The following is a 120468-nucleotide window of genomic DNA, read 5'->3' as shown; positions in this document are numbered from 1 at the left end:
TGTGGCTCAAGCGGTAGCGCGCTCGCCTGGCATGCGTGCGGCCCAGGTTCCATCCTCAGCACCACATACCAACAAAGATGTTGTGTCCGCCAAGAACTAAATAAAATAAATATTAAAAATTCTCTCTCTCTCTCTCTCCTCTCTCACTCTCTCTTTAAAAAAAAAAAAAAAAAAAGATTCTCAAAACTGTCATGTTCCTCACGACTTAAATACTCAGGGTCACTCCAAGGGAACTGGGCCACATGAAATAACCACACAAGAGTCAGAAATACCTTTTTCTTTGGGGTCGCTGTGACAGCTCCTCTGACCTTAAGGATCCTCAGAAAGAGGAAGAGCGCTTGTGTGATCCCTTTTATTGAGGGAAGCTATTCAAATGAGGCAAGGGGTCAGGTTTCAAGGGGCTGAGTCTAGCTTCATGATGTCCACTGTCAGCAGGTTGACTGACACCTGGGTAGGCCACACCCAAGGGCAGAGTAAGAGAAAGAGACACACAAAAGGTGTTTCCATGGAACATTCTATCCCAAACAGGGCAAGGGGTGATATCATAAAGGAACAGGTGAGCGTAACTCCACCCATGGGGCTGCGGGAAAGCGTGCCTATTCATGAAGACACATTTGGTTGCATTTTTACTACTCTCAAGATGGGGGCTACCATCTTCAGCTACTTAAAAGTGGTCAGATCACGGGGAGCGACCAACAGTGCCTCAACCCATCAGGAGAGGAAAACGCTGGTCACATGATGTGACGGGCTCCCGCACAAAACAATGATAAATATTTAAGAAGATGGAAGTGCTAAGTATGCTGATTTGATCGTCATACGTTGTATACATGTACTGAATTACCACATTGTACCTCATAAATAGGCATGATTAAAAATAACAAATGGCTCAGTGAAATAACACATACCTGTAATCCCAGCAACTGAGGAGGCGGATGCAGGAGGATCCCAAATTCTAGACCAATCTGAACAACCTTGTAAGACTCTGTATCAAAATAAAAATAAAGAGGACTTTGGGTGTTGCTCAGTGGTAGAGTGCCCCCGGATCCACCTGACAGTATCGCAAAAAAATAAAATACATGGGCTGGGGATGTGGCTCAAGCGGTAGTGCGCTCGCCTGGCATGCGTGTGGCCCGGGTTCGATCCTCAGCACCATGTACAAACAAAGATGTTGTGTCTACCGAAAACTAAAAAATAAATATTAAAATTCTCTCTCTCTCTCTCTCTTTAAAAATAAATAAATACAAATAAAATACAAATAAATAATAAAATTAAATTTTTTTATTTATTTTAATTGATTTTAAAATAAATAAATAAATAACAGCAGAATACATTACAATTTTTACTACACATATATACCACAATTTTTCATATCTCTATTTGTATATAAAGTATGTTGACACCCAATTCGTGTCTTCATACATGTATTTTGGATAATGATGTCTATCACATTCCATCATCCTTGCTAATCCCCTGCCCCCTTCCTTCCTCCCCCACCCCTCTGCCCTATCTAGAATTCATCTATTCCTCCCATGCTCCCCCTTCCTACCCCACTATGAGTCAGCCTCCTTATATCAGAGAAAATATTCTGGCATTTGTTTTTGTGGGATTGACTAACTTCACTTAGTATTATCTTCTCCAATGCCATCCATTTACCTGCAAATGTCCACCGAAAACTAAAAAATAAATATTAAAAAAATTCTCTCTCTTAAAAAAAAAAAAGAAAGAAAAAGAAAAAGAGGGCTTAAGCCAAAAATAAATAAGACAAGGAATTCAGAACATAAGATTCAACATAGGAGCGAGGGCAAGAGAATTCCCCATATTATATTAAGAGGGAAGTCCTAAAATGACAAGTATACAGCAGAGTTAGAGACTAGAAGTAAGTTGAGCATTCCAGGAGGGGCCTTTTCCAGGAAAGAAAACATACAAGGGATCATGATTTGATTAAAAGATTCTTTGAGAAGCAATTGGAATATGTGAATAAACATAGTCAGATGCTCAAGAAAATTAAGCTAATGAGAACAAATGTTATTTTTAACTCAAAGAAAAACAAAATGTACAAGAAAGGAATTGTAACCATTTTAACATGCTTAGTTAGCCATCCTAATCACTTAATATGGATTCAAAAAAGAATTCCTGTGCTGAATTCATACTGAGATAAGGTGAGCTATAAGAGCAATTCTTGTTGACTATAATAGAAAGTAAACATTATTTTCAAAAATTGATTAATCAAGAATCCATAATATAAGCATATTATTTAGTTAGAGAAAGTGAATAACAAACTACAATGTAAATAGATGCCTTTGAGCACAGAAGGGAATGCTGGTTTTGTTGCTTTTTAGTACTATTTTATTTTTCAAAGTGTTTATATATTAACTTGATAAAATTATATGATTTAAAAATTTAAGATAAAGTTGTAGTAAAGGGCAAAGTTCTTTTGTTTTTTGTTGTTGTTTTGTATGTGTGTGTTTTGTTTTTGGTTTGGTTTGGTTTCTAGTAGTAGGGATTAAACCACTGAGCCACATCAGTATTTAATTTTTTTAATTTATTGTTTTTTTTTTAAGTTGTTGATGGATCTTTATTTATTTATATGCAGTGCTGAGAATCGAACCCCATGCCTCACACATGCTAGGCAAGCGCTTTATCACTGAGCTATAACTCCAGCCCCTTATTTATTTATTTATTTTTTATTTCAAGACCTGGTCTCACTAAGTTGCTTAGGGCCTCACAAAGTTGTTTTGTTGGTTGATTGGCTGGTTGGTAGGTTTTCTGCATTACCTAAACATGAACATCATTCTTTCATTCACAACACATTGGTGAAGGGTCCATTTTATGCAATCTGGTTCCTCTGTAAGGTGCTCTGGGAAACTCCAGTTTCAAGCCACAAGATGTATTTCAATCCTCCCTAGAAAGTGTTTACCACCTCCATGGTTGTATAGAGGAAAGCTGCCTTATGTGTGTTATGGTTCCATTAGGGATGCAATGAGTTTAGCAGTAACCTCTACATTTGAGCTAATAAAGTAAATGTGAACTATAAGCTAAATACTGTAAAGCTAAAGGTACTTTATAAAGCAGCTTACTACAGTAAGAGAGAAAGGAGACTCTCTAGCCCTAGGGCCTAAAACCCTACAAAAGCCAGCAGTTCTGCACAGGTATGGAAATCCTGGGGAAGGCACACCCATCTAGCAATTTTAAAACCCAGAAACAACTAAGAGATTTAGGGAAAGCCACACAGATTGAAAGTGAGTCTCTAAAATGACTCTTGTTGGCCATTCCTACATTAACACAATTACACACCAATAGAGGTAATCTCAGCGACTAAGAATTCATTTAAATATGAGACTGCTTCTTTTAGACTCTGTGAGTGCCAAAATTGAGAAATCCATGATTAATGTTTACTATTTTGCATTCTATTTACGGATGCCCCAGGAGAACATCACACTTTCCCACTGCAGCTACTACAGAGTTGCTTCTAAGGGCGGGGCCGGAGATTCTGTGAGAAGTTCAAAGCAAGGCCTAAGGCTCTTGGCGGATGTTGACACGTATTTACATGACTTGCCCTGTTGTTCTTCCTGATCCAGCAAAAAACGGGAGTCTAAAGCGCTTACAAGCCTTGGAATTTTGAGCATGTGCAGGCCAGACGACAGGAGGTGCTCACTAACATCAACTTTGATCTGGAGAAAAAGTTTCAGATTGGTAAAAATTAGACAGTGAGTAATCTCAATGACTCATCTATGAGTTCATTCAATATTGTGTGCCAGGAACTGTCAGGACAAAGAGAGTCTTTCAAAGGCCCAGTTTTCAGGGAAGCTCACAGCCCAGATACATAAGCAGGTGGTTTCCATTATTACTACATACAATGCCATTACCACTACAGAGGCAAGAAGCTGGGTAATATGGGCATGGTTTAAAAAAGTAAAAATCTGCCTCCTCATTGTCCAGGCTTGGAAAACTGACACAAATAAAGGTAGTTACAAAATAAACAAAAAAGTGACTCCCCCAGTAACACATTACAGCTATGAAGTATCAACACAATCCCCTTCTTAGAACACTACTTTTGTATTGACTGAAAACCTTTGTTCTCTAGAATCATAGATTATCAGAATCTTTGCTGTTTGAAATTTTATCAGTAGGACTGAAGCATTTCACTCTTACCTGAAGTCACTTTGATTCAGAAGTAGCCTTAATTTACAACCCAGTGCAAAGCTTTGGAAAGAGGTCTGTGGACATAGCACTCCATATCTAAACTTCCTAAGGCCACTTTGCAATTCATACTTGACCTTGCCCTTTTTACAGGAGCCTAGTTTTGCTTTCAGGTTGTCAAAACATTGCTTCATTTTAATTGTATTTGTATCCGTCCAGCAAATTCTACATTGACTCTATCCTTTGATACTCTTGTGTACATTCTCTTACAATGGGTTGATAAACCTAGCTTTGCCAGATTACTGGTCTGGGACATCTAGATGGGCTAGGACATTTAATAAATGTCTGAGGTGATAGATGTGTCACTGACCCTGATCTGATCGTTACACATTATATACATGTACTGAAATATCACATTTTACCACTGTAAATACGTATAATTGCCATGTGTCAGTTTAAAACAAAAATATATTTTAAATGTAAAATATGTAGAAAGTTTATATTCAGAGAAAAAAATTCTAAAAGAAGAGTATGGTCAAAGAGAGTTTACAGCCCAGCGCAGCAGCGCACACCCGTAATCCCAGTGCCCTGGGAGGCTGAGGCAGGAGGATCGTGAGTTCAAAACCAGCCTCAGCAATTTAGCCCTAAGCCACTCAGTGAGACCCTGTCTCTAAATAAAATACAAAAAAAAGGCTGGGGATGTGGCTCAGTGGTTGAGTGCCCTGAGTTCAATCCCCAGTACCAAAAAACAAACAAACAAAAGAAAGAAAGAGTTTAAAATTTCACAAGGATGAATTCCTAGCCAATTCATACTAATCCTATAAGACACAGTTCATAAGTTACCTCCTTCAGAGCTGGCCATAATCCTGCCTTCCTCTTCTAAACTCTGGTGGCAGATGCCACCATAATATTATGATTATAGGCTTACCTGTGTCTCCATTTGTCTTAGCTTTTTGGGAGCACAGCCTGACATTGATCTATAAATGCCTGGCACCTGGCCCATGGAAGGGGCTTAATGATTACAAGATGAGCCAACAAGAGAAGCAGAGACTGGGAGCAAGAAAACCCATTGCCAGGGCTGGGGATGTGGCTCAAGCGGTAGCGCGCTTGCCTGGCATGTGCGCAGCACTGGGTTCGATCCTCAGCACCACATACAAATAAAGATATTGTGTCTGACAAAAACTAAAGAATAAATATTAAAAAATTCTCTCTTTAAAAAAAAAAAAAAAAAAACATTTCCAGGAGGTTGTAATGGTCCACAAGTAATGAAAATGACCTGGCCCCAGTGAGACTAGCTGGGAGAACTAGAAGGGTAATGGATGTTTGAATGGTGAAAGAAAAAAGACTTGATAACAAAGTGAAAGAAGTAAAGAAAGTATAAAAAACAAAAGAAAAATTTAAACATTTAAACCTAGCCAGGTGTGGTGGCATATGCCTATAATCCCAGCGGCTCAGGAGGCTGAGACAGGGGGATCCCAAGTTCAAAACTAGCCTCAGCAACTTAGCAAGGCCCTATAGTGAGACCCTGTCTCAAAAAATAATAGGACTGGGGCTGGGGTTGTGGATCAGCAGTAAAGTGCTCACCTAGCTCCTGAGGGGCCTTGGGTTCGATCCTCAGCACCACATATAAATAAATTAAATAAAGGTATTATGTCCAACTACAACTAGAAAATAAATATTTTGGGCTGGGGTTGTGGCTCCAGTGGTAGCACGCTCACCTAGCATGCATAAGGCACTGGGTTCAATTCTCAGCACCACATAAAAATGAAATAAAGATATTGTGTCCACTTAAAACTAAAAATAAATATTTTAAAATAAATAAATGTTTAAAAAATAAGAAATAAAAAGGGCTGGGGATGTGGCTCAGTGGTTAAGCACCCCTGAGTTAAATCCCCAGCACCAAAAAACAAAAACAATCATTTCCAACAATCAACAGCTTTCCTTCAGTTTTAACTTGTTAGAAAATATAATGGGGGCTGGGGATGTGGCTCAAGCAGTAGCACGCTTGCCTGGCATGCGTGTGGCTCAGGTTCCATCCTCAGTACCACATACAAACAAAGATGTTGTGTCCCCCAATAACTAAAAAATAAATATTAAAAATTCTCTCTCACTCTCTCTTTAAAAAAAAAAAAGAAAATATAATGGATGAAAGATGCCATCTGCAACAGCAAACCAAATATCTAGGGATAAACTGAAAATGTGTGATGTGTGTGTGTACGCGCCCGTGCATGCCCGCACGAACATGTATGCATACATTCATATGTGTTACTGGGGACTGTACCATTCCTGAGGTGTTCTACTACTTAGCTACATCTCTAGTCCTATCTGTCTATTTATTTATTTATTTAGAGATAGGGTCTCACTAAGTTGTTGACGTTAGACTTGAACTTTTGATCCTCCTGCCTCCGTCTCCCAAATTACTGGGATAACAAGTGTATTCCACCACACCTGGCCCCAAAGACCACATTTTAGAAACCCCTGCTCTGAAATATTGTGAGATTGCTTGTGGACCTGAGAAGAAGACAAAGGAAGCTCTTGACTGTTTCTTTTTTACAAAGAAGTACTGGGAGAGAAATAGGAGGAAACAGGGTCTAAACAAAGGGGTCAGAGGCCTGACAGGAGCTACACAACAGAATTCTTTCTTTGCAAATACTCCAAATACTCCACCCTAAACCTTAGTGAAGTTACTAGGTTCAGAATATGTTTAGTTTAAGTAAAGGCTCATCTGTGTATGTGTGTGCATAAAACCAAACCAACAAGACCAACCAAAAAGTGTAGGGCACTAATGTGAGGAATCCACTGAACAAGGGAAAGATATCTAAATGCCTAAAATAGAATCCAGGAGAAATTTACTAAAATCTCCAAGGGCAGAGATTTTTCAAGTGAATGTTTCAAACTCCTGATGCTTTGGCAGGGCATGCTTGTAATCCCATGTTCAAGGCTAGACTTAGCAAATTAGCCAGACCCTGTCTCAAAATAGAAAATAAAAAGGACTGGGATATATCTCAGTGGTGAAGTGCCCCTGGGTTAAATTCCTAGTACCTAAAAATAAATAAAAATTTTTAAAAATTAATTAAATACCTGGAGTTATTTGATCTATTTCTTTTTTATTATTATTATTTTAGTTGTTGATTGACCTTTATTTTATTAATTTATTTATATGTAGTGCTGAGAATCGAACCCAGTGCCTCACATATGCTAGGCAAGTGCCTGACCACTGAGCCATAACTCCAGCCCCCTTGATCTATTTCTTGACCCCTTACATATTAGGCTAAAATAAAAGGCTGCTAAAGACTATTTGTGTACCACTGAAATGAAGAATGTCTTCATTACATTTCAACATATTTTTCAATGGTCTAATTACATGGTTTCAAATGAACTTTCAACATAGCACAAATGGAAGACTCCTTTTACAGTGAATAAACATTGGCATATCACATTCACATGGTAGGAGATAATTTCACTGTTTTAGATAAGGTTTATAAGAGTCATTACACTTTTCCATTCAGATAAACTGGAAGGTTACATATCTATAATCTATTATTAGGAAGGCTGATGCAGGAGTTGCAGTTTAAGACCAGCCAGGACAACTTAGAAAGAACCTTTCTCAAAATAAAAATAAAAAGGACCTGACATGTAGCTCATTGCACAAGGCCCTGGATTCAAATCCCCGGTAATAAAAAATAAAAATATAAAAAGAATAATAAACAATTAATGGAACAGAATAGAGAGCCCAGAGCCAGAAATAGATCCAGGCATATTGGAAATTTCATAAGGCAAAGATAACATCATAGAATCGCTGGGAAGAAATGGACTTTTCAACAAAGATAAAGCATGCTTAGTCCCTATGAAAAATTATATCAGAGATGAATTAAACAAATAGGAATGGAATTTTTTCAAACTTTCCAAAGAAAATATAGATTATCTTTTTGATCTAAGAATAATGAACAAAATATAAAATGTGTTAACCATAATACAAAATAACAAAGTTGACTATCTTAACAACAAAGTTGACTATCTTAACAGAAAAAAACTTCTATTTGTTGAAAGAAACCACAAGGAAGGTGAAATGACGAACCACAAAATGAGAGGAGGTTATTTGTAACTCATATTTCTATACAGAAAGTGACTTGGGGGATTGTTTCCAAAATATGAATTCATGTGCTACTACATGTGAATACAACAGTGCCAGGGTCCCCCAGCTTTTTCAGAGCACAGGAAAATGTCTGAAATCTGGGCAGGTGAGGAACTGGTTCTAAATAAGAAAATAAAACTATAAAATTAAAATGTTTGAATTTTATATATTTTTATGCTTCATAAATTTTTAATATTTTTTTAAAATTTTTTTAGTTGTAGACACAATAGCTTTATTTTATTTATTTTTATGTGGCGCTGATGATCAAACTCAGCATCTCGCACATGCTAGGCAAGCATTGTATTGATGAGCCACAACCCAGCCCTGAAATTTTTAATATTTTAATTGATACAAATTATATAATATACATGTGCTTATATGGGGTAACTTCCTTAATATTTAAATGTAAAACATAAATAAATTTCATTATATTTGAAAACAATTAGGTTTTTTTTTTTTTTTGCATTTTTCAATTTTTCCAGTGTCTGCCTGATTGCTAAGAAATCATAAAAATCAAATAAGTCAACATAGTCAAATGTCAATATTGACAATATTCAAAATTGGATATGGGTGTGTATAGTTTAGATCTGGAGTGTCCCCCAAAGGCTCATGTGTTGGAGGCTTGGTCTATAATACAGCAATGTTCAGGGACTTTTGGCCTCTCTTTCTGCTTCCTAGCTTTCATGAGGTGAGCAGCTTTGTTCTGTCATACCCGTCCACCATGATGGTCTGTCTCACCACATGTCTAGAGACAATGTAGCCAACTGATTATGGACTGAAACTGTGAACCAAAATAAGTCTTTCAGCCTTTTTTTTGCTCAGATATTTTGTCACAGCTATGGAAAGCTATCAAGAATATCCTAATATTTCATGACACAGAGTAAGGTCTCTCTTTTCCTGTTTTCATTCTATAACTACCTGTCTCCTTCTATTCCAAATCACTGAGGGTGATTGAGAGAGTGTGGGGCAATGGCTCTAGCAAAGAAGAAACTCAGAGTAATGGGGGTAAGGTTTCAAGGGGTTCAGAGGAAGAGGAATAGAGAAAAGAATATATAGTCTATGTTTTATATACATGGAAACACATACCATATAAGCACAAATTCATTTTGGACTCACTGAAGCTTAAGTGACAGATTTAGTAAGTGACATTAATAATGTCTGTTAGTTTTTCTTTGCTGCAAACAACATACCTGACAAGTTAAAAGAAGAAAACAGTTCATCCTATCTCACGATCTCAGAGGTTCATTCCACGGTGTGCCAAATACATTGCTCTGGGCCTAACATGAGGCAGAACATAATGATAGAAGGGCATTGTATAAGAAAGCTTCTCCCCTCATGACAAATAGGAAGCAAAAAGGGTGGGAAAGGGGCACAAGGAAGACAAACCTTTCCAGGGCATACTTCCAGTGACCTACCTTCTCTAGTTGCACCCCACTTTGCCTACAGGCACCACCCATTACATTCAAACTAGGATGAATTGATCAGGTTACAGTTTTAATAATCTATCTAATAGTAATTTCACCTCTGAATATTCCTGAATTAACACAGGAGCTTTTGAGGGACACCTCAAATCCAAACTGTAACTGTGCATATTTCACAGTTACAGGGGAAGCACCTAAGAGTTAAGAGCAGATCCTGGGTGACAACCAACAAGAAAATAGTAACTTCAGTCCTGTAACCATAAGGATGGGCATTCTGCCAACAACCTGAAGATGGTGGAAGCAGATTCTTCTCCAATTGAATCTCCAGGTAAGAATGTAACAACAATGGGCTGGGATTGTGGCTCAGCGGTAGAGTGCTTGCCTAGCTCACCTAGGCCCTGGGTTCGATCCTCAGCACCACATAAAAATAAGTAAATAAAATAAATATATTAAAAAATGTAACAACTGTGGGGCTGGAGCTGGGGCTCAGCAGTAGCACACTTGCCTGGCATGTGTGAGGCACTGGGTTCAATTCTCAGCACTGCATATAAATAAATAAAAGTTCTATCAACAACTTAAAAAAATACATTCACACACACACATCTATCTATCTTTATATGTATATAAGAATGTAACAACTGGATTAGAGCCTGTGAGACCCTGAGTAGAAGACACTGCTAAAGTGCTAAAGTGTGCCCTGACTCTTGACTCAGAGTATAAGAGAATGTGCATTGCTCAATGCTTCTACATCTGTGGTCATTTGTTACACAGCATGAAATTAAACAGCAAGACAAGCTGATCATGAAAAAGAACAATTAGCTTCAGTGGGATCAGCAAACTATAACTCCAGATCCATGTATTTATTTAAACTTCATATAGTTATTACATAATTTATGCTTCATTTTTAAAAGGGATTGAGGCAGATTAAGGCCAAAGGCTTGCAGTTCTCTTTGTGGTTTATGCTGAAAAACATTACAACTGTTGAATAATCTGAGATAATTGCTTATAGATAGCATCCTAAGAACACAAAAGGACAAGAAAATATGTCCAGAGTTATGCTGTAAAATTGAGGTAGAAAAACTTTTGCAGCCCTTTGTACATCAAGCCAAAACACTGTTGGACACCAATTTGCTTAGGTGATAGTTCAAGAAATTTTTAAAAAATTTAAAGGGACATAGGAATAATTGTGAATAGTTTTATAATAAATATACTATTGTCAATCATTGCATCATTTTCAATTTTCTCCTTATAACATCTCCATGATTGCCTTGGGAAGTTTATAATTATCTTCTTAAATTTATAACAAACTAGCTTGAACCAATAATATCAACTAAGTTTAAATAATATACAAAACACTACTCCTGTACAGCTCTCTCCTCTGTTATTATAACAAATTACATCTGTATATCTTGTGCTTTCCTGCTTCTTATTGTAGTCACATTCTCAGAGGAGAGGCACAATAACTTACCTGTCTTTCTAATGTCTACTCCAGGTGGTTTTTTATGTTTCAGACCACTGAGAACCTCTCATCTCACAAGAATCCCCGATGGAGGTGCATGTGAAGGTGGTGGTGAGATCTGGGAAGAATGCAAGGCTTGACAGTGACACTGTAGGTCTTGCATAGCTACAATATGGCAGCACAAGATTACAACAGACATACTGTTGTGTTATCCTGTAACATATCACCTGGCAGTAAGTTGAAACATCTTAAATTCACACACATACACAGAGTTCCCAATCAGATATTAGCATATTACTTTATCAAATGTTATTAAGGCACTGGAAATATCCTAAAAACTAGTTTGTGTAAGTCCACTGTGACCAAAATACCTGATAAGAACAAGAGAGACAAAGAGAGTGAAGGTGGGGAAAAGATATAGTCCCAAGGCACATTCCCAGTGACCTACTTCCTCCATATTCACTCTGTCTGCCTACAGTTAACACCAGTAGCCCTAATTATTAATCCATCAAATGGGTTAATTCACTAATGAGATTATAGCTCTCCTAATCTAAACATTCCACCTCTGAACATTTCTGTATTGCCTAATACATGAGGTTTTCTGGGGACATCTCATAACCAAACCAACTGTATATGAAGTGAGGAGAGTGGTGCTGGGGATTAAATCCAGGGCTTTATACATTCTAAGCATGCTCTACCACTGAACTACATCCCCACCCACAAAACTCATTCTTTATCATCTTCCTACCTCCACCTCCTTCATATAAACATTTAATCAGTGGTTCCAACTCTTTCCGTATAGCTTATAGAAAGCCCAGAAGGCAAGTAGTTGAGGACATTTTCCCTTGTGGAATATGTAAGGATCCCTTTTAAACCTTGTTGAGCCCTGATCCATGTGGGGAATCAGTAGTCTAGCTCAGCTTTCAATTTTTTTTTTTTTTTCAGTGCTGGGGATTGACATGGCTTCATGCATGGTGGGCAAGCATTCTATCACTAAACTGTATACCCAGTCCCCAGTGTTTTGTCATTTTACAGATGAGAAAACTGCACTTGCCCAGTATGCTTGAGGACCTGGATTCAATCTCCAGCATTCACCATAACTCCCCAAAAATCACATGAGAAAACTGTTTCTCACAAAAATAGACTTGCCCAAGATTAATGTTACAGAGCCCATTTAAATACATTTCCTATTGTTTTCCTTTGTATCACATTTGCTCTATTAGAAACTACCTCATGCTTTTGGACAGTCCAAACCACTCCTTCTTTAAAAAGGGTAAAGTGCACATATGCCTACAATGCAACTTCCCCTCAAACTGCCACTAATGATTTTTATATTATTACTACTAAAAGAACATACCTTGGTTACTGCCAACAGAAGAAAAAAATGATAGGCACAAGAGGTAACAACAGGATTTTAAGTCAGAGAGGGAAATTGCTCTTCCTCAAGCATGAATTTTTATTTTAAAGTATACAATCGTTACAGTTAGAACAATACCAACTCCATGAAATTGTAACATTTGCTAAACACTGTCATTCCACAGTGGGGAGAGGGCAAGAATAATTATATTCCTTAGCAAAAACAATGCAGACAGAAGTCTGGGAAAGTTTCCAATGTAATCATATCAAGGTTATGAATGTAGATTGTTGTGCAGATGTTGTTTTTCAGTTTTTCAGTTTGGCAATACACATAGGTGGTAGAACCTTTAAGAGGTGGGGCCTAGTGGAAGGTGGTTAGATCACTAGGGTTACTGCCCTGGGAAGGGATTAATATAGTTCTCCAAGGACCTCAGTTAGCTTCCTCAGTTAGTCTGAGTAAGCCTAACCTCTGAATCCCTCTCTGGTTTCCTGTATCACCATCTGATCTTACCCTCTCAAATATGATTTGGCCATGATACCATCCTGCCATTGCCCATGATATGACCCAGCAGGGCGGAGGGGCCCTCAGAGAGGTCAAAAAGATGGGAACAGCCATCTGCCTTCAGCCTCCAAAACTCTAAGCTTAATAACTTCTTTTGTTCATAGAGCACTTGACCTCAGGTATTTTGTTATAGAAAGATAAAATGGATTAAGATACTCAGAAACAAAGATTAGTTATAACTCCAGAACATTTTAATTTTAAAGAGCCTTAATAAACAAAAACCCCAGTTTCCAAATGTCCATCAAAAAGGGAATGAATAATCAGTTCCATCAGTATTCGTAAGAAAACTAAAGGAAAATAAAAAAAGAGGTGAGGAGATAAAGTTTAATAACCATTCTTCATAAGATAAAATACTGCTTCCTCAAATAACTCAACATCAATTAATGATATGGATAGACAGGAAAATAACTGTACATATTTGCCTTAAATACAGTATTAGGTAATGCACGCCAGCTGAGCTGTTTAGGAATGGCTTGCTAAAACATTGAAAAAATGAAAGACTTCATCCTTGTCGTAGACTGCCACTTCTGTGGAACATTCTGTACACATGACTGGGTGATAGATTTCTTCCTCTTCTGTCTCTGCCTGCTCTGCAGAGTCTTCATGGTTAGACTTCATCTTCTTATAGCCCCGCCTTTTCTTCCTGTTCTCTGAGTTTTTATATCTTAGAACCTCCTCTTTGTTGACAGAACAATTCATCACGAACATTGCTCTATATTGAGTTTTGTAGGATTCATGCCTAAGAGGAAAATGAAATGGAGAATATTAATTTATTTTCTAAATTAACAGTTATTCTTTTAGATAAAATTGAGAAAACCAAAAACTGACTAAAATAAACATGGAAACAAAACAGCAAATTTAAGGAAATCTAAAAGTTGTTTTAAAATAGAAACTTTTTTTTTTTATTTTGTAGTTGTAGATGGACAGAATGCCTTTATTTTATCTGTTCATTTTTATGTGATTAAAGATTGAACTCAGGGGCTGGGGATGTGGCTCAAGCGGTAGCGCGCTCGCCTAGCATGCGTGCGGCCCGGGTTCGATCCCCAGCAGCACCACATACCAACAATGATGTTGTGTCCGCCGGGTTCGATCCCCAGCAGCACCACATACCAACAATGATGTTGTATCCACCGAGAATTAAGAAAAAATAAATAAATGTTAAAATTCTCTCTCTCTCTCTGTGCCCCCCTCTCTCTCACTCTCTCTTTAAAAAAAAAAAAAAAAAAAAAAAGATTGAACTCAGTGCCTCACATGTGCTAGGCAAGCGCTCCGCCACTGAGCCACAACCCCAACCCCAGGAGGAAACTTTTTAATGGACACTAGTATAAAACAATGATGTTATTCAATCCCTGGTACAAAAAAATGAGGTTATATTTGTAACAGATATGCCAATTACATTTATCTGATCATTACACGTTATAAATATGTATTGAAATGTCATACTGTACCTCATAAATACGCACAATTACTTTGTAGCAATTAGAAGTCTATTTTTTTTTTTGGTTGGATACAATATCCTTAACTTACTTATTTATTTTTATGTGTGCTGGGGCTTGAACCAGGGCCTTGCACGTGCTAGGCGAGCACTGAACCACAACCAAGCCCCTAGAAGTCTATTTAAAAAAAAAAATGAAAAGAAATCTATATCTTATTTATTTATTTAGGTACTGGGGATTGAACCCAGGGGTGCTTTGCCACAAAAATTTCCATAGATACTGCAATTTTTAATTGTATCAAGCCTAAAATAAAATATGGAAGAAACTGAAATGTAAATTGGATAGTACAACCCTCATATCCAGATTCAAGGTGGCTATACTTTGGCTAAAATCAGAAACTCTCAGCCCTCTGTCTTCTTTATTTAGGTATTTTATTTAGGTACGCAGGGCCTCATGCATGCTAGGTAAGCTCTCTGTATCCCCAGACCCTTTTGTTTTTTATTTGGAGACAGGGTCTCCCCAAGTTGCCCAGGATGGCCCTAAACTCACAATCCTCTTGGCCTCAGGCTCCCAAATCACTGGGATTACAGACTTGCACCAACATGCCCAGCTTCTACTACTTTAAAAGTAACTTTTATCCCAGGGGAAAAAAAAAAAAAGTTTTTTGAATTGCTCTTTAAACTTTTCATCTTCATACACAATATTTTTCCTTCTCAAGTTGCTATCTTTTTTCCCTTGAACATCATACAACAGAAATACCTATCAGGCTAAAAACAGGGGTCTCATTAATTCTAAATGTTACTCTTCACCTTCTCCACTACCACAACCGCCAGGAATTAAGAACATACAAATTGGCCAGTGAAGTGGCACACACCTATAATCCCAGCAGCTCAGGAGGCTGAACCAGGATGATACCAAGTTCAAAGCCAGTCTCAGCTACTTAGTAAGTTGCCCTAAGCAACTCAGGGAGACCCCATCTCTAAATAAAATACAAAAAAGGGCTGGGGATGTGCCTCCATGGTTAAGTGCCCCTGGGTTCAATCCCTAGTGCAAAAAACAAAAAAAGAACATACAAATTGGTGCTTCTCTGATATCATGGCTTGGATATGAGGTATTCCCCCAAAGCTCCTGTGTTAACATAATAAATGTTCAGAGGTGAAATTAAATTATAAGAGCTATAACCTAATCAACTCATCCTAGTTTGAATGTACTAACTAGGTGGTAACTGTAGGCAGGTAAGGTGTGTTTGAAGAAAGTGGGTCACTGGGGCTGTGGTCTGGAAGAGTCCATCTTCTCTGTGACCCCTTCCCTACTGCCCTGTTCTGAGCAGCTTCCTCTGCCACTCCCTTCAGCCATGATGTTCTGTCCTTCTTGGGGCTCAGAACAATGGACTTGGCATACCACGGACTGAACCTCTGACACCATGAGCCAAACTAAACTTAAACACCTCCAGTTGTTCTTGTTCATATTTTGGTCATGGTGACAAAAGCTGATTAACAAAAGTGGTAAAACAACCTTTCAAAACTGCGTTCAATGATAAAGAGTTCTAGATAATTGTACACATGTGAGGAGGTACTTGGATGACTATCCTGTCTCATATCTATAAGAATTTCGTATCACGTGCTCACAGTGTTTTTCCCTTTCTCTAAATTTCTTGCATATCAGAACAAATAATTTCTCTGAACTGAGTTCTTGTTTTGTTGTTTTTGTGTGCATGTGGTTTTTTGTTGTTTGAAAAAAAAAAAAAAAAACCCAGGATCTCACTATATGGCCCAAGCTGGCCTTTAACTCATGGGCTCAAGCAATAAATTGAGACTACAGACACACACTACCACACCCAGGTGATCTTGACTCTATTTATCTACAAATTATATAATACACACCCTCACACTCAGGCTCAAAGTAGCCACACTTTGGCTAAAACCAGAAACTCTCAGCCCTTTGTCTTATATTATTTGAAGTTTAAGTTACATGAGACTCTGAGAAGTATCCATCCAATAAAAAAGCTTCATGGTAGAGCACTTGACTAATGTGTTAGGCACTGGTTTCAAGAGAGAGAGAAACAAAGAAAGAGGAAAAAACTATCACTTTAGGGACAACAACAACAACAACAACAAAATCCCTTTTACTCTACTAGATTGGTTGTTGAGGGTTTTTTGTTTGTTTGTTTTTGTTTGTTGGTTTTGTTTTTTGTTACCAGGGATTGAAGCCAGGGGCGCTTATATTGAATTATATCTTAATGACTTTATTTTTTATTTTGAGACAGGGTTTTGCGAAGTTGTTTATGGCCTCAATAATTGCTGAGGCTGCCTCAGCCTCACAAATCATTGGGATTGCAGTTGTGCACCACCATGCCCAGCTCTTGTTGTTTTTTGTTGTTGTTGTTTTTATTTGTTTGTTTGGTCTGTTTTACTTATTTAGTTAGTTAGTTGTTGATAGACCTTTATTTTTTCATTTATATGTGGTGATGAGAATCTAACCCAGTGCCTCTCACATGCTAGGCAAGTGTGCTAGCAAGTGTGCAAGTGAGCCACAGCTCCAGCCCCTTGTTTTGCTTTCTTTGTTTTTGTGGTACTAGGGTTTGAACCCAGGGGCACTTCACCACTTACTATATCCCCAGCGCTTTTTAAATTTTATTTTGAAACAGGTTCTCACTGAGTTGCACAGGCTGGCTTCAAACTTGCAATCCTGCCTCAGCCTCTCCCATCTACTCCACTATATCAGAACCCTACATTAATATGGAATAACAGTTTTACTAAGACCAATTTCTACTGTGAGATCATAAAGTAACTTAGTTCTTCATAGAACTAGAAAAGCAAACATGAAATTCATTTGGAAAAATGAGACCCAGAATAGCCAAAGCAATCCTTAGCAAGAAGAGTGAAGCAGGTGGCATCACAATACCAGACCTTAAACTATACTACAGAGCAACAGTAACAAAAACAGCATGTTATTGGCACCAAAACAAGACACATAGACCAATGGTACAAAATAGAAGACACAGAAACAAACCCATAAAAATACAGTTATCATACTAGACAAAGGTGCCAAAAACATTCACTGGTGAAAAGATAGCCTATTCAACAAATGGTCCTGGGAAAACTGGAAAGCCACATGTAACAAAATGAAATTAAACCCCTCTCACCCTGCCCAAACTTCAACTCAAAGTGGATCACAGACCTAGGCACTAGAACAAAGACCCAGTGCCTAACAGAACAAAAAGTAGGGCCAAATCGTCATCATGTCAGCCTAGAATCTGACTTCCTTAACAAGAAGTAAAATCAACAGTCAATAAATGGGATGGATTCAAACTAAAAAGCTTCTTCTCAGAAAAGGAAACAATCAATAACATGAAGAGAGTACATACAGAATGGGACAAAATCTTTACCACATGTACCTCAGATAGAGCATTAATCTTCAGAATATATATAAAAAACTCAAAAAACACCACCAAAAAACCCAAATAACCCAATCAATAAATGGGCTAAGGAACTAAACAGACAGAAGAAACACAATCCATCAACAAATATGTGCAAAAATGTTCAACATCTTTAGCAATTGGAAAAATGCAAATCAAAACTTCTCCAAGATTTTTTCTCTCTCTAGTTAGAATGGCAATTATCAAGAATACAAGGGCTGGGGATGTGGCTCAAGCAGTAGCGTGCTCGCCTGGCATGCGTGCGGCCCGGGTTCGATCCTCAGCACCACATACCAACAAAGACGTTGTGTCCGCCAAGAACTAAAAAATAAATATTAAAAATTCATTCTCTCTCTCTCTCTCTCTCTCTCTCTCTCCCCTCTCTCACTCTCTCTTTAAAAAAAAAAAAAAAAAAGAATACAAGCAATAAGCCAGGTGCAGCAGCACATGCCTGAAATCCTAGTGCCTTGGGAGGCTGAAGCAGGAGGATTTTGAGTTTAAAACCAGCCTCAGTAACTTAGCAAAGCCCCAAGTAACTCAGTGAGACCCTGTCTCTAAAATACAAAATAGGGCTGGCAATGTGGCTCAGTGGTCAAGCACCTAAGTTCAATCCCCAATACCACCTCCTGTGGGAAACTGTTCTCACACATGATTGGGTACTTCCTTGACTGGGTGTGAGGCGCTCAGGCTAGCTGTGTCAGAGCTTTATCCCCACCCTTTTCAGGTGCGAGAGCCTGTCCGTTTGGGGGTGTGACTGACCACTGACCCTGAAACCAATCACGGACCCTGACCTTGGAATGCTATCCCCCTCGACCTTCATTGGATGGAATTTTCCCCTGAATTTTTTGTTCCCCAATCAAAGCCCACTCTCTGGCGTGCTTCCCCCTCTCTCCTGCTGGTCTCTTGTGTAAACCTCGCTACCACATCAGGTGGCTCGAGGCAGGAGCCGGGAAGGGCCGTCTCTTAGCTGGTCAAGAAAAAGGTAAATTGAGTTTTATGTGTCTTTATTTTGATCTCACTAGTTAACTTCTATGTTTGGAACCTCTAGTATGAAGCTAGTGTGCTGGTCGCGCAGCAGAACCCCCCCCCCAAAAAAAAAAAAAGAATACAAGCAATTATAAGTGTTGGTGAGGATGTGGGGGGGGGAGGTACACTCATACATTGCCGATGGGACTGAAAATTGGTGCAACCACTATGAAAAACAGTATGGAAACACCTCAGAAAACTTAGACCCAGCTATCCACTCTCAGTTTATACCCAAAAAACTTAAAAATCAGCATTCTACAGTAACACTGCCATATCAATGTTTATAGCACCTCAATTCACAATAGCTAAACTTTGGAACCAACCTAGGTGTCCTTCAACAGATGAATGGATAAAGAAAATGTGGTATATATACACAATAGATTATTATTCAGCCTTAAAGAAGAATGAAATTATGGCATTTGCTGATAAATGAATGGAGCTAGAGAATATCATGCTAAGTGAAACAAGCCGATCCCCCAAAACCAAAAGCTGAATGTTTTATCTGAAAGGTGGATGCTAATTCACAATAGGTTACGGGATGGGGAGGTGCTAGGGAAAAATAGAGTTAATTTAGATTAGATAGAGGGGAGAGAATGGGAGGGTTGAGAGGGTAAGAAGGATAGTAGAATGAATCAGACATTATTACCTTACATAAAAATATGGATTCTATATCATGTACAACTAGAAGAATGAGAAATTATACTCCATCTTTGTAGATGTATCAAAGTGCTACTGTCATGTATCACTAAATTAGAATAAGTTTTTAAAAATCAAATTATAATACTTTAAAAAATTAACTATTGCAGAAAATCTGAAACCTTAAACTAGCTAATAAAAATAAATTAGACCAGCACACACTGTAATCCCAGTGGCTGGAAGGCTGAGACAGGAAGGCAAAGCCAGTCTCAGCAATTTAAGGAGGCCCTAACAAACTCAGTGAGACCCTATTTCTAAATAAAATACAAAATAGGGGTAGGGATGTGGCTCAGTGGTTGACTGTCCCCGAGTTTAATACCAAAAATAATAAATAAAAATATAAATAAATTAAAAACAAACTAGAAAAGCAGGGTGTGGTGGTTCATACATGTAATCTCAGCTACTCTGGAGGCTGAGGCAGTGGGATCACAAGTTTGAGGCCAGCCTCAATAACTAAGCAAGGACCTAATAAGCAACTTAGTAAGACCCTGTCTCCAAGTAAAAAATACAAAGGGATTGGGATACAGTTTACTGGCAAAGCACCCCTGGTTCAAGCCCCAGTACCAAAAAGAAAAAGAAGTCATCTAAATTGGAAAGGAAGAGGTAAAAGTAAATTATCTCATATCTCTTTTATGTACCTTTCTACATAAAAGCGTGAACTTTTATGTAGAAAATCCTAAAACTGGGGCTGGGGTTGTGGCTCAGTGGTAGAGTGTTCACCCTGGGTTCAATCCTTAGCACCACATAAAAACAAATAAATAAAATCAAGGTATTGTGTCCAACTACAACTAAAAAATAAAGAAAACCCAAAAGCTTACACATCTCACATACACACACATATACTCTCACACACAAAAAAACCTGTTAGAGCTAATAAAAATTAAGCAAAGCTTCAGAAAATGTCACACATATAAATAATTTTCTAGGGGCTGGGGCTGTAGCTCAGTGATAGAGTGCCTGCCTTGCACGTGTGAGACACTGGGTTCGATCCTCAGTACCACATAAAAATAAATAAATATATTGTGTCCATCTACAACTAAAAAAAATGTTTTTTAAAAAATAATTTTCTATACATTAAAAGTGAATAGTCTGAAAAACAAAGTAGAACAGAGGTTGCCAGGGGCTGATGAGACTGGAGAATAGGGAGTTAATGGGTACAGAATTCCTGGGATGATCAAAAGTTCTGGAAATGGATGGCGGTGTTGGCTGCATCAGACTATGATAGCATTAATGCCACTGAATTGTACTCTAAAAAATAGTTAAAATTATAAATTTTATATAGAGTTTACCACAATAAAAAGTGTATTTTAGAGATGTGACATAATAATAAATATATATTTGTGCTCTGCTTCCAGTTCCTAACACAGAGCTCCTAAAACACTTGCAATTTCCTGAATGATAACAGTACCTTTTGTTATTACTATAACTTTTGATCTTTGGTCTGTCCTTGACATAAGAACTTCCAAGATTCTTAGAATCTGTGGAATAGTAACAATATATTTTATATGCTAATGAGATATGGAGGCGGGCTGGGGATGTGGCTCAAGCGGTAGCGCGCTCGCCTAGCGTGCGTGCAGCCCGGGTTCGATCCTCAGCACCACATACAAACGAAGATGTTGTGTCCGCCGAGAACTAATTAAAAATAAGTAAATGTTAAAATTCTCTCTGTCCCCCTCTCTCTCTTTACTCTCTCTTTAAAAAAAAAGAAGTCTATATAATAAAATATTAATAGTATTAATTTAAAAAAAAAAAAAGAGATATGGAGGCTTGTCTTGCATCTAAAAAAAACCAGAAAAACCAAGCATGATTGATTGGAGAAGGGTTGAAACTTTTAGATCCATACCCACCCAATCCTACCTCCAGGGAAGGGAAAAGAGCTAGAGATTCAATTAATCACTAATGGCCAATGATTTTGCCAATAGTGTCATATAATGGAACAAACCTATGCAATTAAACCCATAAAAGTAAAGGGTTCCAAAATCTTCCAGCCTGGTGAACACATCTATGTCCTAGGAGGCTATTACATCCCAAACCCCACAGAGCTCCTGCAGTCAAGACCCTTCTGGACTTCACCCTATATGCCTAGCTGTTTTGTTTGTATCTTTATAATAAAGGAACCCCTAATTTGTATTCAACTTGAATAGAAATGGAGGTAACTTGAGGACCTACTACTTGATTACTGGCATCAAAAGAAGGAAGCAGTCTTGTGAGAATGAACTTAACCTGTGGCATTGATGCTAACTCCAGGTAGTGAGTCAGAATTAAATTAAATTGTAGGACATACTGTGTACAGAAAATTGGAGAAATGTTTTTTGTGAGGGGGAAAAAAATCCCAGATTTGACATCAGAAGAACTGTGAGTAGAGAAGTGATTTTTTTCCTTTAAAAGATTATGTAATTCTACAACATAAATGCAATTTCACTGAATCCTTATTATTACTGAGAAATGCTTTATTTAAAAGGCTACTTCTAGCTGGGTGTGGTGGTGCATCCCAGCAGCTCAGGAGGCTGAGACAGGAGGATCGCAAGTTCAAAGCCAGCCTCAACAAAAGCAATGCACTAAGCAACTCAGCGAGAACCTGTCTCTAAATAAAATACAAAATAGGGCTGGGGATGTGGCTCAGTGGTCAAATAACCTTGAGTACCAAAACAAAAACAAAAACAGAAACAAGGAGCTTAGCAACTCAGTGAGATCCTAGCTCCAAATATGAAATAGAGCTGGGGATGTGACTCAGTGGTCGAGTTCAATCCCCAGTACCAAAAAAAAAAAAAAAAAGAAACAATAAAAAGCTGCTCTGGGCTATACATGTTGCACAAGGGTGAAGTACTTGCTTAACAAGCATAGACCCTGTGTTTATTTCCCAGTGTCACAAAAAAAAAACAATTAATTAATTAATTAATTTTTAAAAGCTACTTTTTACAGAACCATGCATAGTCAAAATTATCTATAAAGAGATTAGTCATGTAACACAAAGGATATGGGTACAGAATCATATCAGAATTCCTGAGTATCAAAAGTCTATTTGTGATTTGAACAAAGGACTCCAATTTTTTTTTTCCCTGTGTGTGTTTAACCATTCATACATTACCTTTGGCAATCAAGGCACAGTGTCGTCATGCAAGCTGGGCAATTCAAAACAGCATCACTATTTGGAACAGGCTGTTGGTGACGTGGCCTCTGTAACCCAAAACCATGATAACTGGAATGCAAAAAGAAATTAAGAAAAAAACACATTAAAGTCTTGCTTCTAATGCAAGTCTCCGATTAAAGGAACCATTAAGCCAGGTGTGGCAGCCCACACCTATAATCCAAGCTAATAGAGAGGCTAAGACAGGAGAATCAAAAGTTTAAGGCCAACCTGGGCAACTCAATGAGTCCCTGTCTCAAAATAAAATTTAAAAAGGGCTGGGGATGTAGCACAGTGGTAGCACCCCTGGGTTCAATCTCTATACTACCAAAAAAAACCCAAAATTCCATCTTACATCATTGATAAATTCTGTTACCAGACTAAAGAGCTACACTGTAAGTTCCTTGACCATCTCAATATTACTTACAGCACTTAAGGACTGGGGCTAAAGTACAGTGGCAGAGCATTTGCCTAGCACAAGTGAGGCACTGGGTCCAATCCTTAGCACTACATAAAAATAAACAAAATAAAGGCATTCTGTCCATCTACAACTACAAAAAAGTTTTAAAAATTACTTTAAAATATATTACTTATAGCATTTAAAATGTTCATCCCATGGCTATGAGTAATCAAAAAATATTCATTAAATAAACAAGGGGGCAAAGGAAAAAGTGATGTATAAATAGAACAAGAAGAGAAAAACTGGAGAAGGCTGGAGAGCAAAAGTTAAAGATGGTATACAAAGATTCCCCACCAATAGTAATCTCTCCAGACTTGAAAAATATAGATATCTGGACCCCACCAGAGGTGAAACAAGTCCTCCTAGGTGTTAATTATGTAGCTCAGGAGCAGAGCACATGCCTAGCATGTGAGAGGCACATCCCCAGCATTACATAAAAAATCACCACCTCAAATAAGATTCAAAGGTCTGCATTTCAATCTGCCCTGGTGATTCTGAAACATATCAGGTTGGCAAAGCACTAGATAATGGTGGTAAGTTGCCTACCTTTTAGTTTTATGACAAATCAGCCTTTACATCAAAATAAAATTTGTAAACCACTGTATACTGCTGGTGGAAATGCAAAATGCTTCAGTCATTGTAGAAAATAGTGGTGATCCCTCAAAAAGTTAAATACAGCCAGGCACGGTGGTACATGCCTATAATTCCAGCAGCTTGGGAGGCTAAGACAGGAAGATCACAAATTCAAAGCCATCCTTGGCAAAAAGCAAGGTGCTAAGCAACTCAGTGAGACCTTGTCTCTAAAAAAATATAAAATAGGGCTGGGGATGTGGCTGAGTGGTCAAATGCCCCTGAGTTCAATCCCCAGTACTACCCTTCACCCCTCCAAAAAAAAATGGTTAAATACAGGGCTTGGGGAACAGCTCAGTGGTAGGGTACTTGCCTAGCACATGTGAGGTCCTGGGTTTGATCCCTAGTACCACACGAAAGTTAAATATAGAATTACCATATGATGTAACAGTTCCATTCCTGGGCATGTAACCAAAAGAAATGAAAGAATAATAGATAACTGTACACCAATATTCACAGCAACACTATTCCCAATAGTCAGAAGGAAAAACAACATAAATGTTCCTCAATGAATGAATAGATAAACAAACTGATCTATGTATATACATACAAGGAAATATTATTTAGCCATAAAAAGGAAAGAAGTAGTAATATATGTTACAATGTAGATGAACCTCAAAAATATGACCAGTGGAAGAAATCAAATACAAAAAGTCACATATTGTAGAATATTCCATTAGCTGAAATATAAAAAATGGTAAATCCACTGATAGAACACAGATCTGGAACACAATATGTGTTCCCATATTTCCAGGGGTTATGGGAAGAGAGAGAAAAACTACCAAATGATACAGGATTTTCCTTTTGAGATGATAAAAATTATAAAAATGGTTTGAAACTAGACAAAGGTAGTGATACACACCACTGTGAATATATTAAACTTATAAATTATTATAATTTATAATTTATAATTAAAATTATATTTTAAAATAGACACTTTTGCCAGGTACAGTGGTGCATGCCTATATCCCTATTATTTGGGAAGCTGAGGCAGGAGGCTTCCAAGTTTTGAGGCCAGCCTCAGCAAGTGAATGACAGCCTATCTCAAAAAAATAAAAAGGGCTGGGGATGTAACTCAGAACAGATTGAACCCCTGGGTTCAATCCCAAGTAATGAAAACAAAAATGCTATGTCCACATATGAATATACCACAATAAATCCCACATACAATTACAATGCAATAATTAAAATAATAATAGTAATCATAGAAGGGAGATCAGTAGAGTAGAGCAAGCAAATCAAAGAAAGGGAAGAGAGAAAGGAAAGAAAAAGTACTAGGGTATGAGATTGATCAAATTATGTTAACACATGTACAAATATGGCATAAGGAATCCCAGTATTATGTATAATCATAATGCACCAACAAAAATATATAAATAAATAAACAAAATGGTCAATTTCAGGCTATGTGAATTTTAAAAAATCTAATTTGTGAATGGAACAAATCAGGTGCTAAACAATATCTTCTCTTCATCCACATAAACTCTTCTTTTTTTTTTTAGTTGTAGTTGTCAATACCTTTAATTTTTTATTTATTTTTTATGTGGTGCTGAGGATTGAACCTAGGGTCTCGCACATGCTAGGTGAGTGCTCTACCACTGAGCCACAACCCCAGCCCCACATAAACTCTTAATCTCAATATAATTTAAAATTGTATCTATCTGCGGGGTGTGGTGGCACACACCTGTAACCCCAGCAGCTTGGGAGGCTGAGACAGGAGAATTGCAAGTTCAAAGCCAGCCTCAGTAACTGTGAGGCACTAAACAAGTCAGTGAAACCCTGTCTCTAAATAAAATAAAAAATAGGGCTGGGAATGTGGCTCAGTGGTCGAGCACCCCCCTGAGTTCAATACCTGGTACCAAAAAGAAAAAATTGTGTGTCTATCTGAAAAAAATCAGTTTTGTTTCTTAAAGGGAGAGACCGACTACAACAGTTTGAACACAACAGTAGTTTTTAAAAATGAGTTGTTTAATAAAATTTGCTGGTTATTTTCAAAATAAATCTGTAGGTTTTTTTCCTTCAAACCTCTTTGTTGTGTGTGTATATAAACATAGACATATATAAAATACAAATGTAGTAAAAATCATTTTTCAATCATTTTTTCCTAAAGAGTCTAAATATTAAATTTAAATTCTTACCCCCTTCTCTGTGCATCAACCCAGGCCTGGTCTCTGTTATCTTTTTCAGGATCATATAGTAATTCATCATTTGTTGGAATCCTGTGTCGTTTCTTCTTTTTTTTCTTGGTCACCTGTGCTAATGTTTTTAAAAGTTAAGGATATAGCTAAGTATTGTTGGTAAAGTTCACACTTCTTTAACATAAAATGAAGAACTCCTGTTTACCAAGCTACATATTTATTTTAATTATCCTTAAAAAGAAAAAAATTTTTTCTCTTTTTTTGGTGGTGAGGGTAACTGAGGATTGAACCCAGGTGGGCTCTACCACTGAGCTACATGCCCAGCCCTTTTTGGTTTTTTGGGGTTTTGGGGGGTTTTTTGGTTTGTTTTTTTTGAGACAGGATCTCACCAAGTTATCAAGGCCAGCCTAGGCAACTTAGTGAGACCCTGTCTCAAAATAAAAAATAAAAAGGCCTAGGGATATAGTGCATCAGTAGAGCAACCTGTATTAAATCCCTAGTATCAGAAAAAAATAATTACAATACAGGGGTGAGAGCATAGCTCAATAGTAGAATGCTTGCCTAGTATGCTCAGGGCCCTGGATTTGATCCCCAGAACAAGGAAGGAAAAAGGAAAGGAAAAGAGGAAAGAAAGAAGCTAGGCATAGTAGCACATGCCTGTAATCCCAGCTGCTCTGGAGCTGAGGCAGGAGGATCACAAGTCCAAGCCCAGTTTGGGAACTTAACTTAGACCCTGTCTCAAACTAAAAAAATAAAAATGACTGGGGATGTGGCTCAGTGGTAAAGCAGTCCTAGGTTCAATCCCCAGAACTATAAAACAATTAAAAAAGAAAGAAAAAAGGGCTGGAGTTGTGGCTCAGTGGTAGAATGCTCGCTTAGCACGTGCAAGGATCTGGGTTCGATCCTCAGCACCACATAAAAATAAAAAAATAAAGGTATTGTGTCCAACTACAACTAAAAAATAAATATTTACAAAAAAAGAAAGAAAGAAAAAACCCAGAGCTGTCTACATATATTAGACTTCTGTTTGTTCTGTTTTATAGTACTAGGGATTGAACCCAGGTTTGTTCTAAAACTGAGCTACACTCCCAGCCCTTTTTTAATTTATTTTATTTTGAGATGGGGTCTCTAGATTGTCCAAGCTAGCCTGGACCTTGTGATCCTTCTGCCTTAGTCTCCCAAGTGATGAAATTATAGGCATGTGACACCATATCTAGCACATACATTACTTTTTATATTTATTCTAGCACACCAATATTTTAAGTAATGATATAAAAGTATAAAACGTCCTTTTAAATATAAATTTGTTATTTTGTATATTCCAGTGTAATTCCTTATGTAATTAGCTTTTCCAACAAGCTAGGAAAAATTCTTCAGGAAAGTAAAAATACAGAAAAAATGCAAGTGTGAAAACAAATGTTGAGCCGGGCACAGTGGCACATGCCTGTAATCCCAGAAGCTCTGGAGGCTAAGGCAGGAGGATCTCAAGTTCAAAGCCAGCCTCAGCAAAAGCAAGGCACTAAGCAACTCAGTGAGACCTTGTCTCTAAATAAAACACACACAAAGAAAGGACTAAGGATGTGGCTCAGTGGTTAAGTACCCCTGGGTTCAATCCTCAATACCAAAAAAAAAAAAAAAAAAGGTATAAAAAGAAAACAAATGTTACTAGTCTGAAGGAACTAGAAGGAGTCTGGGGAAAGATCCCTGAGCCCTGAGCAGGGGAAGTACTAAGTCAGGACACATTCTCCCCTTCCCTTGCATACCCATGCAGTGCTGCTGATAATGCCATGTACTCATAAGTCTTTGTTCCCAGCTTTTATTATTAATCAATCTGGTTTTATTTTCACATCTACCACCTGATATTTCTTAAAAAATAAAACTCAAAGAAAAATCCTAATATCAACTAGTGAGGTAAACCTTTTTCATAAAATATTACTGCTAAGGCTGATAGATATGTTATTCACCTGCTTTGTCTTCATCCTCAGAATCTGAATCAAAATATATATCATCATAATACTTTGCCGGAGCTATTCCAACTTTATTATTTCCTGAAGAAGACCCTATGAAAATCAGAAATGAAGTTTATAGACTAATCATACATAATTCATAAGAAAAAACTTCCACATCTTCTTCCATTACCACAAAGTAATATCAACTTATTCACAATCTTATTTGGATGGTTAAATATTTTCACATAGTGACATTTTATTTTATGCCCTATGCAATTACAGAAAACTGCCCCCCCACCTTAATTTAGTGTTCTAAATCTTTTTTCCTTCCCAAAAATCTAATTAAATTTTTAAGGGTCTGGGGCTGGAGTTTAGCGGTAGCACTCTTGCCTGGCATGTATGAGGCACTGGGTTCAATTCTCAGCACCACATATAAATAAATAAATAAAATAAAGGTCTATCAATAACTAAAAAAAAAAATTTTTTTTAATTTTTTTTTAAAGGCCACCTTTTCAGGTTGCCCATATACAAATTTCTATCTTTTAGACAGGGAGTGCACTGTGAAGAACAGGGAATGAGTATCTTTTTTTAAGGGAGCTTAATGGAAAGAAAAGCTCTAAGGAAAGGCAAGGGAATGAGGAAGACAAACTCTTCCTCTCTTCAACTGAACTCAGTTCCATACTATTACCTATACTTATGTCATCACATGCCTGTCTCCCTCATTCTTCCTCTAATTAACACTTGCTTTAGTTGTTGTTGTTGTTATTATTATTATTATTATATGCTTTCAGTTCTTACCAGTTAATACATAATATACCAATATATCAACATGAAAACCAGTGCACAAGAGTCCTACTTTCACAAATTAGATTTTGGGTGAGGTACATTTTACAAAAAGACCAATGTTTTATTACTTACTAAAATAGGAATTTATGATGATACATCAATAAATCTGCCATCAGTAACATCTAATGTCCAAAATAACTATAAGACTCATGTGTCTTTCTTTTTATCCTTGAGTAAAAACTACAAAAGGAAATTATCCAAATAAATAATGCTAAATAGTGTCTTTTCGACAACGCATGACATTTTCCCATAGTCATCAAAGAAAACTCTGGTTCAGTTGCCAAACATAATTCCTTCACCCAGTTAGTATTTACTGTGCACCTATAGAAAGTTCTGGAGACACAGAGCATGAGTAAGCTTCCTGTCCTATGGAGCTTATAAAAATAGGTATACAAACCGAAATCAAAAGCGTATCTGTTCCAGGGCTGGGGTTGTGGCTCAGCAGTAGAGTGCTTGCCTAGCATGTTCGAGGCCCTGGGTTTGATTCTCAGCACCGCATGTAAATACATAAATAAATAAATAAAGCGTACCTGTTCCTAGAGAAGATAATTTGTCCTCCATTGTTTTTATAGTAGAATTCAATTCAGCTTCCATTTCTTTTTCAAATTCATCTTCACTAGATGACTCACTTTCTCCAGTAAGACATTCTCTGATGAGTTTTCGTTTTTGGTCTGGAGTTCCATGTAAAAGCACATCCACTTCATCTTCAGAGCTAAATACATATAAATCAGAGGATATAAATATTAAAAAATTAAAATCACTCAAAATTCATTCTCATCATCTCACTGTTTAATAATTTTGACTTTATAAGGTTACATTTGATATTATATATAGCAATTCTCACTTGGTAAATCAATTGTCTTGCTTATTTCCATTTATTTATCTATCTACCTACCTATCTATCTATTTAGTTATTTACAAATGGAGTCTATGTGCCCAGCATGACCTCAAACTTATGGGCTCAAGTGATCCTTCTGCCTCAGCCTCTCAAGTAGCTGGGACTACGGTGTGTGCCAATAGAGTGCTGGACTCCAAATTTTTTAAAGTCTATATAACATTTCCTCTTATAGATGCCATACATTTATTTCTAAACTCTTTGTTATTAAATGTTACAATGAACATTTCTGTGTATGTAACTTCTTTAGGATAAATGTCTAGAAGTAACATCATTCTGACTTATTGTATTATCATATTACTTTCAAAAATTATTGTACCAATTCATAATTCCATCAAAAATAAAAAGTTTACTTCACAGAACCGGCAGCTTTTTAAGTTTTGAATACTTAAATAAGACATATACAGGTGTCAGGGTTGTGGTCAGTAGTAGAGCGCTTGCCCAGCACATGTAAGGCACTGGGTTCAATCCTCAGCACCACATATAAATAAATAAATAAATGGTATTGGGTCCATCTACAAATAAAAAAAAAAATTTTAAGCCATAAAATGTTAACAAAGTAAATTAAATGCCTGTGAAATTTTCAATGTAATCTGTAGTACATAAATAATATTCAATTACTCACGGACTAGTGAACAGATCCAAAATATTCCTAATTTGAATTTTCTGATCTCTGTTATAGAATAGTGCTTTTGCTGGGCATGGTGGCACACAACTACAATCACAGCTGCTCAAGAGGCTGAGGCAGGAAGATGGAGAAAGTTCAACGCCAGCCTCAGTAATTTGAGAGATTCTAACTGAAAATAAAAGGGGTTCAGGGTATAGCTCAGTAACAGAGCACCCCTGGATTCAATCCCCAGTACTGGAAGGAAAAACCAAAAGTAAATCAGAAAAATACAATTCACACCAATTTCAATAAAGACTGAGGCTTTAGCCATTCCCACTATTTTCACTCAAGTCCTTTTAGCCCTACTTGTACTACTATACGTTAAGGATCTCTAGGCCTCCAAACTCATCATTTTCACTCCACCCTTAATCCTATTGCCAGACTATTTTTCCTAAAGAACTCTCATCTCATCACAACTCAACTCAGGAGCCTTCTATGGTCAATCCTCTGAGCACACCATTAAAAATATCCTTCAATCCCAGAGGCTCAGGAGGCTGAAGCAGAAGGATTGTGAGTTCAAAACCAGTCTCAGCAAAAGCAAGGTGCTAAACCACTCAGTGAGACCTTGGCTCTAAATAAATACAAAATAGGGCTGGGGATGTGATCAAGTGCCCCTGACTTCAAGCCCCAATACCAAAAAAAAAAAAAAAAAAAAAAACAGAAAACTGGCTCCAACAAATCTTATCAACTTTACCCATATACAGGATCTCTATATTATTTCCTGCCCTCTATCTAGCTAACAAGGGGCAATTTTGCCTCCCAGGGCATATTTAACATGACTAGAGAAATTTTTGATTGTCACCACTGGGCACAGGGAGAATAGGCTACTTGCACACAGTGGCTACAGGCCAGGGATGCTGTTAAACATCCTATAAAGCACAAGATATCCCCTGCAAGTGGAGCACAGTGGCGCATGCCTGTAATCCCAGTGGCTCAGGAGGTTGAGGCAGGAGGATCATGAGTTCAAAGCCAGCCTCAGCAAAATCGAGGCACTAAATAATATTATTTAGAGATCTTATCTCTAAATAAAATACAAAATAGGGCTGGGGATGTGGCTCAGTGGTCACATGCCCCTAATTTCAATCCTTTGGTACCAAAAAAAAAAAAAAAAAAAAAAAAGATATCCCCCAACCAAAAAGAATTATCTGACCCAATATGCCATCCAGTGCTGTCAAGTTTGAGAAACTCTGATCCTATAATCCAGTATTTCAAAAGTGTGAAATGTAAATTATTTTAAGAGGTAGCAGGATGATCAGCCCAATAAGTTAACACTGCTGATGGGAATGTGAAATAGTACAGCTTGGCAGTTTCATATAAAACAAAACATGCAACTATTACAAACCCAACCTTTGTACTCCTAGGCATTTACCCCCCAAAAAAATGAAAAATTAAGTTCACCCAAAAACCTATACATGAATATTTATAATAGCTTTATTCTCAACAGCCAAAACTAGAAACAACTCAAATGTCATTCAATGAGAACTGTGGAATACTACTTAGCCATTTAAAAAAAAAAAAAAAAAGAATGATGAACTAGTGGTATATGCAACAACCTGGATGAGTCTCTAGAGAATTATGCTGAGTGAAAAAGAGCCAAGCCCAAAAGGTTACACAGTGTATGGTTCCAATCACACAGCATTCCTAAAATGACAAAATTATAGAAATGGAGAAGTGGTTGCCAGGAGTTAGGTAGGGCATAGAGGTTAAAGAGCAGCAAAAGGGATCCATGTGGTGATAAAATGTTCTGTATTTTGACTGTCATGGTCCATATCCTAGCACTATAGTTTTCTAATATGTTAACACTGGAGAAAACTGTGAAATGTATACAGGATCTCTATATTATTTCTTACAACTGCTTGGGAATCTATAATAACTTCAAAATAAAAAGTTTTTAAAAAATTGAATCAGAAGACAAGAGCATTCCTCTTTTTGCAAATTTTCTCCATTTCTTGTAGTTATTTCAAGACAAGTCATAGTCTTTAGCACTGCTGGAAGAGGCAAAACAAGCTCAGCATATTCTGGTTGAGTTTGCCAAGAATGCAAGGTTCTGACCACTCTTCATTCAGGCCATTTCTCAGCATTGTGTTTGCAGCAAGCCACCCTGAGGAATGAGATAATGTTTCCTTCCAGCACAGAGAGTAGGTTTATTTATTTGTCAGCTTTGAAAGAGGTGATTCTCTTAAGTATTCTTTAATCACCATACAAACCCACAGAATATGCGATTCATCTAGCACTATCCCTTCTTGGAACCCCTGTAGGATGGAGAAGTAAGAGCACCAACATGACATGATGCTTGCTATGCTACTTGTAGTCTTTTCTCTGACCCAGAAGTCTCATATCTTTTGCCAGTTTCCATCAAACAGCAACAAGCTTTGTAATCTGTTTAATTAGTGTAAAAATAAATCCTAACAGAGACTTCTCAACCATCTAACACCAATATCTCCTTTTTCTTTCCTTTTTTTTTTTTTGGGGGGGGGGTGGTAACTAGGGATTGAACCAGAGACACTGTACCACTGAGCTACATTCCCCATTCTTTTTCGAGACAGGATCTCACTAAATTGCTGAGTAGAGCCTTGAACTTTCTTTTTTTTTATTTATTTTTTTTTTGAGAGAGAGAGAATTTTAATATTTACTTTTTAGTTCTCGGCGGACACATCATCTTTGTCTGTATGTGGTGTTGAGGATCGAACCGGGCTGCACGCATGCCAGGCGAGCGCGCTACCGCTTGAGCCACATCCCCAGCCCCTAGCCTTGAACTTTCAATCCTCCTGCCGCAACCTCCAGAGCAGTCATCACCCCAATACCAATCTCTTTTTAAAATAACATTGAGGTCAGAGCCTTCAGCAAGCAATGCTGTCTAATAACATTATTTTCTTTTCACAATATTTATAATTACCTTACCAGTGGCAACTGTCATAGGATTATAAAGCTTCCTTAAAGAAATTTAATTTCAACTGGGCACAGTGGTGCACACCTGTAATCCCAGCTGCTTGGGAGACTGAGGCATGACAGTTAAAAAGCAGCAAGAGGGATCCATGTGGTGATATTTTATAAGAAGGACTTAAAAAGTCCCAGGTCAGCCTCAGCAATTTAGGGAGAACCCCTCTAAAAATAAAATTCAAAAAGGTCTGGGGGTACGGTGGGGGGGTGTGGCTCAGTAGCAGAGAACCCCTAGGTTCAATCCACAATGGGGCAGGGTACAAAGAAATTTAACTATAAAAATGTAATTGACTGGGCTGGGATTGTGGCTCAGAGGTACAGCGCTAGCCTAGCATGTATGAGGCACTGGGTTCCATCCTCAGCACCACATAAATTAAAATAAAGACATTGTGTCCACCTATAATTAAAAAATAAACATTAAAAAAAAGTAATTGACCTTAAGAAAAATATTAAGTCAATAACAACACAGGTGATAACAGAATAACTCAAATCCAGGAAACACTGCTATATTCCAATCAAACTGAATTACTAAGTAATGTAGCTCCTTTCACAGACAATACCTATTAACTGAAACTTTTTCACAGGGAATCTTAGTATTCATTCTCACTCTTCTTCACCACAGAAATCCTTTCAGCAATCTGATCTTCCATGTCCACAACTGTTCCCCAGAACAGTGAAGAAACATTGTGAACCACTGAAGTACTTCACAGAAAGCTTCATCAGACAGAATTAACTTTTTAAAGTTTATGAATACGACCCACTGACAGCTACAGAAACAGCTAAATTTGACAGGAAATCTCTTGATAATATAACTACAAATTTTCCTCATGTTGGATAAATCCTCTCTTCTGGAAATTCCCATGGAACTTCATCTGGGTCTATTTCAGTCCATCATTTTCTAAAATGCTCTTCCAAAATATATGCTTTATCTTATGAACCCTATATAATGTAAGCCTTTGAAAACCAAGGCTTTTAGTGATTTATCTCTGTAGCCCACAACAAACATACAGTAGTAAAATTGCCTGTTCAATATTCCCTTATTTCTGTTTCACAGGTCAGTCTTTTAGACAGACACTTCAGAGATTGGGGCTGTAGCTCAGCGGCAGAGGACTTAACCAGGCAAGTGTGATCGCGGCTCTGGGTGATCAAAAAAGGCACTTCACATGAAGTCCTGTGACCATCACAATACACTTACGATATATCTCCATACTTATTATATTTCCTTTTTTATAGATGTAAAACTGAGGAAAAGTGACTTGCCTTGGGTCACGCTGCTTGCAAAATGTAGAAGCAGAATTCAATCTCACGGTCTTTACAGATTACGTTTGGCCCCCAGTGACTCCGGAAGAGCCCTGGCGCTGACGTCTGGCCCACCTCCCCAAGGGCTGCGCGACCCCACCAGGAGCCCCCGTTGGCCTCCCACACCGTAGTGGGGTGCTAGGGACCCCGAGCCTCTGGCCGACAGTCGGCACAAGCCAGGGAGGCGCAGCAAATGGAGGCGCTCAAAGGCTGAGCCTCAGCCCGAAATCTTAGGGGACTATGGTGGGTCGGGGGCCCACCTGCTCAAAGCTGGCTCCTCGTCGCTAGGCTCTTCAACCGCGTAGGGGTCGTAGTCATCCTGCAGCCGGTTCATGGCGGCCTAAAGCTGCCTACACCGTCCACTGCTTGTCAACACCGTCTGTTTACTCCGCGGGTACTTTCCCTAAAGCGTCCCCGACTCCACTTCCGCCCTCACTTCCGGTCCTCCCCGCGCTCTAGCGCAGTTGGTCCCAGTGGGGTGTGAAGCAGGGGTTCCGGGAGATGCGGTGTGGGCTCATATCAGGTCCCTTCGAAGCTTCTTCTTAGGTGAAAATAATAAACAGTACCTTCATATGTGGCAGTCTCTGAGATGGATCCTCTACAGTCAGTGTCTTACTTGACCTACGAAGCAGGAACCTAGACGGTATTCCAACTCCTGGAGCACCCGCGTCCCTCCCACCTCCTTCCTTGCACCGCCTAGCTTTCTGCTTCTCCACATCATCGCATCCCCATTTTGATTTCTGCCCCAACTGTCTTAACAAAAGCCCTCTCTTCTTGGTCTCAGTTCCAACTCTTGTGTAGCCCTCATCGATTCCACTCCCATGTCACATAAAACTGTTTTCATAAAGTAGATTCGTTATGTTTTTTTTTTTCTCTTGTAAACCTACTTTGGTATAGTGGTGTGGGCCATGATCCCTTATAGTGAACAGAAGGGGGATCACCCCCTTTCCCGTCTCTAAAATACTCTCCTGTGAGTCACAGTGGTATGAAGAAGGGTTCTTCAGGGGAACTTGTTTTTTTCTCCTTTTTTAGGAATCATAGCCCTCCTCAGGGATATACCCTTATGTGCATTTTCGTTATTCTCCACAAAAGTTGGGCCAATTACTTTCAGATTCCCATAAATTTTTAACTAAGAGATTCTAAGGAGTTGGCAGTCCTAGAACCTGTACACTTTGAAGGTAAGACTGCCATTTTGGACTGGCTTTTTGCAATTCTATGTGTTGTTGATGGGCAAAGAGAAACTAGCACATAGAGCAGAGAAACAGAAGATATAAAGTTAGGTAGAAAGGAAGTATGTAGGACAAAACAAAAGTGGCCATGATTTAAAGTCCTGATCTAAAATTCTACACTCACATGGATTAAAGTCCAGATTTAAAGATTACTTTCACATACTTGATTACAAATGGCACTATCAAATCAATTATTAGACTTTATCTGCAGGTCCATAAATAACTTCTTTCCTGACATGGACCTAAAAGAAAAGAAGGTCAGAGAATGCCTTTGCCCAACTTAGGATCTGATTATCTATGTCATACTCCAAATCAAACCCTCAACACTACATCACTGTAGTACTATTTACAAAACAGTACAATAAAACCCCTAGTGGGGAAATGATTAGGGATTTTTTTTTAAAACAAAGAAAAAAATTATCCCTAGTGTTAGAGTATGGGATTGTGTGGGTTCTTTATCTAGTGAATTTGAAGAATGAAATCCACAGACACAAGGGTGAGAGAAAAGTAACAGGATTTATTAGAGTAACACAAAGAAAGAAATCAGAACTCCTACAGGGGAAGATATCTGTTGTCTGGGGGTTTATATGAGTGTACAGGGTTAAGGAAATTAGCCCCTTACCCAATCCTGGATAAGGCATTCAGTGTCCATGAACTCCTGACTCACTTACTGAGCTTTTTTTGGGGTGTAGGCACTTGTAGTTTTTCTACTTACACAAGAATTGGCCTGACTTTGATGAGTCCTGGCTTGTGTCTGTGGTCTCTCAGTCTCGTTACACAGAAAAACCTGACTCTGGAGGGGCCCAAGTTTCCTATCCGCCTGTCTCAGTTATTTTCCTACCTCAGTAGGTAACAGTTAATATGTTCATCTACCAACACAAAGGAGAACTAAAAATACCCTTAGATCATGTTTCTTCTATAGATTTTACACATATAAATATGCCTACCTAAGATGTAGCTAGTGCGGTCCTCTCTAAACACCCATATTCTACCTTGTCTCTTAGTCATACTTGATTACAAATGGCACTTGGTAGGTGTAGATTCTCTTCTTAGTAAAATCAATCTGTGCCTCAATTTCTTTCTTTTTGAATCTGAAAAGTTTCTCATAATGTTAAAAAACATCTTAAATAAAATTATCAGATTTTCAGTAAAACTTGTCTTTCCTTGAAACAGAAATACATAAAATTAAAACATTTTTTTTTTTTTTTAATCATGAGCTCTGGAATGGGTGAACTGGGAGCTGTTACTTCCTCCTCTGAAGGCTTGAAATCTTCCTCTCCATGTCCAGGGCCTGTAAGGTGTGGTGGTGTGGCCTCCCAGGAATGGGAACAAGACCCAGGAGAATTCCTGATACATCCAACAGGAAACATTAATTGGAAACATCCATTTGATTTCTCTTCCCAAGAAAGGAGCTGGTCAAACTGAGCATTGAGTTTCTCTCAAAGCAATGACTTGGGCATCAGTCATCAAGATAATAATGCAACTTGGTGAACACTGTCTTATAAAAGTGTTAAACCATGACACAAAGAAAAGACCACCGACTCCAATTTTAAATCAAATTAAAGCAAGTTTGTAATTCTGGCCAGGATTGTCTCTCCTGAAAACCCTTGGCTAGAGATCAGTACCCCAGCTCTCTAGGAAGAGAAGCATGGAAGCAGCCCCAGCAGGCCAGCACAGCCAGGCCTAGCTTCAAATCCAGACCCCTGCTGAGCCTACTAGCCTGTGCCTCAAAAAATTGCAAAAAGTTGCAACACAAAAAGTTGCAAAAGGGGGAGTGTCTTGAGAATTTACAGATAACAGGATTTTAACAAGCATAATACAAAGGCAGATAGTAGGTTAATGGTCTAGATGGTTCAACATTTCAAGTTAGAGAGTAAATTTAGATCCCAACACCAGAATTTATGAGGCGCCTATACCCTTATGTACAGTAGGGAGCAGAGTAATCTCTGCCAAAATTGCAAGTTGGTGATTGTCATAAATTATTTGTCTCAAAGCCTTCATGTTTTTTGTTTTGTTTTGTTTTGGTGTGTGTGTGTAGAGGGTTGTTATCTGGTCAAGAAAAGCTAGGCATGGGTGAGTTCAAGGCATGAGTAGGCATTCCAAGCAAGTTTAGAAATTGCAGTAATTTATAATAAAACAATCTTAAAATGGTATTAGGCTGGGTTAATCAGTAGCCCTTGTCAGCGAACTCTCTTCCTTGGGGAAAAAAATGTCATCTCTTCAGCCACTCTCTGTTTATAATGTCCTCATCAATTTCTAACCCTTGGTTTGCATCTCAACCCTGATGCACATTTTCAGATGTTTGTATTCCAGGAGGAGGAAGAGGACAAAATAATCAATTAGGTTTTGGTCAATTAAACTGCTGTGCCAGAAACCACTGTTCCATTTACTGAAGACTACTATGGACAAGGCATGCTCCATGTCCTTGAGCGTGAATTCTTCCCTGTGATCCTCTGTGCTCCAGCATTGCTCACCTGAGGAATAGGAAGATGGCTTTCTGGTAGGAGACCTCATCCACCATGTGGTGATAGTCCAGAATAGACTTGATGGCATCTATGAGGCTAGAGTGCATCTTGTCCATCTCATCGAAGATGAAGATGAACCTCACACAGGAGTTCTCGTTGCCTTGAATCCACACTGTAACTGATCCTTATACAGGGTGATATTTGAGGCATGAAGGAAATGCAATATGGCCACAAACAGGTGAACATAGTCACTGTTCAGACTGCCCTCGTAAATATTCTCCAAGATGATCTTGCTGATAAAATTCTTGCCCATGCCTGTCCACCCATGCAGGGAGGGCATGAGAGGTTTCTTGGGCCTCGGATTGCTTAGGAATTGTTTAAGATGACTTTCTGCACAAGATGCTATCCAAAAAGCTTGTTATCCAGATCCTTCTGCAGTGCCTCCAGGCTGAGGCTCCACTTTTGGCCTTAGCACTAGGTGAAAAGGCAGTAGAGGCACCAGTGAGCATGCCAGCCAGGGCCAGACCCAGGCTGATGGTTCCAGTGCCCATACAACCATGGAAGCAGCAGCAGCAGCAGCAAGACCAGCACAGCCAGGCCTAGCTTCAAATCCAGACCCATGCCATGCCTACATTAGCCTGTGCCTCAATTTGACCCAGACCTAAAGTCCTTGTTGTGCCAATGACAAGGAAAATCACAGCCTGAGTTGAGATCCAACTTCCTTTTGGAGGACCTCCCATGACCCTCTACCTAGTAAAAAAACAATGAGACTTCCTCACCTTCTTGTCTAAAATTTTAGCCCTCATGATGAGTGTGGTGCCACTGACCAGCAATTCCAAAAATTCAGGAGGCTGGGGCTGGATAATCACAAGTTCAAAGCCAGCCAGCCTGGGCAACTTAGCAAGACTCTATCTCAAAATTAAGTGGGCCAGAGGCATTGCTCAGTGGTAGAGGGCCTCTAGGTTCAATACCAGTACCAAAAATAAAATAAAATAAAAACAAAAACATTAAATTAAATTAAAAGCACCCTAGTTTCAATCCCCAGTACCAATAAATAAATATATAAATAAACAATTTAAGCCTTTAACTGCAATCTTTCTAACTCATCTTCTCTATTCCTTAGTCTATTTCTATCCACTTCTATTTCATATTGTTTGTTGGCTCACTGTTTGTCTCTGTTCCATTTCTCTATTGCTACAAAACATACACATACACACACACACACACACACACACACACACACACACATTCAAAACATGAAGGCTTTGAGACAAATAATTTATGATAATCACTAACTTACAATTTTGGCAGATTACTCTGCTCCTCAATGTACAGACTGCCAGGTGAGGACTGAAACTCTGGACCTGCATTTTTCTCCACAAAGCCTTGGGTTTTCTTACAACATGCAGCCTCAGAGCAGCCAGCCTTCTTACTTGGCAGTTCAAGTCTGCAAGATGGATCCCAGGTGGAAGCTGTTCGCTCCGTCTGACCTAGCCTCAGAAGTTGCTGGGTATTACTTCTGTCACATTCTGTTGGTCAAGGCCAGCCCAGATTCAAGAAGACTCTACCTCTCAATGGGAGGAGTAGTAAAGATATAAAAATGTTCCCTTTACTGGCTAAAGATGACTTGTGGATGACTCACCATCTAAATACAAAATAAAGGTTGAACAGATTAAAATGAATTTTTCAGGTAGCATGGATTGACTATAAAGCATAACAATAGGGCTGGGGATATAGCACAGTTGGTAGAGTGCTTGCCTTGGATGCACAAGGCCCTGAGTTCAATTCCCCCCAGCACCACCAAAAAAAAAAAAAAAACACAAATAAAACATAACAATACATTTAAAATCTTTCAAGAGTGTGTTTTTCTGCTGTTGTTTGTGCTTTGTGTGTATGGTGCTGGGGTTTGAACCCAGGACCTCATACATGCTAGGAAAGCAGTCTACCACTGAGTTACTTCCCCCATCCTCAAATGCTTTTTTTTTTTTTAGACACCATGAATTTATTACTTCAAGAATATAGAACATGTTCAGCTCTCTGCCCTCTTCCTCTCTGCTCTCTTCCTCTTCTTCCTCTCCTCTCTCTGCTCTACCTCTCCTTTCTTCCTCTTTGGGCAGCCCCCCAGTAAAATCTCTTGGTTGAATCTCTGTCTGAGGTGAGTCGCTCACCTTTCATTGGTGCCAGGACTAGGATGGAACTCCCCTGCTTTGAAGCAGGACTCCCATCCCACCAGAGATCACCACGTGAGCGGAGACTAACCAGTGCCCATTTTCTCCTTCGCCTCCTTCAAATCCACCATCAGCCTACAAATCGGTATCTTTGGTGTTTTCAGGCTCATGCAGCACACCTGGTTCTTGGAGTTCGTGGAGGCCCTCCAACAGGACAGGCTGATTCCCCCCATTTGCAGGGACAAGGGTTGGAGAGAGACTATCCATGACCTGTGGCTTCGAGGAACTTTCATCGATTTCAGCCGCAAGGAAATTCACATCTTCAGGGCCCTGGCCTTCACAGCTATGCTTCTCTTGTCCCCGCACCCTGACCAGCCTCCCTTCCTTCACACTCGTCCCTCTCCAGCAGGAAATAGATGATCTTGTGGATCTTGTCACCCTGCTCCCAACATAAAACAAAAAGGGAGGAATGTTGGGTGTGTGGGTGACACTCCCCGCTGAAGTTAAGTTTCTATCTTGCAAGAACATCTTGGAATCCCTTACCCCTCCCCCTCCTCTCCAAGAATGCCAAGCCAAATTCAAAAGTTCTCTCAACCAATCCCCGTGCGACACCCTCCACGTAGCCTACGCAACCTTTCCTAAGCGGAAGCTTGCAAGGTCACTGTCTCTGCCCTCTTCCCCTCTGCTCTCTGACCTCTTCCTCTTCCTCTCTTCTCTCTGCTCTTTGCCTCTCCTTTTCTTCCTCTTCTGGCAGCCCCCTAATGAAATCTGTTGGTTGAAAAAATATATATATAGAATAGTTCAATCTTTAAATAAGTTGTATGAAAGAAGAATATTCATGTCAAGAATATTCATATGTCAAGAATAAAATTAAACATTTAAATCCCAAAATAGAAGTTTCAGTACAGCGGTGGAGAAATCAGAAAGTCAATGACACCTCTTGGACAAAATGGAAATGAAAATCAAATTCTAGGTAGCATTCCCAAAATTTGTGTGGCATATTCTGCAGACTTTTCCCTTCAAACTGTAGAGGTAATTGTTTCTTCCTTGCCTGACTTTTGAATAGAAACTTTAAAAGCTAAAGCCTAAAACCCTGGTCTTCAGGTTGACAGGATGAAGATAGAGGAGCTCACAGAAGAGGGAAGTTTATGTCCTCATGACACTATTGGGAGACCGAACCAGCCCTAGAACTGCCTCCCTCTGAACTCCATGTGTGAAAGAATCCCGACAGCAGAAACTATAATGTTTAACAAAACAAAATCAAAGCATATGTAGAAAACTTTAGACTTCTATATCAACTTAGACATTATATATACAAAACAACACAAAAATTTACCTCCCTCACACTCATTGCTAAGGAAGCTACAGAAGGATGTGCTCTACCCAAATGAGATGACGACCCAAAATGCAAAGGATAAGACACAATAGCAAATAGGGCCCTGATGCAAGAAAGCCAAGAGAAGTTCAGAAGACCATCACCAAAGGCCAGTTCCCAGAAAATGGTGCCGCAGACTTACTTAAATCCATTTTTTTCCATGAACAAGTTTTGGGCTTTTCAATTTCATTCTCCAATTTCTGTTGCACAGATGGTCTCCAATTCATGGGCTCATGCGATCCTCCCTCCTCAGCCTCCAAGGTGACTGGGACTAAAGGCATGCCCCACTGCACCTGGACACTGTACATGTCGATGTAGCTTTCTGTAATAAAATCATTAGCTTCTCAGCAAACTTGATGAGCAATGGTTCCAGCGGAAAGATGTCGCCAACTTGTTCTCACATTTCCAGAATGCTACAAAAAAGAAACATAATGTCTTGAAGGTTCTTTCTTTTAAATCACCTTTCTTCTCCCCATGTCGAAGTTTTCCAATCCATTGCCCTTCCACTCTTCAGAGGGCCTGCTGTTCGAGCATTTTCTTCACCTTAGAAGTCCGGGTCTCAAGCGTGACTTCTGAGGCCACCAGATCCTAAATAGGACCCTTCTATGCTGCCAGACCTGGGAGCCAGGACCAGCTGCCAGGACACAACCTCCGTCCTTGTCTGCCTCGGACCTAGGCTATACTCCCTCAAGTGGTTTTGTTAATTTTATTCATTTTTTGGTCCTGGGAATTGAACCAGGGAGTGCTCTACCACTGAACTACATCCCCGGTCCTTTTTATTTTTTATTTTAAGACAGAATTGCACTAAATTATTGAGGCTGGCCTTGACCTTGCTATACTCCTGGCTTAGGCAGCCTTCTGAGTGGTTGGGATTACAGGCAAGTGCTACTGCGCTGGGCTTCTCAAATGTTTTAAAACGCTGTTTAGTATTATGTGTTCAGCTACTGCACGATTTGCATAGTGGAAGAAGTTTGTATTTTATCCTGGTTTATTTTTTCAAGGTTAAACTCTTGGTTTTATCTTTTTCTTTGAGGTTTTACTGGGTTTAGTTGCTATGTCTGTTCAAGTTATTTATGATAGACCTACTAAGAAAGATGCCACCGCAAAACAACTTCTTGTTAAGTTGGATGGGGAAATCTTAGTACTCAATGTTTAAGTGAGGGCTGTCCGGCAGGCGAAAACTGAACGGACTGCAGTTTCCTTTTTGCTGAAAAGGAAGGTGAGACCTAGACCCGAGCAAGTACCCGCCAAAGTAGTGGATCCCTCAGGGACTGAGCTGTGTGCAGCAAAGCGAAAGACGCTGCTCTACCCGAGCTGCCTTAGTAGGCGGGGTGTCGGGGAGCGGAAGACAGGAGTTCCGAATACGTCACCACAAAGGCGTGGTATATGTAGATGACATACTCGCAGAGGCTGCTGGTCCCGCTCATCCAGGACCTCTACATCCTATGGAGGCCTTGTCTAAATTATATTTAGGTTGTTTTCCGAGAAGCAGGTATACTGCAAGGAAATCTAAGAGTATAAGCGTGCGAAGACTTCATGAGAGAGTTGACCATGACTTTAAAGTGGGGCGGATTCAAGGCTGTAGGTCGAGAAGCGAAGAGCAACTCATACTTACCTGGCAGGGGAGATACCATGATCACGAAGGTGGTTTTCCCAGGGCGAGGCTTATCCATTGCACTCCGGATGTGCTGACCCCTGCGATTTCCCCAAATGCGGGAAACTCGACTGCATAATTTGTGGTAGTGGGGGACTGCGTTCGCGCTCTCCCCTGTTTTTACTGGTTAAATGAAAGAATTGGTTCAACACTAAGGTTCCTTAGTTTTCTAAGTGCTGTTAGTGTTGCTTACGGTACCAAAATTTTCGCTGTATATAGACGTTTGCACTAGGCCCTTTTTTGTAGAGAAAATGCTCGGTGTTGAAATCGTTTTTTTTTTTTTTTCCGTCTGTATTGTGACTCTTAGGAGCTTCTTATTTTTTCTCATGTTGCTACTTCCCAGTCCTAAAACGTGTTTTTACGGAAAGTTATGGGCTGGGTTTCAGTAACAAATTGTTACCAAAACCGAGAAGATATGGCCTTACTGCAGATAAGTCAGCGATTGGAGATGTTTATGCATTGTCGGCAGAAACACGAAAAGGAAAGCCACTCAATAAGCAGCTGGCCACCTGTGTGTGTGGGTGTACGATGGGTGGTAGTTTTTCTGCTCTGCTGTTTCAAATGAAGCAGCATATACCCAACTGCTATTTCACTTTAATAGCTAGTAAGTGACCTAAAATATTTTCAATGGTTGGTTCTATCGTTTAGAGGTATTTAGGCTCTCTCAGGAGCATGGCATCCAGAACTGAGAAATATGCCACTGGTCTCGCCTAATCCTAAAACTTTTAAAATTAGCAGTGCTGGGAATTGAATTCCAGGGTCTCAAATCACGCTAAACAATATACAGCCCAGCCCTAATCCCAGTTTTTGAGTTAAGATTCCATGTGCAGCAGGGTTTTTTGTTTTGTTTTGTTTTTAAGAGAGAGTGAGAGAGGAGAGAGAGTTTTTAATATTTATTTTTTAGTTCTTGGCGGACACAACCATCTTTGTTGGTACGTGGTGCTGAGGATCGAACCCGGGCCTCACGCATGCCAGACAAGCGCGCTACCGCCTGAGCCACATTCCCAGCCCGAGGGCAGCAGGTTTTGTTACTATGAAAAACTCAAAATTTGGCATCACCAAAATGAAGAAGTTGATTTTAAATTTTCAAAAGCCTCAGATTCTAGGTTCCAAACCTGAGGATCTGGATATTTGCTAAAATCTTGTCAGTTTTTTCATGCTCTGCAAAAGCCAAGATCCACTATCTATAATACCTTATTAGTTCCAAAATTTTCTAAGTTGATTTCAGTCCCCTCCCCCATTACCAGGAGGGTGTTGGAGCATGAGGTTCACCACTGAGCTAAACCTCTAGCCTGTTTGTTTTATAGCAGTCACTTTTATCTGAAAAAATTAGATTTAACACTTTATGGCCTTGAAGTGACAACACAGCTCTAAACATTTTACTTCAAATTAGCAATATTGCAATGTACACAAAGGTCTATTTGCCTCCAAACAAGAAATTTTGACAAAGCCAAAGTATCAGATTTACATTGCTCTCAGATAATATCAGATCCTATACACCTTGAATATAGATCTCTGTGGTGGGAAAAAAACAATGATTCTCCTATGAATAACAGGGGAAAAGTAAGAATACTGAAATCTTTTGCCATAAATACAAAATTTTGCCATAAGTGAAGGTAGACAAGAATTTAGATTCAGCCACTAAAGGAAAAGAAAAACAAAACGGGCCTACTATAGACAAAAATCTTGCAGACAACAATTAAATTCAGAGTTCAGAATAATTTCAGTCTTAGGAACTACAGTAACTTAATAACATATTTAGTTCTCTAAGATCCTATGTAAATCAATAAAGTGGTCAACATCTTTATAAGTGGATTTGGAATGCCCTCCGCCCAAAGGCTATTGTGTTAAGGCTTTGTCACCAATGCAACAATGTTCAAAGGTAGGGCTTTTGGGAAGTGACTGGATCATAAAGATGCTGACCTCATCCGTGGATTAATCATTTTTTTTTTTAAAGAGAGAGTGAGAGAGGAGAGAGAGAGAGAGAAAGAGAGAGAGAGAATTTTTAATATTTATTTTTTAGTTCTCAGCGGACACAACATCTTTGTTGGTATGTGGTGCTGAGGATCGAACCCAGGGTGCACGCATGCCAGGCGAGCGAGCTACCGCTTGAGCCACATCCCCAGCCCTGGATTAATCATTTGATGGCATTATTGAGAAGTGACCGAAACTATAGGAGGTGAGGCCTAGTTCAAGGAGTGGGCCCTTGGTGACATGCCCTCGAGGACTATAACTTGTCCCTGGCTTCCCTGGCTTTTCTTTCTCTCCCCTGCCCCACCTTCTTCTCTCCTTCCTTCTTAGTCGTTATGACCTCAGCATCTCTCCTCCACCATTTCCTTCCACCATGGTCATCTCACTTCAGGCCCAGAACAATGGGGCTAGCCAAACATGGAATGAGACCTCTGAAATTGAACCAAAATAAATCAGTCTTCCTCTAAGTTATTTTCCTTAGGTATTCAGTCACAGTGGAAAAAAGATGATTTAATGCTTTTAAATTATCTATTTGAAATTATCTATCTTTCTTTTTTTTTTTTTAAATTTTAGTATTTATTGTTTAGTTTTCGGCAGATACAATATCTTTGTTTGTATGTGGGGCTGAGGATCGAACCTGGGTCGCATGCATGCCAGGCGAACACGCTACTGCTTGAGCCACATCCCCAGCCCCATATCTTTCTAATTATTTTATAATCAGTTTTAGTCTTTCAGATTGAATTTTCAACAAAGGATTAGAGTTTTACACCTGACTATGACTTATTCTTTTGGTAACTTGTTGATTATATTTCTCTAAATAATATTATTGTTCTCTAAAGTCAAATACCATTTACCTTTTTTCTTTAAGAAAACATAACATTCTGGGAGCCTCTTTCTCTAGGAGGCATATAAACACGGGTCCCCAAACAGTGCAGGTAGGTAATGTATTATTTGCTAAAAATTGTCCCTCATCCTCTTTCAGGAGCTGATTTGCGGTAGAGAGATAAAGAGATGCTGGAGGATCAGAGAGATTAGGGACAGCAGAGAAGAGGAAAGTGATCCTGTGAAAGAGACATTGTGTAGTTCTCACATTTCCTCTTCAACTTTTCTCAATTGTTCCTCTGTTTATTCCAGATCACTTTTAACTTTAATCTTAAGAGTGATACTCATCCTATATCAGGAATCCACTTGTTCAGCCCATCTAAAAATCCCTACAAATACATTATCCATATCAAAGGAACTCAGACCACTGTAGGACTGGATTCTCATGTTTGCCCAAACATGAGAGATATATTACCCATTTAAGAGAGACTTTCTAACATTTCTAGCCTCCTATATTTTCTCCTTTCAAAGCTGATAGTGATCCTGTTGGGGATTTTAGAGCAAATATTATTTGTGCTTACTCAATAATATCTCAATTTTGGAGAAAGTGGTTCCTCTGTTAGTATTCCAAATGAGGGGAGAAATGTAAGTGCTACTTTTTAATTCTTCAGGTTCTCTTATTTGTTTTGTGTGTCCACAAGATTATTAGCTGACCCACGCAAATCAGGAACTGCTAGAACCATTCCATTCTGGTCACCAGAATATTTGGGGAGATAAATTTTCCTATGTACTTAAAAAGCACTAAACCATGGGCCGGGGATCTGGCTCAAGCGGTAGCGCGCTCACCTGGCATGCGTGCGGCCCGGGTTCGATCCTCAGCACCACATACCAACAAAGATGTTGTGTCTGCCGAGAACTAAAAAATAAATATTAAAAATTCTCTCTCTCTCTCTCTCTCCTCTCTCACTCTCTCTTTAAAAAAAAAAAAAAAAAAAAAAAAAAAAAAAAAAAAAAAAAGCACTAAACCAGACTGTAAAGGATATCACAGGCAAGCCCTGGCTGCCATAACTATCCAACAGACTGGGAGGCTTAAACAACAAATTTGTTTTCTCCCAGTTCTGGAAGCTGGAAATCCAAGATTAAGGTACTGATAAGTTTGATTTCTCCTGGTGCCTCTCTTCTTGGCTTTGAGATGGACACTTATGGGGAGGCTGCCAGCGCCTTGCAGGTGGTCCTTCTTCCTGCCCGGAAGGGTGTAAGCCACAGAAGAAAATAAGTCAGAAATAATTAGTAAAGAACAAAAGACACAGAGTCGGGCTGGGGATGTGGCTCAAGCGGTAGCGCGCTCGTCTGGCATGAGTGCGGCCCGGGTGATCCTCAGCACCACATACCAACAAAGATGTTGTGTCCGCCGAGAACCAAAAAATAAATATTAAAAATTCTCTCTCTCTCTCCTCTCTCACTCTCTTAAAAAAAAAAAAAAAAAACAAAAAACAAAACAGAGTCAGAAAACTAGTTTTAAAGCAGAAACTCTGATAGATCCAGCCCACATAGGAGCTGGGGCTGAACAATTAAAAAAATGGCTCTTGTGGTTTTATTTAAGAGGGACCATCAAAGGCAGGAATAAAGGTTTCAGGGGTGAAGTTTTGTTTCATCTTGTAGTCAGCAGGTTGATTGGCATTTTGGCAGGTCACACCCATCTCCCCATCTTTGGTGCTGTTGTAGGACCAGGCAGAGCTGAATAGAAATTCACATGTATTTGGGCCATCTTACCCTGTTAGACTGTCACGGGAAGTTCCCAAATACCAGATGTTCCTATTCACTAGGCTGCAAAACTGATGTAGTCCATACACAGCTCACTATGGCTCTTGACAGACTCTCATTTCCTCAAAGGCCTTATTTCCATGTGAGCACAACATCCCTGGTATCTGAACTTACTTTCTTCCTTCCTTCTCTCTCCTTTTCCATTTCTTTTTTGGAGGCAAAAATATTGTTGATTATGTACCCTGCCCTCTAACTCTCAATTCTGCCCCAGCCTCCTCAAGTAGCTTGAACTGTGTGTACCACTACCTTTGCCTCTTTTCTCATGAAGACACCAGTCAGAACCCAGGGGCAAGTGGCCTGTGCCTTAGTCCCAGCTACTTGGGAGGCTGACACAGGAGGACAAGACCAACCTGCGCAACAATATAGTAAGACCCTGTTTCAAAAGGGAAAAATAATGCCTTTATAAAAAAGAAAAAAATTTAAAACTCACATCTTCATGACAAGTAGGTAGTTGCAACTGAGAGCCAGCAGTTTAGTTAAATGCCTAGGGATATAGGGCAACGTTTTGCCTTCTTTGATATTCACATCTCAAAGAGGGAGGTTTTATTTTATGTATGGATATGTACGTATATTTGGTACTGGGGATTGAACTCAGGAACTCTATACCATTAGGCTGTATCCCATCCCTTTTTATTTTGAAATGGGGTCTCATCAAGTTGATGAGATTGGTCTGAAGCCTGTGATCCTCCTGCTTCAGCCTCTAGAGTTGCTGGGATTACATGTATGCACCACTGCAAAAGGCAGAGAGAGCTTTAATGCCCTCAAAAAAAGTTTCAAGGTTGTAAAACTCTCAAGAGGCTTATTTAGCTGGGTTTTTTGGTTTGCTTCTTTGTTTTGCTTGCTGCTCAGTAGGAATCCTGCCAGGCAATTGTTGTACACTAAATCCATGCCCAGCTTTTATTTAGCTGTTAAAATTTAACACCTCAGAGGAAAGAAAGTAACAAATTACTGGGCAGATGAAGTACCTCAGTGGTAGAGCTAGTACTTAGGATGTATAGACCCTGGGTTCAAATATCCAGCACCCAAAAAGATAAATTATCAGACTGAAATTTAAAGGCCCCTCTAAAAATTTAAGAGTAATTTCTTCATGCTGAATGGAAAACAGAAACAATTCAACCCCCTCTGACAGGCGCCAAGAAAACTCAGAACAGGGATTGTCCATTCCCCAAGCCAATGTAGCACAAGCTAATTAAATCTACATCTGTATTTCCTGCCTTTGGTCTCACTTTGCAGCCATTTATCCATTAAAAGCTTTGCTCACCATCACATTCTGGGCATGGCACGTTTGAAACTGTGTCTTCTAAATTTCTTGAAAGCTGGCTGCTAATTTGATACTGAATATATCTAGAGTAGCAAGTTAGCCTTCCCCAGATTTGTGCGCCACCCCTTATTGAACACAGTTTTTCTAGAGAAGGGAAATTCTTTTTTTTCTAAAAGGATCTAGAAGGGTGTTCCCACCATTCATAATTCTCTCATTTCTTTCTGGAAACATGTTGAAAGGCAGAAAGATTCTCTCGTTCCGGCTTTCCGTGGAAGGCGTTCCCCAGTCCACTGAAGAAAAGACAAGTCCCGTATTCTTTGGCTGATCGCCAGGGGAGTGGGATGACGCCGTGCCAGGCCTCGCCGAACACCCACCCCGCTGCCAACCAGCCCAGCACCCGCCTGCTTCTGGGAAAGCAAGGACTTCACCCCAACGGGGGCAGCAGCTCCTCTGAACTCGACCTCCCAGGAGGACTAAGCCACAGAGTCGGCTACCCTAAATCCTAGCAGCGTCCGTTCACTGCTTGGATGACCACGGCTGCCTTCATTTACTCGTCCTTGGGTACCGAAGATTGAACCTCAGGGGTACTCAGCCGCTGAGCCCCAGCCGTACTTCGCATTTTACTTGGAGACAGGCTCTCACTGAGTTGCTTAGCGCCTCGTCACATTGCTGAGGCAACCTTTGAACTCGCAATCCTCCTGTGTCAGCCTCCCAAGGAACTGGGATTACAGGCGGGTGTCCCACGGCCTGTTTCGGGACTAAGCTTAACGCCCTCGACAAGCCGCTGCCACCAGAAGGCGCACGCGGGGTGGGAAAAACAAGCCCGCACCGCTACCTTGAAAAACAACTCGGGGGGAGAAAAAAATAATAAAGCCCGAACTTACAGACAGGCCACAGTGTGACGCTACTTGAGAAGAAAACCGCGAGCAGGAAGACAAAGTAAAACAGCGCTAGTGCCGCCACTAAGAACCACGGAGTCTACTCTTAAGACCAAGCATAACCAGGGGAGAGCGCGAACGCAGTCCCCCACTACCACAAATTATGCAGTCGAGTTTCCCACATTTGGGGAAATCGCAGGGGTCAGCACATCCGGAGTGCAATGGATAAGCCTCGCCCTGGGAAAACCACCTTCGTGATCATGGTATCTCCCCTGCCAGGTAAGTATGAGTTGCTAGCCAACCCTCGACCCACACCCTGGCGCCAGCCTCACTTTGAACTCACGGTCATCTCCCCCACGCGGCCTCTCCACCTTCCCGCCCTCATGTGGCCCCCTCTATGTTCTCGCCGCTCGGAAAAAAGTCATCACGGACAATGCGGATAATGCTCACCCGGGACATGGGGGTCCAGGAGGAGCGGGACCAGCAGCCTCAGCGCGCGTGCTCATCTACATGCGCCACGCCCTTATGCTGACGTCCACGGAACTCTGGTCTAATCCCCTTTCCGACGTCCCGCCTACCAAAGCGGGAAGAGAAGAGTGCTGGTGTGTGTGGTGTGTGGAAAAGAGCTGTGTGCGGTGCGGACTTAATTTTTTCCTCTCCCGTACAGGATTTTGTTTTGTTTTGTTTTGTTTGGGTGGCACCAGGGATTTAACCGAGGTGCTTTTTGCCGCCGAGCTACATTCGCAGACCTTTATTTTGTCTTTGTTTTATTTTATTTTGTGGGACGGTTACTGGGGATTGAATTCGGGCACTCAGCCACTGAGCCACATACACCCCCAATCCTTTTGTGGTTTTTTTTTGTTTTGTTTTGTTTGTATTTCATGTAGAGCCTGGGTCTCACTGAGTTGCTCTGGCGCCTTGCTCTTGCCAGACTGGCTTTGAACTCAGGATCACTTGTCCAGTGATGGACGCTTTCCTTGACATGTTATCCAAGTTTTCTTTCACTGCTACAGTTTAGGTAGCTATATAGTCCCCAAGAAAAAAGTAATTAATGGGGATTAAAACAATGTCATGCTAGAACTCAAACTAGTGTTTAACCTCCCCCCCCCCTTTGCCGCTGAGCTGCCTCTCAGCCCTTTATTTTGTTTTATTTTTATTTTGAGACAGAATCTCACCAAATTGCTGAGGGCTCCTCTAAGTTGCTGTAGCCTGGAACTTGCATCCGCTCCCAGTCGCCACAAAAGGAATTTAGTTCTAGAAATAAGTGGAGGTTAAAGCACCTCCTCCCCAGATATGAACAAAATGATTTAAGTACTGTGAGTCTGTGGCTGGTTGGTGCTGTAGAACAAAACAGGGCAGGAGAGAAATCTAGAGATTGGGAGTAGCCTGAAAGAGTGTCTAATTCCCTACCAAGGAAGATTTGTAAGATACCTTTCGACACCTCTCCTCCCCAAATGCACAGGACTCTTGGAATGGGGCAGATGGGGTAGGGCCAGGTGCAAGCAGTCTGTGAATTCAGGACCTCCCGCCTCTCCTGCCTACCAGTTGGGCTTACTATGGTTGCAGTAAACCGACCAGTTTAGTGTCTCCTTCAGGAAAAGTCAGAGGCAAAGGTAAAAAGTTGAATACTACAAACTTAAGTTTTGATTTGAAACATCTAGTCCTTCTAGATGATTTCAAGTGCACAAAGTATGTTAAAAGTAGAGGGAGTAAATAAAACATTTTGTAGTTATATTTTTGTTAAAATTCATAATGAAATAACTGTCTTTTAGAAATGGAATGATCAGGGCTGGGAATGTGGCTCAGGCGGTTGCGCGCTTGTCTGGCATGCGTGCGGCCTGGGTTCCATCCTCAGCAACATGTACCAACAAAGATGTTGTGTCCGCCGAGAACTAAAAAATAAATATTAAAAAAAAATGGAATGATCAAAACATTTCTCTGAGCAGTACCTATTATTTCTGTGGTGGTTCAAGAAGGAAGAAGGAAAAGAAAATTAAAAGGGCTTTCTACCAATGTAGTTTCTGTGAAGCAAAATTGACCATTGTCTCTTATGTCTGTGAGTTTTGTTTTCCTATGCTGTGTAAATAGTGTATATGAATGACAAATGAGTTCTAATTTACATCTAGTCTATCTAGATGTTTGCCAGTGTATGACAAAAGTAGAGTTAGTGGGGCATAGTAAAGGATAGGAAAAGTAGCAGAATACAACAGTTACTAATATGGCATTATGTAAAAATGTGGATGTGTAACCGATGTGATTCTGCAATCTTTGTAATGTTTTGAACAACCAATAAAAAAAAAGTAGAGTTAGTAAACTAATACATTGAGTTCACTTTGTGTTAAATTCATAGGAAAGACTGTTCTTAAAACCACTTAGGAAATGAAATTGTTAAAGTCATCTCTAAGCATTTCAGATGAAGATACCTGGCCCCTGGGTTGATAGGAGACTAGAAGGGGAAGAGTTCTAGGGAAGTGTTTGGAAGACACTTTCAAATTCTAGCTTTAAAAAAAGGGGGTTTTTCTTCAAAGTGTAGCCTTTGTTAAGTAAGTGTTGCAGTTTATTCAGTGCTACTGTTTGCATAGTTGGAAACTTAAGTCCTTGTTGGAAACATCTAATATTTCTAGATGTTTAAAAGTGCACAGTACATCCTAAAAGGGCAGTGTAAAAGTAATGCCCTTTAAGTATTTTTTTGTCATTGCATAGGAATGGTTGCCATTTAGGGGAATGGAATGTTGAACTTGATGTCTTGGAGAAGGTTCACTGGGTGGTGGGTGGGAAAAGGAGAGAGTATGTATACAGAAGCAATCTGTACCCCTTAGATTAGATAAGATTGTCTAGCCATTGTTATATGTGCATTTTAGTTAATATTGCTGGGCATTAAAAGGTAAGTCCTAATGCCCAAAGTCTGTTAGAAGTAGAAAAATAATCCCTATATAAATATCCTTTTGTTAGTTTTTAGGAAGAACTGTCTTCTGGGAATGACCCCTATTAATCCACATCTTGAAGCTAGGGGTAGTCCTGAATTTAGTCACTGTAATGTTGAAAAGAGAGAAGAGGAAGGGTGAGGGGGAGTGTTTTTTGCTAGCATCTCTATATCTGGAAGAGAGGTTTAGATTATAATCATAGATCTATATGTGCATTTTTGGTAAAGTACTTGTGTTTATTGTGTACAAAGTTCATCCTTTATTTCACAACATCTAAGCTTTCTAGATGTTCTGAGGTGACAGTGAATTACAAAAAGTAGAGCTAGTGAATTAGCCAATTTGTAAATATCTTTTTGTTATAATTAATAGAAAAGATGAATTTTGTACAGGAATTGCTTTAATCTCTGGGCAGTGCATATAGGAACTTGTTCATTAGGCTGGTAGCAGAGCGGCACAGGGAAGCACATAGGGAAAGATAGGACAAGTGCTGAATGATTTGCATTTTTTTAAATATTTGTTTTTCAGTTTTAGGTGGACACAATATCTTTATTTCATTTTTATATGGTGCTGAGAATCAAACCCAGTGCCTCATGCACATCAGGAGAGTGCGTGCACTTGAGCCACATCTCAGCCTCATGATTTGCATTTTGATGTGAATGTGTATGCACCTTCTGGCTGAATTTTAGGAATACTTAATTCACTGGGAACATGTATTCTTGCTAATATATTAGTAGTGGAACTGTGGTAATGAAATAAGCTTGGTATATTCTGTTGCTTTGACTCATTTTAAATTGATCATTAAGGGAATGCATTATTTTAGTTGTAACTCTGCCAATTTATCTATCTAGAGGCCTATTGCCATTTCTGTCTTCAGTGAAATTTTTGTCCTCAAGAAAGGATAACAAATTGAGTCGGTGTAGTATTCTTGTTATCAAAAATACTCATGGAGCTTTGGGATTTTTGTATTGGGGAATATTCATGATGTGTGGGAAGACAGGATGCACACAAAATGGGATATTGTTTGTATACACACAACCTGGAGAGACACGCCCAACTAAGCTCCTTGTGACTGGATAACTTTATTCTTTGCTTGTGTTTTTATTTTTTCTGTAATGCACATATTAACTTTTAAAAAATAAAAATTATTTTAAAAACCTGGGGGAGCTGGGCATGGTATCCAACGCCTGTGATCCCATTTGTTTTGGAGGCTGAGACAGGAAGATCGCCAGTTCAAAGCCAGCCTCAGCAACAGCAAGGCACTAAGCAATTCAGTGAGACCCTATATCTAAACAAAATACAAAATAGGGCTGGGGATGTGGCTCAGTGGTCACAGTGGTCAGTGCCCCTGAGATCCCTGGTTTAAAAAAAAACCTTAGGGAGGAAAAAAGTTAAACACTAGTATCAGAGTTTTGTCACCAACATGACATTGTTTTAATCCCCATTAATTACTTTTTTCTTGGGGACTATATAGCTACCTAAACTGTAGCAGTGAAAGAAAACTTGGATAACATGTCAAGGAAAGCGTCCATCACTGGACAAGTGATCCTGAGTTCAAAGCCAGTCTGGCAAGAGCAAGGCGCCAGAGCAACTCAGTGAGACCCAGGCTCTACATGAAATACAAACAAAACAAAACAAAAAAAACCACAAAAGGATTGGGGGTGTATGTGGCTCAGTGGCTGAGTGCCCGAATTCAATCCCCAGTAACCGTCCCACAAAATAAAATAAAACAAAGACAAAATAAAGGTCTGCGAATGTAGCTCGGCGGCAAAAAGCACCTCGGTTAAATCCCTGGTGCCACCCAAACAAAACAAAACAAAACAAAATCCTGTACGGGAGAGGAAAAAATTAAGTCCGCACCGCACACAGCTCTTTTCCACACACCACACACACCAGCACTCTTCTCTTCCCGCTTTGGTAGGCGGGACGTCGGAAAGGGGATTAGACCAGAGTTCCGTGGACGTCAGCATAAGGGCGTGGCGCATGTAGATGAGCACGCGCGCTGAGGCTGCTGGTCCCGCTCCTCCTGGACCCCCATGTCCCGGGTGAGCATTATCCGCATTGTCCGTGATGACTTTTTTCCGAGCGGCGAGAACATAGAGGGGGCCACATGAGGGCGGGAAGGTGGAGAGGCCGCGTGGGGGAGATGACCGTGAGTTCAAAGTGAGGCTGGCGCCAGGGTGTGGGTCGAGGGTTGGCTAGCAACTCATACTTACCTGGCAGGGGAGATACCATGATCACGAAGGTGGTTTTCCCAGGGCGAGGCTTATCCATTGCACTCCGGATGTGCTGACCCCTGCGATTTCCCCAAATGTGGGAAACTCGACTGCATAATTTGTGGTAGTGGGGGACTGCGTTCGCGCTCTCCCCTGGTTATGCTTGGTCTTAAGAGTAGACTCCGTGGTTCTTAGTGGCGGCACTAGCGCTGTTTTACTTTGTCTTCCTGCTCGCGGTTTTCTTCTCAAGTAGCGTCACACTGTGGCCTGTCTGTAAGTTCGGGCTTTATTATTTTTTTCTCCCCCCGAGTTGTTTTTCAAGGTAGCGGTGCGGGCTTGTTTTTCCCACCCCGCGTGCGCCTTCTGGTGGCAGCGGCTTGTCGAGGGCGTTAAGCTTAGTCCCGAAACAGGCCGTGGGACACCCGCCTGTAATCCCAGTTCCTTGGGAGGCTGACACAGGAGGATTGCGAGTTCAAAGGTTGCCTCAGCAATGTGACGAGGCGCTAAGCAACTCAGTGAGAGCCTGTCTCCAAGTAAAATGCGAAGTACGGCTGGGGCTCAGCGGCTGAGTACCCCTGAGGTTCAATCTTCGGTACCCAAGGACGAGTAAATGAAGGCAGCCGTGGTCATCCAAGCAGTGAACGGACGCTGCTAGGATTTAGGGTAGCCGACTCTGTGGCTTAGTCCTCCTGGGAGGTCGAGTTCAGAGGAGCTGCTGCCCCCGTTGGGGTGAAGTCCTTGCTTTCCCAGAAGCAGGCGGGTGCTGGGCTGGTTGGCAGCGGGGTGGGTGTTCGGCGAGGCCTGGCACGGCGTCATCCCACTCCCCTGGCGATCAGCCAAAGAATACGGGACTTGTCTTTTCTTCAGTGGACTGGGGAACGCCTTCCACGGAAAGCCGGAACGAGAGAATCTTTCTGCCTTTGAGCAGGATGGGTGGGGGCAACATTAACATGGGACTTTCTTTTGTTTTTACCTTCCCAATTCCTTTAATCTATGGGTAACCATTTCTTAGTCATATTCCTGTTCATCCTTGTCTAAATGGCACTTTCTTCTGCATCTATTGTGCAGATGGCTTCCGTCTACTTCTATTTATCTCTGAGTTATGTATTTTTTAAAAAACATTTTTAGTTGGACACAATACCTTTGTTTTTATGTGATGCGGGGGATTGAACCCAGTGCCTCATGCAAGCGCTCTGCCACTGAGCCATAACCCTGGCCCCATTTGAGTTATGTCTTTTTCATTGTCGGTGGCAAGTTGACTGGACTCGTCCTGATGAATCTTGCAGTTTCTGCAGAGTATCCAGTGAATTGGCTATCCGCCCCATCCCCCCGTTTCTTTGTCTCTCTTCCTTGCCTCCTTTCTTTCTTTCCAAGGTTTCACCAAGTTGGCCAAACTGTCCTTGTCTCACCCTTCAGGGTCACAGGATTACAGCTGGGCACCACCGTGAGGCTTCTGCAGGGAATTAAAAAGACCAAGCCTCTTTCCAGCAAAGTCTTTCCTCCCACCCAGATCTTATCTGCAAGTCGGAGTCTGGCTTAAAGGTGTACTTGGTACCCTCAAGTTAATCATGCCACAGAGTTGACACCTGACATGGCAGAGCAGCCTTGGGGAATGCTGAATGATCTGAACAGCTGCAACAGTCCCAAACTGCTGTCGTTGACTTTCTGGGCAAGAGAATTTCTGCCTAAACTTCTTGTTTTAAATACCTGTAGTCGAGGTTATATTCTTGCCAGCCTCCAATATTTATAGGTCATTTTAAGGGGAAAGGATGGGTGTGGGTGGGTGAGGGGAAAGGATGGGTGTGGGGAAACATGTTCCCTTTTCTATCCAGAAACAACATAAGGTAAGAAAGATTCAAGTGAGATTTCACTCCCTTATTTTAAATCCCCAATCCTTCCCTGTTCCCTAGTAATTTTGTTTTGTGGTACTGGGGATTAAACCCAAAAGGTCTGCCTCTGAGCTGCATCGCCAGCCTTTTTAGGTTAATTTTCTCTAAATTTCTGAGGCTAGCCTCAAACTTGTGATCCTCCTGCCTTAGCCTCCCAAGTAGCTTGGATTACAAGAGTGTGCCAGTTTACAGCAGTTTTTCTTTTTAAACCAACTACTTATTCTCCTAATTCATTCCACATTTTAGAAAGATCAGTTTGAGCTCAACATCTATAGCTACTTACTATAAAACATTAGGAATATCGTACAAAATTCTCTAAGTACAGACATCTCACTCAGGCTTTTACCCTCACTGGTCAAAGGAACCAATCCAGTATCTTCTGTAATTTCAGTTCCAGCCGTCTACACCTGCACTGCATAAACTTTTCTTCCTAAACTCCCAGGTTCCACACCATAGTTGATTCATCAAGCTTCTCCCATTGCTTAGACTTCTCTTCCTCCTGCCCCTTAAGAATACATAATCATCACCTGAGAGGCCCTATAGCCCACAAGGTGCTTCTTGGCTCCCAAGGAACCATCTTAGAATAGTAACTGTGTACAGTAATTGTCCACACAGCACCTTCTCTCTGCGTAGCCTTGTCTTCCCACTTCACCTTTGTATCTCCTAGGTACAAGACCGTCACTAAATGTTAAAATGAATGCTTCAACTCAACTGGGACATACTCCATTTTACATCCTCCTCAAAGAACCCAGGTTGGCTGAGCTTTGAAAAAAATGTTTGTTCTGAGAGCACAAAAAAATCTCTCTTTAGTATACCCACGATGGAGTAATATACATTCTCTACCTTATTTGAAGGTTTGTGAGAAGGCCTTGCATAGTATGTATAGATTAAGCACTCTCCCCGCTCCCAGCACACAATCTAATGCTAACTCCTTACTGTTTATCTTGATCCCTACAAGCACTCTAAAAATGTAAACCAGGAGTGTGGTAAACTGGTAAAGCAGTTGACTAGCATGTACAGGCTCTGGGTTCAGTCCCATTGCCTGCAGGGATGTGGGTGGCCCACACAATACAAGATAATTTATTTGCTTGGTGTAGTAATACACACCACTGATCCTAGCTACTCAGGAGGCTAAAGTTGGAGGATCCCAAGTTTAAGGCCAGCATGGGCAGCAAGACCCTGACTGAAAATTTAAAAACAAGGAGAGGGCAGTTGGGGATGTAGCTCAGTGGTATAATGCTTGCTTAGCATGCTCCAGGCCCTGGGTTCAACCTCTAGTACCATAACAAAACACAACAAAAATCATCAGGGGTCAAGGGAGGTACTCCATTCTACATCCTCCTCAAAGAAAGAATATCTGATAGGTAGGTAAAACATTGTCTAGCTCTTGGCCCTGTACTTTCTATTTCTTAGCATTTATACAGCATCTTCACATTTCCAAAGTAAGGTACCAACATTTATTAATCCTCACAACACCCCTGTGAGGTAGGTCAATATGTCCTTTATAGTAGAGAACAGAGGCAGACGTCTAGCAACCTGCTCAAACTTGCTTGAGACCACAGGGCTTCTGGGGAAGGACCACAGCTGAATCCAGAAGCTAGGTCCCAACATCCCACCACTGGTGGAAACTGCATGGGCATATTCTTACCAATGAAGGTTACATGAAGGACAAAGTACATAGCTCTCTCAGCCAACAACAGAAAAACCAACAGTTCAAATGGCATTGGGGAACATGTCAATTAAAAAGACAAAACATTAACCAGTACATGAGTGAGGCAAGAGAACATGCTGCTGAGAAAGGCTGGAATCGTGACTGCAATAAGACAGAGACCAGGTGACCAGGCAATCTTCAGAACCATTTGGGGAAATGTAAACAAATCAGGAACCCATTCAAGGGGTGACCAGCTCAAATGCCTGAAGTTAGAAAAAGACAGTGGAAAAGTCCAACCACTCAATCTAACTTTAAAGTAGAAATGACAATAATGTTCATTCACATTAGAAAGGCCAATAATATTTGTAATGTAACTACTCACAATTAGTATCCTATATGCACACCAACTTTCATCCCAAATAGTCCCTTTTCTTCACACGCAAGAACTGTCCTTATAGCAGACTTTTCCCCTTCTACACATCAATCTATATACTGGCATAACTACCAAGTGGCTCAATAGCATACATCTCATGGTTAACTGGCTGAGTTAGGGACGGAATCCATAAAAATAGACTGTATGCTGCTCCTCTCCTGCCTTTGCCCAGTTCCACCTGTGAAGTGCACATGGGTGAGCAGTTCATTCTTTTCTAAAGGGATTAGTGAACCTGGTTCAATATGCCATTTTAAAAGAAATAGGGGGGAAAAGGAGAAATCAAGACCTGCATTGTAAAGCATAATATCGGAGTAGATTTATTAGAACTACTCCAAAATTTTAGAGTGATACCATGACCACAAAGTTAAAAACTATAACTGTTATCGCTGGTTATTTTACAATAATTGGTTTAGTCTACAAGTTTAAGGCAAACATACAAATGCATTTGCTTTTCTTCAGAAATCATACTTCTAAAGATTACATAAAGTCTGGCCCAAACCTTTTATGTTGATTAATTAAACGTAAGTTTGATTAAGATGCTTTACAAGAATGAATGAAATAAAGTATACAATGCTTTTTAAAAATGAAATTTAAAAAAAAATTCAGAAAGGCAATCTTTATCTTGTTTGAACAATGTATTTTAAAAAGGTTAAACTTCAGAAATTATTTAAAGGTAAATAAGATTGGCAGCCATAAGGAATACTATTTATAAAGTAAACACAGTTATAGAGGCTACTTAAAAATAAAGACCGAACTTTGGGCTTCTGAGTAGGACGAGTGTACGATGACAGATCACTGTCTAGAGGAGCAGAGTGCAGCCTCACATCACACAGATGGGCATTGCGGGTGCACAGCGCTGCTCCACTATTTCCCAGAAAAAGAAGAGTAGATGCACTTTGTCAGCTGTTTTGTTTTCAGTGAGCATAAATGCTTTAACATCATTAAGAAAACAAAAATAAGATTTAAAGGAAGGCAGCCCTTTTTAATAGGAAGTAGAATGTGGCTTATGTGTCTCCATTTAACACTGCCAGGCAGTTCTGCAGTAACTGGAGGTTACCCTAAAAAGAAAGAAAAAATAAGTTATCAATGTCTTTAATTCAAAACAGTTTGAAAACATCTTACTGAAAATATACACGATTAGAAACCAAACCATTTAAAATTTGTTAAGATTCCAGAATTTTGCAAACAGCCATTCATTACAGTCAAATAAAGGTTTAAAGACCAAAAAAAAAAAAAAAAAAACCCAGATACTTCAATAAATTTCTATCTAGACCAATATTAATGGTTTGGATTATCTGACATGTTCTAATAAGGATAAAATATGCCTTTTGTGTCTAAGTTTAATTATTGAACTTGACTCCTAATTTTACGACAGGTTTTATTGCTTCCTTTAGCTATATATACATTAGCATAAATGTACAATTTTTGGAAACACAGACCACTTAAAAAAGTATTCTAGAAAATTATCCCTTGTACCTGCATACCCCTGGGTAGAACCAATGAACTTGCATCCAAAAAAAAATTTTTTTTTTTAAAGAGAGAGAGAGAGGGAGAGAATTCTTTTTAATATTCATTTTTTAGTTTCGGCGGACACAACATCTTTCTTTGTATGTGGTGCTGAGGATCGAACCCGGGCGGCACGCATGCCAGGCAAGCGCGCTACCGCTTGAGTCACATCCCCAGCCCCTTGCATCCAAATTTATAGATAATAAGGGACAACTCTTCCTTACAGAAGACAGTCAATGGAAGAATGATGATGGAATTAAAAACAAAAACAAAAACACAACCATTTGTGTACCTGCATTTGCTTAGTATGTGTGAGGTCCTGGATTTGCTCCCCAGCCCCATCAAAAAAAAAAAAAAAAAAAAAAAAGCTGGACACTGCAATCCTTGAGACTTAGGAGGCTGAGGCAAGAGGATCCCAAATTCAAGGCCAGCCTCAGCAACTCAGTGAGACTCTCAGGAACTTAATGAGACCTTTTCTCAAAATACAAAGCAAAAAGAAGGACTAGGGATGTAGCTAAGTGCTACAACACCCCTGAGTTCAATCCCCAGTACTAAAAAAAATAAAAGAAGTAGGGCATGTTGGCATATGCCTATAATCCCAGTGATTCTGGAAGCTGAGGCTCATAAATTCAAGAATAGCCTTGACAACTTAATGAGACCCTATCTCAAAATTTTAAAAAAGGGGTAGGGATATGGCTCAGTGGTAAAGGGCCTCTAGATTTAATTCCTAGTACCCCCCCACACACCCCCAAAAGGAGGAAGGAAATCGACATTTGGCAACTATCATAAAAAAAAGTGATTCAGGCAAGAATCATTATTTTTTTAGTGGGGGGTGGGGTGGGGTAGGTGGGACATAATACTGGGGATTGAACTCAGGGTATTCTACCACTGAGCTACATCCCCAGACACTTTTGTGGGGGTGAATGAGTACTAGGGATTGAACCCAGAGGCACTTTATCACGGAGCTACATCCCCTACCCTTCTCATATTTTTTTAAAAAATTAAAAAAAAAATATTTATTTTATTTAGTTTTCGGAGGACACAACATCTTTGTATGTGGTGCTGAGGATTGAACCCGGGCCGCACGCATGCCAGGCGAGCACGCTACCGCTTGAGCCACATCCCCAGCCCCCTTCTCATATTTTTGATACAGGGTCTCACTAAGTTGTCCAGACTGGCCTTGAACTTCCTACATCAGCCTCCCAAGTTGCTGGGATTACAGTGTAGCACCTAGCTTTAATCAATGGATCCTAAAAGCAATGTGGAAATACACTGTCAATACTATAGTTACTAGCCATAAGTAACTATTTCTCATCAATTAAAATTAAATGAAATTAAAAACTCAGTTCTGCAGCAGCACTACCCATATCTTAAGTGTCTGACAGCTAAAAGTGATCAGTGGTCATCATATTGGACAATGCTGATTCTAGAACACTGCTATTACTATACAAAGTTATACTGAAAAGTACTGGTTATGGGATATTTATATAGTCCCAAAGTACTTCTCTCCACAGAATACCTCCCTCATAACTACAAAGTATAAAGTATCTTTCTTTGGGGGGGTGGGGGGTGGGTTGGTACTGGGGATATGACTCAATGGTTAAGCACTCTTGGGTTCAATCCCTGGTATAAAAGGGTTTTGGTTTTTTTTGTATTTATTTTTTAGTTACAGGTGGACACAATATCTTTATTTTATTTTTATGTGGTGCTGAGGATCAAGCCCAGTGTCTCACACATGGTAGGCAAGTGCTCTACCTCTGAGCCACAACCCTAGTTCCCCAATTTTTTTTAAAAGTTAGGTTAGGGGTGAGCCCTAAATAAACTTTCCTCCTCTAAAATTGTTCTTATTAGTTATTTTTGTCACAGCAGTGAAAAAGCTAACTAAAACAGGGGTATTCTACAAATAGTCCTGTACTCTTCAAAAATGTCAGTGGAGAAGCTGGGGGGTATAGTTCAGCAGGGAAGCATGTGCTTAGCCTGGGTTAGATCTCCAGTGCGGGGAACAATAAGACTATGTTCAAGAACACAAGTGATCTGGGACTGGGGTTGTGGCTCAGGGGTAGAGTGCTGCCTAGCACATGTGAGGCCCTGGGTTTGATCCTCAGCATCACATAAAAATTTTAAAAAAAATGTATTTTGTCCAACTACAACTAAAAAATAAATTCTTTTTAAAATAAAGAATACAAGAGATCTAATCTAGCTTGCCGTTATAACTGGATTTCAATCATGTGGCAAGGCATAACTATAATAAATGAAATCCAAAGTAGTTTCCAACCACCTTTACTGTACATTTTATTAATATCTAGTATTTTCAAAACAATTTATGTGGATTCTACAATGGAATTGTTCAACTGGGAAGGGCAGGGATAAAAGATGGACAGAACAAGTTCCATAAAGGGCATCAAAACAGAGTGGCAGAATTACTTCTGGTTTTTCTTTAGCACAGTAGGGTAACTAGTGTTTGTTTAATCTACAACAGCAAGATGAGGAGGTCCATGCCTACAATACCAGCTACCCAGGAGGCTGATGCAGAATGATCCTAAGATTGAGGCCACAGTAGGCAATTTAGTGAGACCCTTTTCTCAAAATAAAAAATAAAAAGAGGGCTGGGGATATAGCTCAATGGTAAAGTACCCCCAGGTTCAAATCCCTGAACCATAAAATAAATAAACTATATTTCAAAACCAGTAGAGTATGAAAATTTCCAATACATAAAAAGGATTAATGTTGGAGAAATGGAAATACTTACAACTGATTTCATTATTTTACATTGTGTATATGTACTGAATTACCATAATGTACCTCATAAAGATGTACAAATCTTATAACTCAATTTAAAAAATGGAATTGTTCAGATTTTCAAAAGCATTTAAGAGAATCTGAATACAATGAGCAGGGTCTAGGAAATAGGAGGCAGGAACAATGTCCAGCTACAAAAGTAGCAAGTAGCTCCTGAAACAGCTCAAGACATGGATGAGAAAGATGAGCAGAAACAAAAAGAGAAAAAACTAGAGAAGCTAAATGTGAAGGCCTGTGGGAAAAGACCCCTAGGCCACAGGGGAAATTAAGAAATTGGTCAAAAAGTAAGTAGTTGTTTGAGCCTGAGATGTGTGACCTTGATTTCATTCATATTTAAATATCTGAATTCCCTGCTATAATATCTTTTGCCACCTAAAGCTAGAATGAAGGTTATCTTGAAGTCTGTTGCAAATTTAAGAATAAACTTTTGTTTAAAAATAGTGGGGGAGGCAATGGAATATTACTCAGCACTCAATGGAATATTACTCAGCACTAAAAAATAACAAGATTGGCACTGGGTTTGATTCTCAGCACCACATAAAAATAAAATAAAGATATTGTGTCCACCTAAACCTAAATATATAAAAAAATAAAAAATAACAAGATCATGGCATTTGTAGGCACATGGATGGCATTAGAGCAGATTATGTTAAGTGAAGTTAGCCAATCCCTAAAAAACAAATGCCGAATGTCTTCTCTGATATAAGAGAGGTGACTCAAAATGGGATAGGGAGGAAGAGCATGAGAAGACTACCACTAAATAGGGAAGAGAGGTGGGAGGGAAAAAGAGGGAGAAGGAGAGTTGCACGAAAGATGGAAGGAGAACCTCACTGTTACACAGAATACATGTATGATGTTGTGATGAGAAAAAGAAAAAAACAGTGTGTCTCATTAGATTGGATAGAGAGAAAGGATGGAAGAGGAGGGGAGGAGTAGGGGGGATAGGAAGGGCAGCAGAATAGACATTATGATTGATGTATGTACATTCCATGTATGTATTAGATGTCAAAATACATTCTGCTGTCATGTATGACTGAAAAAAAATAAAAATAAATCGTATGGTAAAAAAAAAAGAAAAAAGAAAAAAAATAGTGGGGTAGGGAGGGGGAGTATGGGAGGAATAGAGAACTTTAGATAGGGCAGAGTGGTTAGAGGGGAAGGGATGGGCATGCATGGGGTTATTAATGTTGGTGGAAAGTGATAATCATTATTATCCAAAGTACACATAAGAAGATACAAATTGGTGTGAATATACTATGTATACACCCAGAGACATGAAAAATTGTGCTCTATATGTGTAATAAGAATTGTAATGTATTCCACTGTCATATATAAAATTTTAAAAAATAATTAAATAATAAATAAATAAACAAATAACATAGAGAAAGCCAGCCTCAGCAATGGTGAGGTACTAAGCAACTCAATGAGACCCTGTCTCTAAATAAAATACATAATAGGAATGGGGATGTAGCTCACTGGTGGAATGCCTCCGAGTTCAATCCCGGGTACCTGCCCCCCATCCCCACAAAAAAAGAATGGGGGAGGGGAAAGAAATCTGAATACAGGGAAAAACTCATTTCAAAAGGTTTATAAAGGTACAGAGTCTAGAAATCAGAGGCAGAAATCAGCAAACTTTTTCTGCAAAAGACTAAACAGTAAATATTGTTGCACTGGAGAGACATTTGGTTTCTGTTTCAACTACTCCATGGCATAAGCAGCCAGAGACAAACTCGAATGAATGGCTGTGTTCCAAGAAAATCTTATTTACAGATACTTAAATTTGAATTTCATGTAATTATCACTATTCTTCATTTGCTTTTAAACAAACATTTAAAAATGTGAACATCATTCTTGGCTCACAGGCTGTACCAAAACAGACTAGTTTGCCAACCCCCAATCTACAAAATTTAGTAATTTCTTTGGTTGTGGTGATGGTGGTGCTGTGGATTGAACCACAGCCTTGCCTGTGCTAGGCAAGTACTGTACCATTGAGCTACATCCCAGCCCTTACAGCAGAATTCTTGCTAGTTCAAATCTCTTTAAAAAGAATAAAACAGTGGATATTAGAAACCAACACAGGTTCAATAAAATTAAATCATGCCAAGCTTATCAAAACATTTTTGGGAGGGGAGTTACTGGGGAATGAACCCAGGAGTGCTTAACCACTGAGCCACATCCCAAATCCTTTTTTTTTTTTTAAATATAAACAATGTAGATGGACACAATCTATTTTATTTATTTATTTTATGTGGTGCTGAGGATAGAACCCAGTGCCTCATGCATGCAAGGCAAGTGCTCTACCACTGAGCTACAACCCTAGCCCCCCAATCCTTTTTATTTTGAGACAAGGTCTTGCTAAGTTGCTGAGGGCCTCGATAAACTGCTGAGGCTGGCCTGGAACTCGGATCCTCCAGCTTCCCAAGTTACTATGATTACAGGCATGCACCACCACACCCAGCGAAGAACTAGCATACTGAAAAAGGCATCATTATAAGCCAAATCCAGCTAGAGCAATATGGTAGTGAAAAAAGCTATCTTGGCTCAGATGTAGTTCACTGGTAGAACACATCTTGGTTTTCTCAAGGTCTTGGGTTCAATACCTATCAACACAGAAACAGACATAAAAGCTATCTTATAAAAAAAGGTACCTTAAGTAAGGTCTATTATAAAAGGGGAATTAAATTTATCTTCAGGGGCCTGGAAATGTGGCTCAAGTGGTAGCGCGCTCGCCTGGCATGCGTGCGGCCCGGGTTCGATCCTCAGCACCACATACAAACAAAAATGTTGTGTCTGCCAAATACTAAAAAAAAAAAAAAATTAAAATTCTCTCTCTCACTCTTTTTTAAAAAAAAATCTTCTGGTTTAAATGATTTCTCAAGTCCTTTTAAAAATAAATAAATATATAAATAAATATAAAATAAATTTATCTTCATTACTTTAGACCCATTCATTAGTTGATGCAGATCTGTATTCCTTATAGGAATATAGATTCCAAATACCTTGGTGCAGTTTTTAGCTTTAAGAATTAAAAAGAATGTAAATGCTCTAATCTATCAAAAAAATTACACTTAAACTGGGTGTGGTGGTACATTTCTGTAATACTAGTAACTGAAGAGGCTGAAACAGGAGGACAGCAATTTGGAGGCAGGCCTCAATAATTTATCGAGAACCTGTCTCAAAATAAAACATAGCCAGGTGCAGTAACGCACATCTGTAATATCAGCAGCTCGGGAGGCTGAGGCAGGAGAATTACCAGTTCAAAGCCAGTCTCAGCAAAAGTGAAGCACTAAGCAACTCGGTGAGACTCTGTCTCTTAAAAAAAAAAAAAAAGGGATGGGTGGGTGGGGATATAGCTCAGTAGTGAAGTACCTTTAAGGGTACTTATCCTTAATAATAAACATTATTGGTTTAACTGACCCCCCCCCAAAAAAAAAACCAAAAACGACAACAACAAAAAAAACACCTAAAAGTTTATATTAATTTCTTGGATAAATTTAAATACATTTTGTATTTATAGTCTCTCTAAAGATAGAAATGTTAAATAAACATTTTTGGTTTATTCTTTTAAAAATTTCTTTAATATAAAAAATTTATAGTGCTGGGGGTATAGCTTGGTGGTAAAGTACATACCTAGCATGTGTTCAAACCCCAGAACACACACATACACAAAAAAAAGTTCCCAAAACCATGTGTTCACCATCAACAATTTTCTTTCTTTTTTTTTTTTTTAAACTAAAAATACTTGGAAAAAAAAAAACTAGTTAAAAAATATTTTCCTGTTAGGTCCTAGATTCTTTCAGAGCAATAGTCTTGCTTGAATTAAATAATCTTTAAAATATTTCTCAATTCTGAGATTATCTATTTTTAGGGCTGGCGTTATAGCTCAGTTGGTAGAGGGCTTACATTGTATGCCCAAGGTCCTAGGTTCAATCCCCAGCACCACCAAAAAAAAAAAATTACCATAGTTTGAGCCAAGCTTTACCTTTATATTACATGCAAGAAGAGGTTGTGGCTCAGAAGTACAGTGCTCACCTAGCACATGTGAGGCACTGGGTTCAATCCTCGGCACCACATAAAAATTATAAAGTTACTGTGTCCATCTACAACTGAAAAAAAAATAATAATAATAAAAAGAGGTTTACTTCAAAGTAAACAAATACCAAACAGACCAGAAGGAAGCCATTTATTTACTAAAACCAAATATTTAACAGAATGGGGCATGCCTATAATCCCTGCGACTCAGAGCAATTTAGCAAGATTCTATCTTAACAAAATAAAGAACTGGAGATGTAGCTCAGTGGTAAAGCACCTGGGTTCAATCCCTAGTAAAAAGTTAAACCAACTATTTTGAAGCAGTATAATCATCTTGGAAAACATAATTCTCATTCAAGAACAGTTCTTAGGATGTCCTTACACTTACAGAAGTAACTATCATTAAAGGATTATCAATTTTATAACTGACTCAATTTTAAATGTCATGTCATTTAAATTTATTAAATCTTTTAACACAATACTACCTTTGCATGCTTCAGTTCTAATTCTGCAAGTTCCACTAAATTTTTTCTAAATGCAGCAACTCTTCTTGTCTTAAAATCTATAAGTTCTGTGAACAATAAAAAAATAAATTAGAGTTAATTCACATAATAATCATGAAGCATACCTTGTGATTAAAAGGTAAGTTAACAGTACCTTGTTTTGCAGATTCAGATATTTTTTCAAACTTCTGACAACATAATTGTTGGGATGTTTCAGCCTGTAGAACATCTTTATTTTTCGCTCTTGCTTTATCCAGTGCTTTGTTAGCATTTTCATAATCCACTAGTGATCGAGATCTTCGGTAGAGGAGATCCTATAAAACAATATATCATAACGTATGATGTTATGTTTCTAGTAGTTTCACTCTACTATCTCTACTACCACCACCTCCAGATATAAATTTTTTTTCCTCAAAGAATTTCAATATTTATTTTTTAGTTTTTGGCGGACACAACATCTTTGTTTGTATGTGGTGCTGAGGATCGAACCCGGGCCGCGAGCGCGCTACCGCTTGAGCCACGTCCCCAGCCCCCCAGATATAAAATTATATAGTGAATAATACAGTTACTTTTTTGTTTGTTTATTCTGTTCTGACCCAGGACCTTGCACATGCAGCACTCTGCCATTGACTGAGTTACACCCCCAGGCCATAAATGTCTTTTTAAATTAACATCTTTACTGAGACATAATTCACACCATACATACCATTTAAACTACAAAATTTAAAAAGAGAAATTATACTCCAATTGATTCAAATGTATGAATTGCCAAGATCATTGTAATGTCATGTGTAGCTAATAAAATAAACAAACAAACAAGCAAACTACAAAATTTAATGGTTTTTAGTATGCTGACAATTATAAAACCATCACCATAACCAATTTTAGCCCTAGGCAACCATTACTCTGCTTTTGTTCCCTTCACTTTTTCTTTCTTTCTTCTTTTTTAGCACTCTGAAGCCTAGCATACGCTAGCAAGTACTTTATCACTGAACTACATACTTTGTCCCCCCCCCCACACACTGGTTGGTTTGTTAGAGACAGTATCTCAATAAGTTGCCCATGCTGGCCTCAAACTTGCAATCCTCCTGCCTCACCTCCTGAGCAGCTGGGATTACAGGCGTGCAATACGTGGCTATTAATCTAGTACAGATTGGTCTATTCTGAATATTTCATAAAACTGAATCATATAACATGCATCTTTTGTGTCTGTGGCTTCTACCATTTATTAAGTTTCAAGTTCATCCATACTGTAACATGAATTAGTTACTTCGTTCCTTTCTATTGCAAAATAGTATTTCATTATACAGATATATACAATATTTAAGTTTATTAATTAATGTATTTATTTTTCTAATACTGGGATTGAATCCAGGAATTTGAGACAAATTCCCAGCCCTTTTTATTTTGAGACAGGATTTCACTAAATCACATAAGCCAACCTCAAACTCATGATCCTCCTGCTACTGGGATTACAGGCATGTGCCACAGTACTCAGTGACAATTTAATTTTAATAGAGTTTGTTTTATTTTTCTCACTGGTTGATAAGCTTAAACTATTACCTAACTAATTCAAGATCAAGAAAATTTATATCTGGGTAGTATTCTAAAAGTTTTTCAGTTTTAGCTATTTTATATGTTCTGTTAGGAAGGGGTCAAATTTCATCCTTTTGCATGTGGCTATAGCTGTCCCAGTATCAACTGTTGAAATCATTTTTTTTGGGGGGGGGGGCGTTGCAGAGAATACCAGGGATTGAACTCATGGGTACTCAACCACTTAGCCACATCTCCAGCCCTATTTTGTATTTTATTTAGAGACAGGGTCTCACTGAGTTGCTTAGCGCCTTCCTTTTACTGAGGCTAGCTTTAAACTTGCAATCCTCCAGCCTCAGCCTCCAGAGCCACTGGAATTACAGGCATGGGCCCCCTCGCCCAACAAAATCATTCTTGTCCCTACTGCATTATCTTAGCATGCTGTCAAAATCAGTTGACTGACTCAGTAAACTCAAACTAGAAGGAAATTTTTCTCAACTCGATAAGAAAAAAATCTCCAAAAAACATCATACTCAATGGGAGAAACTAAAAGTATTCTGCTAAGATCAGAAACAAAACAAGGAGGATGTCTCTTCTAATCACTCCTTTTCAACACTGTAAAAGTTCTAATTAATGCAATAAGAAAGGGAAATAAAAGGCATACAAATCAGGAAGGAGAAATAACACTGTCTTTGTACATAGACCTGACTCTGCAGAAAATCTGAAATAAAGGGGAAAAAAAAAATCTCCTGGAGGGAATAGGAGCTAATAAATGATTACAACAAGACCGGAGGACACAAGGTTAATATATACAAAAGTAAATCACCTTTTTTGGGGGGGTACTGGGGATGGAACTCAGAGGCACTCAACCACTGAGCATGTGCATCCCCACATTATTTTGTATTTTATTTAGAGACAGGGTCTTACTGAGTTGCTAAGCACCTTGTCTTTGCTGAGGCTGGCTTTGAACTCCAGATCCTCCTCACTCAGCCTCCTGAGCCACTGGGATTACAGGCTTGTGCCTCCACTTTCTTACATATTGGTAATGAACAATTGGAATTTGTTAAAAAAAAAAAATTACAGTGACACTCCCCAAAATGAAACAAAATGAAATACTTAGACATTTATTTCATAAAGATATACCAGATTTGCATGAAGAAAACTACAAATCTCTGATGAAAGAAATAAAAGAAGCTGGGTGCAGTGTGCATGCCTGTAATCCCAGTACCTTAGGCTGAGGCAGGAGGAGTTCGAGTTCAAAGCCAACCTCAGCAAAAGTGAGGCACTAAGCAACTCGGTGAGACCCTATCTCTAAATAAAATACAAAAAAGGGCTGGGGATGTAGCTCAGTATTTGAGTGGCCCCCAGTTCAATCCCTGGTAACCCACCCCCAACTGGAAAGAAAGAAAAGAAAAAAAAAAGAAAGAAAAGAAAGAAAGAAAAAAGCTAAATAAATAGATATTCCATATTCATGGACAGAAAGACTCAATATTTGCAAGATAGCAATTCTTCCAAACTTGATTTACATATTCAATGCAATTCAATCAAAATCCCAGCAAGTTACTTTGTAAATATCAACAAACTGATTTTAAAGTTTAAACAGAGAAGCAAAGAACCTACAATAGCCAACACAATATGGAAGGAGAACAAAGTTGCAAGACTAACATTACCCAATTTCAAGTCTTACTATACTACAGAGGATTTTGTATGATGAAAGAACAGACAAATAGATCAATAGAACACTGTTTTAGCAACATGGTCAAAAACAGCCCAGAAATAGAACCACACAAATACAGTCAACTGATCTTTTCACAAAGGAGCAAAGATAAGACAAAGAACAAAGAGATTTTTCAAAGAGTTCTGGTTTGGTTTATTTTTTTTTTCTTTAGTACTGGGGATTGAACCCAAAAACACTTTACCACTGAGATGCATTCCCAGTCCACCGCCCTCTTTTTGGGGGTGAGAAAGGGTTTCACTAAGTTGCTGTGGTTGGCCTTAAACTTGTGCTTCTCTCCTGCCTCAGCCTCCAAATTGCTAGGAATACAGGTGTATGCCACCACACAGTAATAAGAGGTTCTGAAACAAATAAAAATCCACATGCAATAAAAAATGTTTAAATTATACTTAGATTTTACACCCTTCACAAAAGTTAACTAAAATGAATCATACACCTAAATATAAAAGGCAAGGCTATAAAACTCCTAGAAGGGATGGGGGGTTTGGTAGTACACTTTCCTAGCACTAATGAGGTCCTGAGTTTGATTCCCAGCACCCAAATAAGTTTGTTTGTTTGTTTGTTTTAAATAAAAATTTGTCTGCAAAAGATGCTGCCTGGAAAATGAGAAGACACGGGCTGGGGATGTGGCTCAAGCGGTAGTGCGCTCGCCTGGCATGCGTGCGGCCCGGGTTCGATCCTCAGCACCACATACCAACAAAGATGTTGTGTCCGCCAAAAACTAAGAAATAAATATTAAAAATTCTCTTTAAAAAAAAAAAAAAAGAAAGAAAATGAGAAGACAAGGGGATACAGCTCAACTGGTAGAGTGCTTGCCCCACATGCACAAGGCCTTAAGTTCAAACCCAGCAACACATTAAAAAAAAAAAAAAAAGAAAATGAGAAGACAAGTCACAGACTAGGAAAAAATATAAACAATCCAACTTAAAAATGAGCAAAAGAGGGCTGGGGTTGTGGCTCAGAGGTAGAGCATGCGCCTAGCATGTGTGAGGCATGGGTTCAATTCTCAGCACCACATAAAGTAAAATAAAGACACTGTGACCACCTATAACTATTAAAAAAAAAATGGGCAAGAGACACCTTACCAAAAACAAAACACAAGACAGATCAACATATGAAAACATGTTTCACATCATTTTAGAGAAATGTGAATTAAAATACAAGGAGAGTCAGCATAATGGTACATGCTTATAATCCCAGTGACTGGACTGGCCAAGGGAGGTTTGCAAGTTCGAGAGCAGCCTCAGAAACTTAGTAAGACTCCAACAACTTAGATCCTGTCTCAAAATAAAAAATAAATAAATAAATAAAAAGGACTGGGGATGTAGCTCTGTGGCAAAGTGTTCCTGGGTTCAATGCTCAGTGAAAAAGAGAAAGAGAAAGAAAGAAAGGAAGGAGGGAGGGAGACAATGAAATACCACTATATATCTATTAGAATGGCCAACATCCAGAACACAGACAATATACACCAATGCGGGCAAGGATACAGACATTGCTAGTAGAAATGCAAATGGTACACCAACTTTGGAAGACAGTTTGGTGGTTTCTTACAAAATTAAACACAGTCTTACTCTATGACAAAGCAATTTCACTTAAAAAAATTTTTATAGATGGACAGCAAGCATGCCTTTATTTATTTTTTTATATGGTACTAAGGGTCAAACTCACACATGCTAAGGAAACGCTCTGCCACTGAGCTACACAGCCCCAGCCCAGCAATTGCACTCTTTACTTACACCAATGAATGCCTTTACAAGCCTGCACATGGGTAATTATAGCAGCTTTATTTATAATTGCTAAAACTTGAAAGCAACGTACATGGTCTTTAGTAGATGAATGGATAAGCTATGGTATATCCAAATAAGGAAATATTACATATCTTTAAAAGAAATTAGTTATCAAGCCAAGAAAAGACAACAGAAGAAATTTAAATGCTTATTACTAAGTGAAAGAAGTCAATCTGAAGAGGTCACATGCTGTATGATTCCAATTACATGACACTCAGGAAAAGCAAAACTATGAAGACAGTAAAAGCTAAGTGGTTAGCCAGGTATGGTAGCACATGCTCATGGTTCTAACTACTCAGAAGGCTGAGGCAGCAAGATCATTGAGCCCAGGGTTCAAGACCAGCTTGGGCAACACAAACCCTGTCTTAAAAAACAATCAATAATAATAAAAATAAATCAGTAAAATAAAATAAATAAAAACTATATCAAGCTGGGGATAGAGAAGATGAACAGACAGAACATAGCACATTTTTTTGGACACTGAAACTATCCTATATAATACTATAATAATGGTACATGTCTATACCTTTTCCAAACCCAAAGAACACACAAAATCAAGAGTGTAAACTATAGATTTTGGCGTTGTAGGTAGACACAATACCTTTATTTTATTTTTTTGTGGTGCTGAGGATCGAACCCAGTGAAATACATGAGGACCATGAAATACATGAGGACCTTCTCTTGGCATGGAAGCCAAGGAGGGATAGGCCTGGCATTGGGAACTTCTAGTGGCTCTCCTGCAGTGACTGACAGCTAAAAGCATGTGACCTTCCCCTCTGCTCTGCTAGAAAGGTTCCTCATAGTAGCACCAGAGATGGCATAACCCATTAAGAACTGAACAGCCTACCTTTAACCTTTTTTTTTTTTTAAAGCTAGCTGTTGATGAACCTTTATTTTATTCATTTATTTATATGTGGTGCTGAGAATCGAACCAAGTGTCTCACACATGTGAGGCAAGTGTTCTACCACTGAGCCACAACCCCAGCCACCTTTAACCTTTTTTGGAAAAGAACATTTTATAGAATCTCTTCAATGTCTCTGGATATAAATAAAGCAGGCACAGGCCCCATTTTGTCAGGAGCCCGATCTGTCTGGTCAGCTTGCCAGTCCTGCCTCTGCTTTTGAAACTACTTTTTATGTTCTACGGTTCATCTGCCGTTCTATTTTTCCTAGCTTTTATTTCTCAGCTAGCCCATTCCACTGAAGGGAACCCCATTCCCCCTACCAGGGTGGGACATGGGTGGGAGACTTTGTTGCCTGGTCTCTTTCTTTTTTTTAATATTTATTTTTCAGTTTTTGGCAGACCCAACATCTTTATTTTATGTGGTGCTGAGGATGGAACCCAGCGCCCCGTGCATGCCAGGCGAGCGCGTTACCGTTTGAGCCACATCCCCAGCCCTGCCTGGTCTCTTTCATTCTGTAAATAAAACAAATAAAAATAAAGTGGGGTCATTTATTCATTTGCCACATGTTGGGGCTCATGCATGCTAGGCAAGTGCTCTACAACCGAGCTTCATTCCAGCCCCAAATTACTTTTAAGTTCATCACATTGTTTCATCTTATCTGTAGCTCATTCTGTTTTATTGTTGAGTGGTATTCCACAGTATGCCAATAGCACAGTCTGTATAGACATCTGTGTTGTTACCAATTTAAAACTATTACAAATAAAATCGCTGTGAAGGTATGCATAGAAATATGACTTCACTTCTTGTGGGTAAACACCCAGAAGTGAAATAACTTGTTTTGTTTTAAATTAAGTCTCTGGTTAAGTGTTTACAATGTATATTAAATAAGTACATATTTGTTGTTTTGTGTAAAATAAAACAATATACTTTTTTTTTTTTTTTGGTACTGGGGATTGAATCCTGAGACCCTTTACCACTGACCACATCCTTGGTCCTTTTTATTTTGACATAGGGTCTCACTAAATTGCTAAGACTAACCTTGAACTTGTGATACTCCTGCCTCAGTCTCCAAAGATGCTTGAACTACATGCATATACCACAATACCTAGCTGTGGACAATACACCTATAAGTGTCTAAATACTCAAAAGGTTTTTGATTATTTGATAAAAATTGTCAGCCAGGCTGGGCAAGGTGATACACATCTGTAATCCCAGCGGCTCAGGAGGGTGAGGCAGGAGGATCACTAGTTCAAAGCCAGCCTTAGCAACTTATCAAGGCGCTATAGCAACTCAGTGGCAGAGTACTCACCTAGCAAGTGTGAGGCACTGGGTTCGATCCTCAGCACCACAAAAAAATAAAATAAAGGTATTGTGTCCACCTACAACTAAAAATATATATATATTTTAAAAAAAAAGGATCAGGAAGTGGCTTGGTAATTAAAGCGCCCCTGGATTTAATCCCTGGTACAAAAAAAAAAAAAAAAAAAAAAAAAGTCAGACGGGCATGGTGGTACATGTCTATAATTCCAGTGGCTCTGGAAGCTGAGGCAGGAGGACTATGAGTTCAAAGCCAGCCTCAGCAACTTAGCAAGGCCCTAAGCAACTTAGTGAGACCCAGTCTCTAAATAAAATATATTAAAAAAAAAAAAAAAAAAAAAAAAACCTGAATGAGGACTTGGCTCAATGGTTAAAGTGGCCCTGGGTTTAATTCCCAGTACCAAAATAAATAAATAAATAAATACCTCTGATCAGATAGGAATTTCTGTAGAATATCTTAAGTTTTTAGTGCTTTGTAGACATCTATGTTAAAAAATGTTTTTGAGGACTGGAGTTGTGGCTCAATGGTAGAGTACTTGCCTGGCATCTGTGAGGCCCTGGGTTCGATCCTCAGCACTGCATATAAATAAATAAATAAAATAAAAGATCCATTTATAACTAAAAAAATATTTTAAAAAATGTTTTTGATTACGAAGAGGTTTTTTGCACATAGCTTTCTAACAAGAAATGTGAATTGCCCTAAAATTAAGCATGTTTTTGTTTCATGGTGCTTTCATCCTCGATGGAGGACTCATACAAACTTCATTATGTTTTTGCAGGAGTTTACCTAAAGAATTATACCAAATTTTTTAATTTGGTATAATTTTTTTAATTTCTAGATCATATTATATCAAAGGTTTATAAACTTTTAAAAAAATACTTATTTTTTAGTTACAGACACAATATCTTTATTTTATTTTTATGTGGTGCTGAGGATCGAACCTCATGCATGCGAGGCAAGCACTCTTCCTCTGAGCCACAATCCCAGCTCCAAAAGTTTATAAACTTTTATGTGGGATTCCCTGATCTACAATTCCAAGAGGAGAAAAAAAATTTACATTTGAAAATATAATATCCCAAAATAAGCTATCTTTTAAACAGTTTAAGTCCAGCAACCTGTAAAGAAACGAACAATAAAGTTACCTTAGCCGCTTGAGATTCTCTTAAGTAATATTTCAAAAGGTCAGAAAGTTTGAGGTCTTCATCAGCAGATACTCTTGCTTCTATTTTCTGAAAAAAGGGGGGAACTGGGTATGAAATCAATAAATCATCACTCAACATTCTCAATAATTACGAAAAAAATTAATGTTATAAATAACTGCAGTATCTGTTTTATCTAGCTTTCTTTCCCTTTTCCTTCCTTCTAGTTTTTTGCTTTTCTTTGCAACTCTGACAAAACATGAACAGAAAAATCAGATCAATGACATTAGTGAACTTACAGAAAGATTTTATATCTGATTCCAGTGCTTGGCTACAACAGGTGTCAACATCAATAGCTTGTTAATGTCAATAGCTTCATTTATCTATTTATTTCAATGGCAAGTGCTATGTACATATGATTTTAAGGTAGCAAAGGCTGGCAATGGCAGATTAGATAATTCAAACCAAACCTTCTTAAGTAGAAAATCTGGTCAAAGCATTAATAAAAAGTACTTGAGGACACCAAAGAAGCATCAACATGTAGTAAATTGAGCTGGGATGGAAATGGGAAGTAACCAAGCCAGACTTAAAAAGATGAGAACTCTTTGAATCTGGAGAGACCTAGGATAAGAGAAATGTCAATCAAATGCAATATCGGGCTTCGTTTGGATCCTGACTCAGACTATACTGTAAAAAATCTACTTATGAGATAACAGGGAAAAATCTATACACTGGGCATTTGGTGACATTAAGAGGAATCATGGATAACAGTAAGGGCCATATTAAATCTAATAATTCTTATCTGTAAAAAGGAGAGATGTACACAAAAGGACATAAAACAGAATAAATATGAATTTTTTATGATAAAAGAACTGTAAGCAATATAGAATATGCTAATTTTCTTGGAATCTTGGTGACAAAGGTATAAGAATATGTTGTACTATTTTTTAACTTTACTATAAATATGAAATTATCATCAAAAGTTAAAAACAAACAAAAAACCCTACATGCACACCAGCAAGCTGTGGAGCAAACTTAATGTTCTCAATCATTCTGCTAGAAGTGTAAATTAGTACAATCACTTTGGGAAACAAATTGGCAGTATCTACTGAAGCTTTTCATATGAGTACTCTATGATCCACCAATTTGCTTCCTAGTTATATATACCAACAGAAATGTATACTGGAGTTCTGCCAAGGATATACAATTGTCTTTCTTTTAATATTTTTGGTTGTAGATGGACACAATAAATTTATTTTATTTATTTTTTATGTGATGCTGAGGATCAAACTCTGTGCCTCACACATACTAGGCAAGTGTTCTACCACTGAGCTAAACCCTAGCCCACACAATTGTCTTAACAGTATTATCTGTAAAGAATCCCAGACCCGCTGCGGGCAGCGGTGCTTGCTTATAATTCTAGCTACTTGGGAGGTTGAAGCAGGATTGTAAATTCAGGGCCAGCTTCAGCAATTAGTGAGATCCACTGCCTAATAAAAAGAACTGGGGATGCAGCTCAGTGATAAAGTATCTCTGGCTTCAATTTCCAATATCCAAAAAGGAACCCCTGTTGGGCACACTGGTGCATACCTGTAATCCCAGGGACTCTGGAGGCTAAAACAGGAAGATCACAAGTTCAAGGCCAGTCTCAGCAACTTAGACCCTTTCTCAAAATAAAAAGGGTTGGGAATGTAGCTCAGTGGGAGAGAACCACTGGGTTCAAGCCCAGAACCACAATCAGTAACACCGACATACAGAACCCAAAACAAACTATATAAATGACTACCAACTAAAAGTAAAACAGATAAATTAATGGAATATTATACAGCAATCAGAAAAAAGGAAATACACATATGCAACATGGGGATCAATGTTGAATAAATAAAACTAAAAGAATACATACTACATAAGCATTTATATAACAGAAACAAAATAAATCTCTAGTGTCAGAAACTAGGAAAGTAGTGTATTATGAGGTAGGTGAAGAGGGGCAGTGCATTCTGTGTAGCTGGTAATGTTTTATTTCTTGATCTTGGTGTTGACAACAATTGTGAAATTTCACTGAGTCATATGTACACTTCTGATGTATATATGACTATTTATCTAATATACTGCAATAGAAGGTTAAAAAAACTTGAAGCTTCTAAAAATTACTACACTGTAGAGAAACAAAACTTATGGAATCCTTTTTCTTTTGAAGTGCTGGGGATTAAAACTCAGGGCCCTGTTCATGTGAGGCAAGTGCTCTACCACTGAGTTACACACCCAGCCCAGGAATTTCTTACAAAGTATGCTAAAAATTTATTTAGATTGATAATAGTAGATAGTATGGGTGTTTTAAAATATGACTCCCCTCCTACCATTGAAAAGTAGGCTGCATGCCCCCACCCCTTAAAACAAGGTTCTTAGACTGACCAATAGTAAGCACTGTGCCCGTTTCTAGGTCTCAGCTTTAACAAACCAGTAGCTTTCAATTCCTGTTATATGGGGTGGCTCACTTCTAGAAACTAAACACCAGGTTGTAAAATAGTCTTGTGGAAAAGGCCACATGTATATGGGACGGCTTCTTCTAGCTCCCGCCTCCAGCCACCTAATGCGGTAGCAAGGCTTACAGAAGAGACTAGCAAGAGAGAGAGAACATGCCAGGCAGTGGGCTTTTATTGGGGAACAAAAAATTCCAGGGAAAATCCCATTCAATGAAGGTTAATGGGGGCAGCATCCCAAGATCAGGGGCAATGACTGGGTCTTTGGAGCAGTGGCCAGACACGCCTCTGCACAGACAAGCCCTCGGACCTGGAGAAGGGTGGGGAATAGCTCTGACACCTGTGTCTAAGCGCCTCTCGCCCAGCCAGGGAGGTAACTCAAATCACATTCGAGGATGGCCTCCCACACTGTACTGTAGTCTGATGGTTCTTTCTGCCTACTGTGCTCCTTCCTCTCTATTCTTCACAATATATCTCTTGTACATCTAATCCTATCTTGAAGTCTATTTCTCAGCGTACTTGACACAATTATATTTTGGGATAGGTCTTTATGCTTTTTATGTAAATGCACAGAAAACCACCATACATTCCTAGAAGATGCTCAGTAATACAAACATGAAAGGGATAAGAATGGCATTATGGATATGAGGGTGTCACCACCTACGCATTTGTCCTTTGTGAGAAAGTTTCTTTTTTTTTATCCCTACTATACATAACTCAATTGGCAGATTTCTATACTGGACTGGCAACCACTTCTCAGCTAAATACCATTAAACAGCTAAAAAACATTTCCACTGTTTTATCAACTGTTAAATAATATCTAGACTCTAACAGTAAATTATTATAGTAAATTATTACTACAGGGAGTACAACTTTACCACAGTTGTATACTTGCCTCGTATTGACAATTTTTTTTTTCCCGGTGGTGCCAGAGATTGAACCCACAGGCACTTAACCACTGAGCCACATCCCCAGCACATTTTATTTTTAATTTTAAGACAGGGTCTTACTAAGTTGCTTAGGGCCTTGCCACATGCTGAGGCTGACTTTGAACTTGTGATCCTCCTGTCTCAGTTTCCCAAGGTGCTAGGATTACAGATGTGCACCACCTTACCCATGATACTATTCATTTTTGTGGGGAGCGGGGGACTACTGATCAAACCTGCAGCTTCATAAATGCTAAGCATGTAACAACTCCATCACTGAGCTACACCAGTAGGCCCAACACTGTTTTTACTATTTATTCTGTGGTGCTGAGATAACACTATTAATTTTTAAACCAGCATGTTACAGAATATCAAAAGCAACACAGCCCTTAATTTTTAAATTTTAAAAAAATATTTATTTATTTATTTGTATGTGGTGCTAAGTATCACACCCATTACCTCACACATGGTGAGGCAAATGCTCCACCACTGAGCCACAGCCCAAGCCCATAATCCAGTCTTGATATAGTTAAAATAATCTAAGACTTCCTCTGAATTTACAAAGCTCCAGAAAAGGATTGATTGTTCTTCATAAAAAATAAACTCAGTCTTCTTCTTCTCTTCTTTTTTTTTAAGTTGTCTATAAACTTTTATTTTATTTATCTACATGCAGTGTTGAGAATTGAGCCCAATGCCTCACACATGTGAGGCAAGTATGCTACCGCTGAGCCCCAGCAACAGCTCCAAACTCAGTCTTCCTAATGAATGTTTTCTTTTATACAAATACCAAAACTCTTTAACAAAAACAATTTCCTGAAAAACTCTCAGTAAAATTAAAATCTGTCATAATCCTGAAATATACTCATCTTCCTCAATAAATTATTCACAACTACAACAAGTTAAATATTACTATATGTAGAGATTTAGATCCTCAAAGGTTTAATTACCTTTTTGAAAAAAATTATTATGGTAATAATACATGACACAAGATGTATCCTTTTAGCAGATTTTTAAGTATACAATACAATACTGTTCATTATAGTACAGATATATCACTATGCAGTAGATCTCTAGAATTTAGTACTTACTCTAGTTTTATCAAACAGTTCTGAAACTTTGAGGAAAAACCTGGAAGGGAAAAATATTTTCATCAGAAGCTACATTTGAAATAATTTCCCACATCAGATATTTACAGAATATGTTCCCAAACCATTTCATTAATGAGCATTATTGTTTCCTTGCATAAAACATTCAATGGTCTTATTAACTGGAGACTTCATTTAGTTCAGGAAAAACCTCCCATACTTCCACCAATATAACACATTACTTGAAATCTGTTATAGGAAATTTCCCCATTTCATTTCAATACACAATCTAAGCCACATACCAAACTTAAAATTTATCTTGATATTCCTTTAAGTAATATATCACATAATACTAAATAGAGACTGTTCTTTCAACATTATTACAGAAATACAAAGCAATTACACTGAAAGAGACAAAAAGTTGACTGATCTACTGGACAGCACTAAAGCTGGAGAACTTCTTAAAGTTACTGGAGAATTATACATTTTTGATACTGTAATTGAATCCAGGGGTACTTTACCACTGAGCTACCTCCCCAGTCCTTTTTATTTTGCAACAGACTCTCACTAAGTTGCTGAGGATCTCACTAAGAGGCTGAAGCTGGATCTCAAACTTGGGATCCTCCTGCTTCAGTCTCCTCTGAGTTTCTGGGATTACAGGCATGTGCTACATGCTCAGTGATAGTTTTATTTTAAACATTTTCAAATATAGCTACTTTGTTTTGAAAAGTAATGAAAATGAACAACCAATTCCTAGCTCAGAATAAATTTTCCCTTTACTAAACAGTGTGTCAAATGCTGATATCAATTAAAAACTATCTAACCTGGCATGGTGGTGCTCACCTATAATCCCAAGTGGTTGGGAGGCTGAGGCAGGAGGATATCAAATTCAAATGAGCCTCACTAATTTAGCAAGGCCTTGAGCAACTCAGTGACCCTGTCACTAATAAAATATAAAAAGGGCTGGGGATATGGCTCAGTGGTTAATTGCCCTTGGGTTCAACCCCCTGGTACCAAAAAAAACCACAAAAAAACAAAAAAACAAACCAGTATCACAGGGACTAGGTTTATAGCTCAATGGTAGACTGTATGTTTAGCATATTCAAGACCACGTGAAACTATTAAAAAGCATTCTGTAAAATACATAAAATCATAGATGGCATGATAATTGGATTAGGGCAAACTACAGAAAGCAAAACCACAATTTAAGCCAGGTGCAGTGGTGCACACCTGTAATCCCAATGGCTTGGGAGGCTGAGACAGGAAGATCAAAGCAAGCCTCAGCAACCTTGAGAGCTTAAGCAACTCAATGAGACCCTGTCTCTAAATAAAATACAAAATAGTGCTGGGGATGTGGCTTAGTGGTGGAGTGCTCCTGAGTTCAATCTCTGACACCCCTCCCCTCCCCGTCAAAAAAAAAAAAACACTATTTACTAAACTTTGTTTTACTGAACACAATTTGCCTTAACAGATTGTTTGATAGCATGGCAAGGTTTATTTTTTTTCTTCTTATCAAAGACTTAAGTATTAATTCTTCACATGTCTATAATTCCAGCAACTTGGGAGGCTGAGGCAGGAGGATCAAATTCAAAGTCAACCTCAGCAACTTAGTGAGATAAAGTCTCTTGCTTTGTTCCAAATATTGACCCTTAAATGTGTACTAAACACATTTAGAGAAGAGGAAAGTTCAAGAATATGTCTTGAAAAAAGAAATGAATTATGAAAATAGTTTTCCCACTTAAACATTGTTTTAAAATGTATTTGATCTAAGTGTTGTGGTGCATGCCTCTGGCTATTCCAGAGACTAAGGCAGAAGAATCATAAGTTTGAAGCCAACCTCAGTAACTAAGCAAGATTCTGTCTCAAAATACAAGAAATAAAAATAGCTAAGGTTTAGGGACTGGGGTTGTGGCTCAGTGGTAGAGCCTACCACCTGCCAGACCCTGGGTTACCTCAGCACCACATTAAATAAATAAATAAAAATAAAGATATTGACAACTACAACCAAAAAATAAATATACAAAACAAAAAAAAAACAGATAAGGCTGGGCCGGTGGCGTACACCTGTAATCCCAGTGGTTCAAGAGGCTGAGGCAGGAGGATTGTGAGTTCAAAGCCAACCTCAGCAACAGCGAGGCACTAAGCAACTCAGTGAAACCCTGTCTCTAAATAAAATACCAAATAGGGCTGGGGATGTGGCTCAGAGTTTGAGTGCCCCTGAGTTCAATCCTGGTCCCTGGCCCCACTCCCAAAAAAACAGCTGGGGATCAATCCCCAATATCATAAATAAATAAGCAAACAAATATATATTTGAATTATTTTTCAATAAACAAGTAATATTATTATAGGAGCAACTAAAATTAACTAGTTAAAACAACTAGCATAAAGTCAATAAAGAATCTCAAGTTTGAGGCCAGGCTCAGCAACTTAGCGAGGCCCTACAGAACTTAGCAAGACCCTGTATCAAAAAAATAAAAAGGGTGTGGATGTAGCTCAGTTAAGTGTCCCTGGGTGCAACCCCCAGTATGGAAGGAAAAAAAGTCCAAGCTCCAATGAAATACACAAACACACACACACACACACACACACACACACACACACACACACACACTCTCACCCCGACTCCTGTATGTAAAATTTCAAAATAACATTTATTATTTATGATAAACAACACTGACAAATTCTCTAATACACAAATATCCCACTTTCATCTAACAGAAGATTGTAAATACTAAAACTACATACTAAAACTTATTTTATTTTTCATATTTAAAAATATTAGGTAAGAAAAAATGAATCAACTCAAGTTTATAAAAACATTCCTCATTATCAATGCTTTTACAAAAATATTCCAAAATGCCTGCCTAGAGATTACAAGTATGCTAACAAATTTTTATTTGTTTATATCTAAAAATGTTTTAAATTAGAATCCTTACTTGCATATATCTGTAGAATCCTGAGTTCCTAAAGCATATAATGAAGAACCAATTCTATTGTAATCATCTGCAGCACCTATGGAAAAAGTTTCAAGAATATATTTGTCATTAATTTAAAAATACTGACTGAACAGCTATCTGCAACATGTGAGATACACCAAATCAAGTAAAGTAAATAACATAAACAACCATATCAATGGATATTATATTGGGTACATGTGAAAACTGCTTTAAGAACAGAGGAAACAGATGATTCCTACTTCAGTAAGTCAAGAAAGGATTTACAAAACTATAGAATGAGCTGTAGTTTGTATGATAAGCAAATCTTTACCAAACAAAGGATAACATTTTGCATAAAGGGAATAAGATAAATACATATCATAAAGAAGAATAGTATATTCAAAGAGCCTGGGGTGGGACTGCAGGATGCATAGGGGAGTTAATGGAATAAAAGATCATATAGGCCATGATAAGAGTTTAGATTTGATCTTGTGACAATGGATCTTATTGATCATATTTATGTCATAGTAGTGGTAAACTCCACCTGAGAAGGATTTTAGATATTAAAAAATTCTGTGGAGAAAAAAAAGCAGGATGACCAACCAGCAAACTGTTCCAATAACCTGATATCAAACCTCTGAAACTGTGAGCCAAAATAAACTTTTCCCCTCTAAATTGTTCTTGTCAGGTCTTTTCGTCACAATGATGAACAGCTAACTGAAACAGTAGCTGAAACCAGGAAGGTTTCCTGGCTTGGTTATTGGTAACAGAAACCCTCACAAAAGAAGGACACAAGAACAGAAGTAGCCAAGCCAGAGACTTATTTTTTCCTGTTACTATAAAATGGAGGTTAATTCTAAGTACTCACTCTACTGACTTGACTGTATTTCAGAGGTTATCCAAATTTTGATCTTAGGATTCCTTTACATTCTTAAAAATTACTGAGGAATCCGAAAAGTTTCTTTTTACATGTTATTATCTATCAATATACGCTGTATATTTTTTAAAAATGTAAAACAGAAAAATTTTGAACATTTAGTAATTTATTTAAAATTAATAGCATTAGGGCTGGAAATGTGGCTCAAAAGTAGAGTGCTTCTTAGCACACGTAAGGCACTGAGTTCAATTCCCAGCACCACAAAACATAAATAAAAGGAAAGAATAAAATTAACATACCACTGAGTTACATTTAAACCCAGCCTGTTTAAACCCATATTTATATAACTAAACTTTCAAATGAAAAAGAGCTATTTTTAAAAAAATTAGGGAGGAGCATGACAACATTACATTTTTATATATCTCTGTTGTACCTGGTTCAATAGACAATAGATTCTCATTATTTGCTTCTGCTTTCATTCAATCTGCTTTTCATTCGATCTACTATGATAATACTGCTTTTAAGTATGTGGGAGAAAAAAATCCAGCCTACACGGATATATAACTAGAAAAGGAAGAGGTATTCTACTAACCTTTTCAAATAATCATGGATATTCTTTATTATTACACCAAACTCAATAATTACTTGTAATGTGGACTCTAAAATCATCAATGAAATTCTTGTTGTTTTTTTTTTTTTTTTTTTTTTTGCAGTACAAGGAATTGAAATCAGAAGCACTTTACCAGTGAGCTACTCCCACTACTTCTTCTTCTTCTTTTTTCCCCCATTTTGAGGGAGAGTCTTGCCTAAGCTGGTGAAACTAGCCTCAAATCTGTGGTCCTCCTGCCTGAGCATCTTGAGTAGCTGGGATTATAGGCATGTGCCACCATGGACAACTTAATACACTTCTTATACTTATAAATTAAAACCCATTAGTATGCCAGGTACACACTACACACTACAAACTTAGTAAAGTTGTAATCCACAGATTCAAGGCAATTCCAGTCAAAATACCTACAAAAAACAGTCCTAAAATTCATGCGGAACCTCCCCGACACACACACACACACACACACACACACACACACACACACACAAAATGAATAGACAAAGATATTTTGAGGAAAAAGAACAAAGCAGGACACAATATGCTGACTTCAAAACAGAGTACCAAGCTTAGTTCAGTAATTAAACTGATAATATTAGCAATAAATACAGACACACAGATCAATGCAAGAGAATAGAGCCTAGATACAAACTCATGGATTTACAGTCATCTGACTTTTGACATAGGTGCTAAGAAACACATTGAAGAAAGAGCCATCTTTTAAATAAATGGTGCTGGAAAAATTGGATATTTACATCCAGTAGAATAAAACTAGACCCCTACCTCTCACCAGTCACAAAAATGAATCCAAAATAGTTTAAAGACTTATATAAACCTGAAACTATGAAACCACCAGAAGAAAATACAAGGGAAATACTTTAGGACATCAGAATAGGTAAAGATTTAGCAAGGCGCAGTGGTGCACACCTGTAACCCCAGAAGCTAGGGAGGCTGAGGCAGGAGGATCACAAGTTCAAGGCTAGCTTCAGCAATGTAGAGAGGAGGCCCTAAGCAGCTTAGTGAGACCCTGTCTCAAAATAAAAAACTAAAAAGGGGTGGGGATGTGGCTCAGTGGGTGCCTCTGGGTTCAATCCCTGGTACCCAAACAAATAAACAAACAAACCCCCCAAAAAAACAGGCAAAGATTTTTTTGAGAAAAACCCCCAACATACAGGAAATAGAGAAAAACAAACTTGTGGGACTGGATCAAAAAAAAGGTGCACAGCAAAGGAAATAATAAAGAGACAATCTGAAGAATGACAGAAAATATTTATAATATGTATATTTGATATTGATATCTAGAATACATAAGGAACTCCAAAAATTCAATAGCAAAAAAAAAAAAAAAAAAAAGGAATAACCTAATTAAAAATGTGTAACATGGGCTGGGGTTGTAGCTCAGTGGTAGAGCACTCGCCTAGCATGTGCAAGGGCCTGGGTTCAATCCTCAGCACCACACAAAAATAAATAAATAAAATAAAAATATCGTGTCCAACTACAACTAAAAATAAATAAATATTTTTTAAAATGTGCAACAAACCTAGACATTTGTTAAAAGACAATATATAGGGCTGGGGATGTGGCTCAAGCGGTAGCGCGCTTGCCTGGCATGCGTGCGGCCCGGGTTCGATCCTCAGCACCACAAACCAACAAAGATGTTGTGTCCGCCGAGAACTTAAAAATAAATATCAAAAATTCTCTCTCTCTCTCTCTCTCTCTCTCCTCTCTCTCACTCTCTCTTTAAAAAAAAAAAAAAAAAAGACAATATATAAATGGCCAAGAGGTATATTAAGAAATGTTCAATAGTGCCAAGCATTATGGCACACATTTGTAATCCCAGTTACATGGGAGGCTAAGGCAGGAAGATAACAAGTTCATGATCAGCCTGGGCAACTTAGTAAGACCTTGTCTCAAAATTAGAAAGGGCTGGGGCTGAAGATGTGGCTCAGTGGTAGAACACTTGCCTACTGTGCCTGAGAACCTGGATTCAACCCCAGTATTGCAAGGAAAAAAAAAAAATTCAACGTAACTAATCATCAGGAAAATGTAAATCAAAGGTAAAAGCTATCGACCTATGAAGAAAAGAAAACAATATGAAGAATCCTTGAAAATTATAGTAGAACTACCATATGATCCAACAATTCTATTACTGGGGATAAATCCCAAAGAAGTGAAATCAGAATTCTGAAGAGACATCTGTATTCCCATGTTCATTGCAGCACTATTCACAATAGCCAAAAATTGTAAACAAGGGGTTGTAGCTCAGCAGTAGAATGCTCGCCTAGTATGTGCGAGGCCTTGGGTTCAATCCTCAGCACCACATAAAAATAAATTAATTAAATAAAGGTATTGTGTCCAACTACACCTAAAAAATAAATATTAAAAAACTGTAAACAAGATAACCATCAATCAACTGATGAATGAATGAAGAAAACATGGTAAATATAAAAATAGAATACTGTTCAGAAACATAAAACCCTGTCATCTGCAATAATGTGAATGGAACTGGAGATCATCATATATACTGAAATAAACCAGGCACAGAAAGACAAGTACATGATCTCACTTATATGTAGACACTACTCATAGAAGTTGAGAGTAGAACAGTGATTACCAGAGACTAAGGAGAGTAAGGGGGAGGGAATAATGATAGAAGGTTGATCAATGGGTATTAGGTTGCAGTTAGGAGCAAGGTGGTCCTTTTCTCCCCATATTTTTTATTAGGAGAAAGAAGTTCTGGTGTGCAACTACACAGTAGGGTGGCAAAAGGTAAGAATAAGGTACATTTCAAAAAGCTAAAGAAAAGATTTTAAAGTCTTCACCATAAAGATGATAAATGTTCAGAAGACAGATGTTTAATGTGGTTTAAATAGTATACAATATACCTATATTAAAATATCACTTAATACTGCGTTAATATACATAATTTTATGTTTTTTTGTATTAGTTAAAAAATAATGATAATAAAAAAAGACTGACAAGGATGTGGAGCAACTGAACTCTCACGTCACTGCTCTTGGAAATGCAAAATGGGATATTCATTATGAAAAAAGTGCCAGTTTCCTAAAAAGTTAAATTTACATCCATGCAAAGAGACATGCAGGTGGATAATGTAATAGACACAAGTTAGAAATGACTCAAATGTTCACCAATAGGCAAATGAACAAATGACTATGTTGGCATGGCCATACAATAGAATACTATTCAGTAAAAAACAAAACAAAACAAAAAAAACCTCAATAATAAAAAGTATACACTAAAGGCCACTTTCAGGGGTTATGGATACATGTTCACAATTTTTACTATGATTAAATTGTACACTTTGACACCAAATCTTATAAATACTAATTATAAAAAAATACTAAATATACTCAAATAAGCTGTTCATAAACCTCATTGATCTATCTTGTACTTTGAATGAATCTTTTATATACACAATTTGTGGCATTATGCACTGGTTGTTTAGGAAATCTGTTAGTTTTTCTTACAAATAAATATGGTATTCCATGGAAAAAGCACTTAGTTCAGTCACAACAACAGTATTTAAAATGCTCTTCCAGAGAGAATCATAACATTTCAGTATGCAAAGTGCTTTATAGATATTTCCCATTTTATCACTCAATATTAAAAAAAAATCTACAGTGACTATTAGTAAAGTCTGGTGCTACTGCCTTGATTTGTATATACTAAAGCACAACGAGTTTTATCCATCTTTTCCTTTGCATCATCAATGTAAATGTCAGAATGGTGAAAAAGGCAAAAAAGTATCTACAGTATTTTTATGAAAATAATTTTGGACCTTGCAGACTCACTTGGGGTCTAAGTTTCAACAGACCACAGTTTGAGAACCACTGTTTCATATCAACATTTTTACAAACTCTAAGTAACAAGTCAGCCTTATTATTATTATTCCATTAAAAATTTCAAGCTAAAGCCACACAAAAAAAAAAATCTTACTTTTGTGGGATCTTGTCATCCTATCAGACTTAGCAGATGCATCCTTAACTCGGTTATGATATTCTAAAAGGAAAGTTCGTTCATGCTCAAAGAAATCATCTACATCCTATAGGATCAAAAGAAAAAATATGAGCTTTTTTCACTTATTTTGCTTTAGTATGATATAGAAATAACTTTGTCAACATTATAAACATACAAAGATTATCAGGAAAATAGCATAGCTATATCCTCTAAAAATCAAGAGTTTAAAATCGATTTTATCAACATATTAAGACTTTAATAGACATGCATTTCTTTCTTTGTTTTGGGATTTTTTTTTTTTTTTTCTTTGAGAGGGAGGGACTTGCTAGGTTGTCCAGAATGGCCTCAAATTTGTCATCATCCTGTTTTGGTCTCCTAAGTAGCTGGGATTACTAGCATGTACCACCACACCTATCTTAAGTATCTGGCTTACCTTTCTATCAAGTAAGACATCTAGGGCTGGGGCTATGGCTCAGAGGTAGAGCACTCGCCTACCATGCGTGAGACGCTGGGTTTGATCCCCAGCACCACATACAAATAAAATAAAGATATTGTGTCCACCTATAACTAAAAAATAAATATTAAAAAAAAAGACATCTATAGTTTTGTAGCTGAAGGCTCAGAGATTCTCTTGTGGTTCACATTCCCATGTTTTACTCTGAAACATGTTCCTACTTGTGCTCTGCTTCAACAGACACCTTAATGCCAGTGGGAATGATCAACTGTTTTTCAGAAAAAGAAAAATTCTGTCACTAGAAGTAAACATTGATTTTCTTGGTCATTAGGGCTGACTGCTCTGGGGAAACTGGCCAAATTACCTATCTGGGAGCAATGATATGATTAACCACTATAGTCAATCTAAAAAAAAAAATAAAGCCACATATATATGAGAAGTAAAAAATCATATATTCACAGTACTTTTACCCCTTCTAAACTAGCAATGTTTCATTGGAAAAATATCAGTTAATATGATATAATCTGAGACTTACATCAATAGAACACAAGCAGCAAGAATTACTACTGACAAAAATGTTTAAAAATCTTTAATTCATATGTGCTAATTTTAACTATCAACATGGTAAAAAAAGGCAAAAAGTATCATAATAATTTTATGAAAATGGTTTTGACCTTGAAGACTTGCTTTAAAAGGGTCTTGGGGTTGTGGCTCAGGGGTAGAGTACTCGCCTAGCATGCGTGAGGCATTGGCTTCTATCCTCAGTACCACATAAAGTAAAATAAAGACATTGTGTCCACTTATAAAAAAATAAATAAATAAAAATAAAAGGATCTTGAGGTCTAGGTTTCAGTACATCACATTTTGAGAACTAGTGTTTTATATCAAGACTTTTATAAACTGTAAGTAAATAATTAATTTAATAAATAATTAGCTTTCTAAGTATTATCACACATATTATCTTATTCAATCTTTTCAATAATTCTGTGAGCTAGGTCATATTATTAACCCTATTTTGGAAATGGAAAAAATAAAATTCAGAGAAAGAAACTTTCCCCAAGAACATACAGCAGCAGAAGGCAACACTAAAACTTCAAATGAGATCTTCTAACTTCAAATCTGATTCTAAGTCTACCTCTTAATATTTGCAAGGCTAAGCTAAGGGCAAGTGTAAAAACATTTGCAGCCCCTCTTCTTATTCCACCCTATAGCTCTAACCTATACCTAGAGGGTCCTTGGGCATATATAGGTGAACATTTCAACCTGCACACTGACCTTTTCCCTTGCCCCTCCCCTTTACTTAGCTGCCCTACAATCACCCCTTCACCATCCATGAAATGCACAGCAGCAGCACAGCTGGGGAAAAGACATCTACGCAGAACTGGAAGGTGGTTTTGGATTTGGGCAAGGAAACACGGGAGTTGAGGTACTGCAACATGGTCGTTTTGTAAAGAAGTAACTCCAGATGGATAAATCTCCTGAACTGCAGACTTCTCACTCCTTGGAGAAAAGAACTCACTAAAGAGAGCCAAGGTAGGGACACAATTTCCCAGGCCTAAGGATTCTATTGTCCAAATTCTTACTCTAATTCTGAACATATGAAATCTCAATCTATTTCCCTTTTAAAAGAAGTAAATTCGGTCTGGGGATACAGCACAGCTGGTAGAATGCTTGCCTTGCATGCACAAGGCCCTGGGTTCAATCCCCAGCACCACAAAAATTAATAAATAAATAATGAGAGAAGCAAATTTTCAACCAGTAACACTGTTAATCAAGTCTTACCTTTACTCCTGAAACAATTACTCCGTCTGCTGATTTAACCATGTTTTTAAAGAAATCTTCAAGTTTCTCTTTTTTATTTTTTCCTCGCACACTCAACTGAAGAAAAGTAATTACAATTAGCATTTTTTTTAAGGTCACAAATGCAAAGTAGTATGTCTTTTATCTTAGTCATTTAACTTATACTCTCAAAAGAATCCCAGTTTTTAAACTTAAAATGGAAATTTCATCATGTGTATTAACAGTTTTCAAACTTTAGGGCATAAAAGAGGATTTTAAGCTAGGCATGATGGTACACACTTATAATCCCTATAGGCTTCTGCTGTGTCTATAATACTTATGGGAGTGAGGTGGGAAGACAGCAAGCTCAAGGCCAGACTGAGCGACTCAACAAGATTATGTCTCAAAATAAAAAAGGGCTGAGATATAGCTCAGCGGTACAGTGTTCCTGGGTTCAATCCCTAGTACTAAAAAGTTTGGTAATAACTCCAGCCTTACTCTAAAAGATTCAGGTGGACTACAATAAGGTCTAGATAAGTCCAATTTTACAAGCATACTTGATAATTCTGTTATAAGTAGCCCTTTCATCTTACTTTGTCAAGTACTATATATAATACAATAACAATAACAATTTAACTCAGGGGCTGGGGTTGTGGCTCAGTGGTGAGCGCTTGCCTAGCATGTGTGAGGCACTGGGTTCAATTCTCAGCACTACATGCCAATAAATAAATAAAATTAAAAATTCATCAATAATAAATAAAAATGCTTTAAAAATTTAACTCAGGAGTCTTTCTAAACATGAAATTTACTGAGGTAAAATATATCATAATGTAATTCTGTAATACCTCTGAAAATATATTCTGCAAATTTCTCACTCTGAACTCATCCAAATATCAACTCTTTATCCTATGTTGGGGGTCAGCAACTCATAGTATAAGGAACACAAAAGATGACTTTGAATGGGTGAATGGTCATCCAAGGGTAAAAGTGAGAAGCAGCTAACTCTTTTTGACTCCTAGTGCTTGCTGCATCAAGGTGCCCTATAAAGCAACACACCATCTAATTTCCTTACACATTGCCATGACTTCAATGCCCACAAGACTTAGACATCTTGAGTAATAACTACCATAACTGATCCGGAGTAATCCTAGTTGGTTGAGGGCTATATGGAACCTTATAACTAGACTCTGACTCTAAGGAATGTGCCTGACTCTTTAATATTAGAGCTTAAGATTAAAGAGGTATATTCTAGCTAAGATGAAGTCACTTTTGTCCTAACCTATATATACACATATCCTTCTAACCCAAATTGTGTGGATCCAACTGATCATGTTGCTACCTTGAACCACACTTTTAGCGAGATCTCTAAAAACTACATTCTGCAATCCTAGATTTGTCTGCCTCTTACTTCCGTGACACATTGGGGCCAGTTATCATACACTGACTGGATTGTTCTTCAAGCTGACAGAGAACATCTATAAAAAGTCCAAAACTGGGCTGGGGTTGTAACTCAGTGGTTGAGCATTTGCTTCACATGCGTGAGGCACTAGTTCGATCCTCAGCACCATATAAAAAATAAACAAATAAAACAAAGATATTGTGTCCATCTACAACTAAAAAAAAAGAGTCCATAACTAACATCATCTTTAAGGGTGAAAGGGTGAATGCTTTCCCCTTAACATCAGGAAAAAGGAAAGGATGTCTGCTTTCGCCACTTCATTTAACAATGTCCTAGAAATTCTAGCCAGGCAAGTCAGGCAGGAAAAAGATATAAAAGATAACCAGAAAATAAGAAGCAAAAATAAAATATAAAAGTTAATAAACGAGTGTGGCTGCTAAGGTGGTTGATCATTATAGGGAACATAGGAAGTTTAGGAATTTGATTTCTGATTGTTTTCCACTTTCCTGAAACCAAGGTTATCATCTGATCAAGAGAAACTGATGAGTTGAAATTTGCTATTACAGAAAATGAAAAGATGGAAGTTTGTTATAAATGATAGGGAAAGTACTCTAGATGAGAGAAAGGTACACAGTAGAACTGCTAACAAGAGTCAAAATGAAGTCAATGATCTTGATGTATGAATGAGTAATGGAAATTGGAAGAAGAGAACAGACAAAAGTCTGTTCAGAGTCTGTAATACTAAGGCAATGAAAAGATCCTATGTGTGCCTACTGATTGAGGTAGATTTTTTAATGGAAGTTAGGGGATTAAATATATTATGCTCTGTTGGCTGGGGACTTAGCTCAGTGACAGAGCACTTACCTGCCATGCCTAAAGTCCTAGGTTCCCAGTACTACCCCAAAATAAATAAATATCCAGCCCAGCTTGGTGGCCCATACATGTAACCCAGTAGCTCAAGAGGCTGAGGCAGAGGATCACAAATTCAAATCCAGCCTCAGCAATTTAGCTAGGCCCTAAGCAACTTAGGGAGACCCTGTCTCAAAATAAAAAATAAAAAGGAATGGGGATGTTGCTCAGTGGTTAAGTGTCCCTTCGGTCAATCCCTGATACAATTAAAAAAAAAAAAAAATTTGTTGTTAAACAGACTCAAGACTATTCCCCACTGGAAATAGAAAAGGTGCAAGCCAGATAAGTAAAGCAAATTAAAGGCGATTATTTCTCATAACAGTGGCCCTTTCTCAATTAAATACAAGAAAAAGGCTTTCTAGGTCTCCCCCTAAGTCCCATGGCCCTTTGATACTTCAACAGTTCATCTGTCCCACAATACTCTGTAAACAATTAACATTTTCCAGTCCTTTTTTTCTGGAGTGAGGTGGAGTGGTAGGATTAAACCTATAGGCGCTTTGCTGCTAAGCTACATTCCCAGCCATTTTTATTTTTTATTTTGAGACAGGGTCTTGCTAAGTTGCTTTGAGCCTCACTAAATTGCTGAGGCTGGCCTGAAACTTGCAATCCTCCTGTTTCAGCCTCCAGAGTTGCTGGGATTACAGGCATGCACCATCACACTCAGCTCCAGTCCATCTTCTTAGGCTTTCTCCAAAACACCACTTGCTGATATTAAAAGAGTTATTATGGGGCTGGGGTTCTGGCTCAGCGGTAGAGCACTCACCTAGCATGTGTGAGGCGGCACTAGGTTCAATCCTCAGCACATTAAAAAAAAAAAAGTATGAATAAAATAAAGGTACCATGTCCAACTACAACTAAAAAAAAATTTTAAAAAAGGGGTTATTAGAATATATCATCCTCCTTACTAAGTGTGTATGTGCCAATATACACACACACATACGAATGTGTATACACAGGCACACGTGCATGCGCACACGTGCACACACACACACAAATACATTTTTTAGGCAAGGTCTCACTAAATTGCCAGGCTGACCTTAAACTCAAAATCCTCAGCCTCAACCTCTTGGGTTAGTTGGGATTATTGGCATGCACCACCATGCCTGGCATGTTTGTTTAAATGCTTGTTTATAAGGGAAAAAATAATAAATAAATTTGCTTTGGTGTAAGAAAATGTATGAACCCCTAAGCTTTCTGAAAGCACCTAGAGATGCTTCACCATCAAGCTATATCTCGGACTTCATTTATTTATTTATTTATTTATTGAGACAGGGTCTCACTAAATTGCTGAGTGTAGCCTTGAACTTAATGTATAATTTATATTTACTAAAACCAAATCAGAAAAGTAAGCTTATATTCGCAAAATTCTTTGATCCTGATGTTAACTTGTAAGCAAATTAAGCACTATCCTACATGTTTTCCATAAAAGCTATGAATTAGTCTTGTCATCTAAATATAAGTTCTATGACATGTATCACCTATCTACTAAAATAAAATTTTGCCAGCACTATGAATAAAGAAATCTTTAGCTTGCTCTGCTTCCCAGCTGCCATAATGTAAGTAACTTTCCCTTGCATGCCCTTCCACAATGATGCTGTGCCTCCATTCATTCCCAACGCAATGGTACCAACCAACCACAGACTGAAACCATGAGCCAAATAAATTTTCCTCCTCTTAGAAAAAAAACCTTTAATGCTCAGTCACCTAACTTTTCTTTTTGCCATTAGCAATTTTTAGGCAGGGAAGCAAGAAAGGAGTGAGCAATATTAGAAGCCATCAGCACTAAAGAATGTCAGTTAAACAGATCAGGAGTCAGTGATTTACCCAAAGCAATCTAGCACTTTTTATTTTTTTTTTTGGTACTGGGGATTCAACCCACTTTATCACTGAGTTACATAACCAGCCCTTTTCTATTTTTTTTATTTTGAGACAGGGTTTTGCTAAATTGCTTAGGGACTCACTAAGTTGCTGAGGCTGGTCTCGAACTTATGATCCCTCTGCATCACCCTCTCAAGTCACTGGAATTACAGGTATGCACCACCATGTCCAGTCATAATCTAGAATTTTTTAGCTCAAGAACTTCCCTGGAATTTTCCACAAAGCTTCAGAAGGCCCAAATTCAAATTTAAAAAACATTAATCAATTTGATAACTCTATTCTATTTTCCGTGTGTGTGTGTGTGTGTGTGTGTGTGTGTGTGTGTGTGAGATAGAGAGAGTGAGAGTGAGAGTGAGAGAGAGAGAGAGAGAGAGAGAGAGAGAGAGAGAGAGAGAGAACTCAGGGCCTCAGGCATGTTAAGCAAGTGTTCTACTACTAAGCTACATCTCCAGCCCACTTTATTTCCTAAGTTCACTATTCAGGATGAAATATCAGTATCAACTTGATAAAAGCACAGGGTGACCTTTATCGAAATACTTGGAAACACAGCGTTTCAGATTTTGGAGTTTTTTGAATTTGGGAATATTTGCACAGATTTTACCAACTGAGCAGACTTAATCCAGAAATATAAAATGCTCCAAAACTGAGCATCAAGTTGGTTCTCAGAAAGTTTTGAATTACAGGTGCTCAGAATAGAACATGATTTACCACCATTTCTTTAACTAATCCATTCAAATAATGAAATATTTCAGTATTACTAAAAATGTGCCCCTTTAAACTTTCTTAAAAAAATAAAAACATTCTTAAAAAGGCTTTATAGTAACTACTTCCCACCTTTCTAATGACTCTTTAAAAAACCTGAATTACTGCATTCATCAACTTGATACTCACATCTTGATTATATTCCAAGAAGACATGGAAATTTAGATCTTTTCTCAAAATAGGATGTGCTGCCACACGACATAGGAACACTTCATGCATTGCAACTGTCTTCTTGAATATTGCCAAATATTCACTAGAACAACACACAAAAAAACTATCAACTAGAAAGTCATCTGTAATAAATATTTTCAGGAAGTACTTTGGATTATTCTAAAAGCAAAATCAAGAATATAAAATACAATTCAGGTAAATAAAGGTTTTAATTGAATTGTTAATTAAATATATAAAACACAGCCCTAAAAAAGACTTCATGCTGGTTAATAGTATTTATTATATCTAAATGTTAATATTTTTAAATTTTACAAACTTTTCTCACTATGCAAGTTGATGTTAAAGGTCTATGGGGGTGTTTATTTTTACCTCCAGAGAAATTATGATAAAACCTTAGGTTTCAACTTTTACTACTGATTTTAATTTTAAACACCTTAGTACAAAACCTACCAAAATCCAAACCTCAGCATATTTTCAATGTTAATCATTATTTTCATCTAATAACCCAAACACACAAGAAACACACCATAGACTGGTTTTTGCCATTACACTGAAGAAATCTGTTTAAGAGATTTTAATATCACCATCAATGAATCCTAGTGAACATACAGTAATACACGTCAGTTTGAGGGAAGGAAAACACTCAAAAGGCCCAATATTCTTGCTTCAACTACGTGCAAGAAGGATAAGTTTTACATACCAGCAAACCAGCAGGATCAATGTTGGGAGAAGTTTGATCTCTGTGAGGGTAGTCATTCAGTGAAGACAAAAAAGAAGGATGCAGAGGATGGAGGTAGCAGTAGAATAAACCCAAGGTTCTGTTATCCAACCCCTAACCAGACCACAAAAGAATCATGATCAGGGCCACTGGAAAATCACAGATTCTCCAATATTATTATGCTTTCCTAATTTTCAGTTTTCAATGTCTTATAAACTTTAAAAATGTTTGCTATCAGATTACTGCTTGCACCCATACTGACAGAATAATTAAAATATCTGTCACTTTATACTTTGACAAAGAAGACCTATTTTGATAGTTTTTCTTTTCAAAAGAGTTTATGTAGTTATTCTGAAGAGGAGTCTAGTAGCTCTATAAATATATGCTTGAAAACTGAAACTCAGTGGAAGAGAAGAAAAGGAAATGCAAGAAGTGGAGAAATGACCATTAAAAAAAGATATGGAAGTGACAATAAAGCAAGGACAATTATTTCCTTGTACAACTCTCAAAATAGAAATAATTTAGAAACTCCAAAGCATAAATGATCAGTAAAAGGGGAAAAAGTGTATTTTTAGCAAATAAGCTAAAAATGAAATTTAAACTATCACAATTTTCCAAGGACTTAACACATTAATAGTGTATATAGAACCAATAGTTAATGAAAAACAATTCTAAACTATTCTCTGGTTCCTTTGCTCCTATTCTTTTCCTTTTGGTCAGAAGTCAAAGGCAGAGAAAAGGAGAAGAAAACTATTACACTTCAAAAAAAAAAAAAAAAAAAGAAGAAGAAAGTGCTCAACACTTTCTATGAGAAACAGAAGTTTCAAAGAGAACCAGAATGGAAAGGACTATGGCCTTGTGAAAAAAAGATATACATTCTGCTTTAAAACATCACATTCCCTTTCTACTATTGTTTACAAGCTTTTGGATCCTCTGTTTATAATTTCCAAAGTTTATTTAAAACAGTAATTTTACAAGGGAGACAATGATTCTATAATTTTCCTGTAGGCTCTGATCATGATCATTAACACTAGTTGTGTGACTTAAACTTGCATCTTTCAAAGTCACAATGGTGAAATGATTAAAAGAATGGACTATCAGCACAAAAAAAGGCATTAACAAACACAACTAACAAAACAACAACAGAAAACATCACATACGCTTCCAGTTCCTGTTTCATCTTTGTGAATTCTTCCTTTGTCATTGACCCTTCTCCTTCTCCAAGCTTCTGTAGTTTTTCCCTTGAAGCATCAAAATCAGGTCTTGGTGGTGCTGGTGGAATCTATAATAAAAGTAAATCAATTATTTTATGGGACTATCATTTCTTTTCCACACTGTACCACCGCCAAGATAAGACTGTGTCTGGGAAACTTAAAGGTATCCTGAATGAACTGAACACTGTAAACTATCACATTCAGATTGGAGAACTTCATTAGTTTTCAGGGATTTTGTTTGTTTTTGTAGTACTGGAATTGAGCCCAGAGTCTCACACTTGCTAGGCAAAGCACTAAGTTACATCCCCAAACTTTCTTATTTTTATTGAGACAGGTTGTTGCTGGCCTCTAATTTGTAATCTCTCTGCCTCAGCTCCCAAATAGCTAGGATTACAGGTCTGTACCACCATGCTGTGCTTCCAGAGCTTCACTAATTTTAGAAATTAAGATCCTTGAAGTCCTTTACACCAAAAACGAAATATAGCATAATACTACTTTCTAGTTTTACAATTGTTCTCAAACTTCCATCTGTAGACTCCTACACAGCATCCCAGAATCTTCAAATTCCTATGTGCTCTAAGCTCTGACTACAGACTGAATAAATGTATATAGTAAATATACATGCCATTTTTGTAAAAGCATGATAAAATACAAATATGATTTTTATTTTTTGTTGGTCTTTTCCCACTTTTAAAAAATTGGTCCATTAAAACAAATATAAACAACAATAAGTGTTGGCAAGGATGTGGGGAAAAAGTTACAGTCATACACTGCTGGTGGGACTGCAAATTGGTGCAGCCAATATGGAAAGAAGTATGGAGATTTCTTGGAAAATTGGGAATGGAATCACTATTTGACCCAGCTATCCCTGTCCTCAGTCTATACCCAAAGGACTTAAAAACAGCATACTACAGGGACACAGCCACATCAACGTTTATAGCAGCACAATTCACAATAGCTAAACTGTGGAACCAACCTAGATGCCCTTCAACAGATGAATGGATAAAGAAAAAATGTAACATATATACACAATATATGTGGAATATTACTCAGCAATAAAAGAAAATAAAATCATGACATATGTAGGTAAATAAATGGAGTTAGAGAAGATAGTGCTAAGTGAAATTAGCCAATCCCAAAAAAAACAAATGCCAAATGTTTTCTATGATATAAGGAGGCTGATTCATAGTGGGGTAGGGAGGCAGAGCATGGGAGAAATAGAAAAACTCTAAGGGCAAAGGAGTGGGAAGGGAAGGGAGTGGGCATGTGGTTAGAAGTGATGGTGGAATGTGATGGACATTATTATCCAAAGTACATGTATGAAGACATAAATTGGTGTGAATATACTTTGTATACAACCAGAGATGAAAAATTGTGCTCTATATGTGTAATATGAATTGTAATGCATTCTGCTGTCACATATAAATAAAAAAAATTTAATTTAAAAAAACTGCTCCATTATAATTGTACTTAATGATGGGATTGGTTGTTAACATATTCATACATGCACACAATTTACAATATAACAATATAACTTGGCCAATATCAATTCCCAGCATTTCAATTAAGTTTTGTAGATGGACACAATACCTTTATTTATTTATCTTTATGTGGTGCTGAGGATAGAACCCATTGCCTCACACACGACTAGGTGAGCACTCTACCACTGAGCCACAACCCCAGCCCCTCAATTAAGTTTCTTTCTTTTTTTTTTTTAGAGAGAGAATTTTTTTTAATATTTATTTTCTAGTTTTCGGAAGACACAACATCTTTGTTTGTATGTGGTGCTGAGGATCGAACCCAGGCCGCCACACGCATGCCAGGCAAGCGCGCCACCGCTTGAGCCACATCCCCAGCCTCTTTTTTTTTTAATATTTATTTTTTAGTTGTAGTTGGATAATACTTTTATTTTACTTATCTATTTATGTGTGTGTGTGTGTGTGTATATATATATGTATATTAATTGTCTATGGACCTTTATTTTATTTACTGATACGTAGTGCTAAGAATTGAACCCAGTGCCTTACACATACGGGACAAGCGCTCTGTCACTGAGTCACAATCCCAGCCCTATTTATTTATTTTTTATGTGATGCTGAGGATCGAACCCAGGGCCTCACACATGCTAGGTGAGCATTCTACTGCTGAGCCAAAACCCCAGCCCTCAATTAAGTTTTTTAATTAATGGGTTCGTAGTAGTTTTATACTACATGTATTTTCTAAATTAACAAATACTAAAAATATTATCCAGCAGGAAATGTTTAAAAAAATTCTGGATTAGAGGAATTTACCAGAAGCAAAAAGAGTTTTTTAAAAAGCTAACAAACTAAAAATAACAAAAAAAAGAAAAAACTAATAAGATAAATTAATGACTAAACTTATTCTATTTCTCCATAGGTGAAGCAGATGAATAAGGTAAAACATGTAAGGTAAAACAATTAACACAAATAACAATTAAGGGCACAATGATGAAAAGCCAAAGAAAGGAAGTGGAACAAAAGGAAGAAAAGTTAAATTGAGAACTGCTATAAGGGCTGGGGATATAGCTCAGTGGTACAGCATTTGACCAGCATGCACGAGGCCCTGGGTTTGCTCCCCAGCACCGCTAAAAAAAACAAAACAAAGACCTACATGAAAAAGATTACACCTTGGCTGGGTGTGGTGGCACATGCCTGTAATCGCAGCTGCTTGGGAGGTGGAAGCAGGATGACCACAAATTCAAAGCCAACCTCAGCAATTTAGTGAGGCGCTAAGCAACTTAGTGAAATCCTGTCTCTAATAAAATACAAAATAGGGCTATGGATGTGGCTCAGTGGTTGAGTGCTCTGAGTTCAATCCCTGGTAACCAAAAAAAATAAAAGATTACACCTAGGGTCAGAAAGTATCAAGTACAGTTCAACACATATTCTCCAAGCATCTAGTATATACATACTAGGCATAATGCTGTGCAACAGGTATATAAAGATAAATAAGTCTTAGTCTTTGAAGAGCCTATGGAAGAAAAAAAGAAAAACGTACCATCACACAAGAAGGTAGGGGGAAAAGGTAGAACTAGAATGAGAAAAGAAAAATGTATACTGGTCATTCACCAAAATCTAAGGTATTAAAAGGAAACAAATGACTGAAAATGAGTGGTGGTTCCAAGAATAGAGATGGAATTGGGTCACAATGATTTTAGAAAAAATCTAATCAAATTAAATCTCACAAATCTAAGTATGGTCAAAAGCTGAGGCATAATAACCATTGATTATTGATGATAACACCTTAAGGAGGCTTCCAAAAGTAAATACCTATCCACTTAAGGGTTCAAAGCCAGTATGATTTATAAAATCCCTTAATTAATTTCTAGGACAAACTCATTTCATTTCTAACAGAATTTAAGTTTAAATGAGGAAGCATAACATATTCCTACAGATCCAAACAGGACAACTCAAGATAAAAGATAGTAACCCAGTTTTGTAACAAAACTGGGAAATTTTTAAAAATCACATCAGTGCTAGGCACAGGGCACATGAATGTAATGCCAGCAACTCAGGAAGCTAAGGCAGGAGGATGCCAAGTTCAGAGTCAATTTGGACAACTTAGTGAGAGCCTGTCTCAAAATAAAAGAAAAATAAAAAGGGCTGGGAATAGAGCTCAGTGCCCCAGGGTTCATCACCAGTATCCCTCTCCCCCAAATAAATAAAATAATAAAAAATAAAAAAACTTATCATTTACTAAAAATAAAAGATTGCAATAGAGAAGAGTATACAAAATGCTCTTAAAAATGGGATTAAAATAAAACCTCAATACTTACAATATATCCTGCATAGTCTTCATTTTCAACGAAGGAATCATGAAGCCAGATAAATTCTTCATGTTGTCGAACAACAGAAAACTCGTTCTGTTTAAAATTTGGCAATGAACTCTGCAAAGACAGATTCTTTTTGAATAAAAGTCAAAATTACACTAACAACTTTTGATAAACAATACATCTCAGTTCTTTAAAAATCAGTCTTAGCTGGGCACAGTGGAGCACACCTATAATCCTAGCAACTTGGGAGGCTGGGATAACAAGTTCAAAGCCAGCCACAGAAACTTGGTGAAGCCCTAAGCAACTTAGCAAGATCCGGTCTCAAAAGAATAAAATAATACAGTTGGGCCCAGTGCACACACCTGTAATCTCAGCAGCTTGGGAGGCTGTGACAGGAGGATCACAGTTAAAGCCAGCCTCAGCAAAAGCAAGGTGCTAAGCAACTCAGTGAGACCCTGTCTCTAAATAAAATACAAAACAAGGCTGAGGATATGGCTTAGTGGTTGAGTGCTCCTGAGTTCAATCCCCGGTACCAAAAATAAAATAATATATAAAAAAAAGTCTAGGGGGCTAGTGTTGTGGTTAGCAGTAGAGTGCTCACCTGGCACATGTGAGGCCCAGGGTTCAATCCCCAGCACCACATATAAATAAATAAAATAAACATATTTAAAAAAAAAAAAAAGACTAGGGATGTGGCTTAATGGTTAAGCACCCCTGGGTTCAATTTCAGTACCAAAAATAAATAAAAATTAGTCTATGTGAAAGACTACCAGTGACATTAAACTCTAGTATGAAAACCCCAAGACACTTAGTCAAATTTATCCTCAGATCTTTGGGAAATGTTGACAGGCTATTATTATCTTATACTGCTACCATTAATTAAGAATTATCCTACTGAGGTAAAACAAGCAGAACAGGGAAGGTGGATAAAAGGAAGAGAAAGAAAGGGATGATACAAGGGAATAAAAACTAAAATAAAAATTATTCTATTGATATTTATAAAACTCAACTATTCAAACAAACAAAAATAGATTTACAATCTGATAATGTGCCCAACTGCAATAGAATGATAATTTGAAGTCAGGTGCTATCATATAAACGTGTAATCCCAGCTACTTGGGAGGATAAGATAGCAGGATCACAAGTTCAAGACCAGCCTGAATAACTTAGCAAGACATTTTTATTTATTTTTTAAAAAATAAAAAAGAGACCTTGCCTCAAAATAAAAAAATAAAAAGGGCTCAGGATGTGACTCAGTGGTAAAACATCCTGGATTTAACTGCTACTACCAGAGAAGGAAAAAAAAAAAAAAAAGAATTTGTAGGATAGCAATCTAACTGAAGGAACAACAACAAAATTGAAAATAAAATTATACAAAAAAATAGATAAAAACCTACACATAATTAAATTTGTATTATATGTAGGCTCTATGATTATGTCTTAAAATGTTCATCTTTAAAAAAGTACATTTTGGGGCTGGGGTTGTGGGGCTCAGTGGTAGCGCACTTGCCTAGCATGCGTGAGGCACTGGATTCAATTCAGAGCACCACATACAAATAAATAAAATAAAGGTCCATCGACAACTAAAGAATAATAATAAATAAATAAAAGTACATTTCACCAAGTGCAGTGGTGCCTGCCTGTACTGCCAGAGGCTCTGGAAGCTGAGACAGGAGGATCCCAAGTTCGAGGTCAACCTCAGCAATTTAGTAAGACCCTGTCTCAAAATAAAAACCAAAAAGGACTCAAAAAAGGCTTCAGATATAGCTCAGTGGTAAAGTGCTCTTGGGTTAAGTCCCCAGTACCAGAAAACAAAAGTAAAAAGTATATTTCCTGACAGGAGTGGTGGTGCACACCTATAATCCTAACTACTAGGGAGGCTAAGGCAGGAGGATCCCAAGTTCTAGACCAGTCTGGACAATTTTGTGAGATTCCATCTCCAAATTTTTAAAAGGTTTGGAATATAGCGCATGGTGAAGCACATGCCTAGCATATGTAAAGTACTGAGTTCAATCCCCAGTACCCACTCCCCAAAAGTAATTTCCATAAAACTTCTTTTGTTAAAATAGCAGAAATTATAAATTATGTCCCTTTTCAATTGTGTTCAAAACCCAAGTTCACGTCAGCATATTATTATATTTTTTCTTTTTTTAAGAGCTTTTAAAGTTATACATGGTAGTTGGGTTCAAACCAACAAATTCATACATGCATAAAATTCAATTTTAGTTTATAACCTCCCCCTTGTCCTCTCCCTTATTTAAGTAACATTAACACAACAAAAGTCAAAATATAAAAATCCCACTTACTTTTGTGTGAACAGTGAATTTTACTTTATCCCTCTCACTAAGAGCATCAGAAATGTCCACTTGCAGCGCAGCATCACTTTGAAGATCTACATTTATTGCTTTAAGCTAGAAAAAGAAAATAGGTAATATCTTAAAGAAATTCTGTGTGCTTTTATATAATTTTATTCTTCCAGACAACAGGATAATGGGGTGGGGGAAACAAATACATACAAAGAATCGCAAGGATAAAAAAGTACACAAGCTCATTTTATCTACATACATAGTTAGAGGCAGGTGTGTTAGGTAAATGGTATTTTCATTTTACACCATTCAACTAAACTCTGCACTGCATTGAGTCGCTAAACTAACCATGATCCATCATAGTTTCACCCCAAAAGAAAAAACTATTTTCCAAAGGGTACACTCATACATTCTTGGTGGGACTATAAATTGGTGCAATCACTCTGGAAAGCAATATGGGGATTCTTCAAAAAACCAGTAATGGAACCATTTGATTCAGTCATTCCACTCCTCGGTATATATCCAGAGGAATTTAAAATCAGCATCCTAAAGTGATGCAGCCACATAAATGTATATAGCAGCACAATTCACAATAGCTAAGTGATACAGCCAACATAGGTGGCCTTCAACAGATGACTGGATAAATAAAATGTGATACACATACACACACACACACACACACACACACACACTCCATTGAGTATTGCTCAGATATAAAGAATGAAATTATGGCATTTGCCAGTAAAGGGATGAATCTAGCAATTATCATGCTAAGTAATCCTAAGAAACCAAATATTTTCTCTGATATGTGGAAGCTAAAGGGGTAGGGATAGAAGTTCACTGGAGTAGACAAAGAGGAATGAAGGGAAGAGAGGAAGGATGGGAAAAGGAAAGAGGGTGGGATGAATCTGACATAATTTTCCTATGTACATATGAATACACCACAGTGAATCTCACCATCATGTACACCCACAGAAATTAATTTAAAAAATAACAACCACGGGTAAATGACAAAAAGGATCAAAAAAGGGAAAGGAACAGTGGTGGGGAAAGAGAAGGGGAGGAAAAGATACTGGAGTCTGAATTAGAAGATGTATTCTAATAATTATTTATAATTATAATTTATAATTATATAAAAATGGATTATGTCTTGTAAAACTAAAAAGAACCAATTAAAAATAAATTAATTAATAAAAGAAAACCATTTTCTAGAAGATGGTCCATTAAATTTCAAGTGATCTAAACTTAAGGAATATAATAAAAGAAAAATAATAAAAAGAATGTTGAACAATTTTAACTCTTACTGCTTACTATATTCCTTACTGCTTAAAAAATACATAATAAAACTATTAAATATATTATATATAATATATGTAAAGTACTATGAAAAATACTAACATAATAAATATTCAATAATAAAGCTATAAGCTACAGTGCATTTGAAGAATTGGGTAAGTTCCCTATTTAGAGTTTTCATTTGCCTATCTAAGATAACTTTTACACTTACTTGTATTTTTTGAGGTGTTGGGGATTGAACTCAGGACCTTATGCATACTAGGCAAGTATTCTACCACTGAGCTATATCCCCAGTCCCTACAATTCCATAATTCTACTTATAATTCTTAAATTTCACTCATGTTTACTCTTTAACAAAAAGTATTGTAATATGTTTGGGTAGAGACTTAACAAGAGTCAAATACACTAAAAAAACAAAATAAAATCTTAGCCAGCTACAAGATATAAAATATATAAAGTCTAATTAACTAGCCTGTTTCAAATATTCTAGTTGTAAAACCCAGGACTTGGTAATCTCATCTAGTTACTAGCTTCTCAAATTTTAATTACAATGTAAGTGAAAAAAAAATGCTAGAAGAAAAACTGTTAATACACATTGCTCTTATTTATTTATTTATTTTAAATGCATACAATAGTTGGGCAAGGTGGTACATGCCTGTAGTCCCAGCAGTTGTGAAGCTGAAGCAAGAGGATCATCTGAACCTAGGAGTTCAAGACCAGTCACCCACTATCTCAAAAAGACTTACAAAAAAATACACCAAAATTGTGAAAAAGCAGCAGATTTTCTCTATATATTCCTCTATTCTCCCCATTTTCCACAATGTTGCATGTATTCCTATTATAAATAGGGAAAAAAAGTCTTTGTATCAGAAATCTAAAACAATTAATTTGAGCTGGGCATAGTGGCACAAAACCTGTAATTCTAGCTACTCAGGAGGCTGAATTTGGAGATCACAAGTTTGAACCCAGTCTGGATAACATGGAGAGACTCCATCTCAAAAAATATATATTAATTTCATAAAATTCCTTATTTAAATATGGCTATTAGTGACTTAAAAAGTAACTTATACTCATTTGTTTGCAACTGGTTCTTACATGAAATGCTTTTTAAAATATATATTTTAGATGTTGATGGACCTTTATTTTATTCATTTATTTATATGTGATGCTGAGACTCGAATTCAGTGCCTCACACATGCTAGGCAAGCGCTCTATCACTGAGCCACAACCCCAGCCCATGTGACATACTTTTTAAAAATAAGTAACAATCCCAACAACTCAACAGGATGAGGCAGAAGGATGGCAAGTTTGAGGCCAGCCTCAGCAATTCAGCAAGACCCTATCGTAAAATAAAAAATAAGAAAAGGGGCTAAAAATCTAGCTCAATGGCAGAGCACCACGTTTTAATTCCCAGTAACACCAAAAAAATTAATAAAACATAAATGTTATTACATAAAATACAAATTAAAATTCACAAAAGAAATAAATTATTATAAGTTGCTGTGATACTATATATGATGGCTTTTTTTTTTAAAGAGAGAGAAATTTTTAATTTTTAGTTTTTAGTTTTCGGCAGACACAACATCTTTGATTTTGTGTGGTACTGAGGATCGAACCCGGGCCGCAGGATGCCAGGCGAGCGCGCAACCGCTTGAGCCACATCCCCAGTCCCATATGATGGCCTTTAATAAAAATTTTATAGATAACTTTAATAAGTTAAACTTCAATAAGCAAACATATCATTCAAAGTTCATACTGTAGGGCTAGGAATATAGCTCAGTTGATACAGCTCAGGTCTTGGATTCAATTCCCTACACACACACACACACACACACACACACACCACATCTGATACGGTAAACTTACACATAAAAACAACATGTTCTAAAAACATCATTATTGTTCTCAATGTAACATGTAGCCCATTATCTGATAAAAAATAAATTAAACATTTCTTTTTCACTTTCTAACTATCTTGTTACCCCTTCAATATTAGAAACATTTGAGAGTGATTTGTTCCTTGTTTTTTTTTCTATTTAGTTTTATCAGGTATTCATATTGTCCTTTTCAACCACTTCCTCAACCCTTTATCTTAGTTCTAGTTTAAGAAATCTGTTTCCTTTTTATTAAACCGCACTTCTAGGCCACTTTTTAGGTATTTACTATGCTAGACTGAGTAATGTTACCCTGTATGGCAAAAAAGGACTTTGCAGATGTGATTTAAGTTTTTTTGTTGTTTTAGGTTGTTTTTTTTTTTTTTTTTTTTAATACCAGGGATTGAACTCAGGGGCAATCAACCACTGAACCACATCCCCAGCCCTATTTTGTATTTTATTTAGAGAGAAGGTCTCACGGAGTTGCTTAGTGCCTCACTTTTGCTGAGGCTGGCTTTGAACTTTCGATCCTCCTGCCTCAGCCTCCCCAGCCACTAGGTCAATTAAGGTTTTTTGGTGTGTGTGTTTTTTTTTTTTTTTTTTGAGAGAGAGAGAGAGAGAGAGAGAATTTTTTAATATTTATTTTTTAGTTTTCGGTGGACACAACATCTTTGTATGTGGTGCTGAGGATGGAACCCGGGCTGCACGCATGCCAGGCAAGCGCGCCACCGCTTGAGCCACATCCCCAGCCCCAAATTAAGGTTTTGACACAGGGAGAGTATCCTGTTTTATCTAGTTAGACCTTAAATGCAATCACATATTCCTTTATAAATGGGAGGCAAAGAGAAATTTGTCACAGACAATAACTTCAATAATGAACAAATAGAAGCAGAGATTAAAAGTAATGCACCACAAATCAGATTTCTGGCAACCACTAGAAGCTCGAAGCAGCAGCAGATTCTTCACTACAGCTTCTGGAGGACACCTTGATTTCACCTCAGTGACTAATTTCTTACTTCTAGCCCCAGAATTGTGAGTGAATAAATTTCCATTGTTTTAAGCCACCAAGTTTGTGGTAATTTGTTAAACAACTACAGGACACTAGTGCATTTATCATACAGTTTCTGGAATAACAACACTGTTGGCATTTCTCTACTTCTTTATGTTTTCATTGCCTAGTCTAGCATTTCCCAAACACAACTTAACCTGACACTTATTAAAAATACAAAACCTGGGTTGGGGTTGTAGCTTGGCAGTAGAGTGCTTGCCTAGCATGTGTAAGGCACAGCGTTCAATTATCAGCACTGCATATAAATAAATAAGTAAAATGAGGGCTGGGGATGTGGCTCAAGCGGTATGTACCAAATACAGTACCTTTTCCTTTTGATATCTTTTTTATTATAACTTTTATCTATTTAAAATATCCCCGGTGTTAGACACTTAACACTATGGTCCCAGATTCTATTTTTTAAGGTATAATTTAAATGCAATAAAATGCAGACTTTAATTATATAAATTTGAAGTTTTAATAAACATGTTACATACAATTGAAACATCATTCCCAGAAAGTACCCTTATGCTCCTTTTAACAGTTTTATGCTTCTTTTTCATTACTTTTAAATCTTCTGTCACTTGTATACTTTATTTTTTTCTCTTGTGTGCCTTATTAAAGCATGTTATCTATTTGCATATCACTTTAACAGACATTGAATCTACTATTTGTCTTTTTCATTCTTTTACAACTTAGTTCTAGAACTGATCTCAAGAAAGTATACATGTATCACACGTGCTGATATTTTGGGGCAATTCTGCATGATGCTAAATGGTGATAGTGAGATTCTGATGTCTTTCACTTACATTTCATAATAAATTCAAAACACCAGCTAACATGTACATTCTGATATTGCACCTTCTTACAGTCAGTTCCTACTTATTCTTTACACTCTCAAATGATTATTTCCCATTTCCTGAGTATATAGAAAAGTAGACATAAAGGATTATTTTGTTTGACAGTAAGATCTGCTTTGCATACATTAAATTTTTTAAATTCCTATCTTTAACAACTAATATTTATAATGGAAAAGCAAGTCTCTAAAATGAAATCACCCCTATATTAGCACAAAACTTCAATGAAAGTCAATGTGCTTTATTTCATCAACTATTGATGCCTTTTGTATTTTAATATCTGAAATAGGAATGTCTTTTATTTGATGACAATTACAATTTAACTAGTATTTTTTTTTTCTTTGTGGTACATGGAAAAAATAGATCTTTCAATTATACCTTAAATTTGAAAAAAACATTACTATAAATTTAATGTTAATTACTCAAAACGTACAGCTTTTCTAAGCTGATTTTCTTCCCTGTTTAAAGAAACTCAATAACTTTAGAGGGTTTTATTTCATTTTATTTGGTACTGGGGACTGAACCCAGGGGTGCTTCACCACTGAGTTACATCTCCAGCCCTTTTTATTTTTTGAGACAGGGTCTCGCTAAATTGCTAATGCTCGTCTCAAACTTGCAATCCTCCTGCCTCAGCCTTCAGAGTTGCTAGGATTATAGGCATGTGTCATGAAGGGTTTTGTTTTATTTGTACCATGCATTGAACCCAAAGGTGCCCATCAACTGAGCCACATCTCCACCCCTTTTATTATATTTTTGAGACAGGATCTCACCAAATTGCTTAGGGCCTCACTAAGTTGCTGACACTGGCTTTGGAACTTGTGATCTTCCTGCTTCAGCAACCGAGACTCTGGGATTACACACTTACTTGTGCCACCACACTGTCATCATAAAGGGTTTTATTAAGGGAAAGACTCAATGCACACAACTTGTTTAATTAACATTTCTGAAACTTTTAATTAACTTTCTGAAATTAGTGAACTGAATTTATCCAAGTAAATTTCTGATGAGACTACATTCAGTAGTTTAATCTTTCTTCTTTTTTTTTGTACTGGGGATTGAATTTAGGGGCACTCAACCACTGCCAAGCTACATCCCCAGCCATATTTTGTATTTTATGTGGTGCTGAGGATCGAACCCAGGCCACACGCATGCCAGGCGAGCACGCTACCACTTGAGCCACATCCCCAGCCCTGTATTTTTATTTATAGACAGGGTCTCACTGAGTTGTTTAGCACCTTGCTTTTGCTGGGCTGGCTTTGAACTCACAAGCTTCCTGCCTCAGCCTTCCAAGCAGCTGGGATTACAGGTGTGCACCACTGCGCCCGACGTGGTTTAATCTTTATCTAGGCCAATAAACTTTGTACTTTCCTTTTGTCAGAGACTGACTGAATTATTTGAGTCCCTGGTCAAGACCAGGACAGAATATGAATTAAGCAATAAAATTACAGTATCACTAAAAACTAAGATCCTGCCCTATTGCTGGTATTTATAATTACTTAGTAAAGAAGACATTCATTACTAGGTATTAGTGGTGACTTATATAGTATAGTAATATATTATAACTTATTACATAAAGAATTCCCAATTGGAGAAAAGCTAAAGACCTCACAGAAGTCCATGAGGCACTATAAAATCTCCATCTGACATCATCTCCAACTAATCTACTATACCTCTGGCTCACTGCAGTACTGCCATATGGTCTCTTTGTTCCTTGAACACACAAGCATACCACCACCTAAGGAATCTGTACAATTACCATTTACTCTGCCTAGATATCTACCTGTATGGCTCATTTCCATTAAGTCTTGAAGCCCTTCCCCAAAAGACCTTTCCTTGTCATCCCATCTAAAACTACAGCTGAAACACATAACAATCCCTATTCCTCCTTCATTTTTTTCACAGCACTTATTCACCATCAAATATACCATAATTAGGGGCTGGGGTTGTGATTCAGTGATAGAACACTCGCCTAGCACGTGTTCAATCCTTAGCACCACATAAAAATAAACAATTATTGTGTCCAACTACAACTAAAACAAAAAAATTAATATATATATAAAATAATTATTTTTAATGCCCCTCCCCAACTAGAATTCAGCTCCATAAGGACATAAATTTTTGTCCATGTGGTTTGCTGCTGTATTGCCAAATGGTGGTCTTCAACAAATATTTGTTGAATAAAAGAGTAAAATAAAATAAAGATTCTAACCATAACTGGACTACAAAACTGTTATCAGAGCCAGGTGTGGTGTTGCATGCCTCTAATCCCAGTGACTCAGGAGGCTGAGACAGGAGGACTGCAAGTTTGAGGCCAGTCTCAGGAGCTTATCGAGACGCTCAGCAACTCAGACTGTGTCTCAAAATAAAAAACAAAAAGGGATGGGGCTGGGGTTGTGCCTCATCGGTATAGCACTCACCTAGCACGTGTGAGGCCCTGATTTGACCCTTAGCACCACATAAAAATAAATAAATAAAGGTATTATGTCCAATTACAACTAAAAAATAAATATTTTTTAAAAAAGGGCTGAGGATTGTGGCTCAGAGGTAGAGTACTCGACTACCATGCATGAGGCACTTGGTTCGATCCTCAGCACCACATAAAAATAAAGCTATTGTGTCCACCTATAATTAAAAAAAAAAAAAAAAAGGGGCTGGGGATGTAGCTCGGTGGTAAAGCACCCCTGGGTTAGATCCCTCCCCTCCCCCCAAAATCAGGTAATTACAGTACAATCATTAAAAAAAAAAAAAACCCCATGAGATAGAATTAAATTCCATTAAGCTCATTAATTCAGGCCAAATTCACACTATTTAACTAGTAGCCTAGTTACAATTTTTTATAAGAAGTTCTATGATATTTCCATTACTAGTGTATACCCTATATACTCAGCAGTTAATGTTTAATTATACATATTCTAGAAAATGACATTTGAACCAGATTTCCTCTCACATGTCATACCAGAAACAACAAATCACCAGTGGGGTGGTACTAATGGTGTCTACCTGTAAGTTAAAAGTTAACATTATTGGTAGAACAAATGTAGACCCTTGATTCTAGGCAATATAGCAATATGCATTTCTTTAATAAATTTTTCAGCATATATTATGAAGGACTTAAGAAAAAAGCCCCACCTTCATGAATTTGTTTGCAGCAAGGAAACATTATCAACTTTAATACAAAATGAAATAACTTCTTGTTTTCTGCCACTTTTACTATACATATGATTTTGCATTATTGATACCTCCAGTTCTATGACCTTTCCATATTTCCAATCTGTCAGCCCCTACTCTGCAATCCACCAATGCCTCTTTCTTGTTGGTCCCTTTGACACTACTGCTCTTTCACCATACTTAGCTTACAAAGTCCCATATTCAGGATCAATTTAATCAACAACTTTCTTGCTTTTTTTTTTTTTTTTGGTACCAGGGATTAAACTCAGGGGCACTCCGCCACATCCCTAGCCCTATTTTGCATTTTATTTAGAGACAAGGTCTCACTGAGCTGCTTAGTGCATCGATAAATTGATGAGGCTGGCTTTGAACTCATGATCCTCTTGACTCAGCCTCCCCAGCTGGTGGAGTTACAGGTGTGTGACAGCGCACCTGGCCTTCCTTTTGCTTTTACATTTGAGCTGCTGAATGAGGCTAGAGAACAATCATAAATGAGCTGAATATAATGGCACACACTTGTAAAAATTCTCAGGAGGCTGAAACAAGAGGATCACAGGTGAAGGCCAGTCTGGATAATATAGTGAGACCTGTCTCAAAAGGCTGGGTATATAGCTCAGTGGTCCAATGCTTGCCTGACATATGCAAAGTCCTGGGTTCAATTCCCAAATTACCTATATGTTATCCTTTTAGTTGGTATGTCCTCCTTCACCCTTCCCTGAGAGTCTACAAAATCCTGATCAATCAACATTAAGTGGCTAGCCAGCATGTGGCTCATGATGTAATCCATTCTAGTAACTCAGGAGGCTCAGACAAGAGGACAAGTTTGAGGCCAGCCTCAGCAATTTAGAGATCCTTTCACAAAACTAAAAAAAAAAATAAAAAAAAAAAAAAAGCTGGGTTTATAGGTCAGTGGTAGAGCATCCCTTGGTTAAATCCCCAGTAGAAAAACAACACCAAAAATAAAAAAATTTAAAAATTAAAGGTCAGCACAGCCCATTTTGATGATAAGAGGTTAAGAACAGAGGTTAAGAACCCAGCCCAGCATGGTGGTACATGCCTGTAATTCCATCAATTCTGAAGGCTGAGGCAGGAGGATCACAAGTTTGAGGCCAGCCCCAGCAATTTAGTGAGAACTTAAAGCCACTTAGTAAGACCCTGTCTCAAAATAAAAAATAAAATGGGGTGAGGATGTGACAGAAAAGAAACAAAACCAGACCCTAGAGCTAAAACCAACAATGTCTGACTGCAAGTCCTACTGGCTGTATGACCTTGAGAAGTTATTTAATCTTTTTAAACCTATGTTCCTATCCAAAATAGGAACAGCAGCAGCTACTTCCCATACAGATTTTTTTTTCCCATACTAATTTGAGAACCGAGTCAATAAACATAGTCCCTACCACACAGTCAATGCAATACAAGCCTGTAACTTCTGACTTTTACTATTCCTGTCCCCAAAGTTAAACACTCTCTTCTTTGTGCTCAAGGCACTTTACCAAAAGGGATAATAACTATCTTCCTCCTTGCACTGTTAAGATCTCAGGACAAGGACTTTGTTCTATTCATCTTTTTAGCCTCAGAGAATACCATATTACTTTTTCCGTGGTGGTACTAGGAATCCAACCCAGGGCCTTGCTCATATTAGGCACTCACTCTGCCACTGAGTTACATCCTAGTCCTTTTAATTTTTGAGCCAGGTCTCACAAAATTGCCCAAGCTGGCCTTGAACTTGAGTAGTCCTCCTGCCTCAAGTTTGGGACATGATGCTCAGGTCTATGTCACATTTTTATTGGAAAAAAAAAACTATTAATAAATGTGGAATGTGTTTAAGCTAAATGATGTGCATGTACAAAATAAAAAGCAAACAGCTGTGCCAAGTGTTGAAAGAAAAGGTAGTGAGAAGGAAAGCACTCCACAACACGGAAATGCATGCATAAAGCAGACATTTAAGTGCAGAGGTGCAACTGGGCAATGACAACAGACGAAGGTATGTGCAGGGTGGGGGCAGCATATTAAAGCCAGCCAGAATACAGTTATAAATGCTAACCTAAAGAATCTGGACTTTACTTCAAAAAGAATGAGGTAAACATAAGTACTTTTGACTCACGAAATGACTTAAATGATTTCAGTTATATAACTATGCTTAATGTGAAGGCTCCATTAGAAAGTAGAAAGGCTAAGGATGGACAAATGATGGTTACTGCTACAACTCAGGCAAGAAGTAGCAAAGATTAACTGGAGCCATAGAAAAGAAAGATGGGATACACATTTCTAAGGTGAAATTAACTAACCTCAGTGACTATTCTAACATAAAAATATGTGTGATTCAGAGGTTTCTTGCACAACTATAAAATGAGGCCATTAATGAAGATAAGGAATACAGAGGGAGGAGCAAGACTGAGCCAGGATAAGATATAGTTACCCCACCTAAAGTAATTTTTTAAAACAATAAACATGTTATTTAGAATTGGAACCGAATGCTGAGAATTATGCCATCACTCTGGCATGTATTACACTTAATTTAACAAACACATCACAGCAAAATGTGTTCAGTTCAAAGAGCTCATTTGTTTACTAAATAACATGTTACAGTTCTTCATTTGGAGGAAAAATCTATTATGCTGAGATGGAGCTGAAGAGATCAAAATGTGGCCAATAATTTTCAACACTGTATGTTCTTATAAACTGATTTGTTTCTCACAAAACAATACTTTCTTGATGCTATAAGATTCTGTTCTGATCCAATTATCATGATGAAAACCTACTTGCTGCTTTATACACTTTTTATTTTTGAAGCTAGGATATTTCCTCTGCAACTCATATCAAATACTCATTTCATGCTTTTCTCTATCAAGACTCCCTTTCCTAAAGACTGAACAAGATGATCTAAACTAAAACTGCAATGCCTTAAAGTTCTAACTGTGGCAGTCTATTTCTATCAGGACAAGTACAATTTAAGGAAATTTAAACAGAGCAGGTACTTCTGTTCCTGAAATGAAGAAACACACAGTAACTTTTTGAAACAGTGATCAAACTTCAGTGCACAACACAAACTCTTGGATGTTAAGGTAAAAAGCAGATATTTGGGTTTGGGTTGTGGCTCAGTGGTAGAGCACTTGCCTAGCATGTGTAAGGCACTGGGTTCGATCTTTAGTACCACATAACAAACAAACAAACAAATAAAGGTATTGTGTTCATCTATAACTTAAAAAAAAAAAAAAAAAGCAATTATTTGGCCCAGTATGGTTGCACACAACTGTAATACCAGTAACTCAGAAGACTGAGGCAGGAGAATTGCAAGTTCTTAGCAACTTAGTGAAACTCTGTCTAAAAATAAAACATAAAAATATTGGCTGAAGGTGTGGCTCAGTGGTTAAGCACCCCTGGGTTAAATCTCCAGTACTTAAAAAAATAAACAAAATGTCTTCCCACCCCAAGAGATTCTGATTTAATAAGGGCATGGGATCCATAAATTTTTGTTTTGCTTTTCAAACACTACAGGTGATTCTGATGGAAATATTTCAAGACCATTCTGAGAAATACATGTAATAGTTCCAATGTCAGTAACAAGGTTTAAAATCCAGCTCCCATTCACTGTGTGGCCTTAGACTACTTTCTTAATTTCTGGAAGGTTTGGATTTACTATAAAAGGGGCATACTTCAAAGATGTTATTAATGAAATAATGCCAAAATAGTGCTTAACAATGTGCTCAGCTATAATTATTACTGATTCAATTCACCTAGTTCTGTAAGACAAAAATAAGGAAAAACTGGACATATGTACACATTCACCATGACATCTAAAAACTTTCTAACTCATAACTATGTTTTTTCTTTCTTTTTTTTTCTTTATTGCAGTACTAAACATCAAATCCAGTGCATGCTAGGCAAGCACCTACCACTGAGCTAAATCCTCCGCCCAGTTTTTTTCCATTTCATATTAAAGTTTTCATCTCCAAGATTCTATAAGAACCTCCTAGTCAGGCATGCTCTTTGTCTTCTTCCCCTTGAATTTTGTAATAATTGAAAAAAGCAGACATATTACTTAAGTGTTTCCAGTCCTATAAGGAAATCTTACAAAGGCATAAAGTTATGAATACAAATATTTACCAGAAAATATTCTACTTTTCACATCATCAATGTAAATGCTCCAAAAATCAGTAGTTTTATCAAACAGATCTTAATTTAAAAAAATCCTATTTGTTCTTTTCATGTAATCACATAAACACAAAGTTATCTAAATAATGAAGGTCATGTTTTATTTTTAGAAAAAAAATCAGTGTAATTGCACTATAATCAATTCATTTAATTTCATTAGTAGCTCTGTTGGTTTCCCCTATTTTAAAATCCAAAATTTAATTTGTAAATGCTCACATAATTCTCTTATCCCAGAAGATACATATACATTTGCACACACCCATTTCATTTTATAGTTCACTGGAAAGAAATTTTGGAAACTAGAAGTTCTACAAACTTTTGCACTAACCAAAAATCCTAAATTTTGTGCAAAATGAGAAAATTATTAATTGATCATTCATAAAAATATGCAGCATCCTCTGCATCTTATTATTTGAAAGCTTAATACTTACCACCTCATTTCATTAAACACAGCAAAAACACCTAACAAAATTTTACCCCCTACCAAAAACCCACTAAAGATGTAGCTCTCACATTATCTAAGATGGATAATGTGAAGGAACCAGGGACACTTTGCTGAGCAGCAATTATCATGTATCAATATTTTTCGATGTTCATTTGTACAAGGCACCATACACATTACCAATCTTTGCTCAAGGCCATCGGAAGCGGAGTTGGGAGAAATTGGAATCTAGAAGGCCTTTAACACCAAAGGTAGAATAGTAGTTACCAGAGGCAGGGGGTGGGGGAAGGGTTGGAGGAAAGAGGAGAGATTGGTCAGATTGGTCAGAGGGTACAAACTTTCAATAATTCTGGAGTTCTAATTTTCAGCCTGGTGACTATAAGTAAAGAATACTTGTAATTTACTGAGAGTATATCTGAAGGGTTCTCATCAAAAAAGTAAACTGGCAATTACTCAAAGTGAGGTATATGTTAATTAGCTTGACAGGGTAATCATTTCACAATGTATACATATGTCAAAATATTACGTTGTACATCCTAAATATACACAATTATTATTTGTCAGCCATACCTCAATAAAGCTGAGGGAGACACCAGGGGAACCCTGCAAAAGATGGGGCTTTGTTTGTTTTTGCTGTTAGAAAAAGTAAAGATACCGTGGGCTACCAGCACTTTGTAAAAATCTAGTAGGACGCTGAAGAATAGTTGAGGTTCGACGACTGAAAATCCTTGCAAAAGGGTAATGTAGAATAAACCTGTACTATATCTGCTCGAGAAAGAGAAGGGTGGGTAGGAGAGGGTTCGAGAGGTTCACAACGGGGGAAAATTGAGGGTGCCGCCAAGGAAGGTCTGAGGACGGGTTTTTTTGGCCTAAGTGGCGAGAGAGTGGGAGCATAGCAGCTTGGCCTCCACCTCCACTTCCCTACCAGCACCCTGCTGGGAGAGGGGGAGGAGGTTCACTGGTGGGTAAGATCTGGGACTGGAGAAAAGAAAGCCGCCCCGAGTCCTCTGGAAATCAGGAACCGAGCGGCCCTCAGGGAGGAAGGGCTGCAAGAGGGCGGGGCGCGATGCGGCGAGGAAATCCAGAGGACTACGACCCAGACGTGCGCAGCGCGGGTGGAGACCCCTACTCAATAATAACACCCGGGGGCTGAGGCAGGGCAGGGCGGATTCCGCAAGAAGACGAGACAGAACTTACTCCGCGGTCTTCCTCCGAGAGGAAGTCGGGGCCATCGTCCAGGCCTTCCTGCTGGGTCGGCGGGCCGAGCGCGCCGAGGAAGAAGATGAGGTGGGGAAGACACAAAAGGAGACATTAGTGCCAGGCCGGCGCGGTCCCCGCGCCCGCCCCGCGCCCGACACCCCCACCGCGCGCCCGGGGCTCGGCGCCGCTGAGAACACCCACCATCATGGCTGCTCCGAGACGAGGACCAGCGCAGGCGCGAACGCACTGCCAGCCCGAGGGAGCCGGCGGCAGGGGGTGGGGCGGGGTGGGGTCTGGGGGCGGGGCCCTGGAGCCCCGCCCCGTCCCGCTGTAAGGGGACTGGCGGGGTGTGCGAGGAAGGGAGAAGGACGCCGGTACCATGGGACATTTGAAAGCCCCGAAGTCAGGGAGGGTTCCAAGCCCCAGACCCAACTGGTGACAGCTAGCGGCTAGTGAGCTCTGATCCGAGAAGGGCCGAAGGCCACCCAGGGTGCTGCTGTCCAGTTAGTTCCCTTGCCCTAAGGGCTCCAGCGAGAAACCTTTCAATCTAGTCTCTGTAATGAGCCACACGATAATTAATTACAATTAATATCACATTGCCTATGGAAGTTGTGGGAACTAAGGGCCTTCATACAGTAAGCAGGGGCTATAATCAAGCTTTTACTACTGGCTAGGTAATAACTACCTCAGGGTTTGGGGCGCTAATGGCTGAGCACTATAAAAGTGAGCTGTTCTCATTACAAGAGTATTCCTTTCCTTTCTAGGAAGAAGTTTCCCCAGACCTACTCCAGCTGTCCAGCCAGGTAGCACTACACGGTATCCACAGAAACTTCAAGATAAATCATTCCTAACCCCTGCCATACACTCACCTCTGGCGCATAAACACACACACACACACACACACACACACACACACACACACACACACTCGCAATCTCTGTGCTTCCATTCAGTTAATGGTATCAGCATCTTCCAATATTCAGGCTAGAAACCTCAGTCCTGTTCAAATTCTTCCTCTCTGTCCTCACATCCAGAGAAATACTATTGCTTCTACAATTGATTCTCTTCATATTTCTTGAATTGGTCCTATTTCTCCCACTTCCATCAGCATCCCTTATCTGGACCTTTAATAATATCCTAACTTTTATTTTTTTTGCATTTTCTTTATTCTACGCACTACTGCCAGTTTTCCTCCTAAGACTTGGATATTGGTGATAATACTACTACTGCCCTACTCAATAATCTTTACATCTTTACAAGCCTCCATTACTTAATGATCAACTAACTCCTCAGCCTACATTCCAGGTCCTCCACTTTTGAATTCCTTTGTATTGCCAAGCCCTCCAACCTTTTTTTTTTTTTTAAGTTGTAGATGGACACAATACCTTTATTTTATTTGTTTTTATTTTTATGTGGTACGGGGGATCGAACCCTCACACATGCTAGGCAAGCACTCTACCACTGAGCCACAACCCTGGCCCCCTTTTTTTTTCCCCCTTTTTTGGTATCAAGGATTGAACTACTAAGCCACATTCCCTT

The 120468-nt window shown here is 38.2% G+C and overlaps 2 protein-coding genes, 3 non-coding genes and 1 pseudogene across 8 annotated transcripts; 2 read left to right on the top strand and 4 right to left on the bottom strand.

Annotated features, from left to right (window-relative positions):
- Positions 1-12587: 12587 nt before the first annotated feature.
- Eapp (E2F associated phosphoprotein) lies at positions 12588-35039 on the bottom strand. 3 transcript variants are annotated; one of them, XM_078050228.1, is made up of 6 exons: positions 34861-35039; positions 29330-29511; positions 27969-28064; positions 26005-26122; positions 22738-22848; positions 12588-13812 (listed from the first exon to the last, which is right to left on the bottom strand). In XM_078050228.1, the coding sequence occupies exons 1-6, from the start codon at positions 34932-34934 to the stop codon at positions 13536-13538; spliced, it is 858 nt and encodes a 285-aa protein (XP_077906354.1). In that variant the 5' UTR covers positions 34935-35039; the 3' UTR covers positions 12588-13535. The 3 variants fall into 3 exon arrangements, with proteins under 3 accessions (XP_077906354.1, XP_077906356.1, XP_077906357.1); XM_078050230.1 differs by lacking the exon at positions 22738-22848 and having other exon boundaries at positions 34861-35038; XM_078050231.1 differs by lacking the exon at positions 26005-26122 and having other exon boundaries at positions 13683-13812; positions 34861-35038.
- A 2895-nt stretch (positions 35040-37934) lies between these two features.
- LOC144377846 (torsin-1A pseudogene) lies at positions 37935-43595 on the bottom strand (annotated as a pseudogene).
- LOC120886950 (U1 spliceosomal RNA) lies at positions 43445-43608 on the top strand. Its single transcript, XR_005730135.1, has one exon. It is a non-coding gene; the product is annotated as a U1 spliceosomal RNA (small nuclear RNA).
- A 6762-nt stretch (positions 43609-50370) lies between these two features.
- On the bottom strand, positions 50371-50534 carry LOC144378227 (U1 spliceosomal RNA). The gene has a single exon (XR_013439935.1). It is a non-coding gene; the product is annotated as a U1 spliceosomal RNA (small nuclear RNA).
- Positions 50535-55376: 4842 nt separating this feature from the next.
- LOC120886939 (U1 spliceosomal RNA) lies at positions 55377-55540 on the top strand. Its single transcript, XR_005730124.1, has one exon. It is a non-coding gene; the product is annotated as a U1 spliceosomal RNA (small nuclear RNA).
- Positions 55541-58707: 3167 nt separating this feature from the next.
- Snx6 (sorting nexin 6) lies at positions 58708-119203 on the bottom strand. Of its 2 annotated transcripts, none has more exons than XM_078050227.1 (14): positions 119131-119203; positions 118927-118974; positions 104890-104994; positions 102587-102697; positions 98737-98858; positions 96817-96940; positions 91743-91838; positions 89486-89591; positions 84045-84120; positions 81112-81151; positions 76618-76704; positions 68352-68511; positions 68180-68265; positions 58708-60415 (listed from the first exon to the last, which is right to left on the bottom strand). In XM_078050227.1, the coding sequence occupies exons 1-14, from the start codon at positions 119134-119136 to the stop codon at positions 60362-60364; spliced, it is 1221 nt and encodes a 406-aa protein (XP_077906353.1). In that variant the 5' UTR covers positions 119137-119203; the 3' UTR covers positions 58708-60361. The 2 variants fall into 2 exon arrangements, with proteins under 2 accessions (XP_077906353.1, XP_077906352.1); XM_078050226.1 differs by having other exon boundaries at positions 118927-118977; positions 119131-119197.
- Positions 119204-120468: the final 1265 nt, after the last annotated feature.

The sequence above is a fragment of the Ictidomys tridecemlineatus genome, chromosome 5, assembly GCF_052094955.1.
Source record: "Ictidomys tridecemlineatus isolate mIctTri1 chromosome 5, mIctTri1.hap1, whole genome shotgun sequence".
NCBI lineage: Eukaryota > Metazoa > Chordata > Mammalia > Rodentia > Sciuridae > Ictidomys > Ictidomys tridecemlineatus.
The sequence above is the reverse complement of the archived record's forward strand: the minus strand, read 5'-3'. Positions and strand labels throughout refer to the sequence as shown.

Excerpts from the sequence above, each read along its gene's own strand:
- Eapp (XM_078050228.1), bottom strand. The coding sequence starts at position 34,934 with ATGAACCGGCTGCAGGATGACTACGACCCCTACGCGGTTGAAGAGCCT. Across the intron at positions 28,065-29,329 it reads ATTATCTTCTCTAGGAACAG|GGTCTTCTTCAGGAAATAAT; the intron begins GTACGCTTTATT and ends TGATTTTCATAG. Across the intron at positions 22,849-26,004 it reads GTTGATGCACAGAGAAGGGG|TTATCATGGTTTTGGGTTAC; the intron begins GTAAGAATTTAA and ends TTTGCATTCCAG.
- Snx6 (XM_078050226.1), bottom strand. Across the intron at positions 91,839-96,816 it reads TCTTGGAATATAATCAAGAT|TTGAGTGTGCGAGGAAAAAA; the intron begins GTGAGTATCAAG and ends ACTTTTCTTCAG. Across the intron at positions 68,512-76,617 it reads GAGAATCTCAAGCGGCTAAG|GATCTCCTCTACCGAAGATC; the intron begins GTAACTTTATTG and ends ATTGTTTTATAG.